We start from the raw sequence: 141,900 nt of genomic DNA, 5'->3' as shown, positions 1-141,900 counted from the left end.
ATCCCAGTAAAGACACTTAAGAAAACAGAAAAAGGCCCAGCCTCAAAACCACAACTGTGAAGGGCAGAACAAACAGCTCTCAGACCGGTGGAAAGAAGCCAGTTAGACAGTGTGAGCCAAAAACATAAAGAAATACAAGGAAAGGGAGATGAAGCGGTGTGCCAACGCTATCGAAAACACAGCACCGAAAGGCAGAGAAAAAAAGCAAAATCCTGAGCTGGGAGTAGTGGCTCACAACTATAGTCCCAGCACTTGGGAGGATGAGAGAGGAGGGTCAGGAGTTCAAGACCAGCCTCAGCTACACAACAAGTTCAAGGGCTGCCTATACCACGTGAAACCCTGGAGGGAGAGGGGGAGGGGGAGAGGGAGGGGGAGAGGGAGAGGGAGGAGAGGGAGAGGGAGAGGGAGAGGAAGGAGAGGGAGAGGAAGGAGAGGGAGAGGGAGAGAGGGAGGAGAGGGAGAGAGGGAGGAGAGGGAGAGGGAGAGGGAGAAGGAGGGAGAGGGAGAGGGAGAGGGAGAGGGAGAGGGAGAGGGAGAGGAGGGAGAGGGAGAGAGGGAGCTAAGAAGTCAAAATTCTAAAACCGAAGAGATATCCCATAAGCCCTGCTAGGAGTAGGAGCACAGTCACCAACTGCTAAGAGGTTGGAAGACCATCCTGGTACCAAACATCTTTAGTCCCAGCACTCAGGAGGCAGAGGCAGGCGAATCTGTGAATTAAAGTCCAGCCTGGTCTACACAGTGCATTCCAGGAAATGCTATACAAAGAGATCCTGTCTCCAAAAAGCAAAGTGATGATGATGAGGAGGAGGAGGGGGAGGAGGAGGACGACGACGACAACGATGATGGCAATGACGAGAACAACCAGAAGTTTTAAAAATGAGGTAGTAAAAACAAAATAAATGGGAAAAAAATAAATATGAACACATGTATATCAGGAGGGCAGAGGACAATCTTGGGTGTCATTCCTTCCTGGAGCTGACCACCTAGGCTACACTGCCTGACACCAAGTTCCTGGGATGCTCATGTCTCTGTCTCTCCTGTACTGGGATGACCAGCATGTGTCACCATGACTAGCAGCTCTGTTTTTTGTTTTTTGTTTTTTTTTTCTTTTCTTTTTTTCGGAGCTGGGGGCTGAACCCAGGGCCTTGCGCTTGCTAGGCAAGCGCTCAACCACTGAGCTAAATCCCCAACCCCATGGTCTTCCTTTTTAAAAAAGATCTTTAGGGCTGGAGAGATGGCTCAGTGGTTAAGAGCACTGACTGCTCTTCCAGAGGTCCTGAGTTCAATCCCCAGCAACCACATGATGGCCCACAACCATCTATGAGAGCTGGTGCCCTCTTCTGACCTGTAGGCAGACATAATAAAATCTTCAAAAAAAAACTTTAAAGTTTAATTTTATGTGTATATGTGGGGTGTGTGTGTGTGTGTGTGTGTGTGTGTGTGTGTGTGTGTGTATTCTGTGCACTGTGTGTGTCTTGTGCCAGTGGAGACCAGAAGAGGGCATCAGATCCCTTGAGACTGGAGGGATGAATTGTTGTGAACTGCCATGTGAGTTCTTGGAACTGAACATGGGTCCTCTGAAAACAACAAGTGCTCTTTACTGCTGAGCCGTCTCAGCCACTGGACTATGTTCTCAACGTAAAATTTCCAACGTAAAGAGATTTTCATCATCACAGAACATATCACTCCAAGAAAAAATGAAGATTGGATTAATCAGGTTATCACTAGAAGACACACAGGACTGTCAAGAGTCACTCAACCAAGGATAGCTGGGGAATCTAAAATACAAGCTTTAATACATACAAGAGGAAATGCGCTTTCAAAAAACTTATGAGATGGGGGAACACCCTCGTAGAAGCAGGGGGAGGGGGGAAGGGGATAGGGGACTTATGGATGGGAAACCAGGAAAGGGGATAACATTTGAAATATAAATAAAAAAATATCCAATAAAAACAAAACAAAACAAAACAAAAATACTTATGAGAATTCCTTATGGCAGCAGGAGAGATGACTCAGTATCTAAAAATATTTACTGCTCTTGCAAAGAAGAGAGGTTCAGTTACTAACATTCATGTGGTGGGTCACAACTGTCCCTAACCCCAGCTCCAGGGGATCAGATGCCCTCTTCTGGCCACCAAGGGAACTGCATGCATGTGGTGCACACACACACACACACACACACACACACACACACACACACACACACACACCCTCATACATATAACATAAAATAAATGTCTACAAAATTTCATTTTAAAAAATTCCACACAATGTAGAAAGTTGGGGGCTGTTTTGTTTTTTTAGACAAGGTCTCTCTGTGTAACACCCCTGGCTGTCCTGGAACTTGCCATGTAGACCGGGCTGGTCTCAAACTCAGAGCTGAGATTAAGGGCGAGTGCCCCCACCACCCAGCTATGATTGGTATTCGCACATGAGCACTGAAGAGATAGTTCAGTGGGTATAGGAACCTGCCGCCAAGGCTGATGACCTGAACTCAGTCCTTGGGACACACATGGTGGAAAGCAAGAACGAATTCCTGCAAGTTGTCCTCTGACCCTCACACATACACCCCCAACCCCAGACCACCTACACATAAAATAGAGAATGGCAAAAAAATAAAATAAAAATTAAGCCAGGTGTTAGGACCAGCACTCAGGAGGCAGGGGCAGGTGGATCTCTGTGGATCCAAGCCTGCTTTACAAAGTTCCAGGATGGCCAGGACCACACAGGAAAACTCTGTCTTGGGGGGAAGGGACAGAAAAGAAAAGAATAATATTGACAGTGGGAAGACTACACCAGGTTCACTGGAAATTCCTAGCAAAATGCCCAACATGAAGGCACAGTGTTCATATCTGTTCAGAACTGGCATCCCGGGAGCAGTCTACCCTTGGTCCAGGTATCATGCGCTGAGAGTTATTTCTAAACTAGGCTGTCCAAATGTGTCCCTGGTTGTTTCCTTCCACATTACCAAAGGTTCTCTCTGTCTGTCTGTCTGTCTGAACCATGCATTCATTGTTTGAAACATTTATACACATTACGGTTTCAAAAAAAAATGTTTTTGCCTCTCCAGCTGTGATGGCAGAAAACTTATTGTTCACATGTTACACTTGGCCGCAGCTGAGAACTGAACTAGTCCAGAATGCCGCAGGTCCAGGGCAGAAGACCAACAGGAACTGTTTCAGTTATGAGCAAGGCGGGGCTCTCAGAGGTGGTCTTGGTGACTGAATGGTGATGGGAGTTAGACATCCACTGGAGGACATTATCAGCAGCAGTGTGCAGTCCAGAGCCTGTGCCAGCATCCCAGCCCTCCACGGCTCTCAGGCTAGCTTCCTTGAGCCTCTGGCCTGCTCTTTTACTCTTTAGTTTGCATGTTCTCTTCCTCCTCCACCTCACTGTCACGGTACAGGGGATTCTACTGGGAAAAGGAAAAAGATTACAGTCAGTCTTCTATCGTTAGGTAAAACAAAATTACAATAATAATTTAAATTCAATAAACTTTGTTGGGAGACGGAGATAGAAGGGTCTGGAATTCAAGATCATCCTTAGTTACAGAAAAAGTTGTAGGCCAGCCTGGACTACATGAGATCCTTGTCTTTTTTTTTTTCCTTCCTTTTTCTTTTTTCCTTTTGTTTATCTTCCTGGTCCAGTCCTGAATAGACAAACTCTGGCTTCTTGGTCCATCTTCCCATGAGATCCTTGTCTTAAAAGAGAAAAATGGTAAAATTTGAAAGTCCGTGAAATTAAAATGAACAGAGCTCTGTAAGCAGGAGTAATGTGAAGGTTTTTGACTTCAGGGGTTTAGTTAATATTACCTTGAGTTGAAAATGCAGCTAAAATATCAATAACTTAGTATTCTCGTTATAATCTCTCACTTTTTCCAACCTCAGAGGAAACTTGTGTGTGTGTTTTATTTTTGTTTTGTTTTTTTTCCCTTTTGGTTGTCCCAAATGAAAGGTTGGAGGCCCTGTGCGGTGCATGCCCGTAATCCCAGCCCTCAGGAGGCTGATGTAGGAGGATTACAGGGTTGCTGTTTTTGTCAATGTTGCCTTACGCCGAAAAAATGCTGTTAAAATATCAATAACAATATTTTATACTCTTCTGCCTTTTCCAACCTCAGAGGGAACTTGGTTTTTCCGTTTCTTTCTTTCTTTTTTTTTTCTTTCTCTCTTTTTGGTTGTTTCAAATAGACCACTGAAGAAGGTGTTGGTAGCACATACCCGCAGTCCCATGACTTGGGAGGCTGAGGTAGGCGTAAGACTGGGAGTTCACAGTCAACCTGAGCTACACCGTGAGTACTAAGTCAGCCAGGTCTGCATAGCAAAAGTTGTTGTCTCAAAAATAAACAATGCCAAAAATTATGTGGCTGAAGGTCTCCTTGTATTTGTCATTGCTTTTGTTGACAGGGCCTCACGGTGTAGCCTCAGCTAGCCTGAAGCTTGAGATCTTCTCCTGCCTCAGCCTCCTGAGTGCTAGGATCATAGCTATGTGTGTGCCGTGACATAAGTTTTAGAGGGAGCATGCATATATATAATATATATTATATAATATATAATATATTACATCATATATTAGATATTATATTATATTATGTAGCTTAAAGATTTATTTCTATGACTACACTGTTGCTGTCTTCAGTCTTCAGACACCAGAAGAGGGCATCAGATCTCATTACAGATGGTTGTGAGCCACCATGTGGGATTTGAACTCAGGACCTCTGGAAAAGCAGTCAGTGCTCTTAGCTGCTGAGCCATCCTTCCAGCCCTTATGATTGGCTTTAAAGGAAACTGTTTAAAGTCAGTATCTCAAAAAACAAAAAAACAAAACAAAACAAAACAAAAAAGGTTGGGGATTTAGTTCAGTGGTAGAGCGCTTGCCTAGCAAGCGCAAGGCCCTTGGTTCAGTCCTCAGCTCCGGAAAAAAAAAAAAAAAAAAAACAAATAAAGTCAGTATTTCTTGGAGGGGGAAAAGACATTGAACAATTTGCATGCCAGGTTTTTTTGTTGTTTTGGTTTTTCGGTTGTTTTGTTTTCTTTGTTTTTTCAAGAGAGAGTTTCTCTGTGTATAGCCCTGGCTGTCCTGGAATTCACTTCATAGACCAGGCTGGTCTCGAACTCATAGAGATCCAAATCTGCCTCTGCCTCCCAAGTTCTGGGATTAAAATCATGTGCCACAATGTCTGGGTTGTATGCCACATTTAAAGAAAGAGAGACAGAGACAGAGACACAGAGAGACCAGAGACAGACAGACACACACACACACACACACACACACACACACACACACAGAGAGGGGGGGGGGGAAGGGAGGGAGAGAGAGAGAGAGAGAGAGAGAGAGAGAGAGAGAGAGAGAGAGAGAGAGAGGATAGTGTCAGAGGATGTGAAGAAAGGGGAGTGGGAAATATGAGCAACTGTGGAAGTCGGACAGCAGGAAGGTGGAAGGTGGGAAGGTAGGAAGGCAGGATGACAGGATGTTAAACACAGTGTGACTGTATCATCAGTAGTCCAAGTTCCAGAGACACCCAAAAACCCTGAACTTGTGCATGGCCACACACACCTGTGATCCCAGCTACTCAGAACTCCCAGACAGAAGCATCTCAGGTCGAAAGCCAGCCTGGTTGACTGTGGTGTTTGAGTGTGAATGACCCCAGCAGGCTCACATGCTTTAACACTTGGTGTCCTGTTGGTGGAGCTGTTTAGGAAGGATTAGGTTATATGGCCTTGGAGGAAGGGTGCCACCCCAATGTGCTCCCTGGTTCCTGCTTGTGAGATAAAAGCGCTCAGTTACTGCCCAGCCACCTGCCACTGTGCTCACAAACTCTGACCTTCTGGAACTATAAACCCAATTAAACCTTTATCTATTGCCTTGGTCACTGTGCTTCATCACAATAGAAAAATAACTAATCCCTCCTTATTCCAGAGAGGCTGGCCTAGTTCCGTGATGGAGGCCATTCTCATACAGTCTCTTCTGCAAACAAAACCTATCCCAGAAAGGGAGATTCCGAAGGGGCTAGAAGAGGAAAGAGGAAAGGGCGAGGGGGCACAAGGGGTCAGGACAGGAGAGGGGAGGGAAAGGTCAAGAGAAGGGAATGTGGAAGCAATGAGCAGGGAGTGGAGGGAAAGAAAGAAATTAGAGCTGAGAGATGGCTCTGTAGTTTAAAAGCACTTGCTGCTCTCACGAAGGACCAGAGCTCAGGTCCCAGCACCCACACCAGGCAGCTCACATGTGGAACTCCAGCTCCAGGGGATTCAAGACCTTCTTCAGGCCTCTGTGGGTATCTGTACTCACATACCCACGCACAAGCATACACATAATTAAAAACAAAATTAATCGTTGTTAAAAGAAGGACACAACGCATACAGTTTGAGGGAGACACACTCTTCTAAAACAAATGCAAGTGAACTGACCGAAACATTAATGAAACTCTAAGAAAATTAAATCAAGAAGGCTGGGGGAATTAATCAGCATACAGACAAAATACAAAATAACCAATTAGAAAAGATATTCCATTAATAGAGCACAGACTCTTTTAAGAGCCAAGGCTGTGTCCTGTGACTCGGTCCCCCTGGCTCTCTTACAATTCTTCTGCACCAGCTCATGCCTCTGCGACTGTGTACTGACCTTTTGACCCCAGATATTCATGCAATTCACTTCCTCTTCTGGGCCTGAGCCGTAATCTGCAAATTTCTTCTGTAAACAGTCAGATAGTACGTTAAACTTTGTGGGCAAAGGAACAAAATTAAGGCTCAAATGTTTGGTTGTTACACACAAGGGAGGGGGAAAAAAACCTAATTTCTCCAAAATATTTTTCTGATTAGATTTAAAATATCTGAGCTGTTGTGTTGTGAAGCGTTGTGTCTTTGTGTTTGGCCTCCAAGACTGCTAAGGAAAAGAATGGAATTTTTTTCAAAGAGGATAACATCAAAGTGCTCTCTACCATTAAATTAATTACAAATGTTCTGTAAAAATCATTTCAGCTAAGTGGCAGTCAGGTCAGCTCTGATGTTGCTCTTCCATGAGTCCTTCCTCGGCACCCTCAAAAGTCTGTGTTCCCTTGGGGGGCTCAGTGGCTCATCCAGTACTAGAGAGGCTGAGGCAGGTGGATCTTAAGGCAGATCCTGCCTGTGAATAGCTAGGCTTGATGGCACAGGCCTGACATCTCATTGATCAGGGGCCAGAGGCAGAAGGGTCATGGTGAGTTCAGGGACCAGATTGGTCTCCACAGCAAGATTCCACCCCAAGAAAACAAAACAGGTGAAACCATGTCCAAGCCCAACCTTCCCCTCCCGAGTCCCCTGGTCCCTCTCATTGTCCATGTAGCCCTTCACACAATCTGATATGTGTGTATGTATCATATATAATCTGTGTGTATGAATGCACGCATGCATGTAGTGCCCTCAGAGCATAGGACTCTGATCTGGAATTGGCGTTTCAGGAAGTGGTGAGCATACCCAATTTGGGTGCTGTGAACCAAATTCAGGTCCTCTGGAAGAGCAAAGACCACCTCTCCAGAAGTATAAATTCTTAAACCTCTGTGTAGATTACCTGCCCTTCTGGCCCATAAGTCCCCCCTCATCCATAAACTATGTAGCAAGTGTTTTTGTCTCTTCTGCTTTGCTCATTGCTATAGTCCCAAGACCCGCCGCATCGCACACCCGGTCTCTTTGCTCTTTCCCTGGCCCCAACATTCCCTTCCTCACCTCACTGGACCGGGTGTCCCACTCCGGCTCTCCCTCGCTTTGTCTGCCCTCACGGGTGAGTCTTCTGGACCAGCTCCTTTATTTCCCCACAGTGTTTCACATCCCCGCTAGATACCCAGTACACCTTGGTTCTGATGGGGTTCCCCACACCTTCATCTAAACTCGCAATTATTCACGCTCCTCCCCTCCCTGTGCTTCATGTCTTGTTTAACTGCCCTTCTTCCAGAAAGCCTGCCATTCCTTCTCCCTAACCCTAGCCTTTAGGGTCCCACAGTATTCTGCATTTTGTCACTTGGGGCATCCTGTTCTCTCTCTCTCTCTCTCTCTCTCTCTCTCTCTCTCTCTCTCTCTCTCTCTCTCTCTCTCTCTCTCTCTCTCTCTTCGTGCTCCCAGGCCTGTCTCTGGACCCCTCTTACTGACTGCTGGAATATTACAGATCTGTTCACGTCGGTCCCTCTAATCCCCACAAGTCTCATCCTACAGCCGAGGGAATGGTCGGCAAGAGGATAAAGCAATTTGCCATGATCACACATAAAACGGGATATAAAGCGGGATTTGAACGCGGAGCCCAGACTGAGAAGCGGGAGCTCCTGGCTCAGGTTACACAGACACAAACAAGCAGATTTTTGGATGAGTGGGCAGCAGGGCCCAGATGAGTAGCCAGAGTTCCGCCTCCCGGCCAAGGTCTCTGAAAAGCCAGGCGTCAGGGGCTCACCCGGGAGCCGGCTCCCGCCCCCTGGCATGCAGCCAGTCGTCATCCCCATGAGGTCAGCCAGGGCCGGCGATTTCGGGGAAATACCAGCTGCTTATTAAAAACAGGCGGTGGTCAGGCCCCCGCTGCTTTCCCAGTAGAAACTCGGGTGTTTGTGCCAAGAGGAGAAAGAGCTGGTAGGGCAGAGCCGGGGCCGCCAGGCGCGGGGAGAGCTGCAGGACCCTATCGGACGGCCTGAGAACACGAGGGGATCTGTCACCCGCACCCGGAGATTCCGCCGAGCAGCCAAGGGTCGTGACCCGGAGCGGATGGAACTAAGACAGCCAGGCGACCGGCCGAGATGAAAAGCAGAGATGCCACCGGGCCCTGGATCCGGATTGCACGGCCACGGCCGGCCAGGCGCACGAGGCCCTGCAGGGGGCGCCAGAGGCCCGCGCTCGCCGCATCTGGAGCTGGTTAGGGCTGCTCTGCTTGGCGGGCGGCGGCGTGAGCTCATCCCGGCCCGCCCCGCTGCGGTTTCCCAGCCGCTGCTAAGCGGACTCCACACAGAAGCGCCTAGAGCCCAGGGAACTCAGCGCTGCAGCGGCTGCTCCGGGCTGTGGGTGTTGAGCGGGAGAAACTGCAGTGTTGTGTCGCTGGCGCTCGCCCCGTTACGCTGAGAGCCTTGAGAGCCAGCCACCAGCATGTGTCGCTGCTGTCCACCGTGAGTCTTTGGGATGTGAAACTGTGCGTGTCTCACCTAGGAAGCAACGGAGCATGGAATAAGTTGCACCCCTCCCCAAAAGCATCTTCTCTTGGTTTTATGGGAAAAAAGCAGCCAGGCGCATAGAAAAGATAGATGAACTCAATATTACCAGCCTTGAGCCTGTGTCCCTGAATGAATGACAGAAGGTCCAGGCCAGCCCAGGTGTCCCACAATGCCTACCTAGGACCTACCTTCATATTCAGGACTCATACATAATCTTCTTAGCCACGGCTTCTTCTGACCTTCCTGTAACCCCCAAGAACTCTCCACTTCAGAGCATGACACTAGGATCATGGAAATGATGCACCTGCAGTTGGATTCTCTTGACACAAAAGGGGTCTGAGTTGGAGAGAACAACAGGCAGAGTGGAAGATGGTGATCAGGCTAGGAAAAAGCTTTTCAGTGAGACGTCTCTGCGAGGAGACCAGGAACAACTGAACTGAAAGTCGCTGAGCTCTGTACCTTAAGGGCGTCTGAGCTGCTTGCAGTGGGTCCCCGAGGTTGCTGCTCAGCATATGACGGGTATCAGGCTCCATGAATCTCATGACCAAGGGATGAACACATGAAACTTGTAGAGACGTTGGCTGGTACCTGTGAGCATTCAGGGCTCTCCCCACCCGGTAACTGACCATCACCTTCCTCACTGGCCCCAGCTTCTCCATGGGCACTATTGCACAAGGACGCGCTCACCAGCAAATGCCGGTCCTTCCGGTCCCCACAGGTGAGACTCAGGCCACCCTGCTCCGACCCGCCACGGGGTACACGGACTTTAATGGAGTGACCGGCCTGGGGGGTCCTCAAATGCATAAGACCCTGGCACAAGCTGGATGAGGGATTTTTTTTAAAAAACTGGAATGGCTATGGTTTGCATAACCAGAACTTCCAAATTACTTAGCAAAACAAGTTTGCTTTTTAATTAACATGTGTTTTAAAAAATGGTTTTAATTAAAGTGGATGGAGGAGAGAAGGAGTGATGGAGAGAAAATTCCTCACAGTTCCAAGTCTCAGTCCAGACTTTTTAAAAAAAAATAATGTGGGGGGCTGGCCTCGGTGGCCCAAGCTGAAGATCCCAGCACTCAAGATGCAGAGGTAGGAGGACCAAGGGTTCAAAGCTGGGCTGAAGAGACCTCTCAGCAGTTAGCAGCACTGGCTGCTCTTCCAGAGGTCCTGAGTTTAATTCCCAGCAACCACATGGTGGTTCACAACCATCTGTAATGGAGTCTGATGTCCTCATCTGGCACATGGGTGTGCCTGCAGATAGAACACTTATATACATTAAATAAATAAATAAATCTTTAAAAAAAAAAAAAACCGCGTTCGGAGCCAGCATCATCTATATAGCAAGTTGGAGGCCAGCCTCTGCTGAGATGCTGGCTCAAGAGAAATAAATAAGCCAGGTGTGGTAGGACACACCTTCAGCCCCAACATTCAGGGAGACAGAGGCAGGCTATCTCTGTGAGTCTGAGGACAGTTTGGTCTACTTCATGAGTTCTAAGCCAGCCAAGGATCCACAGTGAGACCCTATCTTTAAAAATGATAATAATAGGGCTGGAGAGATGGCTCAGCACCCGACTACTCTTCCAGAGGTCCTGAGTTCAATTCCCAGCAACCACATGGTGGCTCACAACCATCTGTAAGGAGATCTGATGCCCTCTTCTGGTGTGTCTGAAGACAACTACAGTGTACTTATATATAATAAATAAATAAATCTTAAAAAAAACTGTTTTAAGAATGTATAAGTTAGGGGCTGGGGATTTAGCTCAGTGGTAGAGCGCTTACCTAGGAAGCGCAAGGCCCTGGGTTCGGTCCCCAGCTCCGAAAAAAAGAACCAAAAAAAAAAAAAAAAAAAGAATGTATAAGTTAAAAAGTTCATGGGAACTTTTATAAAATAAAAGATAAATAAAAATTGGAGCCCTACCCCAAGCTGGGGGCAGAGGGGTGGGCACTGTGAAGAGAGAATCCTTGGAGAGCCCCAGAACATCACTGTCCTCTCTGCCCTTCCTCCCAAGAATTTACCCTTTTTACAGCTTAGCCCTATCCTTAGCAGCTGGGATTTGGGGGGCCCAGGGATAGGCCTTTTATAATGCAGACCTGGGAAGGAGTCAGAAAACAAATAAGGGATCAGAAGCAAGACTGAAGACCTGAGAGTGGACGCCATGTTGAGGGAACCTGGTTTCCTAGAGAACTAGGAGTGCCTTGTAAAGTCATGGAATGGGAAGACAGAGGTGCACCAGGAACCGCTGATGCGGAAATCCTAGGGGCATGGGGGTGGGGGACACTGAGGCAGGAGACAGGCAAACTGAGGCTAGGGATCACAATGTGGGGAAGAGGGATGTGTGAAGAACTGACCAGAAGACGGGACTCTGTAGAGATTGGAAGCAGGAGTAGGGGGTGCTCTGGGACAGCTCAGAGAGTCCAGTTCATGGAGCTGTAAGATCAGTCCAGTAGGGGTCAGCCCCCGCTCCCATTCAGATGAGGCACCCAGTTGGAGCTCAATGTAGGTTGCCGGATGAGCATGGGAGAGTTAGGCCTTCTCTGGCCTTTTGGGGTCTGTAGCAGCATAAAGTCACAGCTCAGGGTCAGATGGTAGCATGGGGGTGGAAGAACGCCCAACTCCATAGGTATGGACCAAGGGAAATGAGGAGGAAGCCTGGGGAAGCCAAGGCGGTCCCAGGGGGTCTGCTCAGATGGTCCAGAACCCCAGCTTTTGGCATTTCCACCCTGTTTCTCATTAGGCGCCTTCTTGCCTCCTCCAACTCACACCCCCACATGAAACGTGCCTCCTTGTGCTTAATTCATTACACCCAGCCTGGTGGGAGGCCCAGCAGGGCGGGCTATTTTTTTCCCCTGAGCTCAGACATTCCTTGCTTTATTATTCTGCACATTTCAAAGCAGCTGTCGCCTCCCCTCACCACCTCCAACCTCAAGCTCAGAGTCTAAAAGGGGTCCCTCGAAAATTCCCAACGCTTTCAGTCTGGTCCACCCGGTCAACTGGGGAAATAGATGGGGGACCTTCTGCATCTGAGCTAACCCACTGCTGAGGGCCCAGTCACCATTCTTAGAACCTGTCCTCCCTGTTTACCCCTCTCTGGTCTGCAGAGGACCTCAGTAACACCTCCATAAGTCAGAGCCCACCTTTGTCTCCCCCTTCTGGAGTGGGTGCTAGGACATCAGGGTTCCTGCCCTGCCCTGGGCCCTACCAAACCATGCTCCAACAGAGCCAGTTGTATGGCCCAGGGCCCTTTCTATCCTAGAGGCAGCTTCCAGCCTGACAAACAGCAGAAGTAGGCTCAGCCTCAAGGAGCATGGAGGATGAAGGGAGAAATGGTTCTGAAGACTTGGCTTCAGAGAACAGGAGTATGTAGGGGGAGCACTGGACAGATTTCTGCCGTACCTCAGTGAGTTAGCTATCTTGGCACAGCCACCTCAACAGAGATGAGGTCCCCGTCACTATGACCATTCAAGCAAGAACACCTTGGGAAAGAAATTGGCTCAGATGTCAGACCTCTTGAGTCGAGAGCTGACAGGCGTTGATAAGTCAGATGTGAGGTGGACACTCTTCCCTTCATGAAGGGACACTGGGTAGACCTGGAAGCACAGGCCAAGACACAAAGATGACCTGGGAAGTCAGCCAAGGCGTTTTTCTTATTAGCTCGCTAGCCTGCCACCTAGCTAAGGCTTGAAACACAATGAAAGGCCCTCTCTCGTGCTGACAGGTGATGTGGGTTTAGTTCTGGACTCTCTACAAAGAACTTGAGGTGCAGGCAGCTGCAATGAAGGTTAGGGGAAGGCTGTCCCTTAGGAGGAATCCAGGCAGAAGCTCAAGCTGGAGTGCTCAGGAATGAGTCTGTCGGTTACTGTCAAATGTGACACTTGGGGGCCATCTTGCCCCAACAGACCCTGCAGCCAGGCATGTCTACCTAGGTCTAGCCTTGATGAAAACATCCTCAGGTACTCAGAGTGGACCTCCACGGTACTCTATGACATGGACCTGGAGAGTCCTGAGAGCCCACAGTAAACGGAAACACCCAGGACCTGCCTACACATCCAATCCCTAGAACTAGTCTGGATAGCCCTTTCCGTGAGAAGTCTTGGGGAGGGTGAACTACACAGACTCTGAGGTCCTCAGCCAGGGGAGCAGCCAGTGGGCCACTTACACAGGCTTCTCCCTGCAGGATTAGAAATGTTAGTTTGGGGTTGTGGTGATTGGCCGTATCTCGCTCATGGGAACTCCTAGTCAGGGCTCCTTCAGGCCAGAGAGAGGGAAAGTGGCTTCCTGCTCCAGGTCTCGGCACCGCCACTTTCTGTGCCTTCCCACCACAGCTGCCACCAGCCCACTTGGGATGAGAAGTGACTGTCACCCACTTCTTTACCTCGGCTGCAGGCCCAGACGTGAAAAGAGACACCCATATTCATCACTCAGTATGTCAGGACCCAGATCCATGCAGAAAGGAAACTGAGGTGAGGGATCCTCTCCCATGGGCCCTGGTCTCACCCACATCTTCCAGGATTCATTTAGGCTCCCCCTGTCAGGCCCTCATCCACACTCCTTCCCAGTGGCCACGCTAGGCTATTGGTAATCCCAGATGAAGTCATCTCCTGAGCCCTATGCCCTACATGACAGAAGTATGCACAAATAACGGACTGCTTGATTGGCAGGTTGACTCAAGAGCGTCTAGAGCCTAGGACAGACCCACCCTGTCCAAGGGCCTGTATCCAAATTTCCTCAAAACTTAAAAAGTGACTCGTAAAGTCATATTTTGTCAAGTGAAGACACAGAACACGACAGTGGCCAGCAACTGTCTCCATTGTTTTGTAAACAAAAGAATATTCTCAAGAGGTTGTGAGGGCCGGGACAGAACCAGGCTTCTTGGTGGTGCGTGCCTGCAATCTCAGTGCTTGAGAGGTAGAGGCAGAAGGACCAGGAGTTAAGGGTCTTCCTTAGCTACAGAATGAGTTCCAGGCCAGCCAGGGCTATGGCCTGAGACACTGGAGAGAGAAGGGGGCAGGGAGGAAGAGGAGAAGGAAGGAGGAAGAGGAGGAAGAAGAGAACAGAAAGAAAACAGGACAACAGGACGTGGTCATAAAAAGTTGAGCCTTAAAGATGTATAGATTGGGACTGGAGAGATGGCTCAGCGGTTAAGAACATTGACCGGTCTTCCAGAGGTCCTGAGTTCAAATCCCAGCAACCACATGGTGGCTCACAACCATCTGTAGTGGGATCTGATGCCCTCTTCTGGTGTGTCTGAAGACAGCTACAGTGTGCTCACATATATACAATAAATAAATCTTTAAAAAGAATGTATAAGTTGGGGCTGGAGAGATGGCTCAGCAGTTAAGAGCACCCGACTGCTCTTCCAGAGGTCATGAGTTCGATTCCCAGCAACCACATGGTGGCTCACAACCATCTGTAAAGAGATCCGATGCCCTCTTCTGGTGTATCTGAAGACAGCTACAGTGTACTTATATATAATAAATAAATAAATCTTTAAAAAAAACTGTTTTAAGAATGTATAAGTTAAAAAGTTCATGGGAAACACGACACGAGGAGACTTTTCTCAGAACTTAAGTGGGGGCCATGGTTTTGAGGAAATCCGAGTGCTTTCACACCCCTCCACGATAAGAACACCCTCTGCAGCCTTCCTAACTGGGAATGAGTCCTTTCTCCTTGCACACCCCTCAGGACAGGATGATCACTCCCTCCTCTCTGGAGCTTGGGAGCTGAGCACAGAATGCTAAAGCAGCTCTGTGTGCCTTCTCCGCCCTCCATGGGATGGAGGGAGGAAGAGCAGCGTTGGGGTAAGGTGGCAGGAGGATCGAGGAAAAGGAAAGCAGAGGCTCCCAGAGCTAGGGTACTGGAGGAGTAGGGAAGGGACACTCATATGTCCCTGGACCAAAATAAAGGGGAAAGAAGCTGGTCGTGATGGTGAACACCTTTAATCCCCACACTTGGGAGGCAAAGGCAGGCAAGATGGCCTCTGAGTTTGAGGTCTGTGTGGTCTACAGAGTGAGTTTCAGAACAGCCAGGGCTACACAAAGAAACCCTGCCTTGGAGAGAGAGAGAGAGAGAGAGAGAGAGAGAGAGAGAGCAAAAACCCGAGTCCTCCCCCGACCCATCTTCCCCATCTCTGGAGCCCCAGAGGCTGCTCACTGGCCTCCAGTGCTCACCCTTTGGAAAGAACACCGAGACCACAGTGGATATGATAGTTGCATATATAGGGGTTCCAAGAAGCACCTGAGCCTACACACCAGAAAAGGGACCAGAGCATGGAGAAAACCAGTAGAATCCCTGATATCCCAGCCAGCTGGAGAGGAGGAGGCTGAAAAGGGGCCTTGGAGCTCTGACATTCTAGGCCCCTCTCGGTCCACGAGGCCCCAGGCCCAGGCTGCTGAGAGCAGAGGGGCCTACTGGGGCGGTCTGGCCTGTAGGCACTCACACGCTCCACATTCCAGCCGTGCTCTGTCAGCATTTGGTCAAACCCAAATGTGTGTGGCTTTGGGAGGGTGGGGAACAAATAACCCCCAAACTTGAGTGAGGGTGGGGCGGGAGCTATTTGAAAGGACTTGGAGGGAACCCCAGGAGCCACTTCTGTGTAAGGTCATGAGTTCAAGGCCCATGAGTTCTCTAAGGTGAATGAGTGGGTCAGCTCTCCCAAAGTGGGGCTGCATCTGTCCCCAAGCAGGCGTACTTGGGCTTCCTCTCCACAAACCCCTACCACCACCACCCAAGGCCTTGGGACCAACAGCCCAGCATAGCAGCCTGTCTTCCAAAGCACCCATTATGCAACAGGAAGGACTGACAGGCTGCCGCCAGTTCCCTTTGGCTCCTCCCCTCCCCCTCAGTTTCGTACATCCCTTTGTTTGGGCCCTTTTCACTCCACACCCTGACTTTTCTCCTTCATCAGCTTTCTGTGGTGACCGCTTTGAGCCCCCACCGTCCCATTTTCACACAGGCAGCTGAGCCCTTTCCCTCTGTGGCCCTGGGAGAAGGTTCACAGCATGCCTGGCTTCTTCGAGACCCCCAACTTCATTCTGCTTCCGCCTGAATTCTGGCCTTCCAGCACCTCTGCTCCATGTGACTATGTGACCTAATCCACGGCCCCCTGGTGACCATCTCTGGGGATGGTGTCTGAAAAAGAGAGCACAGGATGTGGAAGGTTGCCAAGAGCCATGGGTGGCCCTGAAGGACATCAGAGCCATCACAAGCCAGCTTCTCGAACTTTCTGTCCTTTGGATTCCAGCCCCTAAACATGTGAGTTCCAACGGCCCATTGGGCTCTTGGCTTTTCACTGTCGTTGGACCTCCTGAGCTCAGTCCCACAGCTTCAAGGGGACCATCTGGCACTGTCTGGAGCCCTGATGCTGAACCCTGCCCTTGGCCAGTCAGTCCTCTGGTTCAGCCTGAATCGGGGACTGCAGAGACAACTACTCCTGCCACCTAAGAACTCAGAGTCCCAGCTCAGACCAGATGAGGGACATGAGGCAGGACAAGCCCAGACCCGACCCCAGACTTAGGGTGCATATAACCTGACACTGGAGGCCTGGAAGGAGCTAGACTAATGGGAAGACATCCCCTGCCCCATCCTTTTATAGCCCTCTCTACCAGCAGCAGGGACACAGGCTGGACCACCCTGCTTGAAGCGGGAGCTGGGACCAGTGTTTATGCAACTGTGGGGAGGCCACAGCCTAGCTGGCACTGCTGCCGGCCCAGCACCAGTGCTGATTCAGCAGAGACCCCCAGCACGTCCACCCTCAGTCACACCCACAGATCCACAGACAAGCAGTCACACACAGAGACAGACATACATGCACACATGCACAGATAAATGGGCACACATATGCCCACACGTTCTAACATACAACATGCATCAGGATGCCCTTACAGATATACACACACTGTATCCACACACATGCAAGCACACATACATACACACATGCGTGCGCACGAGCTGCACACAAATGGGCATATCAAAATGTGCACACAGTCCCCACAGATGCTGAACCAAGTAAAGGGTCATCTCAGCAGCTGAGTGCCACCTTCCATGGGCTGGAGTCTTAGACCAAATACAAAAGAGAAGGAGAATGGAACACTGGCATTCAACTCTCTGCTTCTTGTCTGTGGATACGACGTGACTAGTCACCTCATAACAATGACTCCACACCTCCTCCACCCTGGTGGACTGTACTTTCAAAACTGTAAGCCAAAATAAACCCTTTCTTTATTAAGTTACATTTGTCAGGTAGCTTCACACAGCAGCAAGAATGGCAGCAGCTAATACACTACCCAAATCAGATTTATCCTCCCCAGGACCCACCTTCTACAGGCCTAGTGTGACCCTGCCTGTGGGGCGAGGGCTGCTGTGTCATGGACAAACCCATGAGATGCTCTCTCCCTCCCACCACCAGGTCAAGGAAAGCACTCCGACATGCAAATGGGGGGGTGTCTTTAAGGGAGATCTAGAGGTACCAGATGAGGGGCAGGCACTCTTGGAATGAGACACATGCACTCCCTGACTGGCATACGGTAACCTGGCAACAGGGCTACTTCTTGCCCAGAATTGACTAAAAGAAGTACATTTCCTCCTCAAGACTGCTCCCCAAGGTGGATCTCACCAGCAGGAAAATGTCAAGGCCACCAAGCCGAGTCTCGTACAGGAATATCCATGTACCAGAACTCTCTTTTCTTGTAAGACTAAGTCAGGTAAGATGACACAGGTCTGTAATGACAGCACTGAGGAGACCAAGACAGGAGGATTAACACAAGTTTGAGGGCAGTCAGGACTAATGAGTCTTGACTTTTAAAAAAAAAATTATATATTTTATTTTTTATTTTTTATTTTATTTTATTTTTTAAAGATTTATTCATTTATTATATATAAGTACACTGTAGCTGTCTTCACACACACCAGAAGAGGACATCAGATCTCATTACAGATGGCTGTGAGCCACCATGTGGTTGCTGGGATTTGTTCTGGAAGAACGGTCAATGCTCTTAACCGCTGAGCCATCTCTCCTGCCCGTATTTTTATTTTTATGTGCATCGGTGTTTTGTCTGCATGTATGTCTGTGTGAGGGTGTCAGATCTCGAATTTACATACAGTTGTGAGCCGCCATGTGGGTGCTGGGAATTGAACTCAGGTTCTTGGGAAGCACAACTAGTGCTCTTAACAGCTGAGCCATCTCTCCAACCCCAAGTCTTGATTTTAAAATAGGAGAGAAAAGACCGAGGGATTCAGTTGAATGGTTCTTGCCTCGCAAACGTGTGGCCCTGGGTTTGATCCTCAGAGCTGCGGTAATTTTGTATATGTTTTGATGCCAGTTTGTTCGTCCGTCTATATTTCAATCGTTCCCAGCTTGGACTACTTGTGAACACTGCTGCCCAAAAGGTGGATATAGATTATATATTTGAGATCCCGTCCTTAATTTAAGGAAGTATATCCTGACAACTGGAACTGTGCCAAGCGATAGCTCAGGTTTTTAGCGTTTGCATGCGTGCGCATGTGCAAGCACATATGCATATGTGTAACCTTCAGGCCCCCTATTTTGTTTGCCAAAATGGCTGCGTCATTTTATCCTCCCACCAATACACAAGGCTCTCATCTCTCCCCACCCTCACTAGCACATTATTTTCTATTGAAAGGATGGCTGTTGTAGTTTATCGTTTGTTTGATTGCTCTGGTTTGATTTGGTTTTTTTTAGTCATTTTTTTAAAGATGATTTCACTATGCCTCAACTTCCCAGCAATCCTCCTGCCTCAACCTTCTGAATGCTAGAGTTACAGGTTTGATTTGCCCTACCCTCATAGTGATATCCTGGCACAAATAGATAGATAGATGGATGGATGGATGGATGGATGGATGGATGGATGGATGGATGGATGGATGGGCGGGCGGGCGGACAGATGGACAGACAGACATACAGACAGATCGTGTGAATGATGGGTTTGGAGAGAGCGTGAAGAGCTGTTACTGTTACTGCATAAAATGAGTATTCTATCTCCAGCACTCACTTGGCAGCTTACAACCAGCTATGACTCCAGGCTCAGGGGATCTGATGTCCTCCCTCTTTTGGCCTCCATGGGTCCCAGGCATACACACAGTGCACATATATACATACAGGTGAGGCACTCATACACCCAAAATAAAAAGAAATGCATCTTTTAAAATGTGTATACTATTCCATGGTATAACAGATGCCAAGCACAGTGGTGGGGTGGTAGGGGAGTTCCATTCTCAGTACCATTTGGCTGGCTGATGGGCTATTTGGATATCTTCAATTTTTTAGGTCACATCTGTTTATATATGTATCACAACACATGTGCAGGGGTCAGAGGACACCTTTCAGGAGTTAGTTGTTTCTGTCCTTCCATCCTGTGGGTCCCAGGGATCAAACCCAGGTCATCAGGCTTGGCAGCAAGCCTCTTTCCCTACCGAGCCCTCTCACTGGCCCCAATGGATGTCTCTCTTAAATTTTAGTTTAATGTTTATTTCAGTCCTGGAGATTGACGCTTGGGCCTTGAGGAAGCACTCTACCACTGAGCTCCATCCGCAGGCCACCTGTCTCCTGCGTGCTGGGATAAAGGCGTGCGCCACCACTCCTGCTTGTGTCTGTCTTCTTTATAGATGTTTGCTTAGGTCTCTTGCCCAATTTTTAATCAGATTGTTTCCCGGGGAGTGATTTATAGGAGTTCTTTACATACCCTGAATATTAGCTCCTGTCCTTCAAGTCTTTGTCACGCTCTTACCCTCACATGTAATCCCTCATTATTTACAAGTCAACCAGCTCCCAACTCCCTCCTGCCCTCCAGTCACCATGCTCCCAAGTTTGCTCGTATGCGTGTGTGTTCACATGCATTTGTGTGCATACACACACACACACACACACACACACACACACACACACACACACAGACTTCTAGCTCTTTCCAGCTTTCAGCGCATCCCCTGGCTCCCTTGTTATCTGACCCTCTGCAGTCTGGCATCTGTCTGCTTTGTGTGGGCTCCACAAACAGAGCCCTGCTCTGCTCTCTCCAGCTCTATGTCCCTAGTGCCTGGATCAGAGCCTGACACACAGCAGGTGCTTAGTGTAAGGTTAAATGGTTTAACACCCTGGAAGGCTAAAATCGGAAGCAGCAACAGACTTCTGTGGCACACTGATACTCTCTTTCTCTCTCTCTCTCTCTCTCTCTCTCTCTCTCTCTCTCTCTCTCTCTCTGTCTCACACACACACACACACACACACACATATGCTTACACATGTATCCATATAACCTCACAATCCTTACACACTCAGACCCCACCCTTGCCACACTAACACTCCCAGGTAGCCTGGTTCACACAGGTCTTTGAGCTTACCCTAGAACACCCACATTCACACCTTGTATGCAGACACACACACATAATGGGCCATGGAAATGAACCTTGATAGGACTATCCTGAGCTCCTGGGTACCTCTGGGCCTGTGGGCTCTCCTAGCCCTGTATAGCCCAATCTCCCTCTGACCCCTTCATTCGTAGTCTCCAGGCCTTGCACCTCTCCGTGAGGTGTTGCTTCAACTCCCCTCCAATAAAGGCCATCTTCTCTAGAAGCCTCTTCTTGTGTCTATGGAGCCTTGCAGCCATGACTTCCATTGAGAAACTGGGCCAAGTGACCCACTGGTAGAAGATGTGCCACCCTAGCAAGGCAAAACACCCCAGTGTCTCCATTAAAGTCAAGCTTGTGGCTGATGCTCCTTCAATTCTGACAGCCTAGGGACAACGTGTCTTGCCCTGTCATTCATTCTTTTTTTTCTTTTTTTTTTTCTTTTTTCTTTTTTTTCGGAGCTGGGGACCGAACCCAGGGCCTTGTGCTTGCTAGGCAAGCGCTCTACCACTGAGCTAAATCCCCAACCCCCCTGTCATTCACTCTTATTGTCACTCAGGCCATGATATTCCCTGCACTGGGCCTAAGCTTAGGCTTCGGTGACATGGGTGGCTCAGGGCCAGTGGCCTGTATTTATAGTTAATTGCTCAGATGACACTGTTAGGCTCTCAGCGGTGTCCTTGTGTTGAACGAGACAGTATGGCTGCCGTCTCCCAAAGGCAGGAGTGCGGTAAGAACAAAGGAAGGGGAGCCGGGCTTCCTCTAGCTCAACGCCACCGAATGGACAGGTGAGCCAGAAAGGAGTGGAAAGAAAGAGAAGGGGCGGGGAGAGGGACAGGTGGAGAGAGAGCAGAAGGAAGGAAATCATTTATTCATAAGGCCGCAGGGTGGAGACAGAAAGGGTACCACGGGTAGGCAAGCACATCCTAGCAGGGGCCAGGGAGGACCACCGCACACGGAGTGATCTGCGACCATGTGCTGGAGTCTGGGACACTCCTTTCCTTCCCGAAGCTCCAGACATGGTGTCAGCATTATGGTTGGGAGATGGCATGTCCCCAGCTTGGCCTGCCCTGGGCTTCCTGAAGCAAAAGCAGCCTCAGGTTATGGAGGAAGGACTGGATCAGGAGAGCAGAACACCAAATGAAAGCCGGAGTTGGTGAGTGGAGATGGGGTGGGCATAGCAACAAGGTTAAAGAGTGGGGGTCTCACCTGAGAGGCTCAGCTGGCCATGATGTGCTTCACAAATGCTGAAAGGAAAGGAAGGATGGGAGGAGTCAGTGTTCAGCCAGGGGTGGAAGATCCCTACCCCCTCTGAATGGGGTCCCCGTGCCTTTTCCCCAAGAGACTCCCACCTGCTGAGTTGGGTCCCCCCCTCCCCTGGAGCTTCACCCCCACAGAGCCGAGTCCCCCTGCCTTCTCCCCAGAAGATTCCCAACCTTCATAGTTGATGCAGCCATTGGAGTCTTCTTGACCAGCCATCAGTTTCTCTACCTCGTCTTCTGTCAGCCTCTCACCTGGCAACCGGTGGGAGGTTAAGTCTCACTAAGTGAGGGGAATCTATTGAATCCTTCTGGGTGGTGAGTTTGCCATAGCAACATTGTTCTCAGGGCCGTGGTTGGCCACCACCCCTGTTTCCAAGGCCAGAGTAACCAATCATAGATCCAGAAGTACGGGACCCTGGAGACCTGAGGCCTCCACTGAGAATAGACATTTTCATGTATTTATGGTCCTCCTAGGATGACAGGGATCTCCTGAGTTTTGGTAGCAGTCTCAGAGTAGCCCTTTGAGGTCTGTAGAGGGCCCTCGGAGGAGACCTACCCTGACAGATGACTGTGGAAAGCACTGAGAGACTTCCCCCTGCTCTATCGTCTGAAACCTTCTTTCTTTTTTATTTTCTTTCTCTTTTATATTTAAGATAGGACCTCTTATATCCTGGGCTAGCCTCAAACGGGCTATATAACTAGGAGCGATCTTGGAACTTCTAATTCTCCCACCTCCATCTCCCAAACACATGCGCCACGGTGCTGAGGATCCAACCCAGGGCTTCCTGCCTGCTAGGCAAGCCACAGTTGTGCTGTTCACTGGCCAAGTCCCAGCTATGGTGGGGCTCTTCACATACATACAGGCATGTGTGCAAACCCTAAACCGGGGTAGGGTTGAACACAGCAATCGCTCAATAAATGCTCTCTGCCAGGAAAAGTCACTTGGAGGAGGTAGGTGATCAGATCCACCTGATGGTGGAGATATCAGTGAGATGTACCCAGGGCCCACAGAGAGTGAGAGTGTTTCCCCTCTTTGGCCACAGAGAATGATACACACCAGGACTATTATTCCGGGCAGACCTTCCTGTCTTGTCTCTAAAGCTGTCCCCGCCACAACTTTGTCTCTTCCAGCTTTCCTTCAGCCACCCCTAAATGGCATCTCTACCCCCTGCCACCAAGACACCTAGACTATCATTCTGTCTGTTTCCGTTTCACAGAGGAGACACGGGCCCTGTGGTCAAGTGACACAAGGGTTTCCCTAGGACATCCCAGAGGTAGAGATGGGTAGAGGAGGAGGCTGTCCTCACCCAGCGTGGCCAGCACATGACGGAGCTCTGCACCCATAACAGTTCCGTTGCCCTCCTTGTCGAAGACCCGCAGCCCCTCCACGAAGTCCTCATATGTGCCCGTGTCTTTGTTCTTGGAGATGTGCTGCAGCATGGGCAGGAATGTTTCAAAATCCATCATCTTGGAGTTGAGCTCTGCAGACAGATGGTCCCAAGTCCTGGGTTAGAGAATGGATGGGTGCAACCTTCCCCTGTGCCTAACCCTGAGGGGCCATTCCTCTCCCATGGTCCCTGAGCACTGTGATGGATGTGCTGTGTACAAACCATGACGCCACCACACCGGGAGAAACACCGGGTTTACATAGACCTTTGCCATTCTGGGCAGAGTCCAAAGTATGTTCTTCCTTTCTCTTCTCTTCTCTTCTCTTCTCTTCTCTTCTCTTCTCTTCTCTTCTCTTCTCTTCTCTTCTCTCTCGTCGTCTCCTCTCCTCTCCTCTTCTCCTCCTCTCCTCTCTCCTTCCTCTCCTTCTTTCTCTCTCCAGGATCTTACTACATAGTTTAGGCCAGCCTGACCCTTGCCATGTAGACCAGACTGGCCTCAACTACATGGCAATTCTTTTGCCTTTCTCTACTCAGTGTTGGGATTAGAGGGATATACTACATCTCTTTTATTTCTTAGACTTTGAACATACACCACCCTACACTCTTTATGTAGTGCCAGACATCAGTTTCAAGTAAGCTAAGCAAGTATTCTACCCTGACTGACTCCTTTTTTGAGACAGAGCCCCACTCTATAGCCCAGGCTAGCCTGGTTTCCGGGTCATGGTGACCCACCTACCTCACCCTCTTGATTATTGGGTTTTCGGACATTTACCACCACACCCAGGACTTGTTTCTTATAGACTTTATTCTTCCCATCCCCTGTGGACATGGCAGAACCTGTCGGAGGCCTTCTTGGGACAACAGTGAGGGAATGGACACTCTTCCTGAGTTAAAGCAGGCAGCCAAGGTGAGGGAAGTTGACAAAGATTCACAAAGGGATGCTGGGGAGGTCAGAATAGGGTAAAAAACGAGCACCCACGTTCCCTGCCTCACCCTTGCACCAGCATGGGTTCTGACTAGTACCGGGGCCCATTCCTACTGGCCAGGGTCCAGCAGACCCATCCTGATAGTCTCCTATCACCATGGTCTGATAGCCAGTGTTACATCCTCATCCCAAGAGCAGGAGGGAATCAGGAAGGAGGTCAGTGTGGTTCCCATGACATCTGATGCCCCCCACATGGCAGTCTCCCTCCCATGACATCTGATGCCCCCCACCATGGCAGTCTCCCTCCCATGACATCTGATGCCCCCCACATGGCACTCTGCCTTGGGGCTGGCGCAAATGGGCCGGATGTACTACCTTCCTGTTTGGGCTTCCCCAAGACGCGGAGCACCTCTGCCTGGGTAGGATTCTGTCCCAGAGCCCGCAGGACATCCCCACACTGCCCGTACGTGATCTTCATCTCGCCCTTAGGTGTGCGGTCAAACAGTTGGAAGGCCTCCTTGAACTCTGTGGGAAAGGACAGTGTACTCTGGATGCTCCCCAAGGGGTCCCACCCCCACTCATTTGGATTTGAGACCCCCTGGCCCACCTCTATCCCTCAGCTCGGGACCCTGCTCACCTTCAATCTGTTCAGGCGTGAACTCAATCTGCAAGGAAGACCAAAGACCAAGTAATTATGAGTCAATGTGCAGCCTAGCTCTCAGGACCCTGGCTGTGTCAGCCTGTTCTCATGGGAGGATCACAGCCTCTACCACCCAGGACCTTATGCTGTCTACTTAAGACATCCTGCTGCTGCTGCAACACATACACACACACACACACACACACACACACACACACACACACACACACACACACCCTGTCCAACCTAAAGGCTTTGGGTCTGTATGTAATCAGTTTGCAATACCAGGCAAGCCACAGTGGAGAGGGATAGGAACAAAGGCCCTAGCCCCAGTGGACTTCCCCTGACCCCATGGCTCTAGAAGGACATACTCAATGTCACAGGCTTGCCCAAGCTCACTTTGAAAGAAGAAGCAAGCATGCGGCATCAGGCCAGAGGTTGTGTCAGCACCAAAGCATGTCTGAGGATAATCAAGTATGCATGCTTGTGCACGTATGTGTGTCTGTCCCTCACAGATCCCCGTGGGGCCCTTAAGGCTGGACACTAATCCACAAAGCCCTGCCTGTACCTGCCTTTCACATTCTGCCTGTGGCCCCAAGACAGCTCCTGCCGCCTGGATAGCACAGGGATAGGGCTGTGTTGCATTCTGGGGCTACAGTGGGGCCACCCTGAGGTTAGGAGGCCTCCTGGGACCCAGTATCCCCCTCCTCATCTGATTCCAGTCTATTTTTATCATTGCAGTCACTGTCTCCAAAGTCAAGGTCATACCGGGGAAAGGAGCTGGGGGAAAAGGGTGTGACCGGTGCCTGAGAGCCCCTCCAACCTCCATAGTGCCCAGAGTGTGCAGAAGGACACCCCATCCCTGTCATCTGCTGTGAGTAGCCTTCCAGTTTGAGGCTCAACCCAGTATGGAGAGAATTACATCATTCCTGGCTCCTAGGAAGCTCTCCATAGGAAAACCCGGGGAAACAGGGCTTCCCTGGCTTCTGCCAAAGGTTTCCTGCCCTTCTGTGCTAGCTGGGGAGAAGAGGAGGGAAAAGGGGGCTTCTTCAACCCCCAGCCTCTTTTTTTTTTTTGGTTCTTTTTTTCGGAGCTGGGGACCGAACCCAGGGCCTTGCGCTTCCTAGGTAAGCGCTCTACCACTGAGCTAAATCCCCAGCCCCAACCCCAGCCTCTTTTGAGGCAAAAGTTTGTGCCAACCTAATGCCTGGTGAGATTGAACAATGCCACCATAGGTCCCAAGGTAGTTGGGGACTTACAAGGAGCCCTTAGGACTCAAGTCTGAGACTTGGGGTGACAAAGGAACAAAAAACCAACTCTGGGGTACAGCTGTCTTGCAAATGGGAGGCTTATAGTCCTATTTCACAGTTGGGGAAACTAAGGATTAGAGAAACTAAAGTGGAGTTTAGCTGGGATATGAACTGGACGGACACGGGCGGGGGCTTCTGGGTAGGACTTACGGCTAAGTGGAGGCTCCACAAGAATGGTTCAGGGGGTCAAGTGTGGTGGGGCACACCTTTAATCTTAGCACTTGGAAGACAGAGGCAGGAAGATCTTTATGAATTTAAGGCCAGCCTGGTCTACAAAGTGAGTTTCAGATCAGTCAGGATTATTAGTTAATACAGAGAAAACCTGTCTTGAACAAACAAAATGAAACAGGGGAGGGGGAGAGGCTGGGAGGAGAAGAGGGGAGGGGAACTGTGGTCAGGACATAAAATAAATAAAAATAAAAATAAAATAAAATGTGTAATATTAAAAATTAAAAAAAAAAGGAATGACTCATGGCTTGGTGGATACGTGTGGGTGGAGAGGACTGCACAGGCCCCTCAGGAGACGGTCCGAGCAGCAGTGGCCTCTGGCCAGCTGAGAACAGGACACAGGCTGCGTGCTGCTATGTGGATGCCACAGGTGGCAGGCATGGCTCTCCCTCCCAGTTTAGACTCTGGGGAAGACAACTGGGCCAGGAAAGGCTTCTGGTGCTGCTTGGTCGTGCTCCACAACCAGTTTCCTGCATGACTTTGAGAGAGAGCCTCCCTCTCCGGTCTGGTCCTCCATTTCCCAGCTAAACATGAAGCCCAGGAGGAATCTGCCAGCTCTGGACTTGGTGATCTTGGCAGCGATGACCCTCAGCCTGGGCAAGGCCTTGATTTCCCTTACTACTCCACCTAAGGATGTTTGGTATGGACTTGGGAACCCCCACAGCCAGAGAAGGAAGAGCCCTGAAGACTCCGGGATGGTTGGCTCCAGGGGTCCCTAAAGATATGAAATCCAGAGAGCAAAGTGAGTCGGTTTTCAAAATCACCCAAAAGGCATTTCCTGGTCCAGACTCTATCCTCTACGTATGTGGGCCCCTTGGCAGCCTCGGGGGAGCTGTCTGACACCATCCCTTCACCCTTGGTCCCGCAGATGTCTGAAACAAACAGGTCTTGTTTAACCTCTGCACAGAAACTGCCAGCTTCAGCTCGGGTCTAGGGCCTCACCTGCCATGGTTGGTCCCACTCTGAGACCCAGTCATTGGCTCTGTCCCTTCTACAGCTCAGCTCCCACACTCACCTTAATCTTGGAGGCATCAAACTCTGCTTCCTTAGGGCGTTCGGGCTCAGGTGCAGCCGCAGGTGCAGCCGCAGGGGCCGGAGCTGCTTTGGGGGCAGCGGTTTTGGCATCGTCCTTCTTGGGCTCTGGCTTTTTGGGGGCCATTGGAGCTGTAATCACAGAGAGGCGGGAAGAAGGAGAGAAGAGAGTGAGATAGGTGAGCCTTACTGCCACCCTGGGCTTGATCCTGCTCATATACCTCATGACCCCAGCCCCACCCCTACCATGCACAATAGGGACAGGGCCATAAAAGGGCATTGGCTCTGCTCAAGGGGCTATTTTGGGTCCTGGAGAGGGCATTGTTCAGGCCCAGGAATGGGTGGGGGAGGGGAGTGTGCTCCATTCCCCCAGTCACCTGTTGGAGAGAGGGAGGGAGAGGGAGACAGAGGCCACTGCTCAGCCTGGGCTCTGAGCACACAGACAGACAGACAGTCACACACACACACACACACACACACACACACACACACACACACACACACACACACACACAAATTCTTCTGCCAGCCTCAGACAGGTAAAGGTTAAAAAAGTGTGTACCACATGCTATGTATCATAGTTGGGGCTAGAATGACCTAAGGGCAGTCCTTGCACCTGGGTGGTCCAGGTCCCCTGATCAAGAGCAAGGGGCGTATGTGTGGATCTGTGTCCTGGCTCCTTTTAAGTAGGGGTCCTTGGCTGTGTGCACTGTGGGAGGTCTCTGGACATTGGTATGTCTCGTCTGGTTGTCTCCGTGCAGGGTGTGTGAGTGCCCGCCTGGGTCTAGGGGAAGAGACTGTTCTGTGTCTTGTCTCTGTGGGCCCATTTCCAGGTGTTCCCATTCATGTATGTCTGCTCGGGTCTGAGTGAGTGTCTGTGATGTGGCCTCTGTATATTTATGTCTGGGTGTTTGTATGTGCTAGTGTATGAGTGTCTGGATGCAGCAGGCAGCTGCAGTCCTGTCACAGGGTCCCAGGATCTCCAGGAACACCCCAAGCACACGTAGCGCTCCCTCGAGGACTGTCCTTCAGGCTAGTTCAACAGCTCCTTTTACAACTCCTAAGACTGGTGTCTCAGGTTACACACACACACACACACACACACACACACACACACACACACACACACTTCTCTCCGTCCCTCCATGTGATGCCCTGTGTCTGTCTTCCCCGTATATTCCAGGGCCCAGCCTCTTACTCACCCCTAGAACCCACTGCGCCCTCTGCCCCTGCCTGCTTGCCGCCCCCCGCCACTCCCCACCCCCGTTGGTTTGCCCTCTCTGAAGCTTTCCTTTGCTACTCCCATTATCCCATGCTTCCTTATGCTCAGGGGATCCTGCATCTCTGAGGAACCCCAAAGTGCTGGGTAAAGTTTGCCCCTAGGCTCAGATCTAAGGCTCTCACCCCAGTTCCTACCCCTCAATGTCTACTCCTAAGGGTTCGCCACCAGCCAGGGCACAAGCAACAGTGTCCAGCCCCTGGAACCTCTTCCCTTGGACCCTGCCCTTGGCAGATGGCTATGACATAGCACAGCCTGACTGGGCCACCATTTGGAGAAATGGAGAGACTGAGGTGGCATCAGGCCCTTGCAGCACAAACGCAGAATGAGGACATCTTGCAAACACATTGGGTTCTGTTCCCGCCTAGTGTCTGTGCCTGGGGGGGGGGCGTGGGGGAGAAGGGGGTGTTCCTAGTTATTTTTAAGTGCCTGAAGCCTTTGATAGGGACTTCAGAGACAGCGCCTCCCTCCCTAAGCCCCAAGGGACTTCTCAGGCATGAAAAAGCTGAAACAGTAACAAGGCTTCAACCTGGGGGCACCACACCATCTATCTTCCTTCTGGATCCTGGCTTGCCTCATCTTGTCACTCAGACTTCCCATGAAGGGATAGCAGTCCAGGGATGAGTCCGCATCCCTGGCTGGAACACATTCCTCCCTTCATCTGGAGGGCAGAACACCCCACATCTGGAAATCTGACAACATCCGGGGCTGGGAGGTGGGGACAAGTTTTTCACTTTTCTTCCAGATGTTTGGCAAGAGTATTGAGAAAGAGAGAAGTGGGGGAGGGGTCTGCAGAGACATCAGAAATACCACAAAGGAGAAGACAGCCCAAGGGAGACATAAAGAGAGAAAGACCTCTGCAGAGCCCAACTGTCCGGACCTGCTGACCCTTAGCACCCCTTGGCACAGCAGACTCTGGATGACGGTATTGTCTTTCTTTTACCAGGGTAAAACTGAGGCCCAGGGCTGAGGATGTACACACGGGGCAAATCAGACTTCCCGCCCCACTTTCCTTACCTTTTTCTTTTTTCTTTTTTTTTTTTCTTTTTTTTTTTTTTTTTCGGAGCTGGGGACCGAACCCAGGGCCTTGCGCTTGCTAGGCAAGCGCTCTACCACTGAGCTAAATCCCCAACCCCCACTTTCCTTACCTTAATGCCCGCCGTTACCCCTTGGAAAGTGGTTCAAATGGTAAGTGCATAACAGGTCCATCCTGATCTAGTCTGCCATCTTTACTAAAAGGCTCATGCAGTCAGAGCCCCCTGGGTTGGGGAGAAGTGCCTTGATCCTTTTCCCTCCTCACTAGGGCTCAGATGGGGACTAAGACTAACCTCCAGCTTCAACTCTGACTCTCAGTTTGCCCTGTTGGCTCCTGAACCCAGCACCCAGCACCCAGTGGGGATTTCTTCCAACCCCTCCCAAGGCCAGTTTCACTACAGTCTGTAGGTTGGTTGGCTAAAGTCAGGAGCAAAACCACTGGGAGCAGATGGGCAGGTCCTCGCTATTGCTTTATGCCCTTCAGAAAGGACAGCTGAGGAGACAGGATTCTGGCGGGACCTGAGGGGCTTGAAGAACCAAACTACGGGAGTCTGAATCCCCAACCCCCATGAACCCCCAGTTCTGAAGGCTGAGCTATGGAGCAGCCACAAATCATAAGCCAAGATGTCAGCCCCTTTGAGAAGCTTCCTTAAGACTCCCTTGCTCCCTCTTCCTGTATCTCCAGTCCCCATCCCCGTTCACCTCAGTAACTGTCTATCTTACAAGTGTGGCCCCTACTTCCAGAATGTCAGCTGTCACAGCAGAAACTTTCTACCATTTGTCACCAGAGCCCGGTACACAGCAGGCCCTCAATAAATATTAGATGAGCCAGTGTCTCTAATTTCTGAGCGCACCCACCTTCCGAAGGGTATTAACCGTCCCCACGCCCCATCCCAGCTAAGTATGATATATGGTAAGGTATACCTGGAATCACAACATCCAGGAGTCAGAGGCAGGACACAAGTGACTTTGAAGCTAGCCTGGGATACACAAGACATAACTTAGATAATTCGCTATATAAAGAATTTTTTTTAATTAAAGGTTTGGTGTGGTGGTACACACCTTTAATCCTAGCACACAGGAGGCAGAGGCAGGTGGGTCTCTGAGTTTGAGGCCAGCCTGGTCTACAGAGAGAGTTCCAGGACAGCCAGGATTACACAGAGAAGCCCTGTCCTTAAAAATCTAAACAAACAAGTAAATAAATGGCTGGAGGTTCGGAGGTGAGGAACACTTGCAGATGCCCCCGGTTCAGTCCCTAGCGCACCACATCTTCCTGTAACCCCAGTTCAGGAGGATCTGAGCTCTTCTCCAGTCCCCCACAGGTAAACCATACACGTGGCACTCATGCAGACACACACATAAAAAACGATCTACTTTCGGTGCCCTTACTCTTCCAGGGCCCAATTCAATTCAGGCCTGCTGCTCACAGCTCCTCAGTTCCTCAGCTCCTGGCTTTCTGGCTACCAGCTGAGGCCCCTATCACAGCCTAAGGAGGGGTAAGGCTGCCCTGCACATGGTGCAGGTACAGGCTGACCAGAGATGACAGACCAGCAGGGGGCAGAGAAGGGATGGGAACCACCAGCCTTTGGTTCCCAAACTCAAACTCCTAACCCACACCCTAAAGCTGAAACCTGGAAGCCTAAACCCAAACCAAAGACCAAATGTTCCAAGTCTGAACGCAGACCCCAAAGTACAGCACACCTAGGACCCAGTCCCCGGTCTTGGGACTCACATCCTGAATCCAGACTCGAAAACCTAGAATACCAAACCTAGACCTCAAACCCAGATGCTAAGACCTCAGAACTAAGAATTCTAAAGCTAGATCTGAAATCCAGCACTCAAGACCCAGGAGCTTAAACGTAAGCCCCAGCCTCAGGAAGGCAATGGCTTTCCACGTGGACATTGCCTGCTGAATAGAGTGGACAGAACAGGCTACGGGGAGGGTAAACCCTTGGCAATCCCTGTTGGGTGCTTGGCAAACATTCCTGCCAGTGTTTAGAAGGCAGAGGAATGTCCCCATCTTATCAAAGCCAATATGGGTAGCTAAAAGTATGGTGGCCACATGGGAGAGGGAATTGACTGTCCCTTGGGCCCAAGAGCCAGAGGCAGAGAAGGAGGGTCAGGCTCCCCACGTGTCCTTGTCCCCCAGCCGCAGGCTCCACAGGCAGTCCTGGACCGCCTGGGTCCGCCCCTCTTGGCTTGCAGCCTCTGGACTGGGATGCAGGCCCACACTTCCCGGAGGAGTCGAGAACGCGGCCTGGGCCAGACCCAGAGCCCTAGAAGTAGGTCAAATGTTTCTGTGCAGCAGGTCCTGGGGACCCTGTCATGGCCCAGGCAGGTCCACCAACTGTAGTTCATTTACCACAGTACATGTGTGTGACCAGAGTTGTGGACCCATAACCATTATGTTGAGTCCCCATGAACACAGACCCATACTGGGGTTCCTGGGTCCTGCCTCGGTTGTACAGATAGAGGATCTGTGGCCCTAGGAGGCTCCCAGTAACTGGCTAGAGGTGTCAATAAGTGGTCAAAGGAACTGAGAAAGCAAATGAATGTAGGAATCTCTGTACCATCATAGGGCTTGGGTAAGAGTCTGACTCCAAGGAGGACTTCCCAGCAGGGCTGATCAGCCACCAACAGGATGTGGCCTGCTTCCCAAGGCACAGCCCCAGGCCTGGAAAATGGAAAACAGTGCCTAAGGGGGAGGCCGAAGGCTCTCCATGCTCTTGTGAGCCAATCTGCCCTCTGTTCCTCCTGGCCTCAGTTTCCCCACCTAACCAATGAACAATGGTAAGGCAAGATGGTGGTGGGTTCTGAGGGCAATGTCTGCTCTGAGTCCTGGCCCATCCTCACCACCACACACAGACAACTCTGTCCTCGGGCAGGCCAAACACAACTCCCAGGCCCCTCCCTTTGCCCACTGTGCTGACAGGGACCAGATGCTCCAGCCTTGTGGTTCTAGGGGTGGGGGTGGTAGGGCTCAGTGGGCTGGCAGACAAGCCCTGGGTTTGGCCCAGGGACCTATAATCAGCTCCTGCCTCTCTGATCCTAGCCCAGGACTGACGCTTTGGGGCTGTGGTGTCCTGGCCGGCTGTGGCCATGGCCGCTATATTTGGGAGCCTAATTCAGCATGAAGGAGGAGGTAGCAGGCCAGAGCCTCCAGGGTGTAGGGCCTCGTGGGGGACAGCGTGGGGACAGTAATGTCCAGGCTTGGTCCATTATGGAAGGAAGGCACACCCCTGTTTTCAGGAGATGAACTGGTCTCATGAGTCTGGCATGAGGGGACCTCGGTCCTGCCCGTCACAGCTCACCCAAGAAAGGACACAGAAGATGTGTCTGAAAGTACTGGCCCTTTTATTGGATCAAAAATGTAGGAATGCAAGCTGGGGCTATGCAGTCTAAGCGAATGAAAAGGGGATCTCTCAAGGATGAGTGGAAGGCTGGGACGGTGGCTCAGAAGGTAAAGCATTTGCTGTACAGCCGTGAGGACCTGAGTTCGAATCTCTAGACTCCACTGAAAGTCTGGATGCAGTGATCCCAGTGTCTCTACTGGGAGATAGAAAACAGAGACAGCCTGAGGACCAGCCAGCTTGGGGTACACAGAAACAAGTAGTAAGAGACCCTGCCTTAAACAAGATAGAAGGCCAGGACCAAGACTGAAGGTTGTCCTCTGACTTCTACACATGTACCATGGGGTGCACACACCCACACTCGCTACACGAACGGCACACACACGCGCACATACACACATGCGTGCAAATATTTTTATTTAATTAATTTTATGTGTATGAGTGTTTTGCCTGAATGTATGTCTGTGTACCACATGCATGCCTGCTGTCCACAGAGACCAGAAGATGGCATTGGATCCTCTAAGACCACAGTTACAGAAGGTTATGAGACACCATGTTCAGAGGGGCTGGGAATCAAATACCTGGTCCTCTAGAAGAGCAGCCAGTGCTCTGAACTGCTGAGCCATCTCTCCAGTCTCCTGAAACCTTTACTATTGTTATTATTGTTGTTTTGTTGTAGTTGTTGCTGCTGTTGTTATTGTTATTGTTATTTTGGGGGTGAATGGAGCAAGAGAAAGGCTCATAAGGAGTAAGGCTTGGAGGAGAGACACTTGGTACAGAAGATGAGGTGTCAAGATTCTGGTTAAGGTAGTAGAGAAAACAGCCTGGGTTGGGATTGAAGGCCTTGAGGTACCTCTGAGCTCTGGTCCCCTCGGCCTGACTACTGATGTAGCTTCTGGACAGAGCCCTACCCCTCTCCCCAGTATGGCCTGTGACCGCCCTGAACTGCTTTGACATTCCCTGCCATCTCGCCAAACCCCGTTCTCTCCCACCAGCAGTCTCCCAAAAAGCAAATATTTATTGTCCTTGGAAGAAAAAAAAAGTAGTGGCAGAAGAATCCCCTTTTAGGATCCTTGGAAGAAGGAAAAAAAAAGACAGTCCCTTTTAGGATCAGGGTCTGGGAGCTGCTATATTTGAGGTTTGCAGTGGCCTGAGATGACCAGAAACCCCCTGGAAAGAATGAGGGAGAGAGAAAGAGGTGTCAGTGCAAGCTGGTCTTGGAGAAGCAGCTGGAGGCTGCCCAAAACTGCCGTGCTGGGGCTCTGCTCAGCTCTGGTTCCAAGGGCCACACTCTTCCCTCCTCTTGCCTCTGTTTCCCCAAGACTTTCCCAGATCAGGGGTGAATGTGTGCACTGGCCTGAGGTGGGGATGTGTGTGACTGTCTGGTCTTTGTGGTTTATGTGTATATAACCATGGGCTCGAGGGTGGCACCACATGTGTGACTATGTGGAAGTGTGTGATCTCATATGCTTATATGTGTCACCGTGCTGTGGCCAAGCATGGGTCCTGTGTGCATGTTTGTCTGTGAGCCTGCTCATCTGTTGGCATGAGTGGTGTGGGGGCCACGTGGACACAACCTCTGTTGAATGGCCAATTCAGTCCAAAATGCTAGTAAATTTAGCAGAGGGGGGGAAAATGTCAGTCATACCAGGAGTCTGAATCGACTGGTTGTTTGACTGGATGGATCAACTGTCTCAGGCAAACGGGAGTAAGCAGTTCCCTGGGGCCATCATGAGAAATTGCACACAGGACTCTTGACTATGGCAGAAAGCAAGGCAGAGACAGGAGGGTTGGGAGAGAGAGAGATGGGGCAGACGCAGAAGCAAGAGGTTGCTGAAGTGAGTCAGAGGCAAGGGTGGGCAAGAGACGCTGCCGCACAGACATGTGAACACACACAACTTGTCATCCCTGAGGAGCCTCCAGCCTCACCTCCTAACCTCAAGCAGCCAGGGTGGACATGGAGTGGAGACGAGGCAGTGATGCGGGAAGAAAGGACCAAAGTGCATAGTTGGGACAGGGATGAGAAAGAAGAGTTTGGTGTCGAATGCAGGAAGGTGAGAAAAAGCAATGGCGATGATGTTTTTGAAAAAAAGCATCTCGGGGCTGGAGAGGCGGCTCAGCAGTTAGGAGCACTGGCTGCTCTTCCAGAGGACCCAGGTTCGCTTCCCACCACCTACGCGTGGTGGCTCACAACCATCAACTACAACTCCAGTCCCGTGGGATCCATTCCAACACCTTCTTCTGTCTCCAAGGGCACCAGGCACACATGTGCGTGGTGCATAGACACACACATGCAAGCAGAATATCTATACACGAAAACAACTGTAAAATATTTAAAAGTTTAAGGTAAGTACGGTGGCCCACACCTATAACCCGGCATTCTGGAGGTAGAGTCGGGGACATTAGGAGTTCATGATCAGCCTTAGCAATCTAGTGAGCTGTGGCCAGCCTGGGCCACATGAGACCCTGCCTCACAACCGCCCCCCCCCAAAAAAACACAAAAATGCAAAAAGAGACAAAAAGAGAAGGCACTGTGGGTTGGAAGAGCCTCCCTGTCCCCTTTCAAGCCCCTCCTAGCTGTGGTGGCCCCACCAGACCTAGAGCTGTCCCCTCTCTGCCCCACCCAGCACCAGCTGTGTCTCTGCCTCCAGTGGCCACACAAAAACCCTCTGTGGCACAGGGTGTGGATGCTGCATTAAAAATGGCCCAAGCCCCCAGCCAGGAATAGTTAGGGTTGATTCTGGTACCTGCCTCGGTAACTATTTATGTATCTACCCACCCGCCCTGTGTGGTTAGGCTGAAAATGCAGACACAGGCTCAGACACAGACAGACAGACAAATACACACACCACACACACACACACACACACACACATACACACACACACTCACACATTCACACATGCTTGCATACATGCACGCATGCACAGAGTCAGCTAACCTGATACCAAGTGGCCCTCAACACTCCCTACTCTACCTTTGTACTGAGCTCAGAGGCTATTGTGTGCGTGTCCCCAGGCCCATCCTTTATTGGGGCAAATGTCATCAGTTCCATTATGCTAATGCTGGAGTCAACAGGAACCAACACAAACTTGTGTGTGTGTGTGTGTGTGTGTGTGTGTGTGTGTGCATGCACACTCACCCACCACATATACTTGTTCAGGAACCTTAGTCCCCAGGTACTTTCTTGGATATTCCTGTCCACTAATCTTTATACTAAGACTCTCACACACACTAGATAGAGGTGTTAGCAGGCATAGCCATACACCTGTGCACACGTGCACTTTTGCACACATACCTACGAGCATTTGCACACACCAGGTGGTTCACCCTTTGAGCTCACACATATGGAATCAGCTCTGATTGTACAAAGAAGAGGGAGGTAGCAGAAGGCCACAGAGATCAGTGTTCTATTTAGTGTGTTCTGCTGCTTTTGAGGTACCCCTAGAACCTCCTCGTGTGTGGTGGTGGTGGTGGTGTGTGTGTGTGTGTGTGTGTGTGTGTGTGTGTGTGTGTCCAGGTGTTCACAACCTTCCCAGTGCCTCCTCCCACACACTGCACCATTCCACCACATTAGAACCTTGTATGGAAGTCTGTTCTCAGAAAGGGAAACAGAGGCCTGAGAGAGCAGCTGGACTGGGGAGGTCAGCACCCCCAAGTTCAGGCTTTTAGAGCCACAGCATGTGTGTTGTTTTTGGCACATTTAGGCCAGATAAGGATAGGGTCAGCATTTGCCTCTCATGGGAAAGGACTCTGTGGAAGGTTCCCGACCCATCTGCTTCCCATAATGTGGACCCTAGGACAAGCAAGGGGAAGGCAAAAGGGAAAGGGGAGTGGTTGGGGTGGGGGTTGGGGGGAGGATGACAGGCAAGTAGCTGCTGCAATGGCCTTGAGGCCCTAGGAGCTCACAGCAGATTCAGAGACTCTTCGGATGCCTGGGACCAGGGAGTGAGCCCTAAAACCAGACCCGGACACTCAGGTGCATGACCTGGAGAAAATAGGAAGGGGCAGAGCAAGGCACACAGCTTGGCTCTCTGTTGTGGGGGGAACCCCAAGAAGTTTTTCAGTCACCTCTCAGAGCAATACTTGGTTAGCTAGACGGCTCAAGTGTTTGGAGACAATGACTGAGACATTAGGAAACAGTGAGGCATTATTACCCTCGTCCAAGCAGATTTGGTGCTGGGCCTGGCTTCAGTGCAGGGGTCTGGGCTGCTGTCCCCCTCACTGATTCCCTAAGCTCCTTCCCCCTGGAGAGTGTTCAGGGGTCACTTTTGTAGCCTGGGGATGGGGAGGGGTGTCATCGGCTGTGTTTCTGAGGCAGCCTAGTCCCGAATCCTCTCTTTTCCCCTACTTTGCTAACCTTTGCCCCCAACTGGAGCTACAGCTTAGACTTCTGTCAATAAGGGGACAATGGTTTGGAACAAAGAACCTAGCCCAGGCTGCAGATAAGCAGGGAGGGACTGAAGGGTGGTTGTATCTCAAGCAACTCTGGACAATGGTTGTCCCCCACCCCTCAATAGTGTCTTCCTTTCAGGAGTCCAGGTCTCGTATGATAAGGGAAGGGCTTGTGGTGGGTGTAGCAGGGGATCCTACATAGCCTGAGACCCCTCCAAAAGCTACGCCCTCCTCCCAGCCTGTAATCATTGTCCATTCAGCTCAGCAAAACACAGAGAGGGGCTGAGATGAATCAGTGCTAAAAAGCACTCGATGCTCTTGTAGAGGACTAGAGTCAGTCCCCAGCACCCACACTGCACACACTGTAACTCCAGCTGAGGGGGCTCTTATGTTCTCTTCAGGCTTCCAAAGGCACCTACATCCATGTATGTGTAGTAATACACAGACACATAATTTATTGTTTTTTAAGATAGAGGTCATCATGGCGGCTAGTCTGTGTCGCCTCCAGGTTCCCTTTCCTGACTCCCAGGTTCGGAAAGAAAGTGTGCAACTCTTTCTACCCCCCGACCCCAGTCATCCTATCTCAGGGACAGCTGGGCTAGGACTCGTGTGGGATTTCTCTTCCGATCTGGGGGCTTCCAGACTATGGGCTTCCATTTTCATAGCTTGCCCCATGCGCTGATCCTTAGTTTTCTGAGGGCCTGCCATCGGGTGGAGTCAGTGTCTTCCCGGAGGAGCAATTTCTAAGTCAGAGACTTGACCCGAGGCAAAGAAAAGGCTTTCTGAGATGCCTGGATCTGCCTCCTTCTCTTGAAGAAAGTGAGGCTCAGAGGGGAGGCCCCTCCTCAGAGCAACTGGAGGATGAAGGGATGAGCCAGATGGAGTGCTGGGGATGGAAAACTCCAGCCAGTGTCTATGCTATCCTTGAGGCCAGGGAGATGAGCTTAGCCTGGGGCTGAGGCTGAGACTAAAGTTAGGCAGGAGGACGCTTTACACTGGAAAGTTTGGATTTACCTCTCGTACCACAAAATAAAACCCCTAGCTAAGAACTAGGAGTTGTAGGTCTCTCTTTGCTGGGGGCGGGCTGTAAACTCTGGATATTGGAGATATAAGAAGAAAGGGAGGGACAAGTTAGAGAACCAACAAGGCAAGGCAGAGACTCAGGGCTCATGGATACATTAAGGACCGTATCTGCTTCCTTCTCAGAGCCTAGAGTCTGAACCCCGTCCAGAACATGTCCCCGTCCCTCTCTATCCCCAGGAACCCTCTGTGGCTATGCTTGACCCAGATGTCCCTGTCCCTCTCTATCCTCAGGAATCCTCTGTGGCTATGCTTGACCTAGAAGATTAAGAAGGAGTCATTTTAGGACCAGTTCTGCTCATTGGGCTGGGAATGACTTCTGGGGATCAAACAAGGGTATTATTGCAGGAATGGCCCGGAGGTCAGAGCTCTAGACCCCGGCCTCCGTGTCTTCAGTTCTGGCACAGAAGACAGGGAAGGAAGACAAAGAGTGGACCAGGCCTGAGGAGGCTGCCAACCAGGGTGCATGACCGAGCCGGAAATGGGCTTTTCATCTACACCAGGGAGGCTGAGGGACATTAGGCAAACAGCCTTAGCCCGGGCAGACAGAAGCTACATGTGTACCTCCCAATGGTATCCTGCCTTGGCTAGGCATGGTCCTGCTGCTGATGTCTCCTCCAACTTTAGCTTCAGGATGGTATCTGAGCCAAGATTAGCTACTCTCCTGGTATCTCTGATACCTGCTACACACACACACACACACACACACACACACACACACACATACACACACACATACACACACATACACACATACACACATACACACATACACACACATACACACATACACACACATACACACACACATACACACACATACACACACATACACACATACACACATACACACACACATACACACACATACACACACACATACACACACATACACACACATACACACACACATACACACACATACACACACACACATACACACACATACACATACACAGACACACACATACACACACATACAGACATACACACACATACACACACATACACACACATACATACACACACATACATACACACATACACACACACATACACACACATACACACACATACACACATACATACACACACATACACACACATACACACACATACATACACACACATACACACACATACATACACACACACATACACACACATACACACACATACACACACACATACACACATACATACACACACATACACACATACACACACATACACACACATACACACATACACACACATACACACACACATACACACACATACACACACACACACACACACACACACACTTTTATAAACTTTATCATAGTGCTTCTTCTCTCTGCCTGGCTCTGTGGCTGGGAAGCCAGGCAGACACATCTCTGATCCAGCCATGAAGATGTGCTCCTGACCCCAGCCCCAGGATGTGCCATTGTAATGGCCTTACCCAAGGTAGAGCCCACTGAGGCACTGGGGATGACAGGAAGCAGACCCAGAGAAGGCCCTGGAGACCTCAAGTGGCCCAGCACATAAACTTATGGCCAAGGACATAAAAGATATCTCAGGGCAAGGGCAGACCAGAGAATCAAGACTAGGGCTCCTCACCCAGGTCCCAGCCGCAGTCCCCAGCAAGGACCCAGGGTCTGAGTTCGTTCCTCCTCCTTCCTTGGCCCCCTCCTCCCTTCAAACCACAGTGCCCTGAGGCCTCTGGAACGCGTGCCCAGGACCTCAGTGATATTTTGAGTTTAAGAAAACTTTGCAGTCGGCAGGAGCTCTTAAAGGTTATAAATAGCAACTGCGGGAGCCCATGCCGGGAGAGGCGGAAACACGTGTCAAATACGCCTGGGAGGAGGGTATTCCAAGGCACAGACCCCCACCCCCACCCCCTCACACATACCCACACACATACACACACACACACTAGGGACCTACCAGGCTTCTGGGCATTTTACAACCTTTGGAGCGGGAAGTCACACCCCACCTGGAAGGCGTCTAGGAAGCAAGACCCCTGCTATCCCCTGAGCAGGTCCCCAGGGGCTGCATAGGTTGCCAGGGGCACGTGGGGGCACTGTTGAAAGGAGATCTGGGTGTGAGGTTTCTCCTTCCCTCCTTCCACCCCCAGTCCCCCCACACACATCAAGCTGGGCACTTACCAGCAGAAGAGGGCTAAGGGGGCTTTGGACAGTGTTCCCTCTAACTCTGAGCAACAGCTAAGAGCCCTTCGGACCAAGGGGGAAGAGGTTATTTTAAAGTCACAAGAGAGCCAGGCAGGGTGTTGTCTTAGAAGCCCTAATTCTTTCTATCGAATTTTGCTTTTGTGTCTTTCCCTTCAGAGGGACCTTAAACAGTCCAAATAAAATGCAATCGGAGGACTGGAAACAACAGGAAAAGGAGGTCCGAAAGAGGTAAACAGATTCGAGGGCATCCTCCTTCCATGGTCGGATCCCAATGATTCTGCCACCTCAAAACAACAACAACAAAAATAACAACAACAGCAACAACAACAACAACAACGTCACTTTGCTGGGCAGCTGAGGAAGAGAAGGGGCCTGGAGAAAGAAAGACTCCCTGTTCAGGTTGATAAGGGTGTAGTTTGTCAACAACATAGAACAGGATACATGAAGCTCAACAAGAAGGTCAGTGGTCAGGGACACTCCCATCTCAGGCTTGCCTTTAAAGGCCGACCTCAGGGACCCAATCTAAGCTAAAACAGTCACTTAGGCCCCATGGATGCTGAGAGAATAGGGAACCTCCATTACCACCCCAACTGCCCTCCCAGACTGGGGTAGGAACTACTACCCTCATGCAAACACATAGGGAGAGAGACATGACCAAGCCTCTCAGTCCCGCCGCTCTCCTAGTCTTATATGCCTGCTGGTCCCTAGCGGGTCTGGGGGAGGCAGCCTCACTTGGCATCCAGGCTTTCTGAACCTCAGGGAGCCCCAAAGGGTTTATGGGGCTCCCAATGAATGGGAGCCTGTTGAGCTCTGAGGGGGCCCAGCCCAAGTAAACACAGTTATGTCTGAGCTGCCATTCTCCCCCTGCCTACTTACTCAGGACCCAGGACCAAAATACGATTTCCTGAACCCAGGCTAAGGGCCAGAATCACCCCTCGCAGCCTCAGGCTGGGGCCCGCGGGAGGAACACAGACCAGTCTGAATGCCCGATCTCTTCAGATGCAAAGCTCTGCCTGCGTCCAAAATGAATCCCTGGTCACTTTGACTCTCAGACCTTTCATCCCTTATTGGAAACTGAGGCCGTGTGTGTGTGTGGGGGGGGGGGGGGACACGGATCAAGCAAAACAGGTCCCAGTCTCCTTCCCCATTCAAAGCAAAGAATATCAGGAGAAAGGAGAAATGCCTAAGTCAGAGGAGCAGGATGGCAGGGGACCAACAGGAAATGGGGAGCCTCTCCCTCCTTTGTCTCTACCAGCCCACTGACCTATACAAATAAAATCCAGTACCCCTGTGACCCTGGATGCAGGATGGCCAATACATCCTTGAATAGCCCTTGAGTGGCATACACCAGAATACCTCGGTTGGGAGACAGGGTGGTTATGGGAGTTGTTTGTGCCCGCTCTTTGTCATGGTCTTGCTATGTGCCCTGGACAATCTATTTTGCTCTCAGGTCTCAGTTTCCTCCACCTGGAGACTGACCAGGTATTAACAAGCCTTCCTGCCCTTTTAGTTTGTGAGTCCAAGCTGTACATCGGGAAGCTGGATAGGGTGGTACTTGCTTATGATCACAGCACTCGGGAGGCTAACGCAGGAAGACCAGGAGTTCAGATCCAGCCTCTCAAACAGAATGGTTGATAGGGTGATGCTCACTTATATAACATCAGCACCCAGAGAGCCAAGGCAAGAAGATCAGGCGTTCAAGGCTACGCATCAAATCCTCAGTCAGTCATCAAATCTATAATATCCTGCCTCATAAAAACAGAACTAAAGACATTGAGACCAAATGTATGGTACGCGCTGGCAGGAGCCCAGAAGGTCTAAGGAGAGGTGACTTCTGGAGTCAAGGGTTCTAGGAATACGCCCTGGTGACAGGAGGTTTGAGGTAGCCACCTCACGTGCTGGGCACTGGAGGCTAAGGTTGGAATGTGCTGAGCAGCAACTGCTACGTGAATCATTTATACCTCCTCAGACCCAGCCAGGGCTTCCAGACATAAACCAGCTCAGACTGGGCTCAGGCAGAAAGGGCAGTCTCCAGCCCAGGTCACTGGGTCCTGGGGACCCTGGGGTGAGGTTTCTAGAATCTTGCATGGTCTCTGTGCTCCAATCTGTTTACACCTTCACCCTCAGCATCCACTCTGGGTTCTGTCAGAGCCGGTTCTACAGACTCACACTGAAGGGCCAGCCTGCCGATAGGCTCCTGCCACTGTGCACAAGTAGACCCTGAGTCTGGGAGGTAGAGCAGTGTGTAGCCAAATGGAGAGAGGGCTTCCTCCCTTCCTTCACACCAGGAGCCACATTCCAGTGGGCAAGGAGTCAGCTAGTGGGGCTGTGAGCCTGCAGGGGTGAAGAGAAGTCTGGAGTGAAAGAGAGCCCCTGCGTCTCTCCTAACTGAGACCTCAGGAATTTTTTGTTTGTTTGGGATGTTGTGTTTGATCGGTTGGTTTTTGTTTCTTCTTTATTTTCAGTTATGCACACTCTCTCTCCCTTCCCCCTCCCCGTGTGTGTGTGTGCACACGCACACACACACACACACACACACACACACACACACACACACACACACATACACACGACACATAATATGGAGATCAGAGGACAATTTGCAGAAGTTAACATTCCCCTTCCACAGTGCGAGCCTCAGGGGTCGAACTCAAGTTACTAGGTTTGTGGGATAGCAAATGCCTTTCTTTACCTGCTGAGGCAAAACCCCACCTTCTTTTCTAAGATGGGGGTCCTCAGGTAGCCCACCCAGACTGGCCTCAAATTCACCAGGTAGCCAAGGACGATGAATTTTCCTGCCCCTAACTCCCCACTTCTGGGATTTCTGTCACATGCCACCAGGTCTAGTGTAAATCGTTCTCTGAGTTACTTTCAGGGGAACTTGGTTCTCTACCAATTGTGCTACAACCCTAGCCCCAGTCTCTATTTATATCAACTGTGTGTATGTGTGTGCCTGCGTGAGTTTATGTGCACCGTGTGCTTGCAGAGGCCAGAGAGCTTTGATTGCCTGGAACTATGGGTCATTGTGAGCCACCTGATGTGGGGTGCTGGGAACTGAACCCCACCTCGGCACGAGCACCAGTGTGATGGCTGAGCTCTCTCTCCAATCTCTAGTTATTTTTGAGGTAGGCTCTCCCTGCATAGCCCGGACTGTCACCGTGCTCTTCCTCTGAGCTATATTCCAGCTCAGATGTCAGCTTTTCTCCCTGGGGTGTGAATATGAACTGGCCCATGGCCCCATTTTTTTTCAAGGTGCTTAAACCTTGAATAAAATCACTTACAGATGCCGTGTTCATACCTGGCGGGCAGCCTGGGGTTTCTCAGGCATGGAAAGGGGCTAGAAGGATTAGACAGAGGCAGAGACAGATAAAGAGGGAACTAGCCTTAGCAGGGCTTAAAAGGGCAAGGAGCATCGACTGAGGAAGAAGCTCACTGGAGGTTGAGCTGGCCTGGTGCCTTGAAGGCAAACCCATGAGGGTTGAGGGGAGGGCCCAGCTCAGGACTTCAGAACACTGACAGGCTTGGGGTCCGGGACAAAGTCCTGAGCATTACGGGGCTTGGTAAAAAATAATTAATTTTTCTTTTCAAGCCAGAACTGAGACCTGCTCAGGCCTGAACTGGAGACACTTCTCTGGAGTTCCCTGGCCTCCCCATGGCCAACCTGAGTCTGCTCCTCAACCTGAGGCCCCATTTGAGAGGCCTGTGGATTCCAGGTAAGTGGGACTCGAGGACCCTGATGGGGAGGCCTGAGTCCAGTTGGGAAGAAGAAACAAATTTCAATTGCCCCTGCAGTAACCTTTGTGCTGTGCTCTGGGGCAGCCAAGGCAAGCCTTCCAAGCCCCATGTCTGTGGACCTGGTGTCATAACAGTAAGACACCTGTGACCATGACATCAGCCAGAGGAAGTCTATGCCTCCAGATGCCTTTGGAGTGTGTCCTGACTGAAACGAAGCCTCCTGGGCCCCCATCCTCCCTCCCTCCCTCCCTTCACCTTCCTGGAGGTGAGGAAGCCAGACCCTGCTGCAAGAGGAGGGGGGCTACCCAGCCAGCTGCCATCGGAGTCTTCAGTGACTCAACTGGGGAGGGGAGTGTTTATGAGCAGCCGAAATGGCTGTAAAAATGGCACCTTGCTTCACTTACGGCCTGGCCACCCTATCATATACTGGCCCCTTGACTCAAAAAGTTTCCAGAGGGACCTGTAACTAGAGAAATGTCTGGGGTTTGAAGCCTGGGAGGAGTCTCAGCCTGAGGTCAGGGTTCAGCCACCGGTTATAAATCGGACTGGGATAAAGGCTTAGCCTAGGTTCAGGTTCATTGTGGGGGCGGGGCAGTTTGGGACTAGAGCTATTTTTAGCTCAAAAGTGACTTTGGGGCTAAGTTGGGGATGAAGTACTGGGGAAGCAGGGGGGTGTCTCGGAAGCTGATGTGGGCTAGAGGTTCCACAGAGCCTCCAGGCAGGCGACGAGGGGCTTTCTGAGAGGATAAGGCCAGACTACAGAGCTGGAAGAACTGTTCAAGTTTGATGACCAAAGTTGTCCCAGGGTCTACGTACCTTGGCTGGAGCCCTTCTCAGGGTGATAGCAGCAAAGAAGGCTGCCACACCAGCAGAGGTGGAGTCAGAGTCCAGCCACTGCTCTGGCTCTGAGCTCCAATGGCTACCTTATCTCCTCCTGCCAAGCCCAGGCTGGGGATCAAATTGAAAAACAGACCCACTGACCCTACAGTCTAGGGCCTGCCAGTCAAAAGCTAAGGCTGGTTCTTCTTGACCCTAATGTGCTGCTAGTTAATGTGTGATCCCATCCCTCTCTTCATGGTGGCAATTTAACCAGAGGCCTGAGGGTGAGTTAGGTGATCACAGTGTGGAAAGTCTACTAGGGAACTCAGGAGAGAGGTTCAGGAGTTATTCCCCTCAGGGGCCCAGAGACCCCATGCCACTCTAGTAACTGATGGCACAGACCACCCCGGGCCACCCAAGGACAAATCCTTTCTTTCTTTTGTTTTGTCTTGCTTTTTAAGAGAAGATCTCATTAAGTAGCTCTGGCGTGTAATTTGCTGTATAGATTAGGAACTCCGGGATCTGTCTGCTTCTGCCTCCCAAGGGTCGGAACAAAAGGTGTGTACCTCAAACACCCAGCCCAAGTGCAAAGATCTTACTTTGTTTTCAAGAGCTTTCTGTTGTCAGAACTAAGAACTCTGCCCTATCAGCTCTCAGATTTCTCTCAGTCTTGATTCTGCCACGTGTGTTCTTTTCCCATCACCAAGGGAAAGGACTGGTCATCATCACCTGAAATTTGGGTGGCTTAGAAACACACATGACAGCGACCATCAGGGCTTAGCACTGTGGGTCTTCCATACTCGAACACCTTGGGGTGTTGGGGTGGAGGGCAGATGTCTTCCTTTCTCAAACATCATGCAGACTATATAAGACAGACCGGAAGTCACATCAGGCACTACCCAGGGAAGATGTGGGGACGAAAGTGAAAAGGAGTGTCCTCCACACCAAAGTGTGATCCTGACAAGGAAACACCAAAAACCTGACAGAGGAGTGAATGGGAGCAGGCCAAAATCTAACTGACTGGACCTGCATTGGGACAGGCACTCTTTAGGAAGCAGTTGGCTTTGAATACCAGGCAGGGCAAGAACCCCAACAGAAGTGGGCACAAAAGAGGGGCATGGCAGAAGTAATGTTTGAGGAAGGCAATGTGGACTTGAGGACCCATTGTCACTGAGGTGTGGAGCCATGCTTGAGACAGAGAGCAGGAGATGGGGGAGTGCCAGGACTGAGCTCATTTGCATAGAATGCTTGTGGAGAACCCCTGGAACACATGGGTTTGGACAAGCCCTCAAGGACTCTTCAGCTGGACATCTCCCCAATTTTGCAGATGAGAAGACTGAGACCAGGATACCCAGAGAGTCCTAGTGAGCAGGACACACAATTGGTAAGTTAGCAAACAAGGGTGCCATTTAACCTGTCAGTATTTTCAGGTCACCATGGCTTAAAATGGCTTCCTTCAACAGGCCTTCTCTTAGCCCTCTGTTCCAAGCACTCCCGACTTTCTCTGCTGCCGGATGCTCCCCACATGGTACCCAAGGAGATGGTAGGCTTGGAAGTCCAAAGTTTAGAACTCTGGTGCCCAGCTTGGAGTACATAAACTCCATCCCCATCTCTCTCACTTTCCCCAAGTCAAGGGTCTCAGGACAGCCACCAGCATTTAGGGGATAACACGATGGAGGGAGGTGAGGTACAAGAGTGGGTGTCGCGGGGTTGGGGATTTAGCTCAGTGGTAGAGCGCTTACCTAGAAAGCGCAAGGCCCTGGGTTCGGTCCCCAGCTCCGAAAAAAAAAAAAAAAAAAAGAACCAAAAAAAAAAAGAGTGGGTGTCGCCCGAATTGGGGCTAGATCGAAGAACTGGAGTTGCCTGACAAGCATCTGAATAGGTCGAGATATCTTAAAATACCCGGAATGAAAAAGAAACCCCTCTAAACAGGGAGTCCAAGGAAGGTCCAGACCTAGGCAGGAGGAGCACCACGCGAGTCTCATGTCGCTAGACCCAGGGACTAGGTATGGGACAGAGGATGAAGGACCAGTCTAGGGCGGGGCAGGGCTCGAAGGCGTTGGCTGCGTAGCCTGGCTCTAGCTGGAGGCGGAGCAGCTTCCCCAGGGTCCCCTCATAGCCAGAACAGGAACCCCACGGGTGCACGGACAGCGCCGCGGTTCGAGGCGCGGGAAATACTAGGCGGCCTCCCCAGTGACTCCTCTGGTGTAGCCGCCCGCTCATCAGCCGGGGCCGGAAGATCGGGGGTGGTGGGTGGTCTGTGCTTTTCCAAAGGAAAGAATAAAGCAAAAGCGGGACAGCGTCCCAGCCACGGTTCTCAAGTTCCGATGTCAGAGCTCACTAGACTGCGTCCCCGCAACACTCATCCTGCTGCCGAAAGACCCGGGGAAGGGTCTCTGGAGAGATGTCCCGGGGTGGGGGGCAGCGGGCTGGGCTCTGTCCTCCACACACCAGCCTGGGAGGCAGTGGCGGGGGCAGGGGCGGAGGAGGCCCGGGGAGGGCGCAGGGGGAGGGAGGGAAGAGGCTCCGGGCCGCGGGGGGAGGGGAGCGGCAGACGCCGAGGCGAGGGACGCGCGAGGCGGGCGGCGGCTCGGAACAGCGTCCGGGCGGGGGGCTCTGGAGGCCAGGCAGGCCAGGGGGATCCCGAGAGCTCCATGAAGTCTCCCCGGGACTGCGGACGGGGCGCTGGCTTGGGGAGGCTGTCGGGGGGGGCCCGACATTCATGGCAAGGCGGGGGCCGCGACGGCGAGCTCGGAGTAAGTCGGGGCTTGGGGGGTTAGGGGGGTCGGGCGCGCGGGGCGCAGGAGGCCGGAATGGGGCAGGAGGGACTCGGGGCCCGGCCAGGGCGGGCCCGGCTGCTCCGTCTCCGTGTCAGTCTGCGGCGCCTCCTCGGAGCCCTGTGGAGTCGCCAGCCCCGCTGCCGCTCAGTTCGGTGGCTTTTTTGGAAACTTGCAAATGTTTTCGTAGAGGAGGGGAGGGGGGAGCGAGGGAGTGACCGAAACCGAGCTTGGGGCCGCTGGAATAGCAGAGGCCAAGGCCGGGGAGAGCGGGGAGGGTAGGGGGGTGGACGGTAGCTAAGGACCGACTGACAAGCAGACGTGCAGCCTCAGCGTCGGGGCAGCAGAAGCGCCTGTGCCTCTCGGGCGGGCGCACGCGGCGCGGGTTCGGAGGATGGGAAAGGGGGTGCAGAGGGTGGCGGCCACCAAGGGCATGGGGGTCCAGACTGAGCGGGAGAGCTGGGCCACGATGCCGCAGGAGAGCCCGGAGCTGGCGGCAGGAACGCCAAAGGGCTCAGTGTCGTTGCAAAAGTCAGGATGGCATCCCCTAGTTGCACGCCCCGCGCAACTCGAAACGCGCCCCCTGCCCCGCCCCGACTCCCCTGTTGCCCACTGCCGCGGAGCTAAAAATAACAGCCTGGTCGCCCCCCGCAGACCGCGACCCCGACCCCTCCCCCGCCCCTCCCCCACTGGGCGTGGAGCGAAGCCACGGCTCCCAGTTCCCCCAAAGAGGGGGGAAAAAGACAGAGAGAGAGAAAGAAAGAAAGAAAAGGCGGCGCGGGAGGGGAGCGGGGGGCGGGCCGGGGGCGGGGGGCCCAGCCATATGGATGTGATTTCTCCGCTCCGAGGCAGACAGGCCGCTCAGCAGCGCTCGGCGCCCGCCCGCCGCCCGCCCGGCCTCAGGCTGCCTCCCTCCCTCCGCCCTCCCTCTCTCCATTGCGCCGGTTCGTTCTCTCGCTCGCCCTCGGCGAATGGGCCCCGCGTCGGGCTCCGGGGCCTCGGGCCGCCCGGACGCCGGGGTCCCCTAGGCCGGGACGTGGGCGGGGCGGCCCGGCCTGACGCAGCTCTGCACCCTCCAACCATCACCAGGGCCGGCGGCGGCTGCCCCGAGGGACGCGGCCCTAGGCGGTGGCGATGGGGGCCGCCCGGATCGCACCCAGCCTGGCGCTCCTACTCTGCTGCCCAGTGCTCAGCTCCGCATATGCGCTGGTAAGTCTCTCTCGGTGCACACTCCGCAGGAATCCTGGGGTTGCTTTGGGGTTCCTGGGACAAGTGGAGGCGCACATTCTTGGGGTTCTCCTAATAGTTTGAACTTTGGGATGGGACCTCTGCCTCCCCCCATGAACCAGGAACCCTGGTGTCTGCTGTCTTTGGGGTGTCTTACCGTAGGTTCCAGATGCCTGATGTTTCCCCACTTCTGAAGACTTGGCTTGGGGGTCCTAGGTCTGGAAACCTGTGGTTGGAGTTTCCCTACACCATGCTTCTGTGAGCATATGGCTCTGGTCGTATGTATCTTTTTCAGTGGTAACAGTGCGATTCAGCGGGCTCTCCGTGTGGAGTCTCACAGACTGCGCTGCGGGGGAAGGGAGGGCTCCGTTTTCGCAAGTTTTGTTTGCACCCGGTGCTTAAAGCTGTGTGCAAGAAGTCAGAAATCACTTAGACTTCTTAGGATTTGAGGGTGGGATTTAGAGCCCTCTCCAATTCCCAAGATCCTACAGATGCACAGATGTATGCACGAATGGGACAGCTTTACCCAAAGTGGAAGTCAGTTTGCCCAGGGAGGTGGGTGTGGTACGGAGGTCCCCTGAAAGAGACTGATCTCATAGTACACTTTGCAGAAGGTATTACTGTAGGACATGCTGGTCTTTTGGTGGGGCGGGGGGGTGCTGTGCGTGGTCTGAGAGTGGATACCAAGAAAGTAGAGAGGGCTAGACAGACAAAGAAAGGGGTTAGGATGAGAGTTCTGGACTGCAGCAAGGAGAGAGACTCAGAACAGCAGACAGACAGAGAGCTGGACCGTGACCTCATCTTGGGCTAGGGTCTGGGAGCTATTTCTCAGAGAGGGGAGACTTTCTGTCCTCTCATCCCCTTAGTGGTTCTATCCCAAGTGTCCAACCTACTCCTGAATCAGCTTTTATGCCTGACTTTAAGGTCCTGTTGTCCCTGTACCCCAACCCTGACCAAGGTCTAGAGAGACAGAGCCAGTAGCTTCCTTCAGAGGACACAGGAGCTCTGAGAACCCTCCAGCTCAGCCCATGGCTTGTGTGACCTTGGACTGACTGTCTTTCTCCACACCTCAGTTGCCCATCAGTGAACAGAGAGCATGAGAGAAACATTTACCTGACACCTTTGCTGTTTGATGTCCTCTTCCTGTGCCCATACCCCAATTCTAGTCCAGCAAAGGAAAGCCAGAGCCAGAGACTGCCTCAGAAGGGAACTTGTCCACAGGGAAGCAAGTTCGGAGGTCCTGAGCTCACTGTTCAGGAGATAATCCCAACAGGACATGGGGAAGAGAGCTGTTTGCTGAACTTCTCTCAGTGACTTCCCCGAGTGCACACATATATGTGCATTGCTAGACCGGCCGATGGGTGTGTGTGCCGGAATGTTCATCCGTGTAAGACTCTGTGGACATCTGAGTCGGTCGGTAGGATTGTGCATACCCAAGTTCACGTGTGCTTGGAGCTGTGGATCCGCATATGACTCTGAGGGAAGCACAGCTGTACATGCGCGTGTGTGTGCACCCTGTGTGCACCCTGCAGGTGTGCACACGGGTCTATTGTTTGCTCATCTGTATTCAACAAATGCCTCTGTGTTTTCCGTTCGTCTGTCCGTTGTTCTAAGCACTTCACGCAGATCAGCTAGTTAAGTCTTACCCACAATCCTCCGAGAAAGGTATTTTTTTTTTCCCTATTTTGTTTTTATCTCCTCCAAATCCACAATCACTATGGCCATTGTCTCTTATGTTAACCAAGTGCCAAGCCCTGCACCTTAAGTGTGGTAGAATGGAGCTCCTAGGGCCCTATAGTTCTCTGTAGGGAAGTTGACGTATATGCAGAGAACTTCCTGGTTTAGAAGGACCCTAAGCTGAAGGCAGAAAGACAGATGCTAGTGTGGCTCTCCAGGGACCATGCCCTTACACTGGACCTGCTCCTGCTTCAGGTCCAAGGACCAGGGATTCGGCCAACTCACTCACCCACCAACCTGTGGGATCCCTGGGCTCCGCCGGAGTCAGCCAACAGCTGGCAACCTGCTCCTTCTCTTTCCTAAGCCCAGAGGCTCCTTCCCTACCCAGATGTGTACAGGTATGGACGAGGATCATCCACCTCAGCTTCATCAAACTTACAGGCGGCAGGACTTTGGTTGGGGGACCAAAGAGCATCCTACAGTGGGAACACTGGCCACAGCTGGACTCACCTGGTCCATCTGCCCTCCTCATTTAGAAGCCTGGAGAGGAGCACAGGAGTGAAGTCTAAAGGAGGGGATAAGCCCTTGGCTTATGAGCAGGCAAAAGGCTGGTCTTCTCCTCTGAGATTCCTTGCCCTAAGGATGCCTTAGAGAAGCTATAGCCACAGAAGCTGATGCACAACAGGGAGACGGGTCTGGGTGTGGGCTCTCCAGAGAAAGCGTAGTCTCCTAGGCTGGCTGCGCAGGCAACATTTCCTGCATGGTTCTTTTTTTTTTTTTAACATTTGTTATTTGTGCGTGTGTGTGTGTGTGTGTGTGTGTGTGTGTGTGTGTGTGTGCGTGTGCGCGTGCCTACGTGTGTAAGCAGGAGTGAGTTCTTTCCTTCTACCATGCTGGTTTCAGGTACTGAGTTCAGATGGCGAGTAGTTTACCTGAGAAGCCATCTGGCCAGCCCCAAGAGGTTTGATTTTAAAAGTTAAAAAGAACGTGTATGAAGCAGTGACTTTCCATAGGGTCTCGAGCTAGAACCCGCCGTATGTGTTTTATCAGTCCGCCCATTCCCCTGGCCACTCTATGGGGAAATGACCTTGAGGCTCACGGTGTGAGACTGGCAGAGGTGAGATCTGGATCATTTGAACCCAGGACTTCAGATTTCCACAGGGGACTCTTCTAGGTGAGGTGAGAGCAAACTCTGGCCAAGAGGTTCCTCCGGGCCGCTTTGAGTTTTCCTCTTTACAAAGGAAACCTCTGTTGCTTTACCGTTTTAACTGTTTATTTCGTGACTAATACACACGAGCACATTTTTTATAATTGCTTTATGTGTATGTGTGCTTGTGTAAAGTCTAGGTGTGTGGTGTGGGGGGGGGCACTCTGAAGGTCTGAGGATAGACCCCATGCTGTCCTCACCTTCCTCCTTACTTGAGACAGAGTCACCAGGTTATCTGGCTCTCAGCAAGGACCATCCATTCCCACTGAGTCATCCTCTCAGCTTGAGAGATCAAATGATACAGGTTAACCAGAAATCATCTTTGGGTGCTTTCAAATACCCGTCCCCTTTGTCAAGAAAGACATTTTGACAGTTTGGGGAGAGTCCTCTGTCTTTTTCGCTGTGCTTCCGACGGCACCTCTTTGTGTACATAGCAAAGAGAATTTGGTGTCTGGTCTTGTTCTTTGTTTTTGAATAAGTTCTCTGAGACCCTTTCCATAGGGCTGTGTGACACATGCATGCATTGTTTTACCTGAACTGTTGGAATATATTATGTTTTTTTTTTAAAGTGTTTGCACGTTCTTGTAGGTTTTGTGTAGGTTTTGTGCGTGCGTGCAATGCTTGAAGAGGCCAAAAGAGCATGTCAGGTCCCTTGGAGCTTGGGTTACAGGCTGTTTTAAGCCAACTGAAGTGGATGCTGGGAACAGAACTTGGGTCCTCTTACAAGAACAGTGTGTGCTCTTAATCACAGAGCCATCTATCCCGCCTCCAAATCCTTTTTTTTTTTTTTAAAGTTATTCTATTCCTTGTTTTCTGTTCTGCCTACGTGTCTGTGCACTGTGTGCATGTAGTATCTGAGGAAGCCAGAAGAGGGCGTCAGATCCCCTGGAACTGGAATTGTGGTCAGTTTTATGAGGCACCATAAGAGTGCAGGGAATTGAACCTGGGTCCTCTGGAAGAACAGCTAGTGCTTTTAAACAGAGAGCTATCTCTCTGAGGTCTTTTAAATCCTGTAGAGTATTCCAAAGTATGAACTTCATTAAACATCGTTGAACACTGCACATTCAGATCCTTTCTCAATAGGTCTCTCTCTCTCTCTCTCTCCCTCCCTCCCTCTCTCTCTCTCTCTCTCTCTCTCTCTCTCTCTCTCTCTCGCTCTGTGTGTGTGTGTGTGTGCATGCGTGCATGTGTGTACCCACAGAAGTGTGTGCATGCGAGAGAAGTTCCAGATGGTGGCAGAGAAGCTCCTTGAAATGCCCTCTTGGTTTACCATGTGACTGTTTCCTGGTAGGATATTTCTAGAATTTGTCTCTGCTAGGTCTGAGAACATGCACACTTTTTATTTTAGTAGGCATAGCCAAATTGCCCTCTAAAAGCTGTGCTGGTTTATACTCACCAGGACTGACCACAGGGCCCTTCCCTGCTGGGCTGTCTCACAGGCTGTGATGAGGACCCTTTTGTTTCATCTTAGCATTTTGATAGGTGAAGAAAAAAAAAGGTGTTTCCGGTCATTTTAATTTACCCCCTGCCAATGATTTTCGGGCGTGATACTTGTTTCTCATCCCTGTGCTCAGAGAGCTCGCTCAGAGCCATTACCCATCTTTCTGTGGATTATTTATCTTGTATGTATTGATCTGTAGAAGCTTTTTATATCACCTGCCCTTAAACACATCCTCTTCCCCAACCACCCCTCGACTCTGAGAACTGCCTGAACGCAGAGCAGTGGGGTGGGGGTGGGGGGATACGGCCCCTCCTGGGAACTTGGGTTTTCTTCGGAATGTTTTAATGAGGCGTCAAGCAGCCTCCCCCAGATTCCTGTTGTGGGCCTTCTGGGGACACTCCCTGGTCCGGCTACCACATCAGGAAGGCAGCTATTTCAGAGAGCCCCAGGAAAAATAAAAGGTATGGTGGCGTTCTTGCAAAACCTTGAAACTGTCCTTAAGGAGACTAGGAGAGGGCAGGGTTTGCTCAGGTTGGGAGACGTCTTGTCGGAGACCTCCCAAGCTCCCGAGGACCCCAGCTCCAGGGCAGCTTTGTGCCCATGCTGAGTGCCATGAGTTGACATTCTGCTGTCAGGCTTGTGTTAGGTTAGCCATCCCATCCTTCTGGGTAGCTCAGGTAGACGCTGCCTGTGAAGATCCACCCTGTCTTAGCAGCCAACTCTGCCATCCCAGGCTCCATCCCATCGCCTGCCCCAAAGGCGGCCGGCCACGCTGGCCCACTGGATGAGAGGCGTCACAGTGCCTTCCCCCCACCCCTCCCAGCCCCAAACACAGGCAGCCTGTTCAGGAAGGCCTGGCAAGGGGGAGGAAAAGTCAGCACTTGTCAGTGGTGGCGGGGCAGGATGAGGAGCCCGTCCTAGCCTGCTGTGGCCAGCCAGATGGACAGAGGGCAGCAAGGGACAAGAGAACAGTCCCCAGCCAGCTGGCATGGATCAGCGAGAGGTGCCAGCGTGGGTCCCCATAGTAGAACCTGGAGAAAGGACACAGGAAGGCCAGAAGGTCACCAGAGGATCTCCCAAAAGCCGAATATTTCTCTTTTACTTTGCTGGAGGCATTCACATCTTTGCTTAACACCAAGGCCCAATTGTCCTCTAGAGGCCCGCTGAGGGCCAGCTAGAGGAGTCTGCCTCATTCCAACATCAGCGCTATTGCCTCTACGGTCACGTTACTACTGCATCAACTCCCTTTGTGGATGCTTCCTTGATGCAGCAACGGTTGCAACCCAGGGTGCTGGGGACATGATGTTATGGCTGGCACTTCAGTGCCCGTGTTGCTGAATGTTTCCTCTGCTCCAAGTCCCTCGCTTTGGTGTCAAGTGCACCTTCGCTCCTCGCCTGGCACTCTCCTTCCAGCTCTTCTCTAGGTCTCGGGCTCCCTTTTGTAAACCGGGCATGTCGTTAGGAAGTGAGGGTAACAAGTGTCAGCAGAGTAGAGGGAGGGACAGGAGCATCCAGAGGTGAACATCAAATATGTCTGCCTTCTCCAGTGGCAAACAAGGAAGCACAGCACACTGTCGCTTAAGGGACCAGGCTGACCCTGGCAAGGGGGTGGCTGATGTGACCCAAGAGGGGATCCTGCTAAGAAAATATTATGCAATAGAAGCCCCTTGCACAGAGGCACACATGTGTGGCAGACCTGACTAAGGAAGCCCTCCGTTTTCTCCAGTTTCATCTGAAGGGGTAGAATCTTGACGTGTCTGAGATCACAGATGTGAACGTGTGGAATCTGGCAGAGAGGAGAGAAAGTTAAGAGGAGTGGCCATCACTTGGGTGATGGTGTGGACCTCACTGTCTTTACCATCATCTGTCACCATTCCTGGGATTGGGGGTCTCCTAGGAGCTAAACTGAATTAGAGACGCTTAACCAGGCATGTGTGTCCGTCTGTGATCTCAGCATGCAGAGGCTGGAAGTCCTCAGGCCATGAGCTGAATCCCCACCTGAGCTTCTGAACTGAGCAGCGATCTGTTTGACCGCACACCCTCCACGACTGGCTCAGAGACATCGGTTTGTAAGTGGCGATTTCAGCCCCCGTCTGTCTGTAGATTATCTGGAGCCTCACAAACGGGCCTCGGTGTTGCAGGCTACCCTCCAAGCGCAGAGCTAAAGTTGTGTCAGCCCCTGTAAGTTCACACACTCTAGATGTGCTTGTGTCTGTACCAGAAGACTCTATGCTGCACGGGTGGAGGGAGGGCTCGGATAGGTGAATAAGAGAGACTCTTGCCAGCCTAATCCATGAAGTGGAAGACAGTATTCAGGACAGCTGGTGCCAGGGCAGGTGTCACACTCTCATTGGTGAATATGACCAAGTGACATCTGGCTGTGACCCGATCCCTGGTCCCTCAGTCTTGCCCCTGAGACCCCAGATGTACAGATTCTGGACCTAGGAAGATGACGGCCTGAGTGCTTCATACTCTGGAGCTTCGCAGAGAAGACAGCTCTCTTACAGAGGAAGGAGGTGACCCGGTTGGGGATGGGGAGGGAGCAGCAGACAGTGATGATATCCATCTGGTCAGAGTTGTCAGCAGTTTTTCCCCTCATCCCTCTAAGGCTAGGATAGAGGACTGGTAACTTTGAATGGTGGTTCCAAGCACACCCCCCAGCACTGCTCCCATTCCTGGTCCTCAGTTCTCTCGAGGGTCCCACAGCCCATCAGCCCCTTGCTGTGGACCCGGGAGACAAGGCTGGGGGTGGGATGAGAGTGGCGAGGTAGACCTGTTGCTCACAGTTCCTATAACAGCAGCCAGCTTCTCTCTGCCTGCCCTGCCCCAGGTTTTGATGCAGTAGTTCATTTAAATCCACAGTGGCCCCATTGTCACTCCAGTTTTACAGGATGTCTAAAGCACTGAGCTGAAGCCACATTGCCAGAGACTCTAGTCAATGGTGCAGGTGGGATTTGGCACCGGTGTGAGTGGAGAATCCCTGACGTGTGACTGGGAGAGAGTGAGGGTGTCTGAGCATTCCAGATGAGGAGTTGTGTTCTGAGGTCGGCAGGGAAGAAGTCCTGGGTAGATGGCTGCCTCTTCCCTTTGGAGAAGTGTTCCCTCACTCTGAGCCACCTCAGTCCTGCATGGCGGCTCTGTCATGAGTGGGGTGACAAGGAAGTGGATCTTAACGCCTAGGGAGGTCAGAGGCAAGGCCACTGTTCTTGGAGATGAATGGAGACTTATGAAGGAGGAGTCTAGATGTGTATGGCCTTCCTTGTCCAGGAGACGAGGCTCCGAGGCTCCGGAAAAGGAGACAGGTGGAAGGTTAAGCAGTCGCCCCATCCAAGACCTCTGAGTGGGCATGTTAATCAGTGTCTGGGTGTTCACTGGGAAGTTTTCAATCCATGACTGCTTGCCTCTAATCAAGGCCACCAGGTTAAACTCCCTGGTCACATCAGCAGCTAGCCTGGTGAATGTATCAGAAAGTTTTCAGAGATGAGGGCTTCAGTCAGTCACTTAAGCCCACTCCATAAACTGGGACAAAACTGTGGTGAATTACATATCTAGGGAAGGGTGGCATTGGGCAGAAAGATGGGACCATGGAAGAATGGATATGGTGGGGAAATGACAGGACAGTGGTATGGATGGTGGTTTTGGAGCAAATGGTAATATCAGTGATGGCGCTGCCTTGTGGTGATGAAGTAGACAGATGGTGGTAGTAGCCGTTCTGGGGATGCTGCAATGGTGCTCTCACTAATGGTGGTGGTAATGGTGTTGGCCCAATCATGGCAGCGATGATGGTGGTAATGGTGACTATATTGATGGTAACAGCAGTGTTCACTGTGGGAATGGTCCTGTCAGCAACGGTGACGGTAACCTTGGGAGCAGTGATGGTTAGGTTGGTGCTGATTGGGAGGGAGCAATAATTGATGGAGATATTAACCACAAGGACTGAATGAATGGGCATAGACGCTGTAATCGGAGTGAGGTGTGTACGACCCTCGAGTAGCTGGATCTCCAGTGTCAGAGGCATTAGAAGAGCTTCAGGGTGGCTTTCGGGGGGGCGGGGTGAGCGGGGGGGCGGGGTGAGCGGGGGGGGGGGCCGTCTCTGGATCTTACAATCTCTCTGATCCTTATCACCCTGCCCCAGCCAGCTCTGTCATAGGTGTGGTCGGAACTCGGGTAGGTTAGAGCTCTGGAGCTCGCTCCACTTCAGCCTTCCTGGGACCCCTAGGCATTAATTAAGGCCTGCTGAATCCTGAGGGTCCATTTCAGATCCAGGCTCCGGAAACAGCAGACACAGACACTCCCAGAAGCCCTCACAGAGTCCTCTGCCCACAAACATATACACATGCATTTTCACAAACACATCAGGCTCCGGGGCCCAAGTTTATGTGTGAGGCAGTTCCTTCGTTAGGACTTAACAGAAACGGGGCACACAGAAGTTCACACGCTGGCCAGACAGCGTGTGCTCAGGCAGTCACACGCACGCGCAAAGACGCTAGCGCGCCTCTGCTAAGTAAAACCAGCAAAACTCTGCGCAGCCAATTGGAGACTCCTTGGCCTGAAAGCCCGAGCAGCTGCCGCCAAGAGACGCGGTCAATTAACTTCTCCCTGCAGCCGGGCTCCCTGACCCGGGCCGCCCGCCCCCTCCCGCCGGCCCGCCCCTACGCTGACCCGCCTCCTTCCTTCCAGGCCTCCAAGTTCTCTGCGTCTCGTAGCTCCACCCTTACTAAAGGGACCCGCCTACACGGCCAGGCGTGGGCTTGCGGAGCCGCCTGCCCAGGGAGATCAGGCTGTGTTCTTTGGAGTTTAAGGAAGAGATAGGCTCATTAAGGGAGTCTCAGGGATCATGAGGTCTCAGGTACATGACTCTGACTGCCCCTGGGCTGTCCCAGAGTGTCACACTCCGGACTCCCGGGTTATACTCAGTGTGGGGATAGAACTGCTCCCAGGCAAGATGCTGGCCCCAGCTTCCAAGTCAGAAGAGACTAATCTTCTCCAGCAGCCATCATCTCGGCAAGAGACTCTCTCCCTGACCCTTGCACTGTTCTCTTTTCCGGAGTTAAAGTGATGTTGCTGCGTCCCCGTGGGTGTACAGAGAGGTCAGCAGGAACAAAGGCCTGTGCCCAGTTACACATGTCCTCCACAGGATCTGCTAGTACAGAGGAACTTCCAGTGGGATGAAGGGCTCCTAGGACTGCATGTGGGGGTGCAGCCCAGCCCACTGGTTCCTCTGTTCTCCCTCTTTGAGGCTATCAGTAGGAAGGGTGAGACTCTGACCCTTCACTGGGAAAAGCACTGACTGAATGTTGGGTCAGCATGGAAAATGGTGACTGTCATGGTCCCCGGAGGCCTTGAGACTTGAAGGAATCCAGGATGGATTTGTCTCCTCAGAGTTCAGCACTCCTGATCCAGCCCTGGGTCCCCAATGGGCAGCAAGGACCCTGTTCCATCCTGGGACATGCCATCATTCCCTTGTGTCCCAGGGGGGTGGACTAGACACAGTGTCAGTGGATGCTGGGTTACTGGTGGACGGACAGACAGACAAGACAGCACCCATTCTTTTCTCCTCCCTGCAAGGGGCGGGTCCTAGCCATTGAGTTACCATGGCTTCAGAACTTTAAAAGGGAAGCTCCGTAAGGCAGATGCTCCTGGGCTGGAGAGATGGCTCAGAGGTTAAGCACAGTGCTTGCTCTTCCAGAGGTCCTGAGTTCAAATCCCAGCAACCACATGGTGGCTCACAACCATCTGTAATGGGATCTGATGCCCTCTTCTAGTGTGTCTGAAACAGCTACAGTGTACTCATATACATTAAATAAATAAATCTTAAAAAAAAAAAAAAGCAGATGCTCCTGACCGGGCAGTCTTCCCACGGTCTTTCTAAAGGAATCACTTTTGGAAAGAGGGAAATCCCTGGGGAGGTTGCATGAGTTTGGGACCAGCTGCCTCACCTGGAAGTGCTGCCTACAGTCTGACCTTTGGCTTGGCAGGTGGATGCGGACGATGTCTTTACCAAAGAGGAACAGATTTTCCTGCTGCACCGTGCCCAGGCGCAATGTGACAAGCTGCTCAAGGAAGTTCTGCACACAGCAGGTGGGGGTGGGGAAATGAGGTGGGCCTGAGGTCAGCCTGTGAAAAGGGTGGGAGTCTAGGAAGCCGGGTGAAGGAGCCGGGTGGCGTTAACCTAGGGCGGGCAGAGTCAAGGCCTCAAAGAGATGGATCAGCAAGGGCAGAGTCAGCAGGCTCACGTGACCCTTACCTTCCTGGACTCAGGAAAGTGCTGTCTGCCCACTGGAGCCTTCAGACCCAGACATGGCCACGTGTGTGTGTGTGTGTGTGTGTGTGTGTGTGTGTGTGTGTGTGTGAGAGAGAGAGAGAGAGAGAGAGAGAGAGAGAGAGAGAGAGACCCCCCTTTGGGAAGTTTGCTAAAAGATATATGGTCCCCCTTTGCAGATGGAGAAGGCAGGCAGGAGAAAGCACAGGGTGCCAGTGTGTTTAGATGGGGTGAAGCAAACGAGGAACTTTGATGAGGGTGCCGTTCCCTAATAGGGTGGGCTGGGCCAATTTCCTTAAAGAAAAGATACCCGAGTCGTGCCTAGAAAGCAGGAGAAAGTCTCTGAAACACAGGGCTATGGCATAGAACTAGAGTCCCTAGAACTAGATGGGGTTGGTGGGACAGGGAACAGGGATGGGCGCGTGACTCAGCCTATAGCCTGTACAGATTGATCTACAAAGGGAGGGTCCCCTCCACATCATCTCTAAAGGACGTTTGCCATGGGGAAGGAAGGCATCTCCCATCCAATCTCACATTCCTGATCCCCTATTTCAGGGATCTCCTCTCTGCCCCCTTCCTTGAGTCTGTTTCCTGGAAACAGGTATGCACGACATTGGCCTTCATCCAAGCTTCTGAGGTCTGACTGAGCTCATCAGCAGAGGATGCCAGACCCTGGCTCACTGTCCCCTCAGAGCAGCTTCCTCCCTGGAGCTGGGTCTCTGGTTACTGGGGGCCTGCAGTAGTGCATACCCAGGTCACAAGCAAATGGTGACTGATTCTCTATAGTAAATGGTAGACTGTTCACATTGGTAAAGACTCCCTCTTCTCCACCTATCCTGGCCCCACCTGTGGCTCCCAGTCACACCAGGGGTAGTGACAGATAAATACTTCCTGTGATCCTAAACGGGGCCCTCTTCCCAGTTGTGGGGCCCATGGTTTGGCTCCTTCTCATCCATCATGGAACTCCTCCCTGAGGGTAGAGGCAGGACAATCCTGTCAGTCTTTGTCACCCCAGTCCAGGTTACCTGGACTTAGCTTCCCACAGACCCCAACGTATGAGGGTACCCAAGGTACCCCGGCTTAGCCTACAGCTGAAGTCGCACAAGTCAGATAGTAAGAAGGGCTTTCTGGGCTAAGGACAGAAGCCTCCAATGTCTTTCAAGGAAGAAAGTTCAGGCCCCAGCTCAGAGGGATGTCTTCAAGGGCTCTCGTAGAAGCTGCAAGCCCCTGACCCGGGTCCTAGGGCAGAGGGTGGAGAAAGTGGGCTCGTGTGTCCACTCCTAACACAAAGCACTCTTTACTCCATGCTGTGTCACCAGCCTCCTCACCTGCACAGCACCACACAGCACGATGGCCAAGCTGGATTGGTTTTCACCTTTAACCCCTCCATCCACCTCTCCCAATTGTTGCCATGCGCCCTCTGGTGGACTGTTCCCTCCTTCGTGGCTCTGCCTCCTGGCCTGCCAGCCCTGCCCCTTTCTAGCTGATCCCATCTCATGTGTCATTCACCCCCTTTGATCCTCCGCTGACCAGCAGCTCTCTTTCCTGGTTGTTTCTCCACCTGGCAAACACATGACCGTTTCTGAGTCACTTGCTTGTCCTTTCTGATCTCCCAGCAGCCTCAGCATCAGCATCCTTGGTATGATCAACTCATTGTAAAAAGGGGGAGCTGGGGAAGGGGCTGGGCAGTAGCCAGGGCTGTGGCTATAGCACAACTGATGGCTAGAACCACCCGATTTCTCTCCAGCCAACATAATGGAGTCAGACAAGGGCTGGACACCAGCATCTACGTCAGGGAAGCCCAGGAAAGAGAAGGCATCGGGAAAGTTCTACCCTGAGTCTAAAGAGAACAAGGACGTGCCCACCGGCAGCAGGCGCAGAGGTATGTCTGTCCACCGTGCCCTCTACCCCTCCTTAGGCAGCCACTGGGCCTGGCTCAGATCTACCTGTCTCCACCAATGTGAGTTCCTATGGAAAGTCAGAGACCACAGCTCCCTTCCCAGAGACAGCCCAAGAAGTATCAGGAGAGTGGGGGTCAGGGGTCAGGTGAGTTGGGTGGCCTCAGCACACAAGATGTGCAGAATAGACTCACCAGTACCCCTACCCCCAGAAAAGGATCCAGAACTACAGGAAACCCATGACCCACTGAGGTAAAGAAAGAGGACAGAGTCCTGAGAGATAGTCAGGGAGAGATGCAGAGACACAGAGAAGGAACAAGGTGCTCAACCCAAAGTCTGGTATGTCCAAGGAAGTACACAAAGACACAGCAAGAGAGGAGGGCAGCCTCAGAGGGGTGGAGACAGACAAGGGGACAAGGAGAGGAGAGAGAGAGAAACAGGGTTGCCTCGGGGAGGTGAGGAGAGACAAACACAGAGCCCAAGCTGTGGCCACAAGGCCAGTTAGAGCCAGCAGGGTGGGCAGCAGATTCCAGATGGGCCACATCTGGGAGCCTGTGGTCACCCTGTGGCTCCCCGGGGACCAGAGGGAATTGTGGGCCTTGCCGGGTGGGGCTGGGAATATGGCGCCCAGGACAGAGAGCCTTTCACCGAGCTGGGCGGGTCCAGCCTCAAGGCTGCCTTCCAGGGAGGTTAGAGAGTCCTGTGGTCAAAGCCCTGCAGTGGGGGTAGAGGGGGCTGTGAGCTGGGGTGGAATGTGGATGATCCAGAGGCTGGGGACCCTCTGAGGTCACTTAGCATGGCTGTCAGGACTCCAAAGTGAGACGTATCGCTGTCATTTGAAACTCAACATTAGCGCTTGGATTTAGAGGACGGTATACCTACTGAGTGGTGGGTCATGGGTCTCCCAGACCCATGAGTCTCCAGGGCCCATGGATAGAAGAAGTCTAGGCTGATAGCCGTCAACTTCTCAAGAGGAAATGGAAACTCTGAGATCGGGACACTTGTGTGAGGTTAGCGGTACTTTAGAAGTTCAGCTGGCTGGAAGAACCAGACTTCCTTCTGTGGTCCCCAGGGAAAGGCCCTATGAGAGCCTTCGGGTGAGGGAGACTCTGAGAAAAACGCTCTTCTTCAAACTGGGGGCAGGAGCAGGTGGATCCCTGTGAGTTTGAGGCCAGCCTCCGCTGGCTACAGAGTGAAACAATGTCTCTTCTTCAGAGACTCCTAGAAGGTGGGACCAAGAGCAGGCCCAGCTGAGCCCTTGAGGGACGTTGTGTATCCTCAGCACGACATCCACTGCTCTTGACCCCTTTCAGACCAGATACCTGGAAATGGGACTCATATTAGTCCCTTCCGCCACAGGGCCTGCATAAATTCTCTGAAGCCCGTGGGTTTAGGGAGAAAGGGGGGAATAAGAGCTCAATATATTCTTTCTAGAATTCCCCAAACCTGAAGTTTTCAGTCACAGGGCACACTGCCCCTGTGGAAATCAAATCACAAGTGTGTTCACGTCCCTGGGCCTTAACTATGGATCTGACTCTCTCCTTCCTCATCCTCTCCCCTATGTTTTCTCTGGGCACAGGGCGTCCCTGTCTGCCCGAGTGGGACAACATCGTTTGCTGGCCATTAGGGGCACCAGGTGAAGTGGTGGCAGTACCTTGTCCCGATTACATTTATGACTTCAATCACAAAGGTGAGGCTAGCCAAATGGGTAGGGAACCAACGGACAGCATGAAATGGAGTTCAGAGCCTCAGTGGCTCCAGACCGCCTTCTGCCTGTTCTGACTGTCCCATGGCCCCAACAGGCCATGCCTACAGACGCTGTGACCGCAATGGCAGCTGGGAGGTGGTTCCAGGGCACAACCGGACGTGGGCCAACTACAGCGAGTGCCTCAAGTTCATGACCAATGAGACGCGGGAACGGGTGCGCACCTACTCCCTTCCAAGCTTGACCCTTAAGAGCACACCTACCCTCCTAGCCTTACTTCTCCAGCAACTTTAATTTGTTCTCCACTTCGCCCTCGGTGCTCACCCTGAGTCCCAGTTTTCTCTTTCTCACCTGCGCAGGAGGTATTTGACCGCCTAGGCATGATCTACACCGTGGGATACTCCATGTCTCTCGCCTCCCTCACGGTGGCTGTGCTCATCCTGGCCTATTTTAGGTGGGCGGGGAAAGAGGTGGGGTGAGGGCAGGGCAAAGCCGAGGAGGGGGTGGGGCGTGGTCTCGGGTGGGGCCGGAGGGGTCCAGGGGTGCGAGCCTCCTTTTTCCCCCTTCACTGCATCCGTTCCCCGCTGCGTGATGTCCCCTATTACGGCTCACAGCCCAGCTTCCTGCCCACCGCTGCGTCCCCCGTGCCCTCACCCACGGTGATGTCGCACGCCCGCAGGCGGCTGCACTGCACGCGCAACTACATCCACATGCACATGTTCCTGTCGTTTATGCTGCGCGCCGCGAGCATCTTCGTGAAGGACGCTGTGCTCTACTCTGGCTTCACGCTGGATGAGGCCGAGCGCCTCACAGAGGAAGAGTTGCACATCATCGCGCAGGTGCCACCTCCGCCGGCCGCTGCCGCCGTAGGCTACGTGAGTGCCCCTCTACTACCCACCATGCCCCTCGCACCTGCAGCCCGTCCCTCCCCCTGCCTGTCTCTTGCTACCTCCTCCAGCTTCAGGCCAGCAAACCCACCTCACAGGGACCCTCACGCGGCTCAGATCACACACACCCCACCTCTCTACCCCACCCTCACCCCCTCCTTACTGCTAATGACTCCCACTGGCACCCTTCCCTCCACACTGGAGCGCCCCATCCTCTCCTCCCTTCACCTTGTCACCTGCCGCTAACACCGCACCCCCACACCAGGTCCCGACCCAGCAGCCTAGAGTGAACTTCCTTTCCCCTGCAGACCAGACCTTGCCTGTAAGATCCAGGTTCTACCTTTTGGAACTAACTGGTTGGTTGGTCTCTCAGGCTGGCTGCCGCGTGGCGGTGACCTTCTTCCTCTACTTCCTGGCTACCAACTACTACTGGATTCTGGTGGAGGGGCTGTACTTGCACAGCCTCATCTTCATGGCCTTTTTCTCAGAGAAGAAGTACCTGTGGGGCTTCACCATCTTTGGCTGGGGTACGGAGACCAGTGTGGTGGGTGGGCTGAAAGCTGACTGAGAGTAAGATGCTTGTTCTGTAGCTGGGGGCCTGCCCATCCTGCTGTGACTCTGACCCCGTACCAGGTTTAAGGGACTCAGCTTGACTATGGCGGAGTTCGCCAGTGCTGTTGACTTGACCTGGTGTTTCAGTTCTCTTAGGGTGATGATTCCTGGAAATGAGATGAGGTTAAACTTGGGACCAGAGTGAGATCTTCAGTCACCAGTTAGCCTGGGTTTGGGGGTGTGGTCTGGAGCCTCCTTCCACCTCGAGCCCTGAGGGAGGGGCTCCCTCACATCTGTTTCCAGGAGGTGCATCCGAGCCAGAGGCCCAGCGTTTAGCTTTAGCCTCTCTGCAGCGGTTTCCCAGGATGCTGCGGTCCTGCCGCGGTCCTGCCATCCCCCCTTGGGCCCTTGGATCTAGTTACTGATGATTGATTACTCATCAATGCTGGGAGCTCCAGAGCTTGGCTGGGCCCTGTGGTAGGATAGGCCAGTGGCTCCTAGGCTCAGCATCCAGAAAGTCCTCATCTCCACAGCCTGCTTGGCCCTTGGCACATACCCTACCCCTGACCTCACCATAGCAAGCCCCAGATCTGGGCAGATCTGGGCCTGATTCCAGGAACTAACACAAGCTGCTGGGCTGGAAGGCATCTGGGTGGGCTGGAAACATTCGGATTAGGGAGTACACAGAACCTTATGATCTGGGAATGTCACACCCTTACCACAAACCCAGGTGACACCTTTTCCCTCCAAGGATCCACCAGGCTGGGAGTAAAGCTTGGGGGAGGGGAGCCAAGGCTCCCTTCACCCTGGAAGATAAACTTTACTTTATCTACCCTCATCCATGAAAGCTAGGACCTTTCAATCCAGGCTTGGAGAGGGAGTTTCAGAACAGGAAAACAAACAAACAAACAAACAAACAAACAAAAAAAAAAAACCTAGTCACTGGCTCTCTCTCCCCGTGGCTGCTCTAAGCCTCAGAGCAGATTGAACTGGGATAGGCTGTCGATACCATGTTATTTTTTTGCACATGCCCAGCAGGTGTGCACATGTGCTCACAGGAAGCAAGGAACCTAATTGAGGCAGAGAGCTGCACTGAGTCCTGAGGGCTGGCACCTGGGGCTGTTAGGTTGTCATTAAATAGCCATGTGCCTAGGGTGAGGGCAGTGAACTGTAGAAAGTCATGGGGTTTGGGGCAGAGTGCACACCCCTTACAGTGTTCCCTCTGCACACAGGTCTACCGGCTGTCTTCGTGGCTGTGTGGGTCGGTGTCAGAGCAACCTTGGCCAACACTGGGTAGGTCAAGCAGCAATGTATATGTGTGGGGTGGGAGTGGGGAAGCAGGGACCTTGATACAGCTGGAAATGCTCTGGTTCCCTCTTCTGTGGGTCACAGGGGGAGTGTCCATGCACCCGCAGCTCCAGCCTCAGGAATTCTTGATCAACCTTTAGCCAGGAACTTCCTCAGAGTCACAGGAGGTGACTTCCAAAGTGGCCCATGAGTGCCTCAGGCTTAAACACATGCAGCCCTCATCCTGTGTCCTTAATGGCTCATGTCAGAGCAGGACAACTCTGGGGCCCAGGCGGGCTGGCTAAGGAGGAAGTGGCCAGTGGCTAATGCCTCACCTTCCCTTAGGTGCTGGGATCTGAGCTCCGGGCACAAGAAGTGGATCATCCAGGTGCCCATCCTGGCATCTGTTGTGGTGAGCAGGGGTTGGGGGTGGTGTGGTTAGGAGCCTCAGTGACTAGCCCTTAATAAGAACATCTATGATGGCTTCCCTGGAGCCCATGGACCAGAAACCCAAAGACCTGAAGACCACGCAATTCCTTCTGCAGTCCAGGGAACCTGAGGGCCCTAGGAGCCACCTAGAGGTGCAGTGACAAAGTAGGGCCTGTGACGTGGCCGTGGGCCCCAGAATTCTTGTGCCATGCTACCGGGATATAGTCTCCAATACAGCCTCCCTCCCACAGCTCAACTTCATCCTTTTTATCAACATCATCCGGGTGCTTGCCACTAAGCTTCGGGAGACCAATGCGGGCCGGTGTGACACCAGGCAGCAGTACCGGTGAGTTCCGGCTCTTGGGATTGGCGGTGGAAGACAAGGTCCCATGGTTGAGCTTGTGAGAGGAGCCTCTGGCTTTGGCCCACTCCAACCCTGCGTGCACAGCAGTGCTGGGTCATGCTCTGCTACCTGGTATTAAGCCAGGGAAGGCCTGCTAGTGCGCTCCACACCCAGCTGCCCTCAGACAGCTGTACTGAGGGAATCAAAGGGACAGGTGTCTCCATAAGATACCTGCTCAGGAGAAACCCAAGGGTTAGGTCACAGGAGAATGAGTGTGGGGCCCAAGGACAGAGCGACCACACTTGTTATCTACTGGAGGGCACCTTCCAAGACGCCCAAGTAACACTTTGCCTCCTGGCAGGAGCCATCCTTGGCTGAACGTGGTTGCCAAGCCACAGTAGCCAGAGCCCCTAGCTCTTCCATCACCTCTGGAGCTTGGGCCTGGGGTGGGGTGGAAGGATGAAGTGCTGTGTTGGGGAGGGGAGGGCGGGGCAAGGAGCAAGGCCTGACCTGCATGCCCTGGTGGCCAGGAAGCTGCTCAGGTCCACGTTGGTGCTCGTGCCGCTCTTTGGTGTCCACTACACTGTCTTCATGGCCTTGCCGTACACCGAGGTCTCAGGGACATTGTGGCAGATCCAGATGCATTATGAGATGCTCTTCAACTCCTTCCAGGTGGGTGGCCTGCTTGAGGTCCTGGGGAACAGGGCGGCAGTGAGATGTGGTCCTGAATGCGTGTGCCTCTCTCCACAGGGATTTTTTGTTGCCATCATATACTGTTTCTGCAATGGTGAGGTAAGCAAGGGTGAGGGAGGTAGTAGGAGCAGGCAGGGGTGAGGTGGTAGGAGCGGGCAGAGGTGAGGTGGTAGGAGCAGGCAGGGGTGAGGTGGTAGGAGCGGGCAGGGGTGAGATGGTAGGAGCGGGCAGGGGTGAGGTGGTAGGAGTGGGCAGGGGTAAGGTGGTAGGAGCGGGCAGGGCTGAGGTGGTAGGAGCGGGCAGGGGTGAGGTGATAAGAGAAGGCAGGGGTGAGGTGGTAGGAGCCGGCAGGGGTTCCTCTAGCCCTGTCCCTCCATCCTCTCCCCTGCCCTCATTCTTTCTTTGCTCCTCAAGAACCTTCCTGACCAGGTTGTGGAGGTAAAGAGAAGGATTCAAAGATGACTCAGGCGCAGAATGGACTGGGACGTGTGGGCTCTTCCTCAGTCCCAGAGAGGAAGATTTTTAGAACTCAGTCTGAGGGCTCAGCCGTCTTTGGGGCATTTGAGTTTTTTGATTTTGGCTGTGCCCCTTTCTGTTTTCTGGGGACTGGGCTCAGATTCACCTTGGGCTTTTTCAGTAGGTCTCCTACCATCGATGCAGGGATGGTGGCAGGGAAACCTGGCCAAGGGGTTAAGGGCACACCTGACTGCCACCCATCTATCTCTACAAGGTGCAGGCAGAGATTAGGAAGTCATGGAGCCGCTGGACACTGGCGTTGGACTTCAAGCGCAAAGCACGAAGTGGGAGTAGCAGCTACAGCTATGGCCCAATGGTGTCTCACACGAGTGTGACCAATGTGGGCCCCCGTGCAGGACTCAGCCTCCCCCTCAGCCCCCGCCTGCCTCCTGCCACTACCAATGGCCACTCCCAGCTGCCTGGCCATGCCAAGCCAGGGGCTCCAGCCACTGAGACTGAAACCCTACCAGTCACTATGGCGGTTCCCAAGGACGATGGATTCCTTAACGGCTCCTGCTCAGGCCTGGATGAGGAGGCCTCCGGGTCTGCGCGGCCGCCTCCATTGTTGCAGGAAGAATGGGAAACAGTCATGTGACTGGGCACTAGGGGGCTAGACTGCTGGCCTGGGCACATGGACAGATGGACCAAGAAGCCAGTGTTTGGCTGGTTGTCTATTCGGGACTGGACCAGGAAGATAACAAAAGGAAAAAAGAAAAAAAAAAAAAGGAGAAGGGGGCTCTGTGTGGCTTCCTGTGTTGGACTCGAAGAAGCCTAGGTCTAGGAAGCATGAGAGAGTTTGGGGAGGGCTCTGCACATGGTTGGGAGAAGGACCCATGGTCTCATTATGTAGGAAGGGTCTGGGATTTGGGGATTCAGCACTGTCCAACAGGAGGGGGACTCTGCTCTTAAGGCCCAGAAAAGGGCTTCCAAACTAACTGAGTAGAGTACTTGGCCTAGGACACAGGAAACTCTAGGTTCTATTCCCAGCACCTCATAAACAAGGCTAGCATCTTTGATCTAAGCTCTCTGGAGATGGAGCTATGGGGATCAGAAATTCAAGCACATCTTTGGCTACATAGATAAGGTGGGAGGTAGCTTGGGGTACATGAGACCATGTCTTACGAAACAAAATAATCATTGCCCAGAGAGGGCCATGTTTGCAGGAATCTGAGGGAGCAGCCAGCCTTCCCTCTTGTCATGCATACACCTAGAGTTGAGCATCCCTAGAACAACTCTTCGACCTGCTAGCCAAGTCACTGCAGCCAAGGCTGACAGCAGATACCTCAGGTCCTTGATTCACTCTGAGGCCCTGTCACCAGGTGAACCTTTCCCATCTGACGGCCACACAAGTGGCCTCTATGCATAACCACAGTGCCAAAATGGGAGGGGGAATTCCTCTAGCAGAGGTTACAAGGATAGTGGGAGGTGGGTTGCCTCTGCCCTGGCTCTAGAAGCTAGGAGTTTAGGCTCTAAGGGTTAGCTGGGGTGTGGGCCTGCAAGGCTGGACATGTTTACTGAATACACAAAACATTTGCTCAGTATCCCCATCTGACACTCCCTACCCCCATCCTCATCCTCTGGGCCTTCCTAGTCCTGTCTTGAACCATTTATGGGCCCTCAAAAAGCCTGACACTGAGGCTACATGCCTATACACGGGCTGCTTGGCTCTCTGTGCCTCCCAGTTTTTGTACTGTCTGGTGCCTCCGTCAAGTCCTCCCGTTCTCGGTTCTAACCACCTTGCTTTTCCTCCAGTTCTCCTCCACCCCAGGCCTGAGCCATCTAACTCAGGCACTGGGTGCTATGAACACACACTGAGCACGCCTCAGCCAACTCTGTCCAGCATTCTTGGTTGACCAGCAGGACAAATGACCAAAGTCTTCCCAAAGCTACTGAGCCAGGCCGAGTTGGAGCCCACAAACATTCTAGAGGACCACTTTAGAGTCCCTGCTTCCATGCAGAGGCCAGGAGACACACAAGGGTCAGAGGAGACAGGAGAGCAGGTCAGAAAATCATGACAAGACCATACTATTGTCAGGAAAGACCCTGGATGAGTCAGTGACTGAGAAAGGAGTCCTTGGCTGGACAAAACACCATGCCTCGTCCTGGAGTATGTGCTACCTCTGTACGGGGTCTGGACTGACCTGTCCAGTCAGTGTTACAGGACGTGGATTGCTGGGCCTTCATGGCTACTCACTCTTTCCACCAACCAACCCAGACTGCTCTGTCAGAAGGCCATGACCTGAGAATATCCAAATAGCACCCCCAGGCCAGCTTCTGTCCCCCCATCAGTTACCATCTTCCCTTCGGATCCCCCAAATAGGCCTGTCCTTTTCCTTTAAAGGTGTCAAATGCCCTAAGAGTCCATCCTGCACGATGTACCCATGTCAGACCAGGCCTCCTATACTCAGTTGGACACTTCTTCGCAAAGACCAGCTTCCTCCTTGGGACATTTGCGGGGCAGAAACAGTCATGCCCTATAGGTTGGGTATCACTTTTCCCTGGTTCAATGTCTGAGACAAATCCATCTGGCCCCGGCACGTCAGCCCAAGACTGCCATCCAGGAGAAGTTCCCTGACCCTGGACTTGTGGCCTCTGGCCCTAAGCTGGCTTCCACTCAGAGTAACCCCCCTTCCAAGCCTGGCCTGGGCTGTCCAGGTGTTGGCAGAAGTGGGAGCCTCAGAAGGCCTGGCAGAGGGTCAGGGCCCTGTTTGCCTTGAACAACCACCGGAGCCAGGTGGTCACTTTTCCCTGCAAGGCCCCACGGCCCAGCCAAGCCACAGGGAGCACACAAACAGGCCCAGGCTGGCCAGTGAGTAGACAAGGAGCATACCCCTTCCACCGCTTCCGTCCCGTCTATCCAGGCACCTCACAGGATCCGCTGGATTCTAGATCTGGTCAGTGAAGTGGCCAGGTTCAGCGCTTAACGTGCCCTGAGCATGCCAAAAGGGGACCCTCTCTGGGCCCCTCTCCTCAGAACCAGCAGTGTGAGCACCTAAAGGGTCTCTCTGAAGACTCTCAGAAGTAACATCCCCTCTGAGGGAAGACACACAGTCCTGGCCTCTGGTGGGGGCTAAGCCTACTGTTGCCAACTCAGAATGGAATCCTGGGACTTCAGATCCCATTGCTGCACACCTTCTGCCTGCAAGCCCTGCTCATCTAGGACACCTGGCCTGCAGGCTGCAGTGGGCAGGCCGTGATAGCCCACACTCTCCAGTCCTCACCCCAGGGAGGTGACAGAGGGGCAGACCAGGAGGAAGGCACTGAGGTTCAAGAGGGATATCCCTGTGTCCCAGGGGTGTGAGAGAACTCAGCCCTGCAGGGTACCCTTAAAGAGGCACAGCCTTGCCCCCGGGTCCTGAGAGGTCACTGGCTCTGGGACTAGGGATGTGAAGCTTCCAGACAACTTCCAGGTTGGGTCTTTCCTTGTCTTTGATGCCTTCTTGACCAACCACAGAATGACTCTAGCCTGAGGCTACCACAGCAAACTGAGGCAGGGCTGGTCTGGGAGAGGTAGAGGAGAAAGCTCCTGCTGGTTTTACACACACACACACACACACACACACACACACACACACACACACACACACACACACGCTGTGTTACCCTGGCCAAGCGGTTACCCTTTCTGAGCCACAGCTTCTCAAAGTCAGGCTCTGTGCACTCTGAGGCCCCACCTCTCTCTCATGTGCGACCCCAGGTTAGCTTCCTGGACTTCCTGGGCTGGGCTTTTGTCTTCCTGCCTTGGGCAGATCCTCAAGGACTCATGGGTAAATTCATCTACAACTTCCTCCTAGTTCAACATCACAGTCATGCAGGCCAGACTGGAGGATGGATTCTGGGACAGGAGAAGGTGGGCTCTTGGCTCCTTCATCAACTTCCGTGGATCCAGTCACTTCCAGTAATGGCCAGGCATAGGAGGCCCTTTGCCAGAATACCTCTACTAGTCATGTAAAGTGCTGGTCCATCCAAGTCAACTTGACCCAGACTCTATGGCATTTGTGAATCAAAGGGTAATGTTGGTGTGGTCCACACAGTGGTTCTTGTGCTCAGTGGCCATGCTGCTATATACTACGTGCTCCAGGAAGATCACCCACATCACTAAGAAAGAAGGGTGCATTGTGCTTGGATTTCCATGTGTGTGTGAACTTGTATATTTACTTGTATTTGTGTCTGCTTGTGGTTCTGTTGGCATGTATACCTGTGTCTGTCTGTCTGTGTGCCAGTATGTATTTATATCATGTTTGTATATGTCTGTATGTCTTTACACATATATGTCTTTTAGTGCATCCAAGAGACTGTGTGTCTGTGTCTATTTTTGTTTGTATGTGTCTGTGTACGTGTGTGTGTGTGTGTGTGTGTGTGTGTGTGTGTGTGTGTGTACCCGTGGTCTGCAAATGCCGCCTGTGGGTGGAATTTGGCTCTCAGACATGTTTGGTTTGGCTCTCCCAGTATTTTCAACATCTTGAGCCAACATTTAAAAATCAGGATATTTCACATAAAAATTCAGCTTTCCAGCTTCTCTTAAAAATTCAGAAGCCCTGGAAGCCTTAGACCAGGATTCCCATGAGGCCACTCTCCTCCTAAGCTGCACAGAGCCAACCTCCTTAGCCTCCTTCAGCCTCCTTCAGTCTTCTTTGCCTTGCTTCTCTTGACCACCATTACCTTGAGGGTGGCTGGGTTTGGGACCCAGAGTGTGTGGTCACTTCTAGATGTTAGCCTTTTGGGGAGTGTGTGCATGAGAGTGCATACCTGAACATCATAAACCTACACGTGTGTACTTCTGTGTCTGAGGCACGTCCGAATACTTGCACGTACATCAATGGTTGTGTATGCATGGGTATGAAGCCAGTGTGTGTGGGAAATATATGTGAGGCTCTGTGTGTGTGTGTGTGTGTGTATGTGTGTGTGTGTGAAGGAGGGCATATTCATGGCCATGTGGAGTGTGTGGGCCATTGTGGTCTGGCATGCTCTGCACAGGGGCCTCTTCCGGCCTTTGAGGGAGAATCGGATTCCCGGCTTCTGGCTGGGCTGCCTTGTGGGATTTATTTCTGTCTCAGTGCCCACTGGAGGCCTGAGTAATGGGAACATTTAAAGAAAACCAGAAATGCATACGGAAGAGGCAGGCTGGCTAGGAAACTCGACTCAGATACTCTGCCTGGTCCACAGCTGCAGAAGCCCAGGCCAGATCCGAGCATAAGACAAGATAGCCTGGGACCCAACATGTCCTTCCTCCCTCTCTCACTGTGGATTGTATAGTTCTGCAGCTCAGAGGCTTTTGGTGGGCAAGGTCACCACCCCACCAGATTAACAGTAAGCAGGATGTCCAGGGCAAGGTGAGAGGGGATGCCACCTCCACCTGCGCACCGATAGCCCGATATCGGCCCTTCCCAGTCATGCTTGCAGGAGGTCATCATCTCCAAGTGTCTGTCTGTCTGTCTGTCTGTCTGTCTGTCTGTCTCTCTCTCTCTCTCTCTCTCTCTCTCTCACACACACACACACACACACACACACACACACACACACACCATACATATATTCGACTCCACAGCTCAAAGAGGAACAGGACTGGTGAGCCTGGTAGGACTGAATCTGTGCTTAGGTTAGGACACTTGAAGACTGTACCCAGAAGGCTCCCTGGGACCTGCTGTCCCCAGGACATGGTCACATCATTGTTCTGGGTTCAGATTACCTGAATCCCACCCTGGATCATCTCTGAAAACCCACTTAACAAGTAACACAGGCCCACGGGAAAGGGAGGAGTGCTTCATGTGGTATCGGGCTATATTGGTGTCTGTGGCCGAGAGCAGGCACGCAAAGTTGAAGAATGCTTTAGCCTACCAGCCTGGTGTCTCCTGCTGCCACCCAGTGGCCATATGAGGACAGACGGGAATATAGGCCCTGACACAAGCATTCTCCGCCTTGCTCTTTTCTTGGCTGAGGAGCCTCTTGGGATGGTAGGGATTCTGGGAAAAGTGGTCTTTTAGTTTTTGTAATTTAAAATAGCTTGCATGTATGAGCACATGTGTGTAAGGTCTCTAATGCGCCATGAGTAGTGTGTGGAGGTCAAAGGATGAACTAGAGGGAGGGAGTCAGTTCTCTGCTACCAATGTGACCCCAGGATTGAGTTCCCAGGCTTCACAGGCACCGCCCTCAACTGCTGAGCCCTCAACAGTCCTCGATTTTGGTTTTCTTGAGAAAAGGATTTTACACTAGTTCTGTCTAACTTAGAACTCATGTATAGTCCGGGCTGGCTTTAGTCTTAGCCTCCTGAGTGAAAAGATTATGGGCATAAGCCACTAAGTCAAACTTTTAGTTTTGTTTTTAAAATAAATTTTAGTGGCTCAGTGGTGAAGTGCACTGGCGGCTCTCCCACAGGTCCTGGGTTCACACTGAGGCTTGCAACCACTTGTAACTCCAGTCTCAGGGGACCTAATAACCCTCTTCTGGTTTTGTCAGGCACCAGGCACGTATGTAGTGCATAGACATATGTGCAGGCAAAACACCCATAAATTTAAAAAAATTTACTGTGTGCATGTGCGTGTGTCTGTGTCTGTGCATGTGCGTGTGTGCGTGTGTGTGTGTGTGTGTGTGTGTGCACGCGCGCGTGCGCATGCATAAGTATGAGAGGATAGCTCTGTGGAGTCAGTTCTTCCACCTCTGCATGGGTTCCAGGACTCCAACACAGGATGTCTGGCCTGAGCAGCAAGGACTTCTACTCACTGATCGGTCTCCCCAGCCCTTGCTTATGCTTACACCTGTACTGTACCTGCATATTTGGGTGTCCGCCCATTATGACACTCTCATCCCATTCCTGGTTCATATGTCTTCTGTCAGTCTTGCTCAGCAGTCAACCTTACTGATCTCTCCAAAAACATGCCAGTTTATCTGCCACTTCTCCCACTAGCCTGGGCAAGCATTGCTGGCTGCCTTCCTTTCGATAATGGGCAATGTGACTGGCTTAAACTACCTTCATCCCCCTGACTTCCTTACACCCTGCAACTTGCGGGAGCCCTAAATTATGGTTAGCTAGAAGTGAGAGAGAACGTGGCAGATGGGACTGGAGGTGAATGCAGGCGCCACCATGAAAAGGTGAAGCAGGGTGGTGGTGGAAGACACACAGACTCATATCCCTAACGGCTTTAAGCGTGTGTGCGCGACTGAGTTACTGTGATTCTATGAAATTCCTGGCCTGATACCTGGTGAACACGTGGGACAGTTCACCAGGACACTAAGGGTCAGAGTAAACACACGCAACTTTCCAAAGTTGTCTCAGTGTCTGCCACTGCCTTGTGCAAACCTTCCTGATCCCCACTCTCACTTAGCACATCAGTGCAGCTGAGAACATGTGTGTGTCTGAGTCTCCATTGTACTGAGGTTACTTACTCCAGCTGTCTCTGTTGCTTTCTGCCAATCCTGGGCTCACCAGAGATCTGCTAGTCCCTTATTTTCAATCTGGGGTTAGGCTGTTCTCTTTTGAGAGGATCTCCCTATAGCACAGGCTGGCCTCAACCTCCTGCCTCAATCTGAGAAACCTGGGATTACAGCTGTGTAACATCACTTTGAGCGGTTTTCTATCGGTTCTCACATCTAATTCTCGTTGTGTAAAGAAGAATAACACGTCTTGTTTCTCTGAGAATAAAACAGACACGTATCTTAGGGCTATCGGTTCAGCTTCCTTGGCTCTATAGCCCTTTGCTTACATCCATCTGGAACTCCAGTTCCAGGGGAGCTGATGCCCTCTTCTGGCCTCCATGGGTACGAGGCAGAGACATGGTTACAAACGTACACTCAGGCAAAACACATGAAATTGATGAATTCCAGTCTACCCACTGCTAGGTTATTGGCTACTCTTTGTGCACTGGACCTTAAATTTTTTAATGAGATCTACTTGTGTGTATGCAACTTCCGCCCCCCCCCGCCCCCCATCCCCTTCCTTCCCCTTGCAAGCTCAGGTATCAGGGCAATGAGCAGGAGAACTTCTGGGAAGGAACTTGGGTCATCAGGTTTGGTGACCAGTGCCTTTACCCTCTGAGCATCATTCTGTGTCTCCCTCCTCCCTGTTGTGAGACACTGTCTCACATGGTTCAGGTTAGCCTTGAACTCACTATGTAGTTAGGGATGACACCGAACCGATCCTCTCGCATCGTCTGCTTGCATCTGCTTTGTGTGGTGGCAGGGACTGAATCAGGGCTTTGTACACACTAAGCACTCAGTACACGTCCCAGACTTTTCCCCCCTAAGATGGGGCCTCACTGCATAGCCCAAGCAGTCTTTAAACTCCTTCCTCAGACTCCTTAGTGCTGGGATTACAAGGATGTCCAAACATTGTCTGGCAGAGCACTAGAATTTTTCACTTTTATTTTTTTTTTAAGATTTATTTATTTATTTTATGTGAGTACACTGTAACTGTCTTCAGACACACCAGAAGAGAGAACTGGATCCATTACAGATGGTTGTGGGCCACCATGTGGTTGCTGGGAATTGAACTCAGGACCTCTGGAAGAGCAGTCAGTGCTCTTAACCGCTGAGCCATCTCTCCAGCCCAATTTTTCACTTTTATGATTCTTCCCCCCCCCCCTTCAAGACAGGGTTTCTCTATGTAGCCCTGGCTGTTCTGGAACTCACTCCGTAGACCAGGCTGACCTTGAACTCACAGAGATCTGTGTGCCTCTGACTTATGTGTGCTGGGATTAAAGGTGTGTGACACACCGCCGGGCTCATTTTTGTGATTCTTGTCGGAATGTATCTTGGCATGGTATGTTTTTCTCTTTCCTTATTAGGCAGCCAAGTCCCCAAAGGCCACAGACTGAGATGTGCCACCTTTGTTAGCCTTCTCAACTGTCTGGATCCAGGGCTGGATCCAGCGGTTCCCAGTCACCAGGAGTCTGACTCTGAGCCAGAGATCAGCTTCCCCTCACCACTGAGAAGCCAGTGGGGAATTTTTTCATCCTTCATTCCTAGTTGCACTCCCAAAGGCTCCGGCTAAGTTGGACTCTGTTTATTCAGGGAATCAGAGCCCTGGCCTGTCTGACGATTCAGTGCCTTGCAAGGCGCCCAACTGCTTCAGGCCTTGCTCTGAGCTAAGCAGACCTGACAGCTGCCTCTTTACCTTCCCTTCCCTTCCCTACATCTCCTCTCCCTTCTCTTGCCCACCTGACTCCAACAACCACCCTCTCTCTACTTTCTGAGACAAGGTTTTATGGCCCAGGCTGGCCTCAGGCTCATTATGTAGCTGAGGATAATCTGAACTCCAGCTCCTCCTGCCTCCCTCGACTGCTGGGATTACAGTTTATCTGCAGCCACACACAGGTCTGAAGCTTTCATCTGATTTCATTCACTGTTTGGGTGTCCTAACTTGTGTGTGCACATGCACTTTAGCGCATGATCTAAGTCCTCAGCACTGTCTGCCAAAGCTGGGCCACTGTATGGAAGGAACACAACATACAGGCCAGCACACCGCATGAGTTAGGGGGAGAGGAAGCCCTAAAATAAACTGTGTCAGGAGCCAACTTAGGAGAAGCTAAAAACTAACAGGTGACATTCCTGAGGTGGGTCCACTTTGGATTAAAATCTACAACAGAACTCTGGTAGGCAAGGCCCAGGAGAAATTCATTTTAGAAAAGATTCCTGCTGTTGGTATGCTTTTCCTGTTATTATTAGATTTATTCAGCAATAACTAGGTATTAGCCCACCCCTTTGAGCAGATCTCTGCAGAACTATGAAGATGTCCTGTCTTGTAGAGGTGCTGTATAGGCAAATAGAATTAATTCTTAATGATGATCCCATAAGAATTCCTAAAGTTACACCAGTATTTATTAAGCTCTTTTTTAGTGGGACTGCTATTAAGTCCTCTCTGATAATCAAAATCGCACTGAGAACTCTGCCAGTCTTCAAGTGTCAAGAGATAACTGCTTCTGAGGTAGCAAGCAGGCATCTACAACTTAGAGCACATTCCAAGAGGTTGTAAAACCATTAACCAAAGGGCATAAAAAGGGAATTAATGATTTATTATAGGCACTAGGACAGAAGATAAAATATTGACGGGTTTATCAATACAAAGGTTCTCTAGTAACTTATTGTTTGTAACTCCCCATGAACCTGTGGGGGCTGTGACACATAGTGAATGTATAGCCAGATAATCACTCCTAATGGATGTGCACGTAAACATTCTCGGCTGTAAATTTATGACTTGAATTTATGTGTAAACGTGAGATGAACTTTTACCATGTGATCATGTATTCTGAAAGATGGACAGAGGACAATGAGAGACATCAGAACTGAGTAATGAGGACACCTTTGTGAAGACAGAACTGAGCTTGAGAAGAACTTGGAAGCAAAGGCCCAGCATTGAGAGTAAGAGCATTGCTGTGATGTTGGAGCAGGAGAGCAAGGCTAGGAGACTGCAGAGTGCAATAACTTAGGAACTATAAGGTAACATAGAATACTAAGAGAACAATGTGCAGAATGCAGAGTGAGAGAGGAAAAAAGAAGCTGCAGAGAACAGAAGGAGCAGGCAGGCTTCTCCTCACCATGCGACAGACCAGGTCCTTTCTAAATAGCAAGGAAGGCTTAGTCTTATTAAAGGAACAAAGCTTTCTTCTTACAGACTTGGGTTTAATTCAGTTAGCATTAAAAGGGTAGAAGCTTTTTCTTTCTCTATGCAGTAAAGATTGGAGCTCAGTTTCATCCAGAAGGAGTAAGTTCTTTCTGCACTGGCCCTTGGTCTTTCCTATGTTAATATGGATGTGTGTGTTTGAGAATGTATGTAAGTAAGCTGGGCCCAGATGGTTTTAATGGAAATGTATTTATGTGCACACATGAATCTGTATATGAATCTACATGACGTTATGATTATTTGCTTATGTAAAAGTTCTTCCTTCTGCAAGCATGACTCTCCTAGATCAATAGAAGTTTATTGCTCCAAACTTTCCCCTAGCCTGACCTGAGAGTGGCATCTGGACAAAGGAAAAAGGCTCAGGCAATTAATCCTTTACTTAATACCCTGCTGTTTTATGATGGGGTGTTAAATGCCAGAGACTGCAGTTTCTGGCCTCAGAGGGACTCAGACAGGTCAGGTCAGGTCAGCTATAGTTGAGGAGTAACTTATATAGGTAATTGTTTTACTATTACACAGCAACCCTAGATTCCTCGTAAGACCAAGTCTTACCCCTGCCAATGCTCTCCCCTCCACTGCTCAAGAAGAGCAGGAGTAAGGAAGAGGAACCGCTGGGCTGGCCCCAGCAGAGCCGCAGGTGTAGCCTTCCTGGTGGGGAGCTGCAGCTGGCTGTGCCTACATCAGTCTTAATGCTGCCAGCCTGTCATCTGGACAATCAGTGCAGAGGCTCCCAGCTCAGCCAGGATGTCAGAGCTAAACCCGAGCACACCACAGCCTGATCTCTAGCAGAACTGACTGGGAGGAAGGGATGTAGTGCTGGCAGCTGGGCAGAACTGGCCCCTCTAATCTGCGATGGTACATGTAAAGTTTGTGAGAGCCCGCCCTCCTCACTCTCACACTGGGAGGGGTCCAGAGGACCTGGGTGAGAGCCTCTCCTTCATTCATACCAACTACTGCAAGGCCCTGTGAGAGGACGCTCCCTGTCTCTGTCTCTGTGGCCTAAGGGTGCTGAGATGACCACTGCTGAGTCTGACTGAGGACTTGGAGCAGAAGGTCAACCTTGGCCCTGCCCACCCCTCCGGGCTTAACTAGGCTAGCCCAACTCAGGGGTAAGAACACTGAATATAACTTCTGCATTCTAAGAGTCCAAACCCAGAGCAGCTAGAAAACTGGAAACGACAGGCCTCTACTAAATGGAGTTTATTTCTAAAAGTTAAAAAGCTCCGTTTACATACATATGTACAGATCTCAGCTTCGACCCACTCAGGGGGTGGGCACCCTTGGGAGATGAACTGGTCACAGCCAACAGAAGCTGAGACTCAGTGGGTTGGCTCGGTTCTCAAGACCCAGAAGTGCTAGCCAGTCTAACCCCATCCCTGCTGAGACTATCCTCCCCCAGGATGAGTGTTCTGAACAGGTGGGACTCAGAAGACATCTCAGTCAGAGTCACAAGCCTCTTGTCCGGTGGTGGCGTCCACTGCAGAGGCCAGGTTGTCTTCCTGCCCTTTTAGCCGTTCACCTGGATAGAGAGCAAATACATGGTAAAGGGCGTTGCTTAAGCCACCGCCCTGAGAGCAGGACCCCACTGGCCAGCCCGCACTTACGGATCAGCTCTGCAATGGCTCTCTGGGTCCGCTTTTCTAACTTCTCTAGCTTCTTAGCCACATCTCTCTTGAGATCCCTGGAACAGGAGAGAGGGGACATTGAGACGCTAAGGGCTTGCTGGGTATGGCTCTGGGATCGTCCTGCAGTGTTTTCCTATTTATATCCTCAGCTGCCTAAGGCTGCTCTGGGGAGACCAGGATGCTACCTTCTCTGCTCTTCTGGACCCCAAGATCCATCGTCCTTCCCAACTCCACTGAGCTAACTGAGGATGTGTACCACAGACCCAGTCAAGGTAGAGGACCGAGACATAATGGTGGCTGGCTCCTTGGGATCTTCCTGTTGTCCCCTAAGTCACCATCAGAGGGGAACTTGCTGTGGCCAACTGTCAGCCCTATTCCACCTCTCGCCACAGCCTCCCACCCCCACCCCCGGGGCTTCCATAACTCCTAAACTCGGCCTGAGTCCTCTGGTTCTGCAGTTCCTACAGCACACACCTCATGCCCCCTTCACTGAATTAAAGCAGTGTGGTGGGGGCTGCAACCCCACAGATCCTCAGGCACAAGGAAACGGCCCCGATGTGCCTACAGCCTACGGTACTTTCCCTCACCCATGTTCTCGGCTCAGTCAGAGGGGCTGAGTCCATGCTTCTGGGCCTGAAGAGACTGGGTTTCCTACAGTTACAACAGAGACATGAGCCCTATCTGCTTGCCTATCCGTTCTCCTCACTGTGGTATCCTGAGCACAAGGGGCGCACTGCTCAGATGGGGCCCAAAGCATGTGAGTTTTCCCCTACAGAAGAGCCTTGAAAGGATGGCTGCTCTTCATCCCAAGCCCCTCTTCAGCTCTACCCTCAGCCATTACTCATGCCTTACTTAGCCCTTATCCTCGACTCTCTTGAGCAGAGCTATGCCTGCAGTGCTTGTCCCTACCTGTCCCTTGGCTGTCCTCCCAGCTGAGGCCTATGACATGCACCAAACCCTACCACCTCCCAAACAGCCTGCACCAGCCTGCATGGACAACACTCACCAATCGGGTTTCCGGGGTGCCAGGTTGGCCAGGTCCTAGGGAGAGAGGAGACAACTCATCAGAGTCAAGGCCCAGTCCCAGGGGGAGTGGAGAGACAGGGCACGGAGGTAGAAAAATGCAGGCAGGCAAGGAAGGAAGTAGGGTGGGAACACAGACAGCTAGAGAAGGAAGCAGCACAAGCAGGAGGGGCCACCCAGGTACTCACCACTTCCTCTATGACAGGCTCTGGCTTGGCAGCCTCCAGCTGCTCCTTCACCTTCTCTTCCACTAGAGGGCGAAAGAACACAGGTCTGTTGGGTAACAGCTCCACTCCAGAGTGGACAACACAGGTGGTCCCAGGGAGGAGGAGGGACCCGCTCAGCCGCAACTCTGAAGACAAGTCTGGTTTCCCAGGTTGAAGGCAGACCCCAGGGGCCAGAAAGGGACAGAGCAGGCTCTAGCTGGAGTGGACAGGCCCAGGCCTCAGGCTACCAGATGAGAAATGGGTGCCTGTGTCAGGGGGAGTGTGGCTTTAAAGTGAAGGCCCGAGAAATTTCCTCTAGGTCTGGCCTGGCTGGAATCTGGGTGCCTTATCTTCCCTTCCATTCCACCCAGACTTACGACAGGCACTCCCTGCCTCCACCAAGCCCCTAGGTCTCTCTCTGAGTGTCCCTTTCTGGGGACAGTGCCTGAAACATAATGATGTGGACAGCCTTCAGACCTGTTACCAGGGAAGTGTCCCTCTGACCTTCCTTTCTTCTGTCAGACTTAAGTCCTGGAGGCCTCCTAGTAGAGGCCAAGGGCCAGTTTCTCATCCCTCTCCTACCCTGTGGGATGCCTTCATCTGACCCTGCCACTGGGTAGAGGGAGGATTAGCAAGAAACAATTGGGCAACTTCTGAATTTTTTATGAGATCATTCATTCATTCATTACTTGTGCAATGAAAAGTTGGTATCAAAAATAAAGAATAAAAAGCTAAGATTCTCGCATAGGTGCAGTAGCACATAGCCCCTGGGAGGCAGGGGCAGCCTGGGCTACATAGTGAGTTCCACAGTGAGACCCTGTCTTAAAACCAAAAAAAGCCAGATTCTTCAGAACAAAGGATGATCCTACTCCTGTGAGCAGGAGGCTCCTCAGGGCTCTCACCCTTAGTTAAGGCTCTCTCTGGCCTTTGTGTTGCTGTTGGTTTTTTTTTTTTTTTTTTTTGGTTCTTTTTTTTGGAGCTGGGGACCGAACCCAGGGCCTTGCGCTTCCTAGGCAAGCGCTCTGCCACTGAGCCAAATCCCCAACCCCTGCTGTTGGTTTTTTATGCAGCTCTATGGTCAGCCTCTCTCTGGGTCTTTCACTCTTTCCCTCTCCCCAGGGGCACAGGACCTACTGCTTGCCTTGCTGCCCATAGACCTCAGGTCACTTCTATTCCTCGTGCAGGGCCTGTGGTCTCCTCCAGGATGGCAGGCGCACGGGGCCTCCTTCCTGCCCTCCTGGCTCTTTTATGGTCCCTGAGAAGGTGTGTGAATGTCCCAGAGGTCCTGTCTCTGGCTTAGCAGCTCTTCTCTGAGGGTAGTTGGAAGGGACATGGGGAGAAAAGGGGTCCATGTACCTGCAACTGGTTTGGCCTGGGGAACCCGCCTCCTCTTCAGGTCTTCATCCTCTGGGACATAGTTCCGAAGCCTGAGGCCCCTGTGAGAGCAGAGCATAGGCACACCTTAATGCAGGAGTGGGATGAGATGGGTGCTTCCCATTTTCCCTAGTTCCACGTTTCCTCCTATCTGTCTGGAGGTGGCTAAGTGAAGGGAAACACAGACCTTAAGCGTGCACGCTCCTCAGAAGCTGGGCAGGGTGACTGAGGACACTAACTAGTATCTACTGGGTTGTCTCCATTGGGAACCCAGGGCCTGCCATTTTCACGAGGTCACATAGCAGAGATTGTATGGCTGAGATCAAGGCTAAGCCAGAGCTCCTGGGCTGAGTCACTCTTCACAGAAAGCCCTCCATACTAGCTCTCCAAACCCAGCTGAACCTCTGTAGAGCCTTCAAGTCTTGGAGCCAACGTACGTCACAAAGTCTGTCCATCACTTTCAGTGGAGAGGGTCTGGGTGTACTGAGTGACATGAAGATGGGGGGCGGGGAACGGACAGATTGACAGACAGACAGAGGCAGACTGTGTGTTCAAAAGAGCAGGGCTGCCTTTGTGCAATATACAAAGATCCCAGGAGGTGGCTTCTAGGCCCAAGGGTATAGTGGATTCAACCAAAACACAGGCGACACTGATCTGTTTTATACCTGATGGGAGAGGCCCACAAAGGCCATGGAGACGAGGCTAGGTTGGTGGCTCCCCAGTCTCTGAGAGGGCAAGCCATTCTGCAAGTGAGGTGCACAGTGCCTGTGCCCCCAGCTCATGTACCGACCTTCCACCTCTTCCCTCCTGCCGAGGCCCCTGGGGCCGGGCTAAACCCAGGGAGCGCCAGTACCCACACAGGCATGCAACATCCAGGGGTACCCTGCCCCTGTTCCCTCTGCCTGCTCAGGCCTGGGGTGAGCAACAGGTCACTGGGGTGCACAGTGAAAAGTGGAACCCATCTGCTGTCATGGCTTTTGTTCACCTCGGGGTGGGGAGAAAAGAGGAACAGAAACTGGGTGTGGGAAGAAAACGGCAGGGATTAGTGAGGGGAGTAAGAAAAATCCTAACCCCACAACCAGATCCAGGGTCCGTGAGTAATAAGAGGAACTACACAGCAGCAAGCTTCACCTGCTGCCCATGTCCTCAGATGGCCACCAGCATGAAGGGGACCCAGCAAGGCGAGGGGGAAGCAGAGGAGTCAGGCAGCAGCAGCTGTGTCCACTGCTCCACTTGTGGAGTTAGCCCGACCGGGCAGTCAGACACCTAGGCCCTCACTGTGAGACACCCCACTTCCCACGTCAGTGAATACAGAGGCTGTGCTCTGTGCCTCTGCATCCAGCTAGGTTCAAGCCCTCACCCAACTCACTGTGAGGGCAAAGGAAGATGAGCCCCCTGCCCCCAGCCACCGCCCCAAAACCTGAATCCTTGTGTCCCTGGCCCACTGCCAACAAGGAGTCTCAGGGAAAGGGGCACTGGATTGTGCTTGGTGCTTTTCTAAGCAAGTCCAAGATTTAATTCCCTTTCCACAAACAACAAACTGGGCACAAATACAGTTTAAACATCCACTAGGCAGCCCTGAAGAACCAAGCTGGCCAGGATTGCAGGGGCTGCACGCAGAGATAAGAGTGAATGTCAGGGGCCTCCCTTGAGCATCTGTCTCTTGCTAATGGTGTCTGAAAAGCTGGGCTCCCTGCAACCTTACAGAGAAAAATGTAGCAGAGTCCAGGAGGAGCAGGTCCTGGCCAAGCTCTGGGTTTCCCATTGTGACCCTCTCTTAAGAATGGGGTGAATCGGGGCTGGGGATTTAGCTCAGTGGTAGAGCGCTTACCTAGGAAGCACAAGGCCCTGGGTTCGGTCCCCAGCTCCGAAAAAAAAAAAGAATGGGGTGAATCTGCGGCACGTCACTTGCCTGCCAGAGACAGAAATAACCACACAACACCAGGGCAGGTGGATCACCCCTCTGAGGGGTGGATATAACTGGGCACCCCATTCGTCCCAGAAGGAAGGCTCAGGCACCCCTAGGCTAGCTGTTGGTGAGAGGGGTAAAAAGCTCTCTATGGAGAAGAAGAAATGACCCAGAATCTCCGATGACGCCAACATCACTGAGAACCAGGGGTGCACTACAACTATCAGAAATAAACTTAGTTAGGTGTGGTGCTGTATGCTAATACTGAAAAACTGAGGCAGGAGAACTGCAAATCTGAGGGCAGCCTGAGCCTCACAATAAGACTGTCTCCCCAAAATATAAAACAAAAAGAAGTAATTTTCTACTGTTTTCTATTTCTGCAGGGTTTGATTATCTATCTATCTATCTATCTATCTATCTATCTATCTATCTATCTATCTATCTATCTACCTACCTACCTACCTACCTACCTACCTACCTACCTACCTACCTGTCTATCGTGGGTGTGTAACATGTTCCACAGAGGTCAGAGGACTGCTTGTAGGAGTGAGTTTTCTCCTTCAGCATGGGTATTGAACTCAGGACTGAACTCAGGTCATCAGGTGTGGCAGCATCCACCTTTAGCCTCTGAGCCTTCTTCGGTCTTGTTTTCTTCCTTTTAAAATGCATCTCATGTATCCCATTGTAAAGTCCTGATCCCCCAGCATCTACCCCACCCCCACCCCGAGTGCTATGATAACAGGCATGTACCACCATACCCAGGATACCCACGGAATATTTTAAGATTTACATACTTAGAAACCATACACAGGAAATACATTTTAAAGAGATAATGACTGAGTTTTGAAGATAATTTTGCCAGAGGCTGCTTCTGTTTCTCAAAGCCGGTGGGAATACAGGCATGTAGCACCACGCCCAGCAATGACTGAATATTCACAGAACCATACAGAATTTAATGAAACGGGATGGAGAGTTGGCTCAGTGGCTGAGGGGATGTTGCTCTGGTAGAAGACTCAAATTCAGTTTGCAGTACTAACATGGCAGCTCACAACCATCCGTACCTCCATTCAGAGGAATCTGACGCTTTTCTGACCCCCTTGGGCGCTGTGCCTAAGCGGCCGATGCCTACGTACACAGAAAAGAACTGACGAACTGCAGGTAGATTAAAGAAGGCCATCAACCCACTCCAGGCGGGGCTGCAGCTGAGGGTGAGTGCTTGCCTGGCCTGAAGGAAGCACTAGATTTAACCCCTGATAAGAACGGACCAAGCATGGCGTGCGCCTCCGTAGTGCTCCTAGGGCTCAGGAGGTAGCAGCAGGAGGATCGGAAGTTCAAGGTGGGTTACATATTGGGTTCGAAGCCAGACTAGGACACCTGAAACACTGTCACAAACAAGAAAACCATGAACTTCAAGGAAAGTAGATGTAGTCAAACCATTGCCAAATTACTAGACAGACAGTAACAAAGAGAAGCAAATCAAAGACAGCGTCCTCAGTGACGACGCTGAAACCCACAGCTAAGGCCTCACTGGCTGACGGAAGACGAAGGCAGCGCAGTGAGGTGCAGGCGCAGGGGAAGGCGGAACTAGGCACGTTGAGTTCTAGAGTCTCAGCCATCCAGTAAGACTCTTAGACTAAACCAAACTAACACCCCCACCCCTGCAAAGCAAAACAAAACAAAAATAAAATATGAAGCAGGTGTGGTCCTGCTCACCCTTAACTTAGGCTAGGACTTAGTTAAGCAGAAGAGGCTGGAGTGAGGGCTCAAGGCTAGCCTGGGCCACAAATGAGCTCTCATCTCAGACAAACAAGTAAAAATATAATCCAGTAAGATAATACAATGGCGCAAAGAGTAACACACAGTACCCACATCTGCATGTACTGGGCCTGTGGTGCGGGGTGTGTAGAACTACTGCTACTACTTGTTTGGTTTGGTTTGGTTTTTTAAAGACAGGGTTTCTCTGTGTAGCCCTGCTGGTCCTAGAACTTGCTCTGTAGACAAGGCTGGCCTCCCTCCTGGGCCTCCCTTCCCTCGCCCAGCCTGCCTCCTGGGCCTTCGCACAGCTGAGCAGCCTTCTCTGCAGACTTGAGTATGGCAGGATTAACAGTGCCAGCCAGACCAGTAAGGCCAGTCGTCACCCACCACCCTCTTAGTGGGCCAGGAAATGTTGATGCTACCTGTACTCACACAGCAGCCACCTGTTTTCTGGGGGTTGTGGGAGCCAAATGCTGGTTCTGGTCAGCACCCACGCCCCTTAGAATAGGGTAGCTGCTGGAAGACGGGTCTAGAGCCCTGGACTTCTAACAGTATGGCTCAGACCCGAATCTTGGTTTTAATGCTTTTCAGACATGGGCAGGCCTGTGCTACAATCAGTCTCCACAAGGAAGCCAAGGTTGTCCATCTCTCCTGAGGTTTGGGTTGCGAAAGGCTGAAGTCATCCCAACTGACTACAGTAGAGTCCTCTATCCACGTATCCAGTAGAGACATCTCATATCCACGGTACTGCTCCAGAAGCTCGCTGGCCCTGAGAGCTCCACCTCCGGACAAACAAAGGAGACCAGCACGAGGGACAAAGCCTTGTGTGTAGCTGGCAACAAGCCAACGCGCGTGCGCGCGCGCGCGCGCACACACACACACACACACACACACACACACACACACACACACACACACACACGCAGAGCCTGCCAAGGCCCCTCTGTAGCTCTCATAGCGGTTAATGAGTCAAAAAGAAATTGGTTTTGGTGTTGCCCATAGGGAAGCAGGGTCACCAGAAGTTTCCCAGTATCTGAGGCTCGGCCAAAGGGCCTCTTTCCTTTCTACCTGTGTGCCATTCCAGTTTGTCTGGTCCCCACCAACCTGCTATCAGTTACGAGTGAGCTTTGGAAACTGGGCCAGCCAGAAGCCGGGCTTATCTTACTGGCTGCTGTAGCCCTTTCTGCTTCAAACTAGGTGTGAGGCCGACAAGGACTGGAGTTCGCACAGGAAAAGGAGAAGATGGGTTTCGGCTCCACGGGCCCTTCCCAATCTTCACAATGCCAGGGGCAAGGGTTTGCAGGAAGCGTGAGGTGACCCCCAAAACCCAAGCTTTCAAGTACCAGAAGGCAAAGGAGTGGGAGAGCCAGGCCAGAGAAGAGCCAGCCTCTGCTTGGACAGAACAAGCCCTGGTAGAGAGCCTGAGGCAGAAGTTACAGCTGTGAGTTTGTGTAAAGCATTCGTATTCCCATCTGGACGAAAGCTCTGCCACTCCTGAGTGTCTGAGGCTTTGGTCCTTGACATGCGGTGCCCATGACATTCAGGGTGACCTCAGCTCCTCACAGTGTACCAGAAGAATGTCACGTGGTCAAAGGGACAATGAGGACACTCGTAATGGCATTTTTTAGAATGAAGAACAAGGGAAGGGATGGTGGTGTTCTGGTCAGTGATGATAGAAATAACCCTGCTGGAAGCCTGGAAAGGGCTAAGAAGTCAGGCCTGGATAGACTCCCAGCTCCAAAGCCAGGAGCTGGGGAAGGTATTTCCTGGCATCCCTTTAATACCTTTCAAATGCTGAGACACACAAATCTCTCTCATCAGTAAATGTAGTCACTTTCCTTGGTTTTCTGTAATTTCCACAATGTCTAGTCAATATCTGGTGACCATCTACAACCAGGTTGGGGACAGGTGGGATGGCTGTGGCAGGGAAGGCCTGCGGCAGCACCCAAACTCCTTCCTGGCACCAAAGGGTTCAGGGAACAGGCTCAAAAGGGACCAGTGAGCCGCCCCAGGCCTCTAGGACAGTGGCCTTTGGTCACAGCAGTGGACTTCCCCTAAGCCCCTGGGCTTCGGCAGCCAGTATCTGAATCAAGCCTTGAGATTTCTCTGCAGGAGGCAGACGCAAAGGCCACTCCTGGTGTCTCTACTCTTTCTGGTCCAGGGCCTCTAGTTCTTTCCCAAAGTCTAAACTTCTTCGCGTCGTGGTTCAGGCCCCACAGCCTGCTCAGTTAACAAACCCCCTAGTTCCTTTCCTCCCCCAAGGTCTCTACCCGACAGGGTGGCACTGACCACCTCCTTTTGTGCTCCCCAGCCCTTTGGAGGCAACCACACACTATGCACGTGGCTTTAGGCTCTGTCCTACGAGCTCAGCCCTCGGCCTATGCTGCCTCCAGTTGAGGAAAGACATTCATGGGGTGTTTGGGGAAGAATGTTATAGAAGTCTGTGGGTGTCTAAGGCTCCCACAAGAAGACAACGGGAAGGAAGCTAAGAAGTTACTGTGTCTCCAGGAACAGAGGGCAGGAATGTGGCTGGGTCACAACAGCTACTTCTAAGTGCCATCTGAGTCTTTATGGCCAAGTCACAGGGCAATGTCCAGGCTGACATCCTGTTGAGTCCGTTTCTAGAACGGGCACATTTGTATCTATTTCCCTTATCCTCACTCCCACCCCACCCCCACCGTATCTATACCTGAATAGTGTTGCAGCAGGCTTGGTGACCACAGCAAGGTCTACCTTCAGGTCAGCTGCAGGGGCTCTCGGTGTGGGCTAGCCTGACATCATACACTCATATCTTCCTAGCCACAGAGGTGACTGGAGAAAGTCAATGTTCTTTCTCTGTGGCGGTAAACTCAGAAGTGAAAGGAGTCTGAGATTACCTATCCGGTTCCAGCTTACTTCTGGCAAACAGGCACCCAGGACAGGACTTCCTCATGGAGGCGTCTTTACCTTTGTCTCCCTCACAGTTCATGCTTTCTGCCTACACTGGGACATTGGTCCATCTTCCCTCCCTACAGAGCCTGAGGATTCTTCACGCTCATCCCACTGCCGTGAACCCTTGTAGAGACAGCAGAACAGGGTCAGCCATCCTCACAGCAAGCTTAGAAAGTCACAGCTTGCCTCAGTTGGCCACCTTGGTCCTCTCTGATCACCCAGTTCCACTCAGAGGTTGGTAAGGTCAGGCTGTATCTCTGCTCACAGTAATAGACTCCAGGTAAGTTCAGAGCTAGGATGAGCCTGCAGGATTCTAGAAGTCGGCAATGCCCAGAGAGAGCAGCGACTGTGACTACAGAAGGCTTTCATTAAAAAAAAAAAAAAAAAGTTTTGTTTGCTGTATGCATGTGTGAACGTATGACATATATGTGATGTGTCGTCAGAACTAGGAGAAGGAGAGGGTGCTGGATAACGCAGAACAGTGACTGTGAGTCCCCTGACCTTAGTGCTGGGAACAGAACTCAGGTCCTCTGGAAGAGCAAGCAGTGAGTGCTCTTACCAGCTGAGCCATCTCTCCAGCCGCAAGGCTCTCGTTTTTAATGTCTGAAGTACAGAGACACCAGAGCTCTAAGACCCCCTCACACACATCTCTATGTAAGTAAATAACACAAAAATGAAGGAGAGGCAAAGATCTTAGTGCTCTCGAGGGTGACCGTGGCTTCTCTCAAGATCTGTGGAAGCATTCGAACCCTTGGCCCAGGATTCCCGTGCTAGGAAGATTACTGCGGGCAACAGTACCATACAGTGGCAAGTGGAAGGAAGGAAGAGTGGGAGGCAGACTTCCACCCCAGACCCAACCCTGGGTTAAAAGTGCCCTTCCAAGGAAGGGGACCAGTTCAGAATGATCACAGTGCCTGGCCCTGAATGAAATATCAGAGTAGGTGATGTTTAACGTGAGGCCAGAACGTGGACACTGCAAACAGGCAATGAAGGGTAAATGCTTTCCTTCAGGTCTCTAAGTGGCTGCCTGACAGCCAAGGAAACTTTACAACAGGTCAGTGGTGTCATCACTCCAAGAGACAGTCTTACAGCAATCTCCCAGATCTCAGGGGATTTGGGTGTCCCCAAATTGTAGGCCTTGAAATCTCGCAATCTTCAGCCTTAGCCTCCTGAGTGCCAGGATTACAGGTGTGTACTACCGCACCCAAGGACAGTTTATCAACAGCTACAGCCATTCCAGGCTAGCCACTCCCATTCCAGGCTAGCCCCTGGTTCCATCAGACTCTGCACAGTGAGTGCAGCCATCACATCTGCTGGACAGGACTCTACACTCATTCTCTCATAGACTAGCTGAATTCTCTACCCACCCAACCTGAAAACCCACAGCTAACGGGTGTTTAAAGAATTCCAAAGAGGGCAGGGGAGATGAGTCAGGGCTAAGAGCACGGACTGCCCTTGCAGAGGACCCTAGTTTGGTTCCCAGCATCTGCAATAGTGACTCACAAGTGTTGTGACAATCTGATGCTCTCTTCTGACATTGGATTACCGTATTAATGCACATATACATACCTGCATGTAGTAGAAATATGCATACATGCAGGTAAAAGCTCATACACATAAAATAAAAATAAATCTCACTGTCCTTATCTAGTAGGAGTGCAGGGCTCCGTACCCAGACACACACACACACACACACACACACACACACACACACACACATATACACACACACACACTCTCTCTCTCTCTCTCTCTCTCTCTCTCTGAAATAGAATATATGTCAAAATCAAGGGCTCACAAATAAATCAGTACTTAGAAGTATTAAGGAGGGGCTGGAGAGCTAACTCAGTTGTTAAGAGCACTGACTGCTCTTCCAGAGGTCCTGAGTTCAAATCCCAGCAACCACATGGTGGCTCACAATCATCTGTAATGGGATCTGATGCCCTCTTCTGGTGTGTCTGAAAACAGCTACTGTGTACTCATATACATAAAATAAATAAATAAATAAATGTTAAAAAAAAAGAAGTATTAAGGAGTCAGAGAGTATATGTAGCATACTCAAGATATGCTACATAAAAACGTTTATAAAACAACAGGCCCTGCATGAGTGTGCCAATCTGCTCTGTGCAGGGACCAAGCCTATGGCATGGCTGTATAAGACTTGCTGGGCTGCATCCTCAGCCCTTTCTATCCACAGACTTGCTAAACTGCCCATTAATCTGTACTTTCTAAACTTCCCACAACTGAAAAAAAATCAGCAATTTAAATTTAAATCGAGATGTGGTGGCACACACCTATAATCTCACACAAGAGGACTCTGATGTCACTAGGATTATGCAAAGACCAGCCACAGCTACAAAGTGAGACTCTGTCTCAAAAAACCCAAAACAGGGGTTGGGATTTAGCTCAGTGGTAGAGCGCTTGCCTAGCAAGTGCAAGGCCCTGGGTTCGGTCCCCAGCTCCCCCCCCCCAAAAAAAAAGAAAAAGAAAAAAAAAAAAAACCCCAAAACAAAAGTGCTCACGTTCGTGCATGCGTTTGTGTGTGTGTGTGTCAAGTATGTATACACATACTTACATTTAAGAGAAATAAGGTTTACATCAGCTGAGCTGCTCCCCAGGGGGCGCACAGGTAAGAGCAGGCACAAAGGCTCCCCTACCTGAAGCCCAGTGGAGGCGGGGACCGATGACCGATGACGGATGCTGTCCTGGCTAGCCGCCATTACTATCTTAACCAGAGCTGCTGTGATGACCCTTCTGATGGTGCCTGCTGATGCTCCGTCATAAAGTGAGTGCGGGAGAGGCTGATCATTCTCTCACCTGAGATTCTAGACACTCCCTCCTGAGCCCTGCTCATGCTGGGGTGGGCCTGGGCCTGGTCAGTGGTGTGACTGTTTTGGGGTCACCCAGGCTCCTGTAAGTGATCTCTCCCACATTCTTATATAAGTCAGTCCAACACACTAGCTGGTTCCCAGGCTGGACTGGGATGGATCTGTTCTCTGCTGTAATTGGTGCCCTATCTGGTTTGTTCAGGTCTTCCCAGAAAAAGTTCAGGTAACAGGGATACAGGGAGAGGTCTGCAAAGTCCAATGCTCCTCACCCTGAGCCCAACCATAACTCCACAGAGCACTGCAGGAGGAAGTGTTCACCGCACCAGGCTGCCCTGGCCTGCAAATGCCTGACTGATCCTTCGCAAGGCTGCTGCATCCTTCAGCCCACCCTTGACCTGAGCAAAGAGGATGTGGGACGGAGGCCAGGACTCTGTCCCTGTGGAGTAGCACTGAAGGCGGAGAGGGCGCGGCAGGACTTTGTCTGGCCTGGGGAGCGGAGGGCAGGGACAGCTTCAGTTTCTCATTGGTGACACAGGAGGCTGCATGAGCTCACCGTCCCACCCTACACATCGGATGGGATGCAGGGAGGGGCCTCGAGTCAGCTCTACTCCCTTTCAGTTGGGAGATTTTAGCCGAGTGACTTCACCTGCCTGACTGTGGTTACCCCACCTATACACCACACCCAGCCCAGAGTGGCCAGGAGATTTCAGAAAAGGACTGTGAAAGCGCAGAAGAGTATGACACATAAGATAAGATTTTTTTCCCACACAGAAAGGGAAGGCCCCAGCAACGCTCCCACTCTCTTCCTACACAGCAGGGACATGCCCACAGCAGGTCACAAGGGCAGTCAGACACACGCTGGTCTTAAGCCAGCCCTTTCTTGATTTGTTCTTCCCAATCCCCAGCCTGCTCCTGAGAATTCTGGGTCTGGAAAGAGGTGCTGCATGCTATGTTCCCATGCTGTAGCTCTGGTGAGAGAAGGGAGGCAGAGCCACTGCACTGGCTGGTGACACAGATACCTGAAGCTGGGAGGTGGGAGTGAGTGCCTTGTGGTCACCAAGAAAATGGGGCAACGCGTGTTTAACTTATGACATGCCTTGGTACAAGGACCCTGGGACCCAATCTGCAGAAGGGAGAAGCCTGGCGTTTTCCAGACTAAAGGGGTTTTGGCACCTAGCATGGGGTTGGGTCTCAGCAGGGTGGGACCACTGTCTTCAAGAGGGTCACCATGGAGCTAGGGAACAACCTTTCCATCCCCTGAGAAGGCAGGCCAGTGGCCTAGTGTCTTTCACAATATGAGACACTTACTCCAGGGAAAACACTGAGGTCTGTTGGATCTAGGAACCTGGACGCAGGGACAGGGAATGTTGTTCAACGCAGTTCAGAGCCATGGGTTTGAGTCCCAGCAGCACACCCGACAAAGACCAGGATCTAAAGCTGCAGGGAAGCTGTTTGCGACCTGCTGGTTCAGGACTTAGCATGGTATACTCCCGTGTCAGATATGGTTGGTACAATGCTACCTCCCTTCATCCTGCTTCTCAGCCCCAACCCAACAGACCCTCTACAAGGCAGAGAGAGCCTCTGGGCACTTAGCAGAGAGGACTTGCCTTTGGGAAGCAAAGACAGCTGACCTCTGGGGACCAGAGGTGTCTTTCCTCCCAACAAACACAAGTCTGACACCACTAGGGCTCCCCCCTTCCTACCACAGGTTTGTCTGTGGGGAAGTGGACAAGAGTTATCCTAGGAGAGAAAGAAAACTATTTCTTATCCATAGATGCAATGAAGTTCTAATCAAAATGCCAGCAGGTTTTCTCTCTCTTCAGTAGACAGCAACAAGCTGGTTGTTAGAGGGAGTAAGGCAGAGGAGAGTTTGGAGACAGTCTCAAACTGTAGCTCAGGATGCTCTCAAACTCACGACAATCCTCCTGCCTCAGCCTTGCTAGTGCTGGGATGCCGAGTGAGCCACTACATTCAGCATGACTGTAAAGTTTATAAGGAAACAAAGGATTAGAACAGCCAAAGTAATTCTGGAAAAAGTCTTATGGACAACGGAATGGCTGCCCTGGGCAAGCCATGAGAACCAGCTTGGCTGGGGAGGCAGGGGCAGGACCCTAGGGTGCTGGCCCCATTGCTCCTCAGCTGCATACCCTGGCCTTGCAATGTTTCTGGTGGGACAGCTCAATCTGTGAAATGAGGCCACTCGGCTTCTTTGCAGCACTATCTAATCTGCTGCGTGAGCACGCTCTGTGAGCACGCTCTGTACCGGCTCCTGCTCCTCCCTCTCTTGGTCACATGTGCTCTTTCCAACTCCCATGCACCCACCTTGCTGTTTCCCCAGTTACTGTCCTAGCTGTAAAGTTGGCGCATATGTTCTCTGAGAGCTAGTTAGGCAGGTTCAAGCTCCAGCTCTGTCTGTAAGTAACCATCTTGGGGGGAGGGCCTCTCAGTGTCTTCCTGCTGCTCAGAGCCCAGCACGGCTGGGAAATATAAGTTCTCCATCAGGGGAAGCAAGTGTCCTTTCATTTTTGATTAACAGCTGAAGATACAAAAGCTCAATGAGGCAACATGACTTACCCTAGTGGCAAAGAGCTAATAGTTTGTAGGCCCTGGCTTTCAGACCTCAACTCCACTCTATCTTTCAGGGCCTATTGTTTGTTTGTTTGTTTTAAGGGTAAGATGAGCTAACTATACAAACCAACTGAAATGGCTGTCAGTCAATGTCTGTGAAGTGTCAAGGTAACCTGGCCTCTGCAAGCAATGCCAAGTGACCTACAGGGCACTGGGGCAGGTGGATCTTGTTCTCCGTCAGCACACAGGTGCTCACAGACGGCAGGTCCCTGGGATCATCTGGTGGAGAGCGTTCAGAGCTGAGTGGCAGTGTGATGCAATGCCTAGGGAGGAGTCTCCAGGTCCAGGCAAAGGAGAAATGGGGACGGAAAGGAGAGAAAGAGGCGCCTTTTCCTCCCCGTGAGTCTGGGTCAGGAGGTGCCAGGCACAGCTTCTCAGACACTGATCCTCCAAGTCCCTCAGAATCATTCCCAGGATGGCCCCCCACTGACACTGTAAACAGGGGTTGGGGGCTCATGAGTAGAGGTCTTAGGAGCTGAGGCGCTGTCTGTCTTCCCAGCCTACCCACCCTTTCCTACTGCAGGTTCAGACCTCTGGGCCAGCACATGCTGTTCTCTGCTGTTTCCCACGCTTCCCCTGTGGCTCACCGAAGTGAAAGCAAAGCGTTTTCACCTCCAAGAGGCCCAAGAAGTCAATACGCTCACTAGTGATTAGCCTCAGAGGCCAGCCCTCCAGTGGAGCTGTGAGTCACCCTCTCTCCCCAAGGGGACCTGGGCCTCAGGGTCTGTCTGGATCTGCTGGAACGCGCAGGGGTCTTGATGGAGCCCTTTCTGCATGGAGTATCTTCCCTCTGCTTCGTGCGTCCTGCTCTTCCCAGAGAGCTCAATCCCCGAATGCCACTGTGTCCAGCCCAAGGGTCTGGCCTCGTGTTAACTGTTGCCAAGACTTGCCTTCCTGGCTCTGTGCTCTAAAGGCATTCAAGTCAGAAGAGCCTGCTTTTCTCTGGGAGCTGTCAGGCAGGTTCAGTTCCTTGCTAGCTGGGCCCCCTTCCCAAGCCAGACAAGCTGCTCGGTCAATCCTCACTGCTCAAGAGGAGAGACAAGAGAAGGGAGCACAGTGAGTGCTGCAGACCTAACCCAATGTCCACCATGCTTGGTCCTCAGCTGCTCTGACGGAAGGACACGGGGTCAGCGCTCTGTCACACATGACCTCTACAAACCTAGTGAGTGAGCAGAGCTTTGACATGGACCCACAAGGTGGACCTTTTACTGACAGGAGCCTGAACTAAGTATACTCCTTCTTTCTCAGTTAGACAGGAGGAGGTCATGACTTATGTCCTCACCCAACCCAGTCAAGAAAAAGCCACATTTTGCTGTATAGCGAGATGCATTTGCCCCTTTCTTTTGGTCTTTGTCTAAAAATAAAACACGTAGTACAGACTGGGGAAGCCACTGTGGACCTTCTCTTTGCCTCTTCACCAGCGTTAACTGCAGCCACCGCTCCCTGTGCGCTCACACTTTCTTCCTAGCAGCTAATCATGACTCCTCTTGTAAACAGCCTGTGTCCCTGTAGGGAATGCCACCGCCTACCACTGTCTCCCAGGTGTTGTGGCAGTGTCCTACACAGCGCACAGCAGATACATGAGAGCTTGGTAAGGACTGGGAAACATGCAGGCGTCATTTCTAAAATCGAGTTTCAATCCTGAAGTTTCTCTTTGCTGCAGCACCATCTCTGAGATTCAGCCACATGGCTGTCCAACAGCTGAGTCTCCTACTGACCCACCAATTGCTCACAGTGACCCTTCTTTCTCAGCGAGGAAGAAGATGAGAAGAGATCATCTAGTGTATCAGAGACAGCCTAGAAATGAGACTCAAGGCTCCAGCTAGAACCTGTGAACTGAGAGCCCGTGAACAAGCCAGAGGGAAATGTTCTGGCATTTACATAGTGACTAAGAATGAGGAACTGGGGCTGGAGAGTGGTTAAGAGCACTGGCTGCTCTTCCAGAGATCCCGAGTTCAATTCCCAGCAACCACATGGTGGCTCACAACCATCTGTAATGGGATCTGATGCCCTCTTCTGGTGTGTCTGAGGACAGCGACAGTGTACTCACATACATTAAAGAGAATGGCTGATTAAGGAAAGGCTGCTCCTATTGGGAGCTCTGCCTGTGGGCGGGGCGGTCTACTCTCTTCACAAAGTGTAGACTGCCAACAGCAGTGCCTATGCATGAGGGAAGCCATCCAATAGGTGAAGAATGAATGAATGAATGAATGAATGAATGAAGGCTGAGAAGGCAGGTGTGAGCAGATGATTAGAGCTTTGCACTCAGGTGAAGTGGGACCTGCATCTGCAGGGATGTAAAACACACAAAAGGTGGACAGCAAGACTGAAAGATGTAATACACGGTTAGAATGTGACCTAAACTAACAGGTAGACCAATGGTTCCCGACCTGTAAGTCTCAACCTCTTGGGGTGGTCACAGAGGTCGCCTAAGACCATGGGAAAACACAGATATTACACTAAGATTTGTAACAGCAGCAAAACGACAGTTATGAAACAGCAATGAAAATAATTTCAACATGAGGAAGGTTGAGAACCCCTGAGCCAGGCAGTAAGCAAGGAAGGTCTGAACACGGCCCTGAACAGCACTGGGAAGGAGTCAGTGGGGAGAGCAGGGCAGTGTGTTATAGCAAGAGTGCCCCTCCCCCCAGGCTCTACCTGTGCTTCCCAACTTCCTCTTCCTCTTCTCTGAGCTGCTTGGTCTGTGGTTCCCCATCTTCCCTGTCCTGTAAAAAAGAAAGAAAGAAAGAAAGAAAACCACTGCTCAGATAAACTCTGCTGTAGCTCTGGGAAGCCAACAAAGACAGGACAATCAGGGCCAGGGATCTGCTGGGTGCCATGCAGAAGCCTGGCTCTTTCCTGCTTTCTTCCCTAAAACTCTCCAACCCTCCCACATTCAGGAGGCAGAGGCAAGCACATCTCTGTGAGTTTTAGGCCATTTTTGTCTACACGGTGAGTTCCACAACAGTCTACACAGTGAGACCTTGTCTCAAAATTAAATTGAACAACAGCAACAATAATAACAAACCCTTCCATGATCCCAGTCCAGTCCCGGGCACAAAGCAAGCAGGAAGAGCTAGAAGATCTTAGACAGCAAGAATGGAGCTGGTCAGGGCTGGATGGCTACTAGCCACTTTCATGGATCGGGTGGAACCGAGTGTTGGGCTCTAGGGAATGGGGGGAAAGATGGTCACCAACAACTAGGTCTCTTAGCACTCTTTCCAGCCTAGAGATTTCTCCAGAAAAGCCTATTTGGATCCCTTTGGAAGAAACCTAACTCAGGACCAGGCCTGGAACTAGACTCACTGCCCAGGTCTGTGGCGTACTAAGGGAGACGGAGGCAAAAGAACCCATTTAACAGTCTATGGGAAATTTTCTTCTAAATCTGGTTCTTAAACTTTTTCTTATGTGTGTGTCTGTGTACATGCGTGCACATGTACAAGTATGCCACAGTGTACACAGAGGTCAGAGGAGAACTTCCAAGAGTCTGAATAGTTTAGGACAAATTTCAGGAGCTCTACCATGCAGGCTCCAGGGACTGAACTGAGTTGACAGGCTTGGTGACAAGCACCTTGACCCACTCAAAATCTACCTCCCCCACCCCAGTTTATCTAAGACATGTTTATTTCAGTCCCGATACTGTGTGCTTGTGGTCCAAGTGCCTTGAGGACCATAACTTGAGGATAGGCAGGACCAACTGTATGTAGCCATGCCATAGGCCCAGGGCTTGAACCAAGGCTAGGATTGAGGCTTACATGCCAGGGATAGCCCTCTAGGAGATGTCAAGCTTACTTTGTTACTGGCAATGAACTCTTGCTGGAGTGGAGTTCTGAGAAGAAACCTGAAAGCTTCTACTTGCAACCTGTTGTGATGGCTGACACTGTGCTGGGGCTGACACTGGATCCTAAGTAGCAGCCTGTACTTCCTCTCCTGGACGGTCCTGCACAACACCGACAGCTTCCTCTCTCTGGGGTGACATCTACCAGGGCAATGACAGCCACTGCCCTTTCTTGGCCACATGACCTGTGGGGCCTGAAAGCCTTTCGTAACAGAACAGATCAAGACCCCCAGGCCCAGCCCAGGGCAGCTCGTCTCACAAGGCAGCAGGGATGAAAGGAAATCACATGGGTTTCCTGGGACGAGGAAGGAGAAACCTGGGTTCCCTGGGATATGCAGACAGGATTGGGAAAGGCATTCCCAGGGATAACCTGACCAAAGGTAACGTGTGGTCCAAAGAGTAGACAGAGGTTCAGGCTTGAGAAGCAAGTCAGCATTCGAGAGGCTCACAGGGTGGAAAGGGGCCCTCAAGAGGCAGAGCTGACATGGGCTCCTCCCGACTAAAGGCTTGGTCACAACACTACCAGGTTTCTCACTTTTGTTTATGAGACAAGGTCTCATTATGTAGGCTTGGCTGGCCTGGAGCCAACTATATAGATTAGGCTGCTCTCAAACTCACTGAATTCCACCTGCCTCCGTCACCTGAGTGTTTGGATTAAAAGCATGCAGATATTTTACTATCCCCTATCAACAGCAAATCCCAGAAGTGCTTGCCTCAAGGGAAGGGGCTGGTAAATTGCTCCCTGGGTTAGATGTGGTAGAGCAGGGTACTGAACTCCACCCCTCCAGGAAGCTTCTTTCTGAAGGGCTCTGTGCAGCTGACAGAAGAGGGCAGGGTCTGTGTAAGAAGGATCCACCAGGAGGAGTACTTGGCCTACACTATGCCCCTTCCTAACCAAAGGCAAGGTTAAATTCAGCCAGAGCCAGACTGCCACTGCCATCTCTAAGAGCCCCAGAAACACTCAAGTGCTCTGGCAAGGGCCAAGTTATTCATTAACAAGGGAGAAAACACTGAAGGATCCAAGTGACATTTTCAAACCTCCTAGCCATCTGGCTGGCAGGTACAGCATGGTCTACAGACAGCCAGTTACCCCCATTTGGGAAGCTGAGTAGAGCACTGACCACGGCAGGGGCCGGAGGACTGCGGGTGGCAGGAGCAGGTGAACAGTGCGTAGGGCACTCAGGTGAACAGGGTGCCTCTCAGGAGGAACAGCAAGCATGCCTGAGATGACAATTGCTTTGGGCCAGCACCGGCTTAGGTCACGGGCACTGCTGCCCCACCCCGGTCTACTCCCCTTCCAGGGATGCTGAGAATTCTCCACCTCACCCCAACTCCAGCATAGGTCACCCCAGCCTGAGAGCCTGAACTCATGAACTTAGGACCTTGGAACTAGAGGAACTAATCACAGGAGTGCCCACCTAAGGTTCTCAGTCCAATGTGTGTGTGTGTGTGTGTGGCGGTGGTGGTGGTGGGGGGGAATAATTCAGAAATGTCTATCAGAGAAAGGAAAAAAGAGGAAAGATGCCCAAAGTCACAAAACCATAAATGGCAAGAGCAGATCTGGATCATGGTCCTCCAGGCCTGCCCTGGAGTTCTTGCCAAGGTTAGACACAGCCTATTGAGAGAGGAGTACTGTCTGTTAACAGTGACTCAGCCCCATTTCCTGTCTCCCCACATAATTCAGATGTGGCTACACACGCAGATCCAGCCATAGCTAGCCCAAGGCATCAGTGGATGCCCAACAAGGCAGGCAGCCCAGGGGTCTCATATCCAACATCCTAGGAGACCCCTGAATCACGCTCAGTGTCCTTACCCTTGTCTCCATGTCCTTCCCAAGTTTCTCCCTTTCCCTTCCTCTAACCCCCCATTTTCCATTCTGTTTTTTTTTCTTTCAGATTTATTTATTTTATGTGTATCTGTGCAACATGTATGTCCCATCTCTCTGGAACTGGAGCTACAGGTGTTTGTGAGCAGCCTTGTGGGTTTTAGGAATCGAACCAGTGTGTCCTCTGCAAGAAAGTGCTCTTAACCTGCTGAGTCAGCTTTCTAACCCCGTCACCCCCGTGTGTGTGTGTGTGTGTGTGTGTGTGTGTGTGTGTGTGTGTCTGTGTCTGTGTGCATGTGTGTGTGTGCCCCTTCATGTGCATCTGTGCATCATGGTGCCCGATGCCTATGGAAGCCAGCAAAGAACATTGGATCCCCTAGAACTGGAGTTTCAGACAGTTGTAAGCAGCCATGTGGTGCTGGGAATCAAACCCTGACCATTTGAAAGAGCAGCAAATACTCTTAACTACTGAGCCAGCTCTATTCTCCCTTCTTGCTCCCTCCGTCCCTTACAAGCAAGTCCCCAACCATTCTCCTCCGCCTTCACTAGCCAGAGAACTCTCTCCTCTAGAATCCAATGTCTTAAAATGTGGATCAGGACTCACTATGGGTCACATAACTGAATCATGAAAACAGTTAGGAAAACATACAATGACTAAGAGGTAATTCAAAATTAAATGCCTTATGAATTCAAAGTGTTTCTGGCAGCACTCCTCTGTGCTGCATGGAAGACTTCAGCTGCCTTGGTTCTGAACACACAGCCTGTACACTTTGCTGTTCATGCATTTCACAAGTGCCAATGGTGTCAGAAGCACCCAGTCTTGGATTCAAGACTACCCAGGTTATGAACTGAAGTGCCGTGGTTTTTTTGTTTCGTTTTGTTTTGTTTTTTTTTAAGATTTATTATACATAAGTATACTGTAGCTGTCTTCAGACACACCAGAAGAGGGCACCAGATCCCATTACAGATGGTTGTGAGCCACCATGTGGTTGCTGGGAATTGAACTCAGGACCTCTGGAAGAGCAGCCAGTGCTCTGAGTCATCTCTCCAGTCCCTGAAGTGTTTTTATTAAATGTTTCTGCTGTTAGAAAAACTTAATTACCAAAGAACCCCACATTTTAAATATTTTCCTACCATCATTCCTTAACATGTGTCAAATTAGTGTATAAAGGTATATTAAGAATGTTCAATTTTGGGGCTGGGGATTTAGCTCAGTGGTAGAGCGCTTACCTAGGAAGCGCAAGGCCCTGGGTTCGGTCCCCAGCTCCGAAAAAAAGAACCAAAAAAAAAAAAAAAAAAAGAATGTTCAATTTTAAAAATGGCTTCTTTGTGTATCTGCTATGTATGCGTGAGTGCACATGAATTTGTATATTATGTGAAAGCTAGAGGCCAACCTTGGGTGTCATTTCTCAGGAGTCATCCACCTTTGAAGGCTTTTGTTCTGCTTATGTATGTATGTATGATTATGTATTATGTATTTAATATGTATATGTATGTGCCCAAGTGTATTATGTGTACCATGTGTGTACATGAACCTGCAGAGTCAGAAGAGGACTTCGGATCTCCAGGAAATAGGGTTGCAGATGGCTGTATGCCACGCCGTGTGTGCTAGGAATCAAACCTGGGTCCTCTGAAAGAACAGTGAGCGCTCCTGACTGCTGAGTCATCTTGGCAGCCTTGCCGATCTGTTTTATTGAAACACACCCCTCAGCCGCCTGGGACTTGCTGCCAAGTATGCTAGGCTAGCCAGCCAGTGAGCTCAGCTGCCTCTGCTTCCTCGGCACTGTGATTATAAGCACACAAGAGCATGCCTGGCTTCTTAGTTTCATTTATCAGTACTAATCACATTTATTTATTGGCTGCACACATATGTGGAAGAAACCTTTTGGGACTCTCTTCTTTCCTTTAACCATCTGGGTCCCAGGGATCGAATTCAAGTAAATAGTTAGGCTGGTGGCACAACTGACTTCCCCACAGAGCCATGTTGCTGCCCCAGGTCTGGCTTGTTACACAGGCGCTGAATTGAACTAAGGTCCTTGTGCTTGTAAGGCAAACGATTTACTGAACGGCCCCTCTTCGCACTGATTATTTCTCCATGAGTCAAGAAAACAAAACCAACCATACATTTCATCTAAATTACTTAATTTGTTGGCATAAAATAGCCTATAATATCCCGTCTCCTTCAGCATCTGTGAGACGCATAGTGACGTCACAGATGTTAGTAACTATATTTACCCATCCCTATGTGTCTCACAGGTGTGGAGTGGGGAGGGGGATGGCAGGGTCATGGGATGTTGTAGCTCAAGTGTAATTGCTGGGATCAGAGACCTTCGCCATCCTGCTCTGGTTTCCTTTCTCTTTGTCAGCTTTACTGAGCTCTGGGGAGCCTCTACCTGAGCTCCTCATTCTTGACAGTGGCTTTAACAGTGGCGTTGCTCCTCCACTCCTCTCCTGGAAGGTGCCTTTGCTGGCTGAGCACTGGTGTCCTGTCCACATGGCTGTCTGAATGCAGAGCCACTCCCTGGGGCTCAATCCTCAACCAGACACACAGGAGAAAGGAAAGGAGAGGGGAAACCACACATTTTCTCTTGCAGTCCCTCCCCCCAGGTTATTAAGGCAGAGTGCATCTCTGCACCCCAGTTCCTTCTGTTTGCTCGGTCTGTCTTGCGCTCATGGATCACGGGGAAAGGGCAACACTTCGAGGATCCCCAGAATACTCAAAGGAACAGACCTGGTGAGAAGGCTTTGCTGGGTTTTGTACATCTGGGGAACTGGCAAGATGAGGGAGGGAGGCAGCCCTTCAACTCAATTCTTGACATCTCATGGGGCAGGATACAAAGTGGTTAGGGAACATTCCTGGGAGAGGTGACTGCTGGGTCCCTGCTATGGCCTAAGGAGTTCAGGAAGGGGTGACAGGGTCTTCCTCTAGTGCTGCCTACGCTGACAGCACTGTGGGAAGAGGACACCTCTCTGCGCCCAGCCAGGACTTGCCTCAACCTGCTGCTACTTGTGCGTATGGGTTTGAAGGGTGGTTAAGGTTAAAGGAACTGTACCCAGGGCCAAGTGCCCCAAAGGTGAAGGATCTAAATTGAGTAGCCAAGGAACAGGTCATCTCTCATCCTGAGATATTCCACAAACTCAGCTTTTTGAAGACTGGGGCTCTTACTTCCAGGAGGGAGTTAAGGGATACAGGGATGCTTATGGGAGAGGCAGGCCAGCTGCTGAAGGGCTATCTTGTCACCCTTAACCTATTCCTGAGGCAGCTGGAGACCCAGCAAGAGCTCACAGTACAGACCACTTCCCAGTGCAGACAGACACACTTCCATAGGAGCCGGCCCTCTGTGGATCAATCCAGAAAAACAAGGCCTTGGCCAGGAAAATGGCTTAGAGGGTAACGGTGCTTACAGTCCTGAGTTTAATGTGTGGTGGAAGAAAAGAACAAGTTCCTGCAAGTTCCTCTGATCTCCACACACACAGTAGCATGCTCATACCAACCCCCACCCCCAAATAAACAAACTTAAAGACATTCGAAAACGAGGTCTCAAAATCCTCCTCCTTCCCATGCAAACCCCCCAACCCCACCACACCCCACACCCTCACCCCGCACACTATAGTCTCTTAAGAGGACAGCAAGAGTCGCTATGGTTCTAACTCAAGGTGGCAGTAAGGAAGAGTGACAAATGGCCATGCAGTGCCCAAGGCGGGGCAGGAAGAAGCTGGCAATGCTGGGGCAAACCTGGTAGGTCCCACGACAGCACCCTGTAGCCTGTCCTTAGAGCCAGGGCCACCTCAGGATGGGGTGGAGGTACTTCCTGTCGGGTGCGGTGGCCCCTGGGAGCTGGGTTACAAGAGCATTTAGAAGGGTAGGGCAGCCACTGGTGCCTGACTCACCCTGAAGATGGAATGATAAGGTCTGGACTGAACAGCACCATGCTCAGGACCAAAACCTGCTGGCTCTTTACTGCCCAGAGACTGGGGGAGACAGCAGGGTGATCACCACAGACTGCTCTGACTTCTCTAGGCAGACTGATCCCACTGAACTGAACTGTTTGTTTTGCTTCCCTTTCTGGGTCTCCAAATGCAAATCCTAGCTGCTGCAGGGAGCTCCTGTCTGCGGGTCCACTCTGACAGCAGGCGGTGCGTTCTGGGAAGGCACCTGTCTTACTAGTCTATACCCTTAGGCCTGACACCTGCTACTCACAGAGCATGTGTGCTCTAGCTTACAACCCAGTGGGAAATCAGGCTGCACTGACTGTGTGGCCTTGGGCAAGTCTGGCCTTGGTTTCCTCATCTCTGAAAACAAGGACAGTCATGGTGACATCATCAAACTATTACAAGACGGAAAGGATGAGGGAAAAGGAAAAACCTGCAGCGTGGGTGGGCAGGTAGCTCCCAGAAGGGCAAGGAGGAGAGGACCGTGGGCACAGGGGCTTTCATTCCCATGGATCTTCTGTGATGCCCTCAGCAAAGCTCTGAACAGGAAGGGCACTGTATATCCTAATGCTTGCTTCATCAAGGGCATGAGAAAATGGAGATGGCTCAGCAGTGAAGAGCACTGGCTGTTCTTCAAGAGGACTTCAGTTCAATTCTGAGCACCCACAGTGTAGTTCAAAACTATCCAAAACTCCACTTCTAGGGGATCAGACACCTTCTTCTGGCCTCCTAATGGGCACCAGGCATAGACATGGGTCTTCTAATCCCTCACTCAGAACAAGAGTGTGACACGGCAGGTTGGGGAACACCAGCCAGAGGTAGGTCACAGCAGGAGCCATAGCTCCCCTGTGGGCACAGCTAGTCTGTAGAGGCTTGTGGACAGAGAAAGAGAGCACAAAGTGCCTTTCTGGCAGCTGGCAGAGCAGCAAGAGAACCAGAGATAAGGCTCAGGATAAGAGCTGGAACTAGGTCTGAAGTCAGGCAGGACTGGCTGCAGAGACACTGGGAGGAGGCAGCTAGGCTGAGACAAAGGAGGTGGCGGTGCTCTGGGGACAAAGAGAAAGGGTGTGGCAGCTTTCAAGCAGACTAGAGCCTGATGTGTGTGCAGAGGCTGTGAGGGATCCATGCTGGCTAAAATGTCCTCAGCAATAGGAAAGATGGCCCCTGGTTGCAGAAGAAAGGCAGGACTAGCCCCACTGTCCACTGAGACCATGGCTGCAGCATGCTGGGCTCACGCAGCTCCTACGGCGTCACACGGCCTTAACCCTGGGATCACTGATGTCCTATGTGTGGTGGGGGAACATAGGGAGCTGGCCTCAGGCCAAGTCAGCTCTTGTTCTTTCCAGAAGTGCAACTGGGCATACTGCCACAATTACAAGGGAGGCGGCAGGTAACTCCTCCCGCACCATTCCTTCAGAAGTCCACAGATACTGGCCAGATCCCCGGTGCTGGGAATTGCAAGTATCACAAGCTGGAAGCCAAGGAGACAAAGCACTAGCACATGCTGAGAATTCAAGTATGACAGGAAACCCTTACCCTGGGTACCTTGTTAGACTCCAGAGCCAACAACCACACACACACACACACACACACACACACACACACACACACACACACACAGTGTCAGATTTTAGAAGGTACAGCTTGTTAGACTCCAGAGCCAACAACCACACACACAAACACACACACACACACACACACACACACACACACACACACACACACACACAGTGTCAGATTTTAGAAGGTACAGCTTTCTGGAGAAAAAGTCCAGAACTCTTTTGGATTCTCAGAGGGCAGGGTTGGAAGTGAACAAGAGGCAGTGGCTCTCTAGGTGGCTGGGGAGAGTCTCCAAAGTACACCTACCTCCCTGTCCTGCCTGTTACAGAATGAATGGGAGGGGCAGGGGGCAGAGGGAGGGGAACAGGGAACAACTAGTACAACATGGCCCTTCTAGTGCCCAGAGCTTCACCCTCACCGGCAGCAGCAGCAGCAGGAAGTAAGCAACTGGAAGGTTAGGCAGAGGGCATAGCAGAAACCACAGTCCCCTTTCCCTTTGCAGAGCCAGACTAGACCATTTCACAGAGGCAGCCCAGAACTGAGAGGCTCCACACTCCCACCTGTTCTCCCTGCAGGAACCCCTGAGGCATACAGAAAGCCTACAGCACTGGCTTGGACTGGGCAGGGAGCAGGCAAATCCTGATATCAATCCTCACCCAGGTTGGGGTTATAAGCAAACTGCAGGACCCTTTTTGGGACAGGTGGCCCTGGTGGTTCTTCAGTAAGGGAACCAAGTCCACTGTCCAATGCAAGCCCTCTACTCCATGATGTCTACTGTAGGAAGGCTCAGTGGCATCCTGGCAAGGTCCAAAGCCTGCTGCCCAACAGTGATAGGCCAGGCTCACACCTGACTCTTGTGGGATTCTTCCTAGGGAGTCGGCTGTTCCCTCACTGCCACCCACCCAACACTTTGGTTCAATAAAACTCAAGAGAGCTGACAGTCAGCTGCATTATGGGAACCACAACAGGCTCTAGCAACTGAGCCCAGCCCAGCTCAATCTTGCCCACTTTTGGAGAGAAGGGGAGAGAAAACGTAAGTAGGTTCAACAAAACAAGAAAGCTTTGCACTAGGGCCCCAATGACTAGGAGATGAGCACTTCCGAGAGCTGGATGCAAGCATTCACTTCTGTCCTGCTTTCCTATAGGCAACCTAAAGTGAATAACACTGACATTACTGAACATAATCATTTTTACCCAATTAACCACTGCAAACATTTTATAAGGTCAGCATTCCTTCCTGTTTTGGTGGATGAGCAAATCAGAGGCACAAGGTAATTAAGTAACTCATCCAGAGTCACATGGCCTGGGGTTGCCAGAACCCCAAGGGGAAGGGGAGGAGGCCTTCAAGCTGCTCTCCTCTGAATGCCTCCTACTTTCTCTGGCCCAATTCTTGTCCTGACACGACACACAGCTAGTGTCTGTCTGTCTGTCTGCCTGTCCATCTCTCTTTCTCTCTGTGTGTGTATGTCTGTCTGTCTGTCTCTCACAGTATATATCCCTGACTGACCTGGAACTCTCAATATAGATCGTGACAGCCTTGAACTCACAGATACTGACCATGCCTGGCCTCTCTATTAGACTCTAAAGCGCTCTTACAACACACCTTAGGGTTGACAGGGTTTCTGACACCATTCTAGAGAGATATGAGCCAACTACCAAAAGCCCCAAACCCAACCACTTCTGGGCCAGAAACTCCAGTTCGGAAAATTAAAGTAACCAGAACAATCCAGGCAGAGGTATTCAGATCAGTGCTCATCACAAGGCATACATAATTGGGACTGTGACATAGTTCAGCCTACTGGGCACAGTCCAGAGGGCCAGCTGCTCAGTAAAACAGACTGGAGAATGTGAGGGCACAGCTGAGTCCCACACTAACTACAGTGCCAAGGTTGCTACCATGGCAACGCCACACTTACATAGCTAAAGACTCGACTGGGTGGAGCTGCCCAGCACAACTGTGTGTAACATCTTTCCATTCTACTTCTGTGGCCAAAAATTTACCAACAAACAAAAGCAACCAGCAAATCCAGACACAAGGGACTCACTGTCTTGGCCATGCGAACCCTAAACTGTTTCCGACCCTGACTGGGGAACAGACCTCAAAAGCCTAGGCAGTGTCTTAGGACCTTTCACAAGTTCAACAGCAGCCCCAACCCCGGCACTGCAGGGGCACAGACAGGGTTGGTTGAGGTCTGCACACACCAGCTTCCCTTTGTAATCTGACTATACACAGCAGCAGACACATCAGACACACCGCAGGCTTGGTCCCCTAAATTAGCACAAACACCTCCCTTATTATTCACTGAGCATTTTCAGCTAAGATGCTAACTGATGCTAACAGTGAGGTCATTTCCCCCACCTTCCCACCTGGCCTCACTTCCCTCTTGTCTTGGAGGGGAAGAGTTGCCTCAGCTGCAAAGCAGAACTCCTTAACCGCCGAGACTCCTCACCCACACTCGGCCGAGGTGCTAGTGAGCGATCACAGAGCTCCAGGAGGCTGCAGGGTGAAGGCTTCTAGAGTGTGTGCCAGCTTCCTGTGGAAGGCGTGTCTGGTCTTTGGCTACTTCTTGGGTTCTTTCTTCCACCCTTCGCCACGCTTTTCCCAACCATTTCAACACCAGACAGAAGAGAAAAAAGGACAGAAAGGAAGGGGGTGTAGTTACTGTTAGACTACTTCCTGATGATTAGAGGTGTCAAGTTCCTTGGGGCTGGTTCAATCTTCATCCATCAGGATATCTAATTTCTTGTCTCTTCTTCGTGCAGGACTACTTAACAAACCGAGACCAACAACCAGCGACCCACCTTACCTCTCAGGGCTAGCTAGCATTTATATACCCTCCAAAAAGTCCCCAGAATTTCCACCATCACACAATCCCAGAAACTGCTGGCAAAATCATACCCCTGCTAGAGCACTTGGCAAATCACAGTCTGCTGCAGTGGACAATTTGAAGCAGCCCCACTTCCCACAACTGGATTAAAATTGTCACTACAGGAAGGTGCCTGGGACCTCTTCCGGGACTTCATGGTAGACAGCCAGGGACTGATCATCAGTCCTCTATGCTATTGTGTCTACTTGCCTGTGGTGAGTCCCAAGATATCACTTGCCATGTTCCGCCTGGGCCACTCCTATTCATCGGGCCAGCTGTTGTAGCCATGCGTTCAAGATCCACCTAGCCCATGATCACCTCCTCCTTCCTCTCCTCATGGTCCCTGCCTGAGACTCCAAGCCTGGGAACCTCTGCTCCATCCACTCTCTCTCTTCTGCCCAGCCCATGAATCCAGGATAACTTGGGGGCAAGATTTACATAGCATCATTTGGTGTATCCAATGATCTCCTTGTTGTGGGCAACCAGACCTTGGGACCCAGTATTTAGCATTTGAATACAAAGCAGCACCAAACCAACCCCTAGTGCTGGGATTAAAGGTACACTATTAAAGCTATCACTGCTGGAGGTGAGAACTGACTTTCTTAAAATATGTTAACCTTTAACCTTACACAGGAGAGGTGCCACCCACACTGGCCAACGCCATAGCTAGGACAGAGAGCTCTTGGTGGCGTCCAGCTTCTTCCAAGTTTAATATCAACTAAAACCCCACCTTTATTCTCTATGAACCACTGACAAAGCTCTATAGCCCACACCTGTGTAAGACTGGCAATGCCACTGCCTGACTTCATAAGCCCCCACAAAGTTCAAACTACTTAATATCACCAAAAGGATTAGAATTGGAACAGGACACGCTGAGACCTGAGACCGAGTTCTAGGCACAGAGGAGATTTATTTGCCCCAGAGGGACAAAGGGCAAAGAATAGAAACAAAGACAGGCGACAGAGGACAAGGGAGAAGAAGAATGGAGTATTGTTCCAGAGGGACAAAGGACTGCCTCAGGATAGAGAGGAGACATGGCCTGCAGGCAAAGGGTAGTTTATAAAGGGAAAACCTGTGGAGGGTGAGGTGTCTTAATTTTGATTGGACAGGTTAATTAGGGCGGCAATGATGGGGCTGTGATTGCTAGACTTCAGTACTTCCATAGCTGGAGCTTGGTGGTCAGCTTTGGGGGAAGAAGTGGCCAAATAAGGGAACAGGCCTTGATGGCTAGCTTTAGGAATGTAACCTAACAGTTCAGTAAGGAGAAGGAATGGAGACGGGAAAAGCAAGTCACGTTTGCCCCGCTGGGCTGGCCTTTCAGTCACTTTGGCCTGCAGGCTTTTAAATAACCATTGGATTTGTCCAAAAGGCAAGTCTGCTTTTCTAGAAGAAAAATCTCAGCCCAGCCAACTTGCAAACCCATGTGCCTGAGCCTTGTCATCTGGCAAGGGTGACGGGAACTGAGGTGAAGTTGCTGCCTTCAGGGAGCTGGGGCAGCTGAGGAGACAGTAAGTGTATAATTGCCACATGGGCTGGTATGGTAGGACCCAGAGAGGATGAAGCCGGCAGCCTCCTGGAACCAGCAGGCATGGCAAGTCGGCCCAGGAAGGTAGATAAGACTGAGTCCTACATCCAGGCAGAGGAACAGGAGGGTGGGCAGGCCTGCTGGACAGGATGCAGAGGTCAGCTGAAGAGGAAAGACAGCCGTGTGGCAACCATGTAAAGGATGGTATTTATGAAGAGCATTTAACAAGAGTCAGGAAAGAAAGGACAAAGGTCACTGTTGAAGCCACTTAAGTAACAAGCTCAATGTGGGTTAGGAGAGTCTCTCAAGGATAGCAGAGGGAGGTCTCAGAGTCCGTCTGTCTGGGCCTTTTAACTGCTGGCATATCTGTTCATGCTTCACTTTCACACGAACCTCTGTAGGCCCTGTTCATATCTGGGATCCGGCCTCATCCCATCCAAACAACCTGGTTCAGGACAGCTAAGACACCTAGTTCTTAACTCATAACTCACAGCAAACAAAAGCTGTGTCAGCCTGTTTACTGATGTGTCCCAACTGTGTCACTCTTTCAGAATCTCAAATGGCCACTGCTTAGGTCTCTTTTCTGTATAAGCAACAGGAGAGTTACAAGCACAGCCCATTCTTAGACCAAGTGAAAACACAACACTAACTTGTGATGCTGCAAAGGCCTCAACTATTATCTAGCTCAAGAAAAACTGGACTTATCGGCCAGGAGGACTATGATAAATAGCACCTACCGAATTAGAAGCTTTCCAGCAAGATCTAGGAGCCAGCATGCTTAATGGCTCACCTAGTCTCAGGACCTAACTCTAGCACACTAGCTGGGAAGCCCAAGTCAGAACTCTTCAAGAAGCTCAACCAGAAGAGGAAGTGGCCAACTGTCTAAGGGCTACTGTGGTCACCACAATGAGCTCTGAACACAGCACACAGAACAAGAAGAAAGCAAGAAACCACGTGAGTGATGTAATGTCTAAAGGGCTACAGTAGGTTCAGACAGAATACACAGCAAGAGAAGGGCAGAAACCAGGTTAGACTTGAGGTCTCACTTCCATCTACCTCACCACCACATGGAGCAGGGAGTAGTGGCCCACTGCACACGACCAAGCCTGACACGGCCACACCCACTTTCCTCGCAGACTTTGCAGTAGGAATATGATACTGGCTGTTGATCCTATAAACCATACAGGACTGAGACCTGGGGATGATACTCTAGAGGGAGGGCTCAACACCTCTCCGGTGGCAACAAAATGGATTCAAAATTGATTCCAAGAGTTGGAAATGGTGGCCAAGTGTCTGTAACGCACTTGGAAGGCAGAGGCAGGAGGATCAGGAAGTCAAGGTCACCCTCAGTGGTAAGAGTTGGAGACTAACCTGTGCTACTGAGGATACTGGGATTACAGATGTCCATGGCAACTCTCATTTTAGACACTCACTGGACCTGGAAAGACGGTTCAGTGGTGGAGTTCACACTGCTTCCGAAGGACCTGACTTGGTTCTCAGCACCCGAATCAGCTATAATTCCAGCTCTGGAGGAACTGATGCCCTTTTTGACTTGGAGGGCAACTGCACGCACATGTACACCCCCACACAGCAACACGGAATACACAGAACTGAAAAATAAAACTGAAGCAGAGGCAGGCAGATCACTGTGACTTCAAGTTCAAGGCCAGCCTGGTCTACTAGTGAGCTGCAGACCACATAGTGAGCAAGACTACACAGTGACCCCATCCCCCCTTTAAAGATAAAGTCTCACTGTGCAGCCCTAGTCAGCCTGGAACTCACTCTGTAAACCAGGCTGGTCTTGAACTCACAGAGCTCTGTCTGCCTCTGTCTCCTGAGTGCTAGGTTAAAAGGCGGATGTCACGATGGTCAGTAAAACATAAAACTCTAAACAAATATACACAATACTTGGTTCTCATTTAAAATCAGCCAGCACTGGTTTCTGTTGCTTGGAGTGAAGTGTTTGGCTGTATATGGTCACTGACCTAATGATGTGGGAAGGGCACCGTCTATGTCTAGACCCAACTTCACAAATGGAGGACAGTACAGTGCTCTGTGACCCCAGTCTGCTCTCCAAGTTGGCCTGCATCCAGCCTGCGGGTCATTGCTCCCCATTCCCTCTGTGCTAACACAGAACCAGGTGCAAAGCAGGCCCCAACACCAGGCACCCCAGTTTCTGAGCTTGTCTGGAGATCACGGGATGGGGGAGGGCCATGGATGCCTATATACCCTTCACTGAAGCATAGTAGATGTGCTCCAGGAGCAAGGGGACTCCCAAGTAGTTAGCCAGGTCAGCCAAATCAACCCTGTGACAAGTCGGAAGATGGACTGCAGCGAGAACACTCTCAGAACCCAGAGTTTGAAAAGCAAAATTCGCATCAATGCCCAGGCAAGGAGGAGGTTGCTCTGGATCTCTTATTAGACTGTAAGCTATTTTAACCTCTGGTCTGATCAGCTGCTTCTCAGTGTCACAGTCTGAGACAGGAAGACAGCTGTCTCCTCTTTGGTGTGATTTACAAGTGATAAAATCCTAATTAAAGGCACTGAAGCACAAGTCAGAACTGGCACATTTATTTGTGGGGGACACCTAAGGAGGTCTGTAATCCTTACCTGAGCCATGTGCTCGGCAGAGAGGCGGAGAAAGCTGGGCCAGGCCACAAGAGGACGGACACAGCTCGGTCTACCATGGGACCCTGGAAATACAGCTCGGTCTACCGTGGGACCCTGGAAATACAGCTCGGTCTACCGTGGGACCCTGGGGGAGTGTTTGGTTTTTCAGAGTTGCAATTCCTTTAACTGCAGAGTGACAGCAAACTCTGAAGGAAGGAGACATGAGGACATGTCTGTCATCTGACTGCCCTACACTGTGGCTGGCCCACAGGCATCGAAGCAAAAGGCACCAGCCCCAGAGATGGAGACAGCCGAGGGCCACACTTGCATTTGTCTTCATAGTGGCACCCTCCTATACTCATCCCCAGGTCACCTGACAGGCTTCTCCATTTAAGGCCAGGCTCGATGGCACACATCTGTAGTCTCAGCAGGCAGGAGGATCAGGAGTTCAAAAGGTTTGCGGCCAACCTGCACATCAACCAGTCTCCTACCGCACAAAAAAAAAAAAAAAAAAAAAAAAAGGGCCAGTGGGCAAAGGTGCTTATGTCGAGCCTGTGTTTAATCCCATATGAAGGGAGAACTGAATCCTGTAGGCTGTGCACTGCCATGCACGCACGCACACACACAACGTATCCCCCCCCCCCGCCCCCCAGAGGCTGGAGAGATGGCTCAGTGGTTAAGAGCACTGACTGCTCTTCCAGAGGACCTGAGTTCAATCCCCAGCAACCACATGGACCCTCATCAGCCTAAAGTCCTTCTTTCTCTTCCAGGCCTTCCATTTAGTCCCTCAGGCATCTTCTAGTCCCTGGCCAAGGATGAGTTATGCAGCCTAGGACAATGACCCCAGAACAGGACAAGACCTGTAGGCCAATTGACGAGAAAAGGTGGGGCGCACCTGGGGTACATGTGCCCTTACTGGTCTAGAAGCTTCCACCTCCATGTAGCTGCTGCATGTGAGCGCCACCCTCCCTCCAGGACGCAGCACTGGGTAGAGTATTAGGTTAGTGTGTGGGGCTCAGCTGCCCCTTGCTTGAGGTAAGGGTGAGCCTCCCTGACCTTGATCCCCAGCTGCAGTGCACAGAAGCACTTAATAATAAACGTGATGACATCTCCCAGGCCCCACTGGCAGCGAGCCTTACAAGAGAGACCTCAGCACATGCTCTCACTTCCTATGGAAAGAGGACCCAGGACGGGAAAGCTTGGCCCAGTGTGGGGAGCCCAGCCACTGACCTGCCCTAAAAACTCCAGGACTGGACGTGTCTGAAGGACAAGCGCGCTCTGTCCAATCCCAGCAGCGTCTCACTACACAAAACAGCTCTTCTGAGCCCAGGATCAGAACTTACTCCCCCAGGGGTTTGGCACTCAAACAATTCTTCTTCTTCTTGGAATTCTTTCAAGAGTACAAGCTGTTGCTTCCTCCCAAAACAAAACTCAGAGAGGCTAGGGCACCAGGATCAAAGGTGAGGCTCTGAAGCCAGTGGAGAGTCTCACAAAACAGACACAGTGAGCTGACCACCAGGCCAGGCCCTCTCAGTTACTTAGGAGGAGTATGGAGGCCGTATCCATGGGGATTTGTGTGTGTGTGCTAGGGATGTATTTGGATGTGGAAGTGTGGGGTAGGGTAACTGTGGGGATATTAGTGGTAGTCAGGGTATGAGTATGGTGGGGGAGGTGCTGAGTGACAGCACTGTGTAGGGAGTTGGGGTTTACAGTGGCTGGGCTGGGGAAGTGTGAGGTACAGACGCGATGCGTGGGGGTGGGGGGCTGGAGTACACACTGCTGTATTCCATGCAAACTTGACTTAAGAATGAGCTGGGATCTGGGGTAGTCACAGCTGCTTGTTGTGGAGACGCATTCTCCAGAAGCCCAAGATGCTACATGGAAATAATAAGTTAATTATATAAAGTGCACTTCAGTTTTTAGAGACAAGATTTCATGTAGCTCAGGCTGGCTTTGACTTAGCTGTGTGGCTGAGGAAGACGACTCCTGCCGCGCTGTGAGTGCTATGACGACAGGCATGCTCCAGGTCTGTGTTAGGCAGACGGCCAGGTCACTGGAGCTAACTGGCTAGCCAGGCCAGCCTAATCAGGGAGCTCCAGGTCCCAGTGAGAGTCTGTTTCAAGGCTGACCTCCAGCTACATAAAGACACACACATGCCATTAAGACCTGAGAAACAGGGGCCGCAGGTCGAGCTCGGCTGGTAGTACTTGCCCAGCACACGAATATACAGCTCTGTATATACTGGGTATATTGATCCACACCTATAAGCCCAGAACTCAGGAGGCAGAGGCAGGAGGATTAGAAATTCAAGGTTATCTTTAGGATTCAGAGGAGGAAGCCTGGATTGCATGAGATTTTATCTCAAAGGGGAAAAAAAAAGCCTATTTAACCCAGTGTGGTTGTACAGGCTTATAATTCCAGAACTTGGGAGGCAGAGGCAGGGTGATCTCTAATGATTAAAGCCAGGCTGGTCTATATATTGAGCTGCACACACACACACACACACACACACACACACACACACACACACACATCCATATGTACATATAAAGCTAAGGACTCAAAAGAATTCCTAGAAATCAGGGCCTGGGGAGACAGCTCAGTGATTTAGAGCACTTGTTGATCTTCCAGAGGACCCAAGTTTGGTTCCCAGCACCCACAACATCTCGTATCTGCCTGTGACTCCAGGGAGCAACATCGCTGGCCTCTGTAGGCACCTGCACTCACGTGCACACATCCAGCTATACATAATTAACAAATAAGAAAACTCAATCTTAAAAAAAAAAAGAAAGAATTCCTGTCTAGTTCCTGTCAGCTGAAGACAGTGCCCAGGGCAGAGTGTTTAGTTGCATGCCCGTATGCCCATATGCCCCGTATGCCCGTATGCCCGTATGCCCAGTATGCCCCGTATGCCCAGTATGCCCCGTATGCCAGAGGTCCTGGGCCCAAACCCTCAGAACACCCTGCCCCTCATTTCTAGAATCAGTAGGGAAAGTTGCCAGGTGAAAGGGGGAGGGAAGCCAGTGTAGTAGTGCATACCTATATGGACTGCACTAGGAGGGCAGAGCCAGGGATCCCTCAAGCTCACAGCTAGCCAAGTCTACACAGTGAGTGTTAAGCCAGCCAGGACGATGCAGTAAGACCTTGTCTGGAGAAGGAGGTTGGCTAGAGAGAAAAGACTCATCAAGCCCACCACGCAAACACATGGAAAGATACTTTACCGTTTAATCACAAAGGAAAAAGGATCCCATTTTACTTCGTCCCTCACAGCTACCATGAAAGAGACCTATTACCTCAGGTATCCGAGGGAAGTCTCCCACTGCTGATGGAGTGTGTGCTGCCATTTTGAGCTGTCTGGCAGAATCCACCCTATATTCTGTGACTTATAATTACATCCCTTCCTATATGACCACGTGTACATGTTTGCCTGCACACTAATGTACCAGGCTGGGAATAAAGTGGGTGTGGCAGTACACACCTATAAGCCCAACATGTGGGAGGCTGAGACAGAATGATCTTGAGTGTGAGGCCAGGCTGGACGAGACAGCTGTATAGCAACACCAGAAACCTTGGGAATAGCACATGTTCCAGTCCCTCTAACCGGAAATCCCAAACAGCACCAGCTCACACAAAGGCACGATGGCTCATGCAGGAGGACCAGCCTGCTTGTGAGGCCAGCCTGGGCTAGAACTACAAACAAGATCCGTCTCACTGCCCAGGCCCATAAATGAATAAATGAACTAAACACCCAACAGCTCACATGTAATGAGTGGAGAGCCGGAGACAGCTCGCATGTAATGAGTGGAGAGCCGGAGACAGCTCGCATGTAATGAGTGGAGAGTCGGAGACAGCTCGCATGTAATGAGTGGAGAGCCGGAGACAGCTCGCATGTAATGAGTGGAGAGCCGGAGACAGCTCGCATGTAATGAGTGGAGAGCCGGAGACAGATGAACCTAGGAGGCCTCTGCCATCGCCACACCATGCAAACCCAGAGTCAGCTTATAAGGGTCTCACCTCAGCATGGTCCTACCTGTCCTGAGAGAACCAGTGGCTCTCACAGGCTGCGGCCAGCAAAGCTCTAACCTCTGTGCTATACTGAACCTCCAGAGCCTGGGCACTTCTCTTCCCATATACTCTCAGAAAACACCCAAGGACCAAGCTCCCCTACCACCATGTTCTGCCAATCCATTCCCAGGCCTCACCTGCCCCTACGGCACTCATGTATGCACCATCCCTCTATCTGACCCTCCTGCCTCTACCTCCCCAGTGCTGGGATTAGGAGTGGGCTACCACAGCTGATTTATGTGGCACTTCAGACTGCATTCAGGACTTTGTGCTGGACATGTGCTCTCTACCAACTGAGCTACAACCCCAGCCTTTCAGGGACTTCAGAGACACCGGGTTAGTTCTTGCTTATCCTGAGAGGTTCCCTGCTTGGCCCACACCCACCCCTACCGCAGAGTCAGAGGATCTCTAAAGCCTGGAAACAGTATGCAATCTTTCTCACAATATGGCCAGTTGCCCTGAGTCTGATATTATCGTCTTCCCTGTTGACTGTATAACCACTCACTGAAACCCTTGCGGTGGGCAGTCTGTCTGGTTTGCATTATAATACAATGTCTAGCCTGCAGTTGGTTATGGCTGCTGTGAGGATGGGCACTACTGTTCCAGAGAAAGAAGCTATCTTCCTTCCAGTAACAGAATGCCAGGGAGCTATCAGAGAGGTGTCCAGGGTATGCGCCAGACCAGAACAGAGGTTGGAAGAAGGGCCAGGGAAGAGCTGCAAATGTCTCCCCGATGATCCTGACACACAGGTTGGACTGACCTGAGTCAGCCCATCCAGTGCTTTGCTTTCACACATGTACACCCTTGGAAAGGTGACTCATCCAAACTATCAATGCTGCCTCAAGAGGTGCTGATGGATCCACAAGCCTGATACCCACAGTTCTCTGTCTTCTTCATCTCAGGTCTGAGAACCTCACAGAAAAGGACAGACTCAGCAAGAACAAAGATGAGATACCACCATGCTACATGTTCCTTTCCTTTCCTTTCTCTTTTACATTGTGTGTGTGCTTGGGAAAGTATGTGCGTATGTGTGCAGTACCCATGGAGGTCAGAAGCTGCCAGATGCCCCAGAACCAGAGTTACAGGCAGGTGTGAACCACCAATGTGGGTTTTGAGAATGGAACTTGGGCTTTCTGTAAGAGCAGAACTTATTCTTAACCACTGAGCCATGTCTCCAGCCCTTTACTTTCTCCCTAATTCACATGTGACTCTCAAAATGAACTCTACCTTCAAGGGACTAAATCAAAGATGAGTAAAGTCAAAGTCTGGAGAGTGACCTCTTTGTTTCCACCACAGCAAGGCTGGCTCTACCAACCAGCACCTAGCAAAGAGGGCTAGAGGACTACCTGGACCTCCCTCCCTTCAAGAAGATAAGGAAAAAAAAAAAACCATACATTGTTTATGAGAGGCCCTGTGCCAGACACTTGTAGCTTTCGTTGTTTCTTATCACGAAGCTACCAATGAAGGCAGAAGCCACATCTCAATTCTACAGATAATGGGGTGGAGGGTGGGCAAAGCTTTAAAGATTTGCTCAAGATCTCGGAGCTGAGGTTTAAGCCAGATATGCCTGGCACAGATACCCATGCTATCTCCGTCACACCACCAGGCCTGGGCTACACCAGGCAGTCTGACAACAGTCTCTGATCAAAGGACAGGAGGTTCCTTCACGGGGACTGCAGAGCCCTAAGCACTGGAGGTGAGAAATGAAGAAATGAGGCCAGGTTCTAAGGCGCAACACAGGGAAAGCAATGTCAAAGCGTCCCTGGGACAGGTTCATTAGGCCTTAGACTTCCTGGTCTGGTAAACAGGAGTGAACTAACATCTAACTCTAGGACTGAATACAAGGTGCGATGTTGCCTTAAATGGCTACGCAAATGTTATGACTGCCAATATGCAAGAGGTTGTCAACTCAGGGGTTGGGGCGGGCTGTCTTTGCAACCAGGCTTTTGGGCCTGAGGCTATGGCCATATAGGATGGGGACAGAGACATCAAGCTGAGGCACAGGCAGGACGTGGAGCAATGTGCCCTGCACACAGCACATGCTGTCCTGTACTCCCTGTCCTCTCTTATCGCTGTCCCTCCTGCTCCTCTCACATCCAGACACACTGGCCATGGTCCCACCTTGCTCCCCATAGGTCAGAAGGTGCTTTCTACCCCAGTGCTGTCCCCTCTCTGTGCTGTGTGTCCTAAGTGTGCAGCTCAGAGCCACAGCACTCCATTGTCGGGGTGCACACACAGGAGGCATGAGACTGTCATCTGCTGGAGGTTGTCGCCATGAAGATGGACACTTCAGCTCAAATCTCCTGCGGCCTGGGGGTTCTCTGGGCTTCTACTTACTATCTTCCCTCAAATCCTAGTAAAGGGGATTCAGGTAGAAATATGGTCTTTATGTAAGGGTTAGGGCCTCAGAGCTGTGCTGTTTGATGAGGCACCCAGAGCTGCAGGTGGCCACTTAAGAATAGTTATCTACAACTGAGTTTCACACTAGCCACATGTCAAGGGCTAAGAGCTATGTGGAAGTTGTGGCTATGGGTCAGAATAGTAAAGATACAGATAATCATAACTACATAAAGTTCTACTGCACAGACCTCTCCAGTCCCTACAGCTGCCAGTCCAGGAGCTATGGATGAGACTACAAGCTGTCAATCAGCTCTTGTCTCCAAGGTCATATCCAACCCCTAAAGGTAGGTGGAACACCACTGATCTCTCTGTCCTTGTCACGGAAGCAAAAGACAACAGGTTCTGACCCAATACTCCAGAAGCCAACAACAGTCATGGGGTTTATGCCAAGTCAACCACTTTTACAGTGACTACATTTGGACACTAAGGAAGAGAGGGGTCAAAAGAGGACAAAGTGACCTCATACGGCCCTGCTGGACGCACTAAAGAGATCCATCCACACGGTCTTGAAACTGCTCACCTACCCATTTAGATGGAAACTTCTGGAAGAATGCCAAAACAAAACAGAAGAAAAAAGAAACAAAGGAGAGAAGAGATGAAAAAAAAAAGGTTCAACTACAACAAAGGAAAGAAGCCAGGATAGCTGCTCTCCAGTTGGAAATCATGGATCCTGGCTGCAGCAGGATTAGGTCACCAATCACCCTGCACTTTCGGGGCAAACTGTATCCCTGCCTCAATCACTGCAAAGCACTCGCTATCAAATCCTCCACAGTGTCTCTGCTGCCATCTCTGTGCCCCTGAATGTCCCCACCTCTGAACTGCTCCTTGGAAGACTCTTCCTTCAGCCCCCCTGATGACCATGGCTCACCTCCCACCCCATGCTCACCTCCCAACCCATGCTCACCTCCCACTCCATGCTCACCTCCCACCCAGTGGCTCACCTCCCACCCCATGCTCACCTCCCACCCAGTGGCTCACCTCCCACCTCCTGGCTCACCTCCCACCCCATGCTCACCTCCCACCCCATGGCTCAACGCAAGCTTCTTTCCATGAAGCTGCCTCAGACCCAACTTGACTTCCCGACACTAAGCCCAGGAGTACAGAGTACACTGTGCTTGGACTTTCCAGCTGCCCACCAGGGCTGGCTGACCATACAACACTGCTTTGGGCAGCACTGTGACCTCAACAGCATCTACCTCCCCACAGGACTTGCAGGCCCTAGATTCCAGGCACCATCATTTCCCCTCCAGGACCCAGCCTGAGCCTCTTGTGCTGTGTCTCTCACAGACCTGTCACAGCAGGTTGGCTCACCAGTAAGTGTTTTGTAAACTTAGAAAGCTGTGTGTCTCCTACACAGACCTGTGTTCCCAGTACACAGAAACAATGTGATTCCAAGTCTTGTCTGTCTTCACTGCCCACAACCTAAGGACTGCTTCTAACTGAATACCACTCTTAGGAGCTTATACTTGGGGTGGGTGACAAAACAATAGGAGAAACCAATCCACCCAGGAGGAGCCCACAGAGGACCTGCCACCAACTTCTGGGGGCCATCAAGGACAGCTGTAAAGGTCAAAGTGCTCCCACTGGCAGGTATAGGAGAAGAAAAGTGCTTAGCTTCATAGAGGCTACTGTCATATCACAGGGCTGAAACGAACAATATGGCACACTTCCTCCCTAGGGAGGGCCTCCTGGGGTCTTATCTGTAGACAGCAGAAAGTCCACACTTCCTCCCAGTATCCCCACTTACCCTGTAGTACAAGAAGCCACTGTGGGCTGGAAAACCAACTCAAAGTAATTAGACACTCCTTCTTCAGACACAGGAGAAACTGGGTATAATAAACTGACTTTACTAAGGATCTACTAAACTTGCTAGGCAGACACTGTGTTATACACAGTAGAATTTAGCTAACAGAGCACTGCCTCCAGTATGTTAAAGACTGAGTAGTACAAAACTGGAAAGGCATATTAATTCTACTCCCCTTCCCCCAAGCATTCATCCTAATTTAAAAAAAAAAAAAATCACACCAGGCCTGAGAGTGTAGCTCAGTGACAGACACGTACCACACAGAGAGCAAGGTGGGAAAATGTCACTTAAGAACTTCAGAGAAGAAGCCCAGGAGTACAGAGAATAAAATTATTTCCTACCAAGCCTGAGGTTTCTGGGATCCACATGATGAAAGGAGAGAACCACATCTCAAAAGCTGTTCTTTGACCTTCCACTAGTGAGTTGACACGCGTGTAAACACACACAGACACACAGGCACAGACACACACACAGATTTAAAATAAAATAACCACAACAGCCCCCCAACAAACAATATTTAAAAGACGATAAACAAAAGAGAAGTCAGGTATGTAGTAGTCCACATTTGTAATCTCAGGACTTGGGAAGTTGAGGTAGAAAGATTACAAATTCAAGGTGGTTCTCTCCTTTCATCATGTCATAGCAATTGGGGTAGCCTGTGCTACACAAGATAAAAGCATCATGAATACCAGGCCAGGCTAATCCGGGCTATGTAATGAAATTATGTCTCAAAAATGAAAACAAGCAATCAAACAAAAAAACCCAGGTTGAAGAGATGGCGGTGCAGTCCAGAGCACTGGCGACTCTTCCAGAGGATCCTGGTTCAATTCCTAGCACCAATATGTTGGCTCACCCGTAACTCCAGGCCTAGGGGATCTGATGCTTTCACTGACTCTAGCGACCCCAGGCCCAGACATGATGCAGACACACATGTGGATAAAACGCTCATACACATAAAACAAATTAAAGAACAAACAGAACCTGGATGAGCACGGCAGCAAACACACAGGGAACGTAATTAAAAACAGGCGACTTAGAGTGCCCCAAACTCGGGAACTTTTGAACATCAGAGGACATGACCAAAGGACACCACAGAAAGAAGACCTAGGGAGGGGTTGGGGATTTAGCTCAGTGGTAGAGCGCTTGCCTAGGAAGCGCAAGGCCCTGGGTTCGGTCCCCAGCTCCGAAAAAAAGAACCAAAAAAAAAAAAAAAAAAAATCAAATAGAAAGCACAACGTGCCTAGGATCCCAGTACTTGGGTGGCTGGGGCAGGAGCTCTTGAGTCTGAAGTCTGCCTGGGCCACAATACAATAGCTAAGTTTAAGGCCAACCTAGACTCCATACCCAGACCCCCTTTAAAAAACAACAGCAAGGACAACAAACGACAACCCAGAATGAGTGACTAATACAGCAACTGCACTCCTGGGTATGTATCCACAAGAGCGAGAGCCATACACAATCGACAGACAAAAGGTGTCCCTTGCTGGATAAATGCATAATAAGTCAGTGGGGGTGAAACCTGGGCAGAGCTCAAGCTGCGCATGGCTTCAATCCTCAGTAACAGAAACCCAGGAAACGCACGTGCATGTCCAGGGTGTGCTGTCTTAGTTAGGGCTTTACTGCTGGGAACAGAAACCAAGGCCAAGGCAAATCTTACAAGGATGACATTTATTTAATCAGGGCTAGCTTACAGGTTCAGAGGTTCAGTCCAGTGTCATCAAGGCAGGAGCACGGCAGCATCCAGGCAGGCATGGTGTAGGAGGAGTTGAGGGTTCTACATCTTCATCTGAAGGCAGCTAAGAGAAGACTGATTTCCAGGCAGCTAGGATGAGGGTCTTTAAGCCCACACCCACAGTGACACACCCACTCCAACAAGGCCACACCTCCTAACAGTGCCACTCCCTGGGCCAAGCATATACAAACCACCACATGTGCTATACTTAGCCTTAAAAAGAAAGAAGGTCCTGATGCTTGATACTTGAACACTGAGAATTTGTGCCTACTGGGTTTGCAATATGGGTTAGAGATGACTAGAGTTTGATTCCTGGGTCCCACATAAAGGTGGGGGAAGAGAACTGATTCCACAGTTGCTCTCTGACCTCCTTATCGCCATCCTAATAATACTTAAAAGAAGAAAGTTTGTACTCATGCAAAGCAAAGCAGGCAAACACAACAGGACAGACACCATCTGAATGAAGGATCTTGAGCAAGGGTATTCAGGGAAAGCAAGCTGGAGCTGCAGCGGAGGAGACGGTGGTTACAGCCTAACGGGTGCAGTGTTTCTGCAGAAGTGGGCAAAAGCTCTGAAAACACTCGTGAGGACTACACAACCCTGCACACAGACACACAGACACACACACGAGAAATGTGAAAGAAAGGAAGAGAGAAGCTGTGGTAGACCATTGCCCTCTCTTTTTAAAATTTATTTTATTCATTTGAGCATTTTGCCTGCATGTACGTACACCATACTTGTCTGGTGCCCTCAGGTAAGAAGCCCTTGAACTTCAAGTTATAGATGGCTGCTAGCCAGCCCGTGGGTGCTGAAAACCAAACCCAGGTCCTCTGCAAGAGCAGCAGGGGCTCCTAACTCCCGAGCCATCTCAGTCCCTACTGTGGATTCTTAAGCCTGTTCTCTGCCTGTGTGGTAGCTGGGTATCTGTTGGCATAATAGTTAGAGGTTTAAACAGGCAGCAGAGGCTGATATCTTCAAAGGCTCAGCCAGACAGCCCTCACCTCCTCCATTTTATCTGCAAAACACCAATAGTTACACTCAGGAAGTACGAATCAGTTTGAAGTCCTGAATGATTTCTTACACCAGGTGCTGGGAGTTTGTAGATCAGCTCACTCAACTTCTACAGCATCACATTTCACTGAGTACCACAGTGCCAGGCCTGGGGTGATGAACCTCTTCACCGCTCCGTAGCAGGCACACTTTGCATGGTTTTTCTAGCCAGTTGTTTTCTGCATGCCTCACTGCTGTGGACCTGAGAGCAACTGCTGTGTGCAAGCCATAGGAGTAAGGCCTCCTGACTCAACCTGCCCTTTCCCTTTGGCTGGGAGCGGTGAGCCACAGGTTAGCTGGCATTAGTGGCAGCAGTGTGGTGGTTGCTGTAAAAACACAAATTCACTGCAGCCATCTAACAGCAGAAGCCTGGCTGGAACAAGTCATGTCTTGTAGTGCCTAGCACCATGAGAGGAAGATCATAGCACACACGGGTAATTTGGGAAATGACATAAATTCAAAATGTGAAATATAATTTAAAATTATATTTTAATTTTAGGAGTGTGGCTCAGTGGTGGAGGATACCGCTGGAATGCATTAGAGCTGAGCTCCATCCCCAGCACCACACAAGAAGCATTTATGTAGGAAGGAGCTTCCAAAGCCACTCTCACACGTCTCTCACCTCAGCAAACACCTCAAATCACTCGAGGAGGAGGAGAAGGAGGAGGAGGAGGAGGGGCACCAGCAACTGCAGTGGCACAGACCTGGAATCCCAGCTACTCAGGAGGCTGAGGCAGGAGGATTACGAATTCAAAAGGTTTGTCTGGATTGCAGAATGAGTCCAAAGCCAGTTTAACAAGACTCTGTCTTAGTGGGAGAGCATTGTGGTGAATGTTTAACTGGCTTGAGGATCTAAATTTGATCATCAATGCCACAAAAAATAAATAAAGTCCGAGTGTCAAAGAATCATCGTCAGCCAGGCAATGGTGGGACATCCCTTTAATCCCGGCATTAAGGGGGCAGAGGCAGGTGGATCTCTGTGAGTTCCAGGCCAGCCTGGTCTACAGAGTGAGTTCCAGGACAGCCAGGGCTACACAGAAAAACCCTGTCTTGAAAAACAAACAACAAAACAAAACCAACCAAACAAAAGAGAGCTGTCATCTGTTCTCAGGGTCTCTCCTTCCTCTGCTGCTCCATTGGTCTTAGTCACGTGGTCTTGGGCAAATGGCTTCAGCTGCCCCATGAACTAACAGTGAGGCCTTCCTTCCTCTGCTGCCTTATCGACTGTCATCAAGAGCAGAGAAGATAAGCTGCTCTGGTGATACCTTCGCCCAGTTAACCCTCAAAGTGCTGTTGCTCCCAGTAATAAATGAAACTGTGAGAGCTACAGACAGACAGAGACTCCAGGAAATCCCAGCTCCCTCTCCTCCTTTCCTTGACAGGGCTATCTGCACCTAACACTAGATGTAGTGTACTTGGTGTTTGTCTCCCCAGAAAAACAGACGGTGACTGCATGAGGCTGCTTTCCCCACAGCTCCACTGCAGTGCCCGAAGCCTGTGAAAGGTAAGCTTGGTATATTTTCCTGCCAAAGGAATGCACTGCCAGCTCCAGTGACCTGTTTGGAATCCAACCTAACATGTTATCCTGCAAACTGAAAAAAAAAAAAAATCAAGAAAAAAAATGTGTGCTTTGCTTTGCTAATGAGGAAAAGGCCTAGGGGTGGGGGTGGGGACAAAATTAAGAGCCTATAGAAAGTGTCCTGCCTGTTGTCACACACCTTTTAATCTCAGCACTTGGTTGGAAGAGGCAGGCAAATCTGTATGAGTTCCAGGCTAGCCAAGGACACATACATCCTGTCTCAAAAAACCAACACCCTCCACCTACACCAGAGAGTTCACGGATAGGGAAAGAAATCAGGAAAAGGCAAAACCCTCTATTCAAGAGGGAACTTTACAGTTACTTCTACTTTATTTTTAGATTTACTCCTTTTTCATTTTATGTTTGTGAGTGTTTGCCTGCCTGCAGTCCATGTACCATGTACCTCTGTGGAGGCCAGAAGAGGGCGTTGGAGCCTCTTGAACTGGAGTGATAGACAATTGTGAGGAGCCGTGTGGGTGCTGAGAGCTGAGCCTGGGTCATCTGTACAAGCAGACGGTGTTCTTAACTGCTGAGCTGTCTTTCAAGCCCCTACTTCTTAAAGGGAATGAGAGGAAATCCCAAGAACCAATAGTGAGCTCTCCAGTCTAATGCAGAAGCAATTCCCATATGCAAACTTTCTAGAATTATGCCCAAAGCTTTCTGAGACCATAACTGTGAAAAGTTAGCCCAATTAAATAGCAATCAGTGTGTCAGAGAACTGGATGATCTAGATGAAATGAAAATGAACAGTCACAGAAAAACACAAACTGGACTGACTCGTGAAGAAACAAACAAACAAACAAAAAAAGTGGAATAGTTTCACACCTCGTAAGTAAATGAATAACACATCAACCCAGGGATTAACACTCTTAAGACCCTGGGTTTCATCTCAGCATAACAAGAGTTAAAAAAAAAAAAAGTGGGACCAGGAATATGGGTCACTCAGTAAAGTACCTGCCATGCAGGAATGAAGACCTGAGTTCTGAGACTCCTAGCACCCACGACACCATTTAAAAGTCAGGTGACACACATCTGTTTTTATGGGGGGGGGTATTTTTTTTGTTTTTGTTTTTTTCCGGAGCTGGGGACCGAACCCAGGGCCTTGGGCATGCTAGGCAAGCACTCTACCACTGAGCTAAATCCCCACCCCCTGGTGACATACATCTGTAACCTCAACAGTGAGGGAGGCAGACCTCGACAGTGTCCTTGCGAGCTCACTGGCCACCAGCCTAACCTAAGTGATGAATTTTAGACTGAGTGAGAATAATAACAGGGAGAAGAGCAGGGAGGGCTGGGGAAATGGCTCAGCCAGTCAAATGCATGCTCTGCCAGCAGGAGAGAACCTGAGCTCAGAGCCCAGAACTCACATACCGACAAAGAAGCTGAGCACGGTTGCAACATCTGCAGCTCAAGTGCAGAGGTAGCAGAGCCAGGGGACTCCCTGTAGCTTGCTGGCCGGCCAGCAGGTATCACCATTTCTGACCCTATCTCACATCTGATGCCAACCTCTGGCCTCCATGAGCATCACAACGTGCACATGCACACACACAAAAGTAAGGTGGAATGGAATCAAGACAGACACCGAATGCTGACATCTGGCCTCCACATGTACACGGGTCCAGACACACCTGTACACTCAAATCCACACAAACAGTAGTACACGCTTGCAGTGAGAGTTTTGGTTTCTTTCAAATTCCAGTTATGTGAATACATGTTTTTGTTTTACTCCCAGGTGTGGGATGAGAGGCTGCTTCGAAGCAGGTGATTGTGATTTGCCTCATGCTCTAGTAGGGGCATGGTTTTTGCCAGCTACAGATAGTTTAATTCTGGACTCTGGAAATGGTAGACACGAGAGAGCCTTGAGAGGGCTGGCAGCTGCGCTGGGTTCCTGTTGCTGTAGTGTGTCAACTGGTCATGAGCAAAGAGGCGAGAAGAAGTGGGAGATCTGGAGATATCCTGACAGCAAAGATAGCCCCAAGGAACTCAAAGCCCGTAATCAGCAGGAAGTAGTCTACTTTGTTGGCTGAAATATGTCTACATCCCTTCCCTCTAACCTTCTCTCTCTCCTACCTAGTGTTGAGGGAATGGAAGGGATAAGAGTGGGATAGGGTTGGGAGGGAGGCAGAGGTGTAAGAACCCAATACAGTAGTAAACAGATCCGCCGACACATGCTCCTCCTGGCCAAAGGAAAGGTAAGCCACACTACTTCAGTGGTAAATTCCAGCACACATTTAAAAAGTCCCCAGCTCTCTTTATAAATATATAAATATAAAACCCATGGTGGGTCATGCTCATAATCCCAGTGTTAGGAGGTTGGAGGCAAGACTAGAAATTCAAGGCCTTCTGTTGCTTGGTGAGTATGATGACTGGTCTACTATCTCAAAAACAAAAGGCCTAGGGGCTGGGGATTTAGCTCAGTGGTAGAGCGCTTACCTAGGAAGCGCAAGGCCCTGGGTTCGGTCCCCAGCTCTGAAAAAAAAAAAAAAAAACAAAAAAACAAAAGGCCTAAACAGGACTAGTGCATTTAACACATTTAAAATGATGACATCATCCCAAATGGCTTACAGGTCCAAGGCAATCCCTACAAAAATCTTGACAATGTGCTTTACATAAAAGGGAAAACTCATTCCAAAATTCAGATGGAATCTTTTTTGTTTTGCTCTTTTGAGACGGGGCTCCTTTCAATGTGCCTGAGCCTCTCAAGTGCTGAGATAACGACCATGCACCACCGCCCCTAGCTTCATATGGAATCTTAAGGGAACCTCAATAGCCAAAACAATCTGGAGAAGGAACTAAGTTACAGCATTTAGATGAACTCCAACACTCACTGCTAGCTGGGCATGGTGGAACGAGCCTTAATCCCAGGACAGGGGAGGCAGAGGCAGGAAGACCTACAGGGCTTGTTGACAGCCAGCCTACTCAAAGCAAACAAATCACAAGCTCTGGAGAGAACCTGCCTCAAACTAACACAGAGGATGACAGATGGGGGTAAGAGCCCAGCCCGAGTGTCCCTGGGTTTGGGCTGCAGGAGGATGATTATCTAATGGATCTCACCGGCTGCCAACAAAAGCAGAAGCCTGCTTGGCAAACTCTCACTTCCCTTTCGCTTTCTCACAGTGTACTACAAGGTATATACAGTAGGCAGCCATTCCGAAAGTAAAACAAACAAAAGCCAACCAAGACTGACCAATCTCATTTTTGTTTATTAAGTCGAAAGTGGAGTCTCCAATTTCCCCCACCTCTGGCAAATCTGTTTTTGTTGAATGAGGGACACCGTTTTTGCCTACATAACAACAGAGCCAACGAAGTCCAGCTTCTCGTGCAATCTTGAAGGGACCTCAATAGCCAAAAAAGGGCAAAAAAAAAAAAAAAAAAAAAAGCTTGAGAAGGAACTAAGTTACAGGACTTACAGGACTTAGACTAATTTCAAAACTTACTGCAGGTCGGGCGTGGTGGAACAAGTCTTAATTACTGATTTTCCCTTTTACACTTCAAAATAACCACGGAAAGTTAATGTGTCATACTCCTCTGGTGGAGAAGTGAAAACAAATAACAAAAAACAAAAAAACAAAAAACAGGCTTAAGAACATAAAATAAGGGGTTGGGGACTTAGCTCAGCGGTAGAGCGCTTGCCTAAGAAGCGCAAGGCCCTGGGTTCGGTCCCCAGCTCCGAAAAAAAGAACCAAAAAAAAAAAAGAAAAAAGAACATAAAATAATTTGTCCCCAAGTCTCACCGTGTCGAGTGACACGGCCAAAGTCTGCACACAAGTAGTGAATTTCATTACTTTGGAAAGATCAGCAAGTAGAGATGGCCGTATCTCGGTGGCTAAGGAAAAGTGCTTCCGAATCTGGAACTAAGACGACTAGCAAGACAAGAAGGGAAAGAAAAGGCAGCTTTCTTTCCCTGCAGTCCACCCAGACATCTTTTGGACTTTTGCTGGATCACCTCCAGCTGCACGTCTACAGAAAAGTCACTAGCTGTCTTACCCTAGGGGAGCCCTGGTGGCAGGAGTCGGAAGGCCGGGCCAATGGGACCAATCAAAAACGTTAAACAAACAAACAAACAAACAAACAAACAAACAAACAAACGCCGCCGAAGCCAACAAACATGTAAAGTTAAAAGCCGGCCTTGCAACAACTACCAAGGATGAAGTACCTAGGCTGTCGCACAAAACAAAACTTCCTAAAGCGCAGGAGCAAGGTCCGCCCCCAGTCTTAAGAAACGAGCCTATCTCAGCAGCAGACTTCAGCGTCGTCCTACTGCGCATGCGCCACTCTCCCGCGCACGCGCACTTTCGCTGTAGTGGTTCCCTAGTAGTCCTCCACCTTCCCACTGACCCAAAGCACTGGCCGCCATACCCGCATCTCTCCATGTTCCTCACCTTGCGCCCAGTTTTCTCCCGGAGAGCTTTTAGTCGTTCTTTCCGTCGCAGCGCCTCTTCCTCGAGGCGGCCCACACCGGCAGGAGCAGCCGCCATCTTTTCAGAGGCCCCCCTCCTTTTCGCTCCTGCCTCGCGCAGGCTCAGTGAGTAGAAGAAGGTCTTTCGGCCAATCCAAGGGAGACAATGAAACCCTGAGATCCAATCAATGCTGAGTTGCTACAGAAGGCTACGCCCCCTTGATCTGGAGCAACCTGTACAGCAAGTGAGCTGGGTTGGGGGAAAAAAGGCGTTAAGGTTCGATTTGTCCGACACTTACTTGTGGAAAGCAAGTAGAATCAGACCTGAGAGGAAGAGAATAGAGTGAGTCGATTGCTCTGGTTTTGCCTAACCACCACCCACCTCTCCTGATTGCCCTCTTGGAATGCTTACCCATTCTTATCCACTTGTGCCGATTTTTCAAGAGCGAATGCCTTGAGAAACACTCCCTGAGCCCGGTGAGGTGGTGCACGTTTGTAATTCCAGCACTTCAGAGCCTGAGGCATCAGAATTGTGGGTTCGGGTTCAGTCTGGGTCACGTAAAATAACCATGCCTTAAAGCTTCACTACCAGACAAACACCCAGAAATCTTCCTTGGTCACTCTCATTCCCATCTCATTCTGAGGTCAGCCTCTCCCTTCTCTTCAGAGAGCAGCCAATGGCACCTTGGTCTCACCCGATGAGTTGCTCGTAGGCTCCAGACCTGCAGAGTTTGAGGCCTGGGTGCATGGCCTTTTCCTTTGAACTCAAGAATGATCGCTCATCCCTTTCTAGAGCTGCAGCATAATCAGAGTCAGGCTACCTTCTCTGCATAAGAGAAAACAGCAACCAAGGCCAAATAAGCGCCACAAAACTACTCTTTCCTCCCAGTATAGAAAGAGTTTGATGGGCACAGGGCAGTGGTGGCACACGGCTTTAATCCCAGCACTTGGGAGGCAGAGGCAGGTGGATGGATCTCTGAGTTCGGCCCAACCTGGTCTACAGAGCAAGTTCCAGGACAGTCAGGGCTACACAGAAGAAATCTTGTCTCACAAAATTTAAAAAAAAAAAAAAAAAACAGGAGGAGGAAGAAGTTTGACTGCAGCAGACGGTCACAGATGCATTGATCCCTTCCTCTATTCCTCTTCTCAGGAGATGACTGGCCCATTAGCAACGTGGCTCCCTGTCTGGAGCTTCTGTTATAAAGCTAGCCCACAGGACAATGATCTTCCCTCCCAGCGCCCTGCCACTGTTTCCTAACTACACTGTCACCCTGGGTTGACCTGGTTCTGCCTAGGACCTTCCCTTACAGTAGGAGAGGAGGGTGGCTGCCAGCCCCTGGCATAGAAGGTGTCTGCTTAGGAAATCTAAACTCGAACTAAGATGCATAGGGCACTCATACTGATCAGGACCAATAGGAGCTGTCCGAACCTAGCAAATCTTCCCTTACTCCTATCAAAGAACACCCATCCAACATCAGGGGCTCCCTCACTTCACAGTCTGGGCCCAAAGAAAGGACAGAGTGTTGGTGACAGTGGCCCAGAAAAGATTCAGCCAGACCTAGATCCCTTGTTCCTGCTGTCCCTGTAATTCTCATCTGGCTTGTCTTGGCCTCAGTTTCTTCATTCATTAAAGCAGGCATGAGGCACCCATCTCCTTCAGGCCAAAGGAACAAAAAAAATGACAAGAGTTGCTGGGCCCTGGAAGGAGAGGTTGCCACCAATGGAGCATCTGGGAAGGCTTCCTAGAGAGAGTGGGCTGTAGGTATCCTAAACTTGGTAAGGATCTGCCCAATCAAAGGACGCCGCTCCTCTGCAGGCAGGTTTGTCCTGCTGTCGGCTGATGATTCTTCCCATCCAGCTCAACACTTGGCAAGAGCTAAAAGGTGGCACTTGTCTTCCATAAAGCTCTTAGATCAGAACCTTGCGCGCAGTTAGTGCTACAAGTGGTCCTCATGGACGAGGTTATTATTAATGTCGTTGAAAGACCCTAGTCATCTCCACGGTCCCTTCGTGGAATAGCGACAATTCAAAGTCCGATAGGTTCTGTACTCGGATAAACAATTTAGGAAGCCTTTACCCGCCCCTAGCTGGGAAGGCTGGAAATGATCCTGCGGGTGGCTGTGAATGGGTTCCGCCTGCGAGAGGCGGGGCTCCGCGCGACCTCCCGGGCCGCCCTGACCCCAGGCTCCTCCTCCAGCCTGACTCCCCGCCCTTTGCACAGTCCTAGGAGAGGCGGGGCGGTGGCCGCTGCCACAGACAGCCAAGTGTAGGAAGCCAGGCGGTGGCCGGCCGGGAGGAGGAGGAGGGGCGTGTAGACTTTGGTGGCTAAGTGCGACAGGGTCGGGAGCCGCGGACTTCCCCCAGCAGTGTAGCGCCGCTCCGCCCCGGAGTGACGCCCTCCCGCCCATGGGCCTGGCCCGGGGCAACCGGCGGGCGGCGCGGAGGAGGCGGCGACAGGTGGCGCGCAGCAGGGCCAGAGCCCGGTCAGGCTATGGCCGCCTCGGAGCGGCTCTACGAGTTGTGGCTGCTCTACTACGCGCAGGTGAGCCCGTCCCGCCCCTGGTCCACCGGGGACCCCAGATTGGCGCACGCAGTGTCTGCTGCACCTGCGTCCGGGTCCCCCGGGGCCGCTGATAGGCGCGCACACGCGGGACTTCAGCTCCGCGCACACGTGCGTGCCCCTGGCCGCCCGGCTGCCTCGGGCATTTGTGCCAGGGGACAGCGTTCGCGAGTGCGCGCTGAATTGCAAGTCCCCAGCGAGACCGCGCAGCCTCAGTTGCCCTGGCTAGTCAGTTCTCACCCTTTTCACAACTGGGTAAACAGAGACCTGGAAAGAGAGGGACTCAGTTTGCATGTTGGCTGCTTCGTCCTAGGGGCGCATTCGCGATTGGTCGTCGTGGCTAGAATGTCTTGTAGGCTAGGGGATCCGGCAGGTGCTACTCCTGACAAGTACATCAGACGTTAGTCACCTCAGACTCCTTCAGAGAAGTACTTAGTGATGAGCTCTTATTGTACTTGAGGCAACCTTAGCCTACCTCCATTCTGCAATGGGGCAGGGTCGGTGGTGAAGCCAGGAGGGATGTCTGAAAGGACTCTCATTTCAAGCTGCCTCGGCTGGTATCCGAAGGGATGTGATGCCTCTGATTCAAACTCTAGAAGCCCCACTTTCCTTTTTGCACTGGAAGCAGGGAATGATCCTGGGGTTACGCCTCCCTCTTTGCACCTGCTTGGCACTAGGTGCCTAGCTCAGGTGTGCCCTGGACACAATGGTCCATTGTATGTCCTTGAACAGCTTGTCACTGGGAGAGCAGGGATATGGGGAGAGTTCATGCTCTACCCTGATCCTCTGAAGAGGCTGGCTGATGGTTTGTCTCTTAGGAACATAAGGTCTAAGTCTGAAGGGCCACAGCTTCTTTGGTCTTCTTGGGCTGGTGGCACATAGTAGAGTCCCACTTAGGGTAACCCAGTACAAACCCATTGCACCTTTAAGCCTCTACTTCCTGACTGTAAAACTGACACAATTTTGCCCTCCGGCCATCTGGACTTTGTAAAGAGGGAGCCACTATGGCTGGTGTAGGTCAGAAAAGCCTGCCTCCCCTCCATTCAACCTCTGTCTCTCCATCTTCAGGGGAGATAACCGTGTGAAGAGAACTTAAACCAGGTGATGAATCTGAGAGTTGTCACTGCTGGGTTTTCAGGCTGGGTGGTAGGCTGCTGGAGATGTGGTCCGGCTTCCCAGGACTGCGCCCTTTTATAGTTGCTGGGCTGTTTGGTTTTGAGCTGTTAGCCACTTCTGTCCGCCGTACTCCCACCGCCTCCCAGACCGCTTAGGTATGGGGCCCAAGCTGGTTGGTTGTAGTTGTGGAAGCCCAGATAGGCAGGGGGCAGTCTGGGACCAAGCCAACAAATAAATCCAGGATGTGAGAGCAAACTCAGGAGTCGGGTGGGGCTGGGCTGCCTGGGGAGAGGAAGCCAGGCAGCCTCCCAGTGCAGCCTTCCTGCCTGCTCCAAAAACACCGTCCCAGTCCTCGGTGCTGGGCTCCCAAGGAGAAAGGGTGCTGCTAGGGACCCGTTGTGTGTGTCACGGGGTGTGTGTAAGGCAAGCGTGGATCTGACAGGTGTTCGGAGACCCTCAGAGCCCCAGCATGATGGCACATGCCTGTAAGCCCAGCATGAGAGGGGTTGAGGCAGGAGGATTGCCAAAAGTCTGAGGCCAATCTGGGCTACAGAGTCTAGTCTCAAAAGGAAAGAAGAGACCCTTTTTGTCAGTCCGCACTCAACCACCCAGCAGCACAGGTGGCCCCTCCCTTCAGCGGCAGGAGCTACCATCTGCTGGCAAACCTGTTTCCCCAGTTGTGGGTCTGGGTGAGGACCAAGGGGGAAGCAACCTAGTTCCTGTCCTTTTCCCCTAAAAAGACCCCAGATTTAGACCTGCCTTCCCTCCTCTACATGGATCCTGCCCTCTTGGTGGGCTCTTAGAGGAGATAGAGGGAAGGGACAGCATCAGAGTGCCCCTGGATATTACTTAGTTAGAGTTCCTCAGGATCCTCTTGGGGAAAACAAGGCAAGGTCATTAGGAGAGTTCTTTTAGCCACCCAAGCCTTGGTCTTGTGGTCAGGAAGCCTCAGGTGACCCTCTACCTAGGACAACACCTGTTGTTCTCTTGGAGCCTCTCTTAACCTTCACTGCCCTTGCTTACCGCTGCAGAGCTTCCCAGAAGCTAACATTTAGTAAGTGTTCCCTTCCCTGGGTGTTAGCTGAATGACTGGCTAAGATGACCAGGGTAGTGACCAATCAAGGCAGTTCTCCCAGAGCATGCAGAGTGGGGATTTTGAGGGCTGGAGGCCAGGAACAACATGAACAAGCACATAGTAGTTGGAAATATAAGAAGCAAGCTTTCCTCAAACATGGCACCTCTTTCTCCCTCCCTCTCCCCATCCCTTCCTCTCTGTCTCTCCATTTTCCTCCCTCTACCCCCTCTTTCTCTCATTCTGACCACCCCCTCTTCACCTTTAACCCCAGCACCTGAAGGCAGAAGCAGTCAAATCTCTTGTGAGTTCCAGAACAGCCTGGTCTACAAAGTGAGACCCTGTCTGAAAGGGAAGGAGGAGGAGGAGGAAGAAGAAGAGGAAAAGGAAGAAGAGGAGGAAGAGGAGTAACAGCAGCAGCAGCAGCAGCAGCAGCAAGTGGTCTGAAGTAGGGAGCAGGACAGAGCCACCATAGTAAATGGGTAGAGCACATCTACCAGAGTGACCACAAGGGAGAAACAGGAGAAGCACAAGAGGACCAGGAGCCTGGGACAGCACCTGGCATGCTGGCACTTGGGAAGCATGTAAAGATACATGCAAAATAGGATGAGATGAGCAGTCCCTCTGCAGGCTGGAGCAGTGGTGTTGCACGTGTACACACACACACACACACACACACACACACACACACACACACACACACACACACACACACTCTGATGGGGGAGCTGAGGATCACAAAGAGCCTGGCAGGACAGAGAACCTGAGCTAAATTCTCTAATTCTGCCACTGAGGAAGGACTCAGAGGTTCGGTCAGACTAGAAGCTCTTTAGTTTTGCTCACCTTTCTTTTATCCTTGACCAGTGATCTCTCCTGTCTCACCTGTCTCATGGACACTTCCCAGGCCTCTCTGCTCCTCTAGATCCTTAGCTGGGTTCTATCTCTTCTTAGACCTCAGTTTAACATGTGTGTGTGTGTGTGTGTGTGTGTGTGTGTGTGTGTGTGTGTGTGTGTGTACATGTAGAGGCCAAAAGACATCGGATGTCTTATTTTATGTGTATTGGTGTTTTGCCTGCATATATGTCAGTGCATCATGTACATAGCTGGTGCCCGGTGCCCACAGAGGCCAAAAGAAAACATTAGATGTCCTGGAAGTGGAATTAGTCAGTTCTGAGTCACCATGTGGGTGCTGGTAATAGAGGCCAAAGCTTCTGGAAGAGCATCCTATGCCCCTAACCACTGGGCCACCTCTAGTCCCTCCACCTTACTACTTATCTAAACAGGGTTTCACTAGTAGCCCTTTGTGGTCTGGAGCTAGTTATGTAGGCCAGGTTGGACTTGAACTCAGAGATCTGCCTATCTCTGCCTTCTGAGTACCGTGTCAGTCCCAGAGATTGAAACCAGGTTGTCAGCCCTGGCAACAGTGCCCTTACCTGCTAAGCCATCTCACCAAACCTCCACTGCATTGGTTAAGCTAGACTGGTCAGTGAGCTTAAGGGCTGCCGGTCCGGGATCCTGCCCTCCCCTCTCGGAGCTGAGGTATGGATGCTTGCCCTGGCTTTTATGGTGCTGGGGAATCTACTCACACTTGTGCAGCGTGTGCTTTACCGGCTTAGCCAGATTCCTACGTCTCTCGTTCACTTTCTTTTTGTTGTTGTTTTGGTTTTTGTTTGGTTAGTTTGGTTAGTTTGTTTCTTGAGACAGGGTTTCTCTGTGTAGCCCTGGCTGCCCTAGAACTCACTCAGTAGACTAAGTTGGCCTTGAATTAAGAGATCCAACTCCCAAGTGCTGGGATTAAAGGAGTACCCCACTACTGCCTGGCTCTTACTTTCTTTTTTCTTTTTTTCCCGGAGCTGGGGACCGAACCCAGGGCCTTGCGCTTGCTAGGCAAGCGCTCTACCACTGAGCTAAATCCCCAACCCCGTGGCTCTTACTTTCTTGAATGGGCACAAATACCCAGCTCTGGGTCCCTTTCACACCTGAGGGGCAACTGGAATTTCTTCCTTCCTGCTCCTGTTGCTAAGGCAATTGAAGGAGGAGGGAACTTTAATGATAGAAAAATTAGCATAGCCTGGGCTTGGAGGGGAAAGGCTGATATCCTTGGGGTTGTTATGACAACTGAGGAGGTGATGGAGAAGTGTGTGATCCCCATGGAAACAGGGTCAGTTACTATGGAGACCATGGCAGGAAACTCTTGTTTCCATAGTGATAGGACAAGGAAAATGGCTAAGGACTGAAGTGTTATGGGACCTTTAGGTCCTCTTTGTCCCTCAGGTAAGGGGCAGAGGCTGGCCTGGACACCTAGGCACATACACCACTCTGCTCAGTTGCTTTTGCTCCATGGACAAGTTCCCGTCATCTTCCACTTCATCCCATGGCCTACAGTTCTTACAACATAGCTAGATGCCGCCGTTGGCCTGACACTGCCCTCTCTCCTCCTGGAGAGATTTTAGGCTTGAGAAGCTATGCTGTTCAGACCTACGTCGACCCTAGTTCTTCCTGGAGGCAGAGGTTCCTCTGACGGAAAGGGGTCATCCATACTGAGCCATGATCACTCTCCCTACTGCTTGGAACTCTTCCCCGGGGAATATATTCCACCGTCCCTGCCTAGGGCAGCAAGTTGGGATTGCCCTGGAGGCCTCAACTCTGCACTGACCCAAGGGCTGTCTCCTGTTTTCACTCCTAGACAGGGAGGGAGGGAGGGTTGTCCTAGAATGCCAGGAATTTGGGCTGACCAGAGCCCCTGGTTTGCAGCTTCCGATGATCATCCCAACCTTTGGTAGGTGGTACGGGTGGCACCGAGCTGGGCCTGGTGGTGCACTCATTTAAGCCTTGTACTTGTGAAGCAGGGGCAGGCAGATCTCTGTGACTTTGAAGTCAGCTTGGTCAACATAGTAAGATCCTGTCTCTACTCTCCCTGCCCCCACAAACCGAGATCGTCGGGGCTCAGAGTGTTTCATGTTAGGTGACAAGCTACCCAGTGTTTAAACAGGGCCTGGGTTCCAAGACTCATACATACCCTCAGCCACTGATTCCATTAGCAACCCCAATTCCATTAGTAATTGATAATCCCTACCTGTACAGCAATGTGATGTATCTTCAAAAGGTTCTGGTCCCGACTGAGGACATCTCTCAAGAAGAAACATGGGAGATAAGGTGTGTGCATCCCTGTGGGGTGGGAACAGCAAGCCACATTCTTGAACTGGGGGTGAGAGGCAGCACCTATGCAAAGCCTCAAACGCCGAGGTAATCTCGATTGGCTCTGAAGGTGGAGTCTGTGACAGAGTGGTGACTGACTGGTCCCAGGGTGCTGGTGACGTCCGCTTGAGGCTTTCCGTACTGGGCGAGAGCTCGTTCACAGGGCTTCACAGGCGGTATGGTGTCAGGCAGCTTAGTGGCCCTGTCCCTCAGGTAGAAGACTTTCCTCCAAACAGTGCCACATAGACTTGCCCTCAGCCCACCAGAGTTACCTCTGAGTTCTAAGAGAATGGCAGATCTATGCCCAAGCAGGAACTGCTTGTGTCTCACTCACCCTTGGGAACTCTTCCTCCCAGTCTCTTTAGAGTGTATTTGGGGCCTGTTGGGACAGGTTGGGATGATGATCAGCATCTGTCCTTCTGGAGACAGTGGCCTCTATTTTTTCCCCTGAGGCAAGACCCAAGTACTTCCTCATGATCGGAAAGTCTCTTGGGTGAGCTTGGCCTGTGTGGTTGTTCCTCATCTGTTCTTGGTGTCCCTTCAGAGCTGGAAAGGACTGGAAGGAGCCGATGAGGTAGAGGCTCTGAGATAGGAATACAGATCTCAAGCCCCACAGCCACAACTTCTGGGCTCTGGATCCTGTCACAGGCAGCACAACCAACCATCTTGCTCCTGCTCACTTCCCTGCCCTGCCTCTGACCCCTGCGTCTGGAGAGACTCTGATATTTAGCACTATAGCTCCAAGCAATGGAGCTGACCTGAGGCTTCCTAGGGAGCAGGAGTGAGGCCCCAAAGACATGGACAGGCAGCCATTCCTCTCACTTGTTCTGTGTGTTTGAGACTCTCTCATGCCCCTTCAGAGTTCATGCAGCCTGCCTGGATTGGCCTAACCCTGAACCCAGCTCAGCACAATTTGGAGAGTTTACAAGACTAGACAGGCCAAGGGATAGAAAGCCAGAGTCATGGGAGCTGGGGAGATGGCTCAGCGCTTAAGAGCACTGGCTGCTCTTCCAGAGGACCCAGGTTCAATTCCCAGCAACCACATGTCTGTAAATGTTTTGTCTGTCTGTTTCCCTTTCCAAGCCTTCCTAGCAATTTCTTTCCCCATCAACCGGAAGACCAAGACCAGGGTGCTCCGATTCTGAGAAGCACAGATCTGGGATCTGACCCCTCACACGGACGTACATGCAGGCAAACACCAATGCATACTAAATACATTTATATATATATATATATATATATATATATATATATAAAAGAAAATTGGACTCACCATGAGGAAGTTGGGAAATTCCCGCTTAAGTACCCCATGCCAAGCTACTGAGGTAGTAGAGTAGGGTATAGAAGTCTAGGCCAGAGGGTATCAGGGTCAGAAACTACACCTTAGATATATCAGGGGCCTAGAGGGCCAGGCACAGTAGTTGGCCCTTTATTCTAGAGGTGGGGAAGGGTCTGATTGGGGATTTAGGTCCCCATATTTTGGGTCACAGAAAACTGGTTTAACTAGGGTTAGTTGGGGATACAAGATGGAAGACAGTGTTGGGATATTGTATGCATTTGTGTGTGCGTGCATGCTTGTGTATGGGCATGCGTGCGGGTGTGTGCATGTTGCATGTGTACATGGAGGTCAGAGGTTGACTTCCTCACTACCTCATTTTCTGAGACAGGGTCTCTCACTACACCTAAACCCCGTAGAGTAAACTTGGCTGGCCTTCGAGCTCCACAGACCTGCTGGCCTCTGCCAAGCCCTTAGCTTGAGATTAGAGCATCCATCGCTGATTCTGATCCTTTATGTGGTGCTGGCTGCATCTTTATTCTTACATGCAAGCATTCTGGCTAGCCATCCTACAAGCCCAGTATTAGGACATGTTCAAAACCAGAAGGGGTCTATGAGGCCATTGAGGCAGAAGTCAGGGTCAGATGGCCAGCTTCCCTGACTAAACAGAGATCTGACTCCATTAGCCCGAAAGGTGTAGCTGGAGCCAAGGTGCTGAGTGTTCTCTGAGGCTTTCCACGTTCCTTAACGGGGTCAGCAGAAATGCTCTAGAAGCCCTGATGTGTTTGCTCTCCATTCTCTTTGATGAAGTGTCTGGGAAGGTCACCTAGAAGAAGGAAAGGTTGATTTTGGTTCCTGGTTTGGGAGTTTTCCATCCATGTTTGTCTGGCCCTGGTGCTTGTATGCCTGTACAAGGCAGAGGAGAGCTGCTTTACCTTAAGTCAGACACGGAGCATGGGGAGAATACACACAAGCCAGCTGTGAGTGCTTGGGGACAAGATACAACTTCCAAGGGTATGTGGCACTCCCTCCCCCTCCCAGTAGCCCAGATTATAAACCTATCAGTGGATAATCCGTTAACTAACGTTAAAGCCTTGCTGATCAGATTACTTCCCTAAAACCCCACTAAAGCCGGATGGTGGTGGTGGTGGTGGTGGCGTGCACCTGCCTTTAATCCTAACACTTGGGCTTGGGAGGCAGAAGCAGGTGGATCTCTGAGTTCAAGGCCAGCCTGGTCTACAGAGCATGTTCCAGGACAGCCAGAGCTACACAGAGAAACCCTGTGTCAAAAAACAGGCCAAACAAACAAACAAAACCCCCACTAGAAGGCTTTTGCATTGCCTTGGACACAGGAGTCTTTAGGGTAACCCTCCAGGTAATATGTCTCCTCAGAATCTGGGTACAGTGGTGTCTCCTGGTTGATGGGGATGGAGATTGATAGGAAGGCTTGGAAAGGCAAAGAAACCAACGAAACCCAAAAACAACAAAAACCAGGCCAGGGGAGATGACTTGGTGTTTGCCTCACAAGCAGAGGACTTGAGTCAGGATCCTGAGAACCCAAGGAAAGCTGAGCAGCATGGCATCCCATGTTTGTGACCCTAGTGCTTGGGGACAGAAATAGGCAGATCCCAGGGGCTTGAGAGACCTTGTCTCAAAAAAAAAAAAAAAATTAGGTGAAAAGTGATAGAGTTATGTAGACAGATAGCTCTGCTACACGCGCACACACACACACACATGCATGCAAGCATGCACATGCACATGCATGCACACATACATGCACATACATGCCACTATAAATAGTAGATAAAGTGGGCAAAGAAGACATCCAGACACAGTGGATAGCTGCTCCCACTAGATTCTGGGGAGCCTGGCCCAGCTCTGCTGGCGTCTGTCCCAGGTTGGGACATGCTACATAGAAGTCACGGGCAGCATTAACAAGCCAGGCCCCCTCCAGGCCAGTGGCTCTCAGCTTTTCACAGGATTGCCTAAGACCTTTGGAAAATGCAGATATTCATATTACGAGTCATAGCAGTAACAAAATTACAGTTCTGAAGTAGTAATGCAAGTAATGTTATGCTGGAGGGGGACACCACACCATAAGGAACTGTCTTAAGGGGCCCCGGCACTAGGAAGGTTGGGAACCTCTGCTCTGTAAAGTTCTGGAGATCCTTAGGTGTGAGGTCCCTGCCCCTAGGAGCAGTCTCAGGCCCCGTGAGCTCTGAGTGCTGTTTTCTCTTCTTCTCCTGTCTAAACTGAGAAAGGTGATTGCTCTCTGGTGTCAGCTGGTTGGGCTCCAGATGTGGGGAGGGACCAAGGTACAGGCCGGGTCCCACCTCCATGTCCTGGAAATGGCATTAAGTTTTGGCAAATGAGGGCAAATGGCTAACTGTACCACTAAGCAAAAGACCCATGGAATCTAGGTGGGTGGCCAGGTCCTGGAAAGGAACAAAGATATGGGTGCGTTTTTGCATATTTTCCCCAGGCTTGAGGTTCTAAGCCAGGCCAGGAAATGCGGGTACTTTGAATGAAGG

The 141,900-nt window shown here is 51.2% G+C and overlaps 4 protein-coding genes across 15 annotated transcripts in view; 2 read left to right on the top strand and 2 right to left on the bottom strand.

The window, feature by feature from the left end:
- Window positions 1-21,354: 21,354 nt before the first annotated feature.
- On the bottom strand, window positions 21,355-27,489 carry Myl3 (myosin light chain 3). Of its 2 annotated transcripts, none has more exons than NM_012606.2 (7): window positions 27,282-27,477; window positions 24,726-24,753; window positions 24,464-24,613; window positions 23,083-23,256; window positions 21,950-22,027; window positions 21,723-21,760; window positions 21,355-21,592 (listed from the first exon to the last, which is right to left on the bottom strand). In NM_012606.2, exons 1-6 carry the CDS (start codon window positions 27,423-27,425, stop codon window positions 21,732-21,734), a joined length of 603 nt encoding a protein of 200 aa, NP_036738.1. In that variant the 5' UTR covers window positions 27,426-27,477; the 3' UTR covers window positions 21,355-21,592; window positions 21,723-21,731. The 2 variants fall into 2 exon arrangements, with proteins under 2 accessions (NP_036738.1, XP_087416563.1); XM_087560437.1 differs by having other exon boundaries at window positions 21,366-21,628; window positions 27,282-27,489.
- A 16,518-nt stretch (window positions 27,490-44,007) lies between these two features.
- Window positions 44,008-72,357, top strand: Pth1r (parathyroid hormone 1 receptor). Of its 6 annotated transcripts, XM_087563500.1 has the most exons (17): window positions 44,008-44,049; window positions 44,205-44,324; window positions 46,493-46,549; window positions 49,032-49,151; window positions 59,473-59,575; window positions 61,504-61,638; window positions 63,234-63,344; window positions 63,457-63,575; window positions 63,719-63,813; window positions 64,039-64,234; window positions 64,620-64,773; window positions 66,031-66,091; window positions 66,431-66,497; window positions 66,766-66,860; window positions 67,388-67,529; window positions 67,608-67,649; window positions 68,281-72,357. In XM_087563500.1, exons 4-17 carry the CDS (start codon window positions 49,077-49,079, stop codon window positions 68,659-68,661), a joined length of 1,776 nt encoding a protein of 591 aa, XP_087419626.1. In that variant the 5' UTR covers window positions 44,008-44,049; window positions 44,205-44,324; window positions 46,493-46,549; window positions 49,032-49,076; the 3' UTR covers window positions 68,662-72,357.
- Window positions 72,358-79,865: 7,508 nt separating this feature from the next.
- Ccdc12 (coiled-coil domain containing 12) lies at window positions 79,866-130,284 on the bottom strand. The gene is given in 7 exon segments (NM_001108783.1): window positions 79,866-80,200; window positions 80,286-80,362; window positions 81,313-81,347; window positions 81,518-81,579; window positions 82,892-82,971; window positions 97,619-97,686; window positions 130,131-130,284. Coding segments are annotated over 7 exon segments (501 nt in total). The 5' UTR covers window positions 130,227-130,284; the 3' UTR covers window positions 79,866-80,117.
- A 2,115-nt stretch (window positions 130,285-132,399) lies between these two features.
- The window catches only part of Nbeal2 (neurobeachin-like 2), a 30,355-nt gene continuing 20,854 nt past the window's right edge, over window positions 132,400-141,900 (top strand). For 5 of the 6 annotated variants that reach the window (XM_087562419.1, XM_087562417.1, XM_087562415.1 and 2 more), the window contains 1 exon segment: window positions 132,400-132,689. Coding sequence is in view for 4 of the 6 variants with exons in the window: in XM_087562417.1 (XP_087418543.1) it covers window positions 132,639-132,689 (51 nt within the window). In the remaining 2 variants the exon portion in view is untranslated. 6 annotated transcript variants of the gene reach the window in all.

The sequence above is a fragment of the Rattus norvegicus genome, chromosome 8 (assembly GCF_021556685.1).
Source record: "Rattus norvegicus strain SHRSP/BbbUtx chromosome 8, alternate assembly SHRSP_T2T, whole genome shotgun sequence".
NCBI lineage: Eukaryota > Metazoa > Chordata > Mammalia > Rodentia > Muridae > Rattus > Rattus norvegicus.
This window is presented reverse-complemented; position numbering and strand designations above follow the sequence as displayed.

What these genes read in the sequence shown, in the direction of transcription:
- Myl3 (XM_087560437.1), bottom strand. Translation starts at nt 27,425, where the DNA reads ATGGCCCCCAAAAAGCCAGAGCCCAAGAAGGACGATGCCAAAACCGCT. An exon ending in TCATGTGCTGGCCACGCTGG is followed by an intron (nt 22,028 to 23,082) that starts GTGAGGACAGCC and finishes ACCGGTTGCCAG; the next exon opens with GTGAGAGGCTGACAGAAGAC. An exon ending in TGGCTGCATCAACTATGAAG is followed by an intron (nt 21,761 to 21,949) that starts GTTGGGAATCTT and finishes CTTTCCTTTCAG; the next exon opens with CATTTGTGAAGCACATCATG.
- Pth1r (XM_087563497.1), top strand. Translation starts at nt 47,820, where the DNA reads ATGAAGTCTCCCCGGGACTGCGGACGGGGCGCTGGCTTGGGGAGGCTG. An exon ending in GGAAGTTCTGCACACAGCAG is followed by an intron (nt 59,576 to 61,503) that starts GTGGGGGTGGGG and finishes ATTTCTCTCCAG; the next exon opens with CCAACATAATGGAGTCAGAC. An exon ending in TTATGACTTCAATCACAAAG is followed by an intron (nt 63,345 to 63,456) that starts GTGAGGCTAGCC and finishes TGGCCCCAACAG; the next exon opens with GCCATGCCTACAGACGCTGT.